At 41.0% G+C, this 130,223-nt stretch overlaps 2 protein-coding genes and 1 pseudogene across 5 annotated transcripts; 2 read left to right on the forward strand and 1 right to left on the reverse strand.

Moving 5' to 3' along the window:
• Window positions 1-977: 977 nt before the first annotated feature.
• Window positions 978-6,947, reverse strand: COMMD6 (COMM domain containing 6). 3 transcript variants are annotated; one of them, XM_080917039.1, is made up of 5 exons: window positions 6,887-6,947; window positions 6,649-6,763; window positions 6,548-6,559; window positions 3,842-3,994; window positions 978-1,528 (listed from the first exon to the last, which is right to left on the reverse strand). In XM_080917039.1, the coding sequence occupies exons 2-5, from the start codon at window positions 6,694-6,696 to the stop codon at window positions 1,478-1,480; spliced, it is 264 nt and encodes an 87-aa protein (XP_080773165.1). In that variant the 5' UTR covers window positions 6,697-6,763; window positions 6,887-6,947; the 3' UTR covers window positions 978-1,477. The 3 variants fall into 3 exon arrangements, with proteins under 3 accessions (XP_080773165.1, XP_080773166.1, XP_080773167.1); XM_080917040.1 differs by lacking the exon at window positions 6,887-6,947 and having other exon boundaries at window positions 6,360-6,559; window positions 6,649-6,695; XM_080917041.1 differs by lacking the exons at window positions 6,548-6,559; window positions 6,649-6,763; window positions 6,887-6,947 and adding an exon at window positions 6,141-6,283.
• An 11,762-nt stretch (window positions 6,948-18,709) lies between these two features.
• UCHL3 (ubiquitin C-terminal hydrolase L3) lies at window positions 18,710-61,239 on the forward strand (the record flags this gene model as incomplete). Its single annotated transcript, XM_080916782.1, has 9 exons — window positions 18,710-18,751; window positions 18,850-18,861; window positions 31,634-31,762; window positions 32,399-32,555; window positions 32,905-32,990; window positions 34,478-34,525; window positions 55,345-55,420; window positions 60,128-60,186; window positions 61,026-61,239. The coding sequence occupies 9 exons, from the start codon at window positions 18,710-18,712 to the stop codon at window positions 61,107-61,109; spliced, it is 693 nt and encodes a 230-aa protein (XP_080772908.1). The 3' UTR covers window positions 61,110-61,239.
• A 59,606-nt stretch (window positions 61,240-120,845) lies between these two features.
• On the forward strand, window positions 120,846-121,408 carry LOC308420908 (small ribosomal subunit protein uS4-like; annotated as a pseudogene). The gene has a single exon. The product of its transcript is annotated as a small ribosomal subunit protein uS4-like (transcript).
• The last annotated feature ends 8,815 nt before the right edge of the window (window positions 121,409-130,223 follow it).

Genomic DNA, 130,223 nt, shown 5'->3' on the forward strand with positions numbered 1-130,223 from the left:
AGAGAGAAAAGACTGAAGGAGCTCAAAGGGTCTGCAACCCCATGGGAAGAACAAAATGATTAAATAACCAAACCTACCACAGCTCCCAGGGATTAAAACACCAACGAATGAGTTCACATGTAGAGACCCATGGCCCCAGGTGTATATGCAACAGAGGACAGCATTGTCTGACATCAGTGGGAGAAGCCTTTGGTTCAGTGAAGGCTCCTTTTCCCAGTGTAGGGGAATGCTAAGGTACTGAGGTTAGAGAGGGTGGTTGGGAGAGGGAGCACCTTCATGGAGGCAATGGGAGGGGGTGGGGATGGGACTGTGGGAAAGGGATAACATCTGAATGTAAATGCAGAGAATATCCAATTTTTAAAAAGTTGAAAAAAAAGAGGGCTTGCTTAGTTTCAGAAGTTATCATTATCATGGCAAAACAAAATAAAACAAAAAAACAAGGCAGCAGGCAGGCAGGGGTTGAGAGCTTATATCGTGATCTGGAGACAGGAAGGTAGAGAGAGTCACTGGTCCTGGCAAGGGTGTTTGAAACCTCACAGCCCCTCAGTAACACACCTCCTCCAATAAGGCCACATTGAATCCTTCCCAAACAGATCCACTAACTGGAGATGGAGAATTCGAACATAGGAGCCTCTGGGGACCAATCTCATTCAGAACAGCACAGTACACAGGCATGGATAACGGAAGGGATGTGAACAGCTGCTACTGTGGGATGTTCTGGCTTGTGCTACTCACAGCAAATCACTGGTGATGAATTTTCTACAAACAGCAGCAGCAGAAACAGCTGGATGCAAAGCTAATGTAAGGAGGATTGGTTTAGTTTAATCTGATTACAAATGTCTGAGGAAGGAAGCTTCATTCTTCTAATTCTTTCAATAACGTCCTTAATTATTTCATGAGGCATGTTATAAAACTGAATTTGTGAAGCAGTTTTAATTATTACTTTAACTTCATATAAATTATAGACGAGATTTATAGTTAGATCTGTTATCATTAAGATTTGAAAAATTTCTAATACACAAAACTGTGTTGCATTTAATATTCCTACTTATCTGTTTATGAAGATACAATTACACATAATATACACATACTAGTGATGAACATAGTCACTTTTAGCTTACTGACTAGGGTAAATATTGGTCAGCAATAAAATACGTGTTTCTCTGATTTTTTTTAAAAACTTACTTTTAAAAACTAGAAGTGAAAAAGTGTTTAATTAATTATTTTTATTCTATATGCATTGGTATTTTGTCTATGTGTTGGGTCCTCCAGAACTGGAGTTACAAACTGTTGTGAGTGCCCACGTGGGTGCTAGGAATTGAACCTGGGTCCTCTAGAAGAGCAGCCAGTGCTCTTAACCTCCAAGCCATCTCTCCAACCCGAGAAGCAAAATTTTCATTGTACAAATATCCTGCGATCCATATGCAGTTCTCTTTAGGAGGGAAGAGTCCACTACTTTAGAATCATGAATCAGTTCTCACACGGTCTCAATTACTGCAGCAATTTCCTTGAACTGTCTGTAGAAATTCTGGAGACAAAGGAGAAAATATTAATTTTGTTTTTAAAGGATATTTATAAAGTTCATTTAATTATATCTAATCACCAGATATATACTATCAGTATTTTAATGTTACATTCTTGGTAAAGATAATTGAAAAACAAACATTCCTGGGCAAGAGGAGTCAGAAACTACAGCAAATTTGAGACAAACTCCAGGACAACCACGTCTAAAAAGCAAACAGGAAGAACTGTGTCCTGAAGAACACATTACACATGTACATGTTCCTGTAGGCGTCTCAGGGTCCATGGGGCTCTGATTTGGAAGATCATGAATAGCAAAATCTACAAACATTAAAATCCCTTATATGTATACACGCTAGTCTCATGTAACATCCACATGTATGTGCTATTTGCCTCATTACAGGCACAGGCATATACACACAATGAAATCACTCAGTTATGAAAGAAGAAACGTGCCATTTCCAACCTAGGTGAACCCAGAGGACACTACACTACGGACCAACCAGACACAGCAAGGCAGACACTACATGATCTCAGTTATATTAAGGACACTGAATTCACAGATACAGAAGATTGCAGGTAGTTGTCAGGTGCTAGGGGTGGGACAAGAGTGAAGATTTTGACTAAAGGGTGCTCACTTAGCTATAAAAGTCGTGAGGATCTAAAATGTAGAATGTCAAGTATGATTAGTAATAGCATATTGCTGTGAGAGATTATGTGTGCAGATTTTTTAAAAGAATTTATTAAATTTTATTTTATGTGCATTGGTGTAAGCATGTCACATCCCTTGGAACTGGAGTTACAGACAATTGTGAGCTACCATGTAGGATTGAACCCAAGTCCTCTGAAAGAGCAGCTATGGGCTGGAGAGATGGCTCAGCGGTTAAGAGCACTGACTGCTCTTCCAGAGGTCCTGAGTTCAAATCCCAGCAACCACACGGTGGCTCACAACCATCTGTAATGAGATCTAATGCCCTCTTCTGGTGTCTGAAGGCAGCTACAGTGTACTTATAAATAAGCAGCAGCCAGTGCTCCTGACCACAGACGAGGGCATCAGATCCCATGAGACTGAAGTTTCAGGAAGTTGTAATGGGCCACCATGTCACTGCCCCTTGAAATCAAACCCAGGTTCTCTGGCAGAGCAGATTCATAACTGCAGAGCCATCTCTCCAGCCCAGCACTTTATTTTGTATTTGTGTGTGATGTGGGGGTGGGGGTGTTTACACCTAGAGCCTTGCTCATGTTAGGTAGGTGCTTTACCACTTAGCCAAGGCTTTCCCTCCCCATCATGGGCTCTGGAAAAAATCTTTCCCATACCACTGTATGACTTTTGAGTTCCTCTTCTATAAACTGTTTTAAGGGGCTCCTGATAGACAAGACTACACACCTTTGCTCTTAGTAATGTTTATAAGTGTTTGAAGGAATGGGCCATGGGCAAAGGGAGTGTATCATGTAGTCACTGACTGACAACTTCCTGAAACTCCAGTCCTACGGGATCTGATGCCGTTGTCTGGTTGCTTGGTACTGCATGCATGCATATAGTGCACAGACATACAGACATACTAGCAGACCCATACACCCAAAGTAAAACAAATAGCAAGAAAGGAACTCCACGAGCAATGCATCTTTATTCTCTTCCCAAAAAGTAACTTTCTATTTCCATCTCATTTACTACAGTTGCTTTTCTAGAGTGTCCAACTGTCCTTTGAGAGCTAACTGCTTTAGCTACTGAAGTCTCACAGCAAACCAAACCAAAACTGCACATGCCAGTTAAATCGGCTAACAATGTACATCTCTCATCATATACATTCAAAAGGAAATTAGACTTGGTGCTCAGTCCCACTTCCTGCCTAGAGAAAAAGGTAAGAAAAATGATTGCACAAAAGGCCTAAGCTTAAGAATAAACTATTGAGTTACTTAAGTCTCTAGCTAATAAGACTGGCCAGTAAGTACTTGATCTGAACTGTGTTTTGTAAACATCAGTCTAAGACTCAATATTATTCAAAGAAAAATTTAGTTTTGCCTAAAATTATTATTAAGCCTAAAGAAAAATAGTAAAGTTAATTACAAAGTAGATATCCTACAGAGAAGATGAAATATTTCCAAATATATCCATTGAAAGCTGTTACAGTGATTAAATGGTAAAAGAAAAAAAAAAAAAAAAAAAAAAAACTTAAGCTCCCAGAGAAAATAGATTTAGAAACAACTACATGTAAAGTACATCAACTTGCAAGTAAATAAACTTTCGGTTAAGAAGGGAGAGTGTATACAGCTTTTGAACCAGAGATGACGCTTAAGTTCAGTCAGTTGAACTACAAACCTGAAACTGTGGAATTGTCATTTCGATGGACTTGCAGTTTACTTGGCCAGCATGATCTGCCACCTTCAGCATCACTGCCACGTAAGGATACTTGAGAGATCTGCAGCTGTCTGAGCTCACAGCCATGCCCAGTTTCCACTGAAAATCTATAAGCTTTAACACAACAGTACAAATGTCACTGAGAAATACCACTGCCTTGAAAACTGTCCTGTCCTCAGTCTGCTATTCGCTGCAATACTGGTCATAGTACAAGAAAATACCTTCGTTTATGTAGGCAAGCAATGGTCAGATGGCAAAGGAGAAAACATAGAGCATACACAGAATCAGAAAACAAGTCCAGAAAAGCAGAAAGACTAAGAGACCCCAGTGTCTACCTGACGAATAACTGAAGTGAAAGAAACAGAAAGTAGCTTTCTGTAACCGGCTTAGTGTCTGGCCTGCTGTAGCATTTTAAATCTTCGTTCCATACCCAAGCCCTAAGACAGAAGCTGCGAGACATGGTCCTTACAGTTGCCCGAGCCATTGCTCCCTCACTATGGTATCCAGGTGAAACCTACTATTACGAGTGGTGATGATTCGGCTTTAGATTTCATCAGTCCTCGTGACAGACACATGCCAGGTGACACATGATACAGTGCTCGTACATGTTCAGTGCCTCACCGCAGATGACAAACCCAGTGGTAATGGGGTCAAGGTCACACATTCCAGGATCAGAACAGAGACCCATGTCCGTCTGGCTCTGAAGAGTATAAGGACTACTAATTTAATCTAGTTCCTGTTACAGATTCTTCTGTGTTGTCATGGCATCAAACAGAACTGGATAAACGCAGCTCTTGATGCTGACACTAAAACATGGTTGGAAAAGTTTGCCTGTCTTATTCCGAAGATGAGATGGTGCCCGGCACTCAAACTACACTTGCTGATTGATTATCTTCTTCAATAAAAGTAATGTATGCCTTGTGACATCACCCCTTTGACAGACACAAGCAGTGCCAACTTTTTAATTTCTAATTATCAGGACTAAGTAATAACTCCCAAGGTCCTTACATGCCAAACTAGAAATCAGAAGTTTGTTGCTTTTCACAACTGAAAACGTCTTTTTTAAAAACTCCTATTTTCTCGGGCACTTGGAAGTCAATGGCAACTTGAAGTTTGTTTTATGCTTCACTGGTGTGTTCCAGGGATCAAACTTGAGTCATTAAGCTTAGCAGCAAGCACCTTCACCCACTGAGCCTACTCCCCAGTCCTACAATTTCCCTCATAATCATGTGAAACAGGTCATTACATGGTGGTTTGGTTTTTGGTTTTAGAGACAAGATTTTCCTATAAAGCCCAGACTGGCTTCACAATTGTGGTGACCTCCTGCTTTGGCCACCCAGGTGCTGGCATTACAGCTTGGTAGATTTATTTGCAGCTACTGTACAGTTTAGTTTTTGTTAAGTTCTGAAACTTGATTAAAATGATATTTTTCAGCTCTTTGTATCTGAACTATGCAAAAAAAAAAAAAACCCTGAATCATGTTCTTTAAATTCATTATTAATTCTGATAGTCTTGCAAATTATCTTTGGCTGTCCTTGTGTATATAATCATATGACCCACCACTGGTGAACGGCTGCATGGAAGGGCTCACACACACTCGTCACTCAGACACGTCCATGTCCTAATCACAGAGACTTTCTCCATATGAGAAAGCAGACATTAAAGATTTAACAGAATTAAGATCGTGGGCTGCATTTTCCTGGGTGTGATCCCAATGTAGTAACAGCTTTTCTAGAAGGAAGGAACCGGGGGTTGGAACCATGCAGAGGCCATAAACCAAGAGAGGAGGCAGGCTCTAAGAACAGGAAAAGGCAAACAGGAGACCCTCCCTGGAAGCCACACCACAACTCTCTTTCTCCTTTGCCCTGGAAAACTGGTTTTAGACTTCTGACTTCCAGAACTGTAAGGAATAGATTCATATTGCTTTAAGGTAGAAAAGTTCCCTAAAATATATACATACATACCTATATTACAGATGTACATACAGGGCAATTTTAATGGAACATATAAATGAGAAGACAAAATAACTTGGGCTTTTTCTCACGTTTTTTAACAACTGCCCTTTCTTACATTTATGTGAGCTTTGGTAACTCCTGACTAAAACTCCCAATTTTCTGACTGTCTTGGAAAAGTGTTAGTATTAATTTAGAAAGTAAAAAATTTTATTTATTCCTAATGTAACATATGAAAAGTTAGAAAAGTTACAGTTCAGCTTCAAAGTAACTTCTTTAAAGAAATGTCTGAGCTTCATGTCACACACCTTTTGATTCTTCAGAGGCAAAGGCCGTCGGATCTCAAAGAGTTTAAGACCAGTCTGGCCTTTCTAGAAACGTTCCGGCTAGACGGGTCTTCTCAGTGTAGACCCCGTCTCAAACAATCAAATAGTTAAAAGGAAAAAAAAAAAAAGGAAGGACGCTATCTTTGCACATATTAGCAATATCTCTTGTAACCCTCACATTTTAAAACGTCGTATTCCTACCTTGGAATAAAGGTTGCCTAATAAAGGTGGAACAACGCTGGGGCTGCACTCTAGGGGCAGGGCAGTTTAAATTAGATCCACAGGAGCTATCCCCTGTGCAAGAGTTAAGTGCAGCCCAGGGACTGGTCCGCGAGCAGGGGCGGGGACCGCGCGCCCGCAGCAGCGGACGTGGCGGGGCGGCCACTCACCTGGCCCGTGACCTGGAACGGAAGCAGAGACACGATTTAGAGAAACCCCGTCCGGGTGTCAGAGTCCGTCCCAGACACTTCTCCTTCCAGCCCGTACTCACCTCCGACTTGGCGTCCAGCACGGGTTCCATGACCAGAGACTTCTCCATGGCCAGCGTGGAAATCACAGGCACCAGCCAGCACTTCCGCTTCCGGCTCGAGGCCCCGCCCACTCAGCTAGGTAGAAGAAAGTAGATTTCTATGTAATTCTAGTTTTGTTTCAATTAAACATCAATTCTAGGAGATAACTGGGAAGAGGGAAAGTTCAATGGGGAGAAAAGCCAAAGACGTGCAGAAAACCTAGTGGAGGATTCGCGACATCCCAGGTTGTCGGCTCCCCCATCCGTAGGACAAGAGCTCCTCTCTGCGCAAGCGCTAAGTCTCGGTGCCTGTAGTGACTTCTATCGGCTTGAGGCCACACCCCTAGTGTGGACTCGGATGGGACCATAACTGCAGATGTCTGCCGAAGTCTCTTCAGTGGGACCGAGTTCACGGGCCTAGCCTGACTTGAGGAGGGTGGAGCCTTTTAAAAATATCTGCTATTACTCCAAATTTCAAACCGATTTCAGCAGCACCTTCTCATCCTGTCTTCTCTTCTGTTGACCCCAGATGCATTCTGCATAGACTGTCCATGCTGATTTTTATTCCCATGCTAATATTTTATTTAGGAAAAAACTTGAAAATATTTTCAGACAAGTTGCAAATAATAACATGTCACCCACATTTACCAATTGTTAGTGCTTCCTGTGCAAAGTTGCTTAATGGTGACTACAGAGTATTTCTTAAATACTTGTCTCCTAAAACACCCTAACCATAAGTCAGGAAACTTAACACTGATCGATTCTTTTTGGTCTCTAAAGTTCCACAAGTAAGGCATATAAATGGCTGGTGTTCCCTCAAGGGCTTGGAGCAGAATTTGCTTTTAAATTCACTGAAGTTGTTGGTAGGTCTTTAGTTTCACATTTTGCAGGGGTTTTTGTTTGTTGGTTTGTTTGTTTTCAGGGATTCTCTGCTTTTAAAGACTATTCATGTCCATTTCTTTGTGTCTTCACCAGTCTAAAGCCTAATAGTAAAACACATGTCCCTCATGTTTGCTAATCTAACTAGCCAATTTCTCCTCTGCTTTCTTTTACCTACATTCTCCGTTTTAAGGATTGGAATGGATAAATAAAGGCATGATCAAATGATCTAGAATAATTGCCATAGGCGTTAAAGTACATTACTGAAATTACATATTCTGAATAATACCCATATTACAGTTTTGTTGAATAGAGATGACATCTTTGCAGGCTGAACATCTTTGGAGTTCCACTTACCACAGAACAGCTCTCACAGGACTGTTGAACTTTACTTGCTAATGTACCTACAACAGACACCTAGAACCATACCATGCATGCTGTAGTTGAAATCTAAGTCCAAAATCATCTCTGGCCAGTATTATTGGGCTTACTTAAATGTACTAATTAGCTTGGGAAAAGAATCCCTGGATGAAAGAAAACCTTTGCCCATGGAAATCGGATGAAAAGATAAAACAGTATTATACATCCAGTTGATCAATCAATAACGTTGGTTCTTGTTATTTAGATAGTTTCCTTTTTTTAACAAAAGCAGGATCTCACTATGAAACCCTGTCTGGCCTGGGACTCAGTATGAAGACCAAGCTGGTATCTAACTTACAGAGATCTGCCTTCCTTTGCCTCTTGAGTTCTGGAATTAAACATGTATTCCTCCACACTACAACCACCCTCCAACTCCAGCTTCTGGCTGCTGGAAATGAAGAAGACACACATGCACACATCTCTTAAATTCAGACTCCATTGCAGAGACCCTGACCTAACTTTGAATTCAAACAAACCAACAGGCTAGCATTACTTTCCCAGTTAACCGCCAACAAACCTCAAGCCGAACTACAATCTCTAGGTGAATCCCCAACAAGACCAGCATCTCCAGGTTATTACCCAAACAGATCTGCACCCTCAGGTTACAAGCCCATCCCCTTCCTAACAACCACCAATGCAGAAGGAAGCAGCAATTAAGTTTATGCTATGACTCCCAGCACTGGCCAATTATGTTAAAGGCCATGGTAGCTCTCCAATAAGATGCTTAAACACCCACCTCCTGCTTGTAGCTGCCAATAAAGCCTTGCCCTGATTGATATTGTGAGCTCTCCACCACCAGAACTTTCCTTCATAATAGCAGTACCCTGGGGAGACCAAGAGAGCTGAAATAAACAGGTCGTACTGTAATTGCATTACATTGGCTCCTGTCTGTTTTGGGGGTTTTCAACCTTTCCCTGGCACTACACTCCCACCTGATCTTTACGAAAAGTTCCTAAAGCAGAAAAGACAAATATGTTAAAGCTAAATTCTGTTAGTTTACTATGTTTTTTTTTACCTGTATTCCTTTTTTTTTTTCTTAATTTTTTTGAGGCAGGGTCTCACTTTGTAGCCCTTGCTGTCCTGAGACTCACTGTGTAGACCAGGCTCCGTCATACATCATCACACATGGCCTAGGGATTTTCGATGATTATTCTTCAATATGAATAATATGTAATTATTCAATATGAGTTCCTCTCCCTGAAAATGAAACTCTTGAAAAGAAGCTGAGTCTGCAGAAACCGGTGGGCTGATTAGAATTTCAGTGCTGTGGAGAGATTGGAGTGGTTTAGTCCAAAGCTAATTACCTTATCTTGGGCTAGTTCTAGCCCCCCAAAACAGCTGTTCTCCACCCACTTCTGGGTCAGAAGGAACAGCTTGTGACATGACAGATGGAAACCTTGTAGAATCCATTAACTTAGCACACTACTAGCTTCCACCAGTCAAAAGGCTAAGAATGTCATCCGATAGCATCTTGGGCCTCTAGCAAAGCTTCTCCCATCTTATGTACCTGCTTCTCTGATGTACTTATGCATCAGTGTATTTAAAACTTGCCCAGGTTTGTGACATCGTCGTTCCTGCTGCTGCTGCAGTTGTTGTTGTGTAAAAACTTCATGGAACTTCTTTTACATTGGAACATGGAATTTGGGTTAAGCTAAATCTGTGTTCCAGGGCATGGTCAATCGAGATGGCTCTGGACAGAGTAAATATCTTTTATTTCCTTTCAGATAAGAAAGTACACACCATACACACACACACACACACACACACACACACAGAGAGAGAGAGAGAGAGAGAGAGCTGTTGGTCTAGAAACGCTGTTAAATCACATACCTCCCCCCCCCACCCCATGCCAGGAATCGGGCCACATGCTCCCACAGTCTCTCCACTGGCATGGAGACCTGATAAAAAAATTATCCCATTTGGCCTTGAGATTCTCTCCTTCCCTGTGCAAGCTTAAGACGACCTTGAATTGCAAGTTTACTTTATCTTTCTGCCTTGTGACTCCTGGCTAGGCCAGGCTTGGTCACATGATCTGCAGCCTATACTCCCTCTGAGCTCTCCTCACCCCAACCTGCTCCTGAAAACCTATAAGAGTCAGAAATCCCCTTGTCTTAGTGGAAATGTAGGTTCTTCCTTCAAGACCCCCACCATGCCTATAGCATGATGACAGCTGTGTTAATGCTCTCCCACTGCAGGACCTCGTCATAGCTGACTATGATGAATCTGTATCTCTAATATAATCTTTCCAAAGGTCTCCTTTCTAGAAATTCACTCTCTTTCGTGAGTTATAATAAACACATGGCAAAGTGTTCATTTCAGAACCTACATTTTACAAGATAATAGAATTTACACAAGACTTCCACTTATAAAATACAGATTTGGGGGTCTGTGACATGACCCAGTCGGGGCAAGAGCTTACCATTGAGCCTTTCAACTTGAGTTTGCTTCTTGGGACACAGGGAGTGGAAGAAGAGAACTAACCGTCACAAGTTGTCCTGTGACCTCTGACCTTCACAAACACACCTCTATGGTGCCAGAGAACTTATCACACACATTCACATAACAATAAATCAAAAGGATATAAATGCAGATTTTCATGAAGTTAAATAATTTGCCATTATATATCCATTGTTATAGCTTTTTAAATTTAGTAGCGTTTTCAATAAGCCCCCTTCCTCAGTGTCATGCATTCTTGATATAATGAAGGCTATAGTGGAATAGAGAAAACAAAAAGACATTTCCCTCTATGTGAGCACTTATTTTAGTTGTCTTTTTAAATCCCCAGTGATACAAATCTGAATCAAACTGGCCTAACCAAAAATAGCAGAAATTATTATCACACAGCTGTGGCCCTGAAGCGTGAGGGTGCAACACACTGTTGTGCCAAGAGAACGGTGAGACTTGCACAGCAAAAGAGCCCAACCCCTTGGTTCCCACCCTGATTTGGCCTCCTGTTAGTTTCTTGGCTCCATTTTCTTTGTCTTCTCCATTTGTTGTTGGCGTAGGAGGACCCGTATGTAGACAGGGATTGCCAGTGTCTTCGACATCACGACCATGTGACTAATATTCCAAGAGAAAAGAGGAAGCCCTAAGGGAAAGAGGAAGCTGATATTGAATCTCAATTCTGAAAAAAAAAAAGTCTGATGAACATATTGAGTCACATACCCACTCCTTGGACCAATATTAGGTGTATTACTTTTTGTCTGCTTTGGGGCTCCTGTTGTGTCTAGAAAGCATATAATTATGTGATTGTTAAAGCCACTAGTGTACTAGGGATGAGTGATATCACCAGAAGGAAAGATGAGGATGACTCAACCCAACTTAGGTTAAAAGATGCTAGGAAAACAAAACAACCAGAGGTCCACTAAATGTATCTACTGTGTAGTACTATAGTATCCTGCACTGTTAGTATATGCAGTTAAAATCCTCTAAGATGTCTACTTCCAAATCCACAGTCTGAGTAAGTTACTTTACACCATACATAGGAATGAAAACTGCCCGTCAGCTGCTAACCAGATGTTACTCAGGTGAGAGCAATGTAATGACAAGTGTCCTTCATTGGGGAAGATGAAGGTGATGAACTATAGTCACAGAAAGAGTCTGTCACAGTAAAACCGTGTGACAAGGACTCACCTAATTTGCTGGCTTTGTAGACAGAAAGGAACTAAGAGGCAAAGAATGCTGTTAGCTTCCAGAAGAAAAAAATGGGAAAGAAAATGGATTGTCCCACAAAGATTACAAGAATAAGACTCTCTGGACACTTTATAGTCCAGAGATATCTATTTCAGAATTTGGACCCTCGGTGCATACTATAGAAGTTAGCCCAGGCTCTTTCTCCCAGGCCCATGCTCCCAGAATAAGACCCACACTCCAGATATATTTACACATACCTTGTCCATATAGGTAGGCTCGTCTCTGACTACATATAACAAGATAGCTCATTTATTCTAACCCACCTTCTACCATGTGCTGGTTATCTGTCCTCAGGTACCATGCGTCCATCCCATCACATTTTCCTGGTGAATCTCCCACCTGGCTTTATCCCAGAATTCTTTTTCTCTTCCAGATGTTCCACCTTGACTTCCTGAGTAAGTCATAGGCCATGGGCTTTTTAATTGACAGGGGATGCAGCCATATTCTCTCTACAAGTCCCCTTTTTAGTTCAATAAAAAGCTTTTTAAAAATTGAATGCTGTTACAGTAATTATGGAACAACTACAAAAACTATATGATATAATATATACTTACAATGTTCAGTCTATACTATTTGGCAGCTTTAGAAAATATCCTGGGCTGGAGAGATGCCTCCCTCAGCGGTTAAGAGCACTGACTGCTCTTCCAGAGGTCCTGAGTTTAATTCCCAGCAACCATATGCTGGCTTAAAACCATCTGTAATGGTGTCTGATACCCTCTTCTGGTGTGTCTGAAGACAGCTACAGTGTACTCATAAATAAAATAATCTTTAAAAAAGAAAATATGCTATTATCTATCCTATTTTGGTATGCTTAAAGTTTTGTACTTATCTCAATTTTTATCTTAATTTGCATTACAACCTTTAAAACATCTTCTTAAATCTTAAATAACTTAAGCTTCTAGTAAGACTATAACTCTCTAGTCTTCAATTCCATCAGAGACCTGAGAAGAAATAAATATTACCTGACTATGCAGGATACCAAAATAGGACCCAGCTTCCAAAGATTATAGAAATGGCAGAATAAGCTAACTGCCTGGACACTCCCCAGTATTGTCCCTATAACGCTGAAGCGTCTGTCTTCAGGCCTCTGGCTTAGCATATCTGACAGATATTTTGTGAAGCAGTAATTATAAAGGACTTACTTACCCTGTCTTGGCAGAACTCAGCAGTCAAAGTCCCTGCATTTGTTTGTCCTTTCTGGACAGATTTGTCTGTAGTGGAAGCATGGGCATTTTCTTTACCCAGTGGCTAGCTTGCCAGAATTGAAGTAACAGCACATGGAAGTTATTGAAGCTCATTGTCTTTTTTGAAGTAGACTGGCATACTGACAGGAGCAGACCTATATATTGGTCAAAAGATCTTTTAATAATGGAATAATTTAAATGCTATATTCTGTGGATCTCTGGGGTTTTATCCATCTGTCTGTAGTATATCTGAATTGTCAAGCATTGTATATTCTTAGCTATCTATTGTGTGAATAATCTTGAAAATATTTTATTGTAATTAACTAAACCAGTATTTAATTTAATTATGAATTTGACTAATTATTAATTTGTATTTCTTAATCATCCCTAATGCTTGTAACTTGTATTTTTTTTAACATCTCTAGAACTTTATATAGCATCGTTAAGAATTTTATAAGTATAATACCTTAAATAAATGTTAAAAACACATATACACTACAGAGTATTAAATTCTTATTGTTTAAGTTAGGAGCTCCAGTGATGGCTCAGTTGGTAAAGTTCTTGCTACATAAGCACCGGAGTTTGGACTGCCACTGCCTAGGTAGAAAATACAGGCACCATAGGACACAGCTGTGTCCCCAGCACTGGGAGGCAGAGACAAGAGGGTTTCTGGAGCACACTGCTCTGTGAGTCAACCTACTTAAATCTGTGAGGGCCTGTCTCAGTGAGAGATACTGTCTCAAAAACACGGAGGCTAGATAATCTCTGGTTAATCTCTGGTTGACCTCTGACCTCCACAAACACATGCTCAGGGTTATGCACAAACAGAAATTTAAAAAAGAAAAATAGCCACTAAAGCTACAAACTATTGATGGGAAGCCAATACAGTGTGAAGAATTACTGAAGTGCTGGGGGCTTTAGAGCCACTTAAGCCCAAGCTTGGGTCCTTTTTCAGTCATTCAGCTAGGTGATTTGGTAGATGATCCGAGTGGTCAGTTTTCCTGCCTGTAAAGAGAGGGCTGCTAATATTCTTCATAAAGTCTTTATTCAAGTGTGTAAGGGAGACCATATATGTAAACACAGTCAAGTTTCTTCGTGCCACAGATACTGAAAAAACACTCAGGAGTTCTTACCAACACCTCACTTCCAACTCAAACTTCCAGAGTCTATAAGCTGTCCAAAACATACATCCTCTTCATTTCTAAATGCAAGGAAAGTAAAGTGTAGGTATGTTAAACAGTATCACTCAGCTCCTAAGTAAAACATCCAGTGGTATGGCTTAATTTGTAGTTGATATTCTAATTTCAGAGGCCTCCAGAGAGATTCCACACTTCCCGAGAGCCTTCTGGAATCCTCCATTTTGTTGTTGTTTTGTGGACTGAATTTTATACTTCAGGCTATTCAGGGATATGATGAACATGTATGTAATCATGCTACATAAGCATGCATATGAACAGTAGATAACACAGACAAAGACAGATGCCTTTCATTAGACTTGATTAGTATTCCTTACATCATAAGAGATTTACAGCTTAAAGAAAGGCTTAAAATTCTTAGCTTTTGAGCCAAATCTGACCAACTGACATATTAAAACAGCAACAAAGGGCTTAGTGGTTAAGAGCACTGACTGCTTTTCCAGAGGTCCTGAGTTCAGTTCCCAGCAACTGAATGGTGGCTCACAACCATCTCTAAAGGGATCAGAAGACCTCTTCTGGTGTGTCTGAAGATGGCTCCAGTGTTCTCATACACATAAAATAAATAAATCAATCTTCAAGAAATAAAACAGCAACTAAGAAAAGAAAATGAACAGTATTTTAAACACAGACATGTCCCCTGGCCAGTTAAAGTCAAAATGTCATCATTTCATTTTTCTTGCTGTGATAAATACTCAGATAAAAGCAACTTGGGGTAGGGATTTACTTTAGCTTGCATTTATGGGTTGCAGTCCATCAACACTGGGAGTGGTGGAGTCCAGAGACCGACACAGCTGGTCACACTGCACCCACCCTGAAGAAAGCAAAGAATGAATTAATGTATGCATGCTGGTACTCGGCTGACTTTCTCCACGTGTTTCTTGCCAAGATTCCCTTCCTAAAGAAAGATGGCCCCATAGTGGAAGGGTCTTCCAACCTTAAGGTAATTAAGATAATCCCCCACAGACTTGATGAGAGGTCTTCCTTCTACGTCTTTGTCAAGTTGAAAATTAGAATGAACCGTCACAGTTGTGAACTTGGGCTAAATGGGATCCCATGGTTTGGTATCTTTCTCTACACTGTATGCTTGCCTCTGCAGCGTGGGGAAACAAGTATAGGACACCACACCAAAGGTTTCTGTTGGTTTTGCTTTGTTTTGAGACGTGTCCCACTATGTAGCCTTGGGCTGCCTAAAACCAGCTATGCAGACCGGTGGCTGGCCTCTTCCTTCTAAGTGCTAGAATTAAAGATTTGGCCTACTATATCACACCTATAGTTTTGTCCTTTAACATGAGTGAGAGTCTCCTTTAAAAGTGTGACAGAAAGAGGTGAATTGCCTGGCTTATGGGAACAGAGCCATTTTATTGTAGTCATCCTCTCTGATCATGTCTTGAGAATTATTACCTCATCTTGAGTGCAGATGTTTTCAGACCAGGTGAGCCTGGCATGTCTTTACTTGCAAGGCTACGTTCGAGCTGACAGTTTGGCAGTACAGCCCAGGATTAACGCAGATGACAGGGTACCACACGTGCATCAGAATGACAGCTGGGACCTTTTTCTTATAATGAAAAATAATACAAGCTGGGTGATGGTGGCACATGCCTTTAGTCCCAGCACTCAGGAAGCAGAGGCAGGTGGATAGCTGTGAGCTCAAGGCCAGCCTGGTCTACAGAGTGAGTTTCAGGACTGCCACAGCTACACCTGGCCAGTCTTGAATACATCCCTCCAAACAAAAAGAAAAGAATAAAAGAAGAACAGTCAAGGTGGTGTGTCATGAATGAGCTGTGGTTAAATAGAGATATTGATCTTCTTGGGACAAATCAGACCAAATCTGGGATGATTACAGCTGTCAAGCTAAACGTTAATCAGATGTTGAAAAACTACCAAATTTCATTAATTCCCAACGCCCCCCCTGAAGCTGAATGAATCTTACATGTTGCTCGAGCTGGTTTTAAATGTACATTTCTCTTGCTTTAGCCTCTAAGTTGCTGGTTACAGGTGCAGGGCACTATACCCAAGCTATATTTAATTAATTCTTAAAAGTTTTTAATCTTACATTTAAAAATCTAAAAAAAAAAAAAAAAAGTTCCTGCTCATAAGATACGTTCTTCTCCTGATGGCTACCTGTGTGGCATTGTGACTCAGTTGTTTTTCCAGAAGCGAGCATGAACTCATTCACAGTTCTTTAAACCTACTCCTGAGTTATGGGAATCAAAGCCTCTGTAGGCATTATGTTTAATTGCCACTTACAGTGTCTTTTTTTAGAAGATTAAGCTGTGACTTGGCATGACAAAAGATTGTTGTTAGTGGGAAAAGTGTGGAGATTGGGTTTTAGAATACTATAGATTACTGAGAGAATGAACCTTTCTGTGATTCTCACCTCTCTAGCCTGTCTTTTTCTCTCTTTGATTGTTTCTCACTACATAGCCCAGACGGACTTGCAGCTCACTATGGGGGTCCAGCTGGGCCCAAGTTCACAATCCTCACCATGATCCTCCTACCTCGACTTCTCAAGTTCTGGTGTTACAGGTGTGCACCATCCCTTACACATGGAAACTCCTTTCACGGGTGGGAGAGGTTCATGTATGTCTGTGATTGACTGCAAAAAATACAGTGATATTGTATTTATGACATTCACATTGAATTTACAAAGAACTCTTAGCAAGAAGAAAAACCTAGAATCAATAAATAAGGCACATGGATAGAATTTTTCCACTGGGAGATGAAAAAAAAAATCCAAAGCCATATGACAAAGGGACATTTAAACATTATACTAAATCTTGAGCCCCATTTTACATGTCATGAATCAAAATCCATGCTTCAGAGTTACACCATTCATATGTATGGTCAAGTCTGAGGATTAAGGCTCTTTGTACTATGTAGGGACATCCATGCCAATGTGGGAGTTAACCTAATAGGAAATAAGGAGGCTGGAAGCAGATGTTTGCAAGGGTTTGGGGACCTGCAGTCTTGTAGGGTGCTAGGGCCACTTCCCTATGACAAAGGACACATCATTGCTATCATCCACGTTAGGACTTTCCAGTGTGGATGCTTTGGGGTTGACTAGGCTCTTGCCAACAATTCCCCCTCCGTGCTGGGCAGCTAAATCCAGTTATCTCACTGGTTTCTCAAGGTAAACTTTGGTAGGACTGTATTTTGGTTTGCTGTTGGAATTTTTATGAGGAGGCAGATAGGGTTTATGTCTACCCAGGGAAGAGATTCTCATGGTAGGGGTATAAGAACGGTGTGTGGAGTATTAGCCAAGCAGTAAGAAGAGAAACACAGTGCAGAACTGCAGGAGTTTTGAGAAAAGCAAGCTGTCTGAAACTCCCCTGGCACACCAAACAGCCTCAGGAGAGACTGAGAATTGAGCAAGCACCGTATGAAATCAGACAACTGCGACTACAAATCGTGGGCCAGATTTACCAAGTCACAATGTTGGGCAGATACGGCCTCAAGCCATCAGACAAATAAGGAGTCAAGGGACTGGAAAAGTCACCAAGTTATAAAAATAATAGCCAGAGCATGTGTGGGAGGGTTGGAAATTCCCCAAGAAAGACAAATTCAGTATAATAATATTTTTCCCACTTCTTAACTGATCTCTCCCTGAAATTATTCTCTTGGTTACAGAATAATAAATAATATGTCAGATCAAATTTCTGGAGTCATTCCAGGCCTTTCGATTCCTACGTATCTAAAGGATTTCTCCTATAATATCTTCTGCTTCTCTGCCTTCATAAAGGCTACCTTGTGTCAACTTTTCTGTTTTGCATTTCCCCCACAAATATGCTATTTCTGCATACATGATCATGTCATTCCTCTCCTCTTTGTGACACTCAGATTGGGCCCGGGGCCACAAGTGCTCTGCAACTTCTCAAACAGCCTTGGAGAATCTACTACGCACCCACTAGCCATTGAGTTAAGTCCATAAATGAAACAAATAAAGTCATTACATTTGGCATCCTGAAATTTAGTGGGATGAAGAATGGATATTCAAAATACTGCTTAAAGTCTGCTTGTATCACACAGTGCATTGTCTGATTCACCTTTGTAGTGGCTCCATATTGTTTCTCAAGCAGAACTGAGTATCTATCTGCCTATTACCTGTATCTCGGGCCAGTGCAATAACAGATAAGGCCAACGTATCATTTCAGCATCCTCACAAAGGAGCAAGAGGACCATGATTCATTCCAAGGGGTCAACCTCTGGCTTGGCTGCCTTAAGGCTAGCAAACCGGTCCCACTCTCACAGAGTAGGAATCCATGACGCGCCCCCTAGAGCTTCTCGTTGGCGTGGCAAGGTGAGGGCGCCTGCAAGCACGCGGCCCTGGCCAGTGTGTGGCGCATGCGTAGAACTCGGGCGCTCCGCTCGGGAAGGGAGAGTCCAAGTGTGAGGGGAGTTCACTGTTCATTGTGGCTTTTTCTTCCTCGTGAAATAGGACATGGCTTCGGTTGATCAGTTTAATATGCTTTTTAATTTAAGTAGTAACTCCAGGCTCGGGTCTCCTTAGGGCGAGACTAAGCGTCCTGGGGGTCGTGGGACAGTATTGGTTGGTTTCCCCCGCAGCACGGCGTTTGGATGGTGCCGGTCGGAGCGCGCGGGGGCGGAAGCAGCGGCGGTGGTGGTGGCGGCGGCGGCGGCTGTCAGAGCTGGAGCGCGGCCGGCCGAGCAGTCATGGAGGGTCAACGCTGGCTGCCTCTGGAGGCCAACCCTGAGGTGAGCACGGCCGGGTTCCGTGGCCGGGGACCGAGCGGGTCGGGAGGCCGGCGCCAGCCCGCATGCGCGTTTCTAAACCCTCTTCTTTCTCGTTTCAGGTCACCAACCAGGTGAGTGCGGGTGTGTGTCACCCCGGAGTCCTTTCCACCTTCCCCGCCAGCCTCCCTGCTGGCCTTTGCCTCTGCATCCCCAAGGATCCAGGGGTCTCATCCCGGGAGGGCCCCCGGCTGCGGCTGTGGGCGGCTCCGCCCCTTTCAGGCCACCACCTGGCTCCGGGAGATGCGGGTGCAGCGTCCCTCTGTCCCTAGGTCGGACCCCGCGTCGCCGGCGCTGCCTGGGGCCTCGGGGTCTGAGGTTTGGCTGTCTCTCACCTGGTAACCCCCTAACCCCGTGCCTATCTCCCCTCTTCGTTCGTCTCCTTGCCGTTGCGGGTTCCACCATGTTCCTTGACCCTGTCCCTTCTAGGTGACTAATTTGCCAACACTTCCTGACTCCCCGGCTCTGTAAACTTGCCCACCCAGTTCTGGTAATTCCATCCACCTCCTGTACAATGAAATCACCTTTCAGTCATCTTCTCTTGCTCCATCAAGGTCCCTTCTTCTTCCCTGCCACGCCCCCTTTCTCTTCCCTTCTCAAGAGGTGGACCTGGTAGCTGCCTCCTGCGCCACACAAAGCCCTGGTTAGTCGTTGTCATACAATTCACAGCCACCTGCTACTCTTAAAAGGAAGTTTGTTTTGGATCCTGAAGGTTGGGGATGGCAAGCAGGGGGTGCCTTTCAGGCCACAAATTATTAAAAAATTTGTATAGGTATGTATTAATTAGCCCATTTTTTTTCTGCTCACAAATTTAGCTCACCTCTGACTGTTCTCTTAGTTTGTTGTATAGTTTTCTTTATTTTCTTCCATCTTCTCATAACCGAAGGATAAAGATTTATTATCTACATTTAAAAATGGTTTTTGAGACCATCGTGGCCCATGCCTGTGGTATCAGCGTCTGGGAGGCAGGGCTAAGGAGGATTTTGAGTGCCAGCCCACCTGGGCTGCGACGCTCTCTTAAAAACCTGCTCCCCTCCACCAATTATTACTTTTTAATGGTTTTTGGTTTTCAAAGCGTTTTAGCAAATTGTGTGTGTGTGTGTGTGTGTGTGTGTGTGTGTGTGTGTGTGTGTGTGTGTGTGAAGCACACAGGCTTTGTGTTAGAGGTGACATCCTTTTTGTCTTTTGGAGTTTTTGAAAAATGTTTACATTTCTTTTGTGTATGGACTCACTTGTGGAGGTCAGAGGACAACTTTCTAGATTCACTTCTCTCTGTCCTTGGGATTAAACACAGGTCTTCATACTTGCTGGAGGGAGGGGCCTTTACTTACTGGCCTGACTCCCTGTAGCTTATGTGGGTTTGCTAGATATTTTTGTTACCATCAGTCCTTACCGTCTGAGTAGGGTGAACTGTACAAAGTTTAAAGTCCAGCACTTTCTGGTTATGTTACTGTTCACAGCACCCTTTCCTGAGGAGGCTTTCTGTCATTCTCACCTGAGAAATTTGCTCATCTCATTTTATTTTCTTTGTCTAGAGAAAACTCTTAATGAATTTGCAACTTCTGTCCATAAAAAGAAGTGTTTATTTTTGCTATAGTCCAAAGTCATTTTTATACTTTACTGATATCAATTTACTAATATATATATGACTTTTGTTCCATTGATCTGTGTGTTCTTTCTACCATTATCGTCCTATTTATTGTGGGAGTGTAAGTCCTCACATAGTATGGCTCCAACATTGTACCTTTCCTGAATTGTTTAGGCTTCTCTAATTACTTTACCTCCCAGATAAATTTTAGAATGCTTGTCAATCTTTACAGCAACCGGATTGGTGACTGTGTCAACTGCATAGATGTATATTCTGAGGACTGTGCCTTTATTACAGTGGATCTTGTAATCTTTGACCAAGGTGTATCATCATCTAATTAGGTCTTTGATTTCTTCATCAGTATTTGATAGTTTGAGCGCGTAGTTCTTGGTGAAAAAATAAAATTCTTATATACCTGAAAATTTGATGATTTGAGATGCTCTTGTAAACATTATTGCATGTTTTTTAGTTCTTTGCTATGTATTGAATGTAGCTTAAAAAATATGCCCACGTTCTCAACCTTGCTAAAATCAGGGGCTAGCTGCACTGCACCTCTGTGTATTTAGGATCTTCTCTGTAGGTCTTGAGAATTTCCTGAACAGACAGATGTGTTCTCTGTCTTCAGATGCACAATCCTATTCTAATCACCTCTGTCTTTTTTTCTTGTCTTATTTCACTTGGTAATGTCTCAGATATGAGTCTGAAGTGCTGGTTTCTGATCCGAGCCGGGGAGGCATGTCCCCCTTCATTCTAAAGGGAGGCAGCTATACATATCTTGTAGAGGCTTTTTCTCAGGCTACAGTCCTACTTTTTTCCTAACTTGTAAATTTTTTTTATTATAAGTTAATATTCAAATTCCACAAGTGATTTTTTAAAAGCATTTGTTCATGATGATCATGGAAAGAATTTTTAATTACACATGAAGATAAATGACCAGTATTACTCTGGCACCCAAACTAGATAATCCATAAGAAGAAAATAACACACACACACACACACACACACACACATTATATATCAAAACTGGACATGTAAAGTCTGTGATTCAGCTGATATGGAACCTCATTTCTAGATAACTGATACATTATAAAATGCTCACTCTTCGGGTTTTTATCTCGTTATTCTGGCTATAAAAGCCTTCAACAATACATGTATTTTAAAAACATAAGAACCAAGGGCAACCTTTTTTATATTGAAGATTTGATTTACCATTTAAAATCTATCAGTGTAATTGGCCTTATCAGTTGATTTTTAAAAACCTTTAAATGATACTAATTATTGTTTCAAGGAAACAATAAAAAATTTACATACCAACACTTAAAATCTGTGATTTGACTGATATAGTAACTTATTCCTAGATAACTTTGATAAATTATAAAATGCATTTACTTACAGTAAATAATATTTTGAGGTTACCTTTTGCATTATCCATTGTCTAAACTGGAACTAGTTATACTTTGATGATTAAACTATTATTGTTTTCCTATCCAGTGGGAAGGCAGAAAGTAAAGCCAGGCAAAGCAATCATTAGCCATCGTTAAAACTAGAATGAGAAAATTAGCAAGGTGTTGGGGTCAGAACCTAGTGGGCTGGAAAGCTACAGGAAGCTTCTCTGAACTGACTTAAACAGAGATGTCAGTTTGTGCTGTGTCTGTCTGCCATGCTGTGGTGTGACTTGGTTTACTTTGTTTTCTGGTCACATGTGGTGCCTGTGATCCTAGCACTGGGGGGACTGAGGCATGAAAGAGTCTGAGGCAACCTGGTCTACAGTTTTTGTTGTTGTTAAGTAATATGGCTTGTTTAGCAAGTGGGCAAGCATCTTAGAAGGAGTTAACTTTAAGCAGATGTTGGGTGTGTGTTTAGTACGCATGCTCTATTTGTGACTGAGGATGGAAAGTGAGGTTTGGTCGGTGACCTGTGATTTGGAGAATATGCCCAGCAGGCCTTGTTGCCTGTGTCATGTAGGGGGCAGGCCCGATACCTGCCCACCCCCCAGTTTTCTTACATTTTAGCCTAATGGGATCACAAGGAGGCCTGATCCTGATTTAACTGTGGTACCATCTGGCAGTTACAGGTCTTATTCACTCTTAGTTGGAGCAAGTACTGCGATGATGCTTGGTGTTACATAAGAGCAGTCATCATGTCTGTAGCATGAAGATTAGTAATAACTGCCACGCATCATCTAGAAGAGGCATGTCATATAGCACATCTGGTAAACTGCTTTTTTTGGTTAGTATCCTGTCAACCTCTTAAGATACTTCATTTTGCTACAGATTTGACTTAAAATAGTTTAAAAAAAGAATTTAAGCTCTACCTTATTTACATAAAGTTGCAGATAATTGAGCATTAACAATTGCAACTTTTTAAAGAAGTATTGTTGATCTGGTAACCATATGACAAATGCAATTTTTTTGTGTGAATTGAGTATGGTCAGTTCATTATCATGTGTGTGTGTGTGTGTGTGTGTGTGTGTGTGAGAGAGAGAGAGAGAGAGAGAGAGAGAGAGAGAGAGAGAGAGATCTGTTTTACCTATCTATCTATACATATGTATAGGTAGAGAGAGAGCAGGGGAGAGTAAAAGAGAGTTGTAACTTAGAAAAAGTATGAGTTTTTAAATAGGGAACCTCCCTAGAATTCTTCTTAGTTGTGATGTAGTTGAGGAAGTAACATTTACTTGTCTGGTATCTAAAGGAAACCTAAACATACCTTGACATAGTTTTGCTACTTATGTAAATGATTAAAGTTAGAAGTAGAGTTAGAGGCCATCTGCAAGATTATTACCAAGAAAATAATACAGTAATAATGCAGTAAGTGGATCCCATTGTTGGGAAAGAAACGAATAGGCCTCTGTACCTTCCCTGTCTCTTGTGACTTCTGCATCATTTCTGTTTTCCTGCTTTGTAAACTTTCACCAGAGAGTCATCCATCAGTGCTGCTGCTAGCACCTCATCTCCATCCTCTTGGTCTCCACTCATAACTTGCTTCCCATCCCCACCGTTTGCTAGTAACTTCTATAAGTTCATTAGTGATCGTTCCTGACATACCATGGGCATCTCATTGAACCTCTTGGCCTCTTAGTGGCATTTGAAGAGCAACCTGCATTCTTGAAACATCATGCTTTCTCATTACTTTCCTGATAATTCTGAGGTTTCTAATTCCCCCAGTTACTTCTTAGGCTGTCTCTGTTCTACCTTTTCTGGGGTTCCTGGGGACTTCCACTGTGCGGTTAACCCTGATTGTCAGCTTGGTGGTTATATCCGTATGAGGGGCTTTCTAGATTAGGTTTATTTTGATGGGGGTGCCACTCTGTGCTCCACAGTCTAGGGCTGAATGAAAAAGTAATGTGGTAGGTGAGGTGGCACAGCAGCTGCAGATGCTTGCCACCAAGCCTGGTGACTGAGACTGCTCTGTGGGACCCACATGATAGAAGGAGAGCACCAACTCTTATAAACTATCCTCCAGAGGTTGCTGGGGCATGTATGTTTTAAGTAAACAATTTAAATAGTGTTTTAATGAGCCAATGGCCAGCATTCTCCTCTCTGCTTCCTGAGTGTACACAGGTGAGCATCTGCCTCATGCTCCTGCTGCATGCTTTCTCTACCCCATGGACTCTAGCCTCAGACTGGAAGCCAAAATACACACTTCCTTCTTTAAGTTGCCTTTGTCAGGGGCTTGATCACAGCATCAAGGAAAGCAGTGCCATTCTTCCTGGAGTCTGAGTGTGCTCCTTTATATTTCCTGTTCCGTTGTTTTTATAACATTTGCATCACATAGATGGCCACAGTGTCCCTCTAAACTCTTCCTTCTTCACCATATTGAAAACCTGTGTATTTAACACCTACTTTGTTATTTCCATCTGGATACTATGAACACCTCAAACAGTATCACTGAAAAAGAAATGTGAATGTCCATCCTCTAAAGCAATGTCTTCCTCTGTCCTCCAAGGGCATTGCAATGCTTCCTTTGCCAGTGCTAGCGACTCTGCCTGACCGTGCCATTTTGAAGATGCCATAGTGTCCCTTGGTTCTCTGAGTAAATGCCTCGTCTACTATGTATGTTCTTAGATCATGGCTGTCTAACCTTTTCTGTAATCTTTCTAATCATGTAGATTGTCTTCACAGCGCAAGCCTCTCACCGTGACCTGGTCAGCTGCTGTGGACTTCTAACTAGCTGTGCTTATTTTTTCCCCTAAAGTCATCATCCCTGCTTTTGTTTGGCTTTAGAAAAGTGCACACAACATCTTGTAACTTTCTGCTTCAGACACTAATGGCCTTCGTTGATTGTTTTTAGATTGCAATGCAAGCTCTTCACTGAGGCCAGATGAGGAGGTACTGCCTAATTCTACCCAGGATGAGCTTCAGTTTTTGAATGCCAGGTCTCTTTTTGCTCCAGTCTTCAGTCTTTTATCCTTAGCTTTAGTCATTTTAATTTAGTTATTTTATAGCAGTGTTTTTGGTCATTATAACTCAAGTTCAAGACGTACACACTTGTGTTTTGTGTGTTTGCGTGACATACTAAAGTATACACCTCAAGTCTCCCTTCCTCTACCCACCCTCCCCCCCTTTCTCTTTTTGTCTGGCTTCCTTCTCCTCCCTCTTTTTCTTTTGACACAGGGTTTTGTAGTGTGGCTGAGGCTGGCTTTGAACTCTTGTTTCCTCTAAGCATGTGCCACCATATTCAGTTAATTTCTTCAAAATTTTTACTGCTTTGTGAATTCTTTACGTCCTGCCCCCCTCTCTCTGACAGGGTTTCTGTACAGAAAGAGCTGCTCCTGTCATGGAGCTTGTTATGTAGACCAGTCTGGCCTTGAACTCAGAGACACCTGCCTCTGCTTCTGGAGTGCAGGGACTAAAGTTGTGCACACCACTCTTTCCAACACTACCCAGGTCTCTCTGAATGTTTCAGTCAACAACTAAGGTGCTTTAATTTTTTGTTTTTACAGCAATGAAAATAACATTTAACAGATAAAGTGACATTTGTTTATCTTTGCTGTGACATTTTGCCTTCTTATAACTTCCTTAAATTGTTCATCGGTCCTCTCATTCAAAGCCTGTAGAACAAAACTAATTGCTCTTTCCTGATATGAACACTATCTTGAGCCAGGGTTCAATCACTTGAGTCATAGCTGAACATGCACATATGTATTAGTGACCTTTCTGGTGCTGTGACAAAGCAGCATCACCAAGACAACCACTCAAGGAAGAAAGAGTTGATTTTGGCTTATGGTTCTGGATGGGTCAGAGTCCGTGACAGTGAGGGAGCAGCGGCAAATGCTAGGCAGGATGGCTGGAGCAATGAGCAGGTCGCTCACATGTTGAACCACAAGCACAAAGAGTACAGGAAAGAGGTAGGGTGAGACTGTAAACACTCAGAGCTTGCTTCTGGTGATATGTTTCCTGGAGCAAGACTACACATCCTAAATCTCCCCAAACAGCACTACCTCCTCTAGACCAGGTGTTCAGATATGTGAGCCTGAGGAGTGATTGTAACCACCACACTGTGTCTTCCATTTGTGGCTCTAAATCCTATGGTCCCTGACCGCTGTCCTTGGGGTCCTCCCCTTGTCCTTAGCCATTATGGAAGAGAATGCTGGTCAGGGATTTTACCATAATCCATACTGCATCACCTTTGCTTGGTACAGGGGCTGTTGCTGTATTGTCCTGAGTGATGCTTCTAAGGAAACCAGTGTGTGTTTCTCTTGATAATTTATACTTAGTCCACATTGAACCTGCAGTGAAATAACTCTTTTTTTCCTTTAACATCCACATAAGATATTTTCAGAGACTAGAGTTCAGGAAATGAGATCTTGTCTTATTTTGAGTCAGTCTGTTAAACTTTGTTTTGCTAGATTCTAAGCTGTGATTCTTATTTAACTTGTTTCCCTGGTTCCATGCATACCTGCAGCTTCTGCCATTGTACTCTTACTCACAGTAACACGAAGCAGTTGCTAGACAACTGTAATTAATTATGTCATAACCACATTCATCAATGAACCAGTAGGAAGCAGGAGCAAAGGCTGTCCTGAGTATGTCTTTTTCAGGTGGAGTTGCTCCCTTAAAAGCTGATGCCCTGGTTCAATGCCTAAACCTGTTGTTAGGGTCGGAAGAAGACTGGAGAAAGCAGTTTTAGGACAATGTTTAAAAGGAAGTGATTTCTCCCCTGGATTCTTACTGTTCCCTCCCTCCCTCCCTCTGTCCCCCTCCCCCCCTCCCCCTCCCCCTCCCTCCCTCCCTCTGTCCCCCCTCCCCCCTCCCCCTCCCCCTCCCTCCCTCCCTCCCCCCCTCCCTCCCTCCCTCCCTCCCTCCCTCCCTCCCTTCCTTCCTCCCTCCCTCCCTCCCTTCCTTCCTTCCTTCCTTCCGTGTAGCCCAGCTGGCCTTGTGCTGTTGATCTTCCTGCCCAGCTTCCTCAGCGCTGGGGATTATAGCTGTGAGCTGCGGTGCCTAAATTTCAATATCCCTAATCTGGCAGCAAGTTTGTGATTGGACTGCAGAGTACAAAGCTACTGTTGTAGAACTACTAAATTCACTATGAAACAGTAACGGTAATAGTAAACTTAAATAGTGCCAGTACTGCCTAGATTTCTTGTATTCTATCTTTTAAGAACAGGCAGCTTTTAAAAATAAAAATTGCTTTATGACTGTAATTTATAAATTATATTTATTAATTAAACAAAATTTAAAGTTGTGGGATTTTAGTGAACTAATCAGATTTTGTATTGTTGATGCTGTTATCATCCGGTATTTAAACTAGAAAAGGCAGAAGACTGGTACTAGAGGTTATGGGCCCCCCTTCCTGCTCTATCCAATCATAGTATTTCAGTTAAATAGAGATAGTTTTATAAATAAATGTACATATGGACAATTTTCTACATCAGTAATTGTGAGAACTTTTTGTGGGTCTAGTTAGTTTTGTGGGGTTTTCCTTTGACTTTTTTTTTTTTTAACCTGGACCTCACTGGTTTCGTTATATTGGCCAGCAAGGACCTGTCGTAGCCACACCCAACTTCTTACATGGATTCTGAAGGATTGAGCTCAAGTTCTCAAGCTATAGGCAAACTGAGCACTTTTCCACCTGAGACCCCCACCGCCAGAAGTTTAGTTTTTAATATCATTTTGTGTTTCCTCATAGTTTTGCACATTTAAGTAAAAAATTGCTCTAGTTTGTAGATTTTGTTACTTACCTTTAAACTTGACTATGGTAGAATGACACTTTTTTCTTTTTAATGAGACAAAACTGACTGGGTTTATACTATTCAACTAATCGTAGTTGACCTTTTATAAAATGTATCTTTTGGGGGCTGGAGAGATGGCTCAGTGGTTAAGAGCACCAACTGCTCTTCTAGAGGTCCTGAGTTCAAATCCTGGCAACCACATGGTGGCTCACAACCACCAGAGGGATCTGATGCCCTCTTCTGGTGTCTGAAGACAACAACAGTGTGCTCATATATAATAAATAAATAAATCTTTAAAATGTATCTTTTTAAATTTTTCATGTTTTAAATACAGTTGTGGTGGTTTTTTGGTTTGTTTTTTGTATAGAAACAGTACATTTTCATGATTGTTTTCTGTTTTTTGAGACAGGGTCTCACTGTGTCTGGAGAACAGCTTGGCCTTGAACTCATAGAGATGCTCCTGCCTCTGTCTCCCTAACAGTGTCCGCCACCATGGCCAGCTGTAGTTACTTTTAAGCTGTTTGTTCCCTGCATTATGAGATGGCTCCTGAAGAGTGAGTGACTCATGGCAATCTGGATCCAGAGGATAGAGCTTATATATTTAGTAGATACTAATTGAATTGAATTTTTATGGTATATCATTTCATGATAGGAGTAAAGAATTTAGGTAAATTGTGACTGTTGTTAAGATTTAATACAGTATTTTTTAATCATTCATTGTGTCCTTAGCTTGATCTTAATCAGTGTCAGAATTGGTGCCTTTAGATCTTGAGACTTGCTTAGTGCTTATTTTTGTTAGCTTTGCTTATTTATTTGACTTATACTAAAGCAACTGTACTGTAACTTAGCAGTTTTGTCCAGGTTGCATTCTTGTGAGAATATTTATTTTGTAGTGCATACATAGAATTACTGGGTCATATGTGCCATTTTGTATAAGTATATAATAAGTATGATTTTACGAATATCAAAATTAACAAGTCCTCTTGATCAGGTCTTACAATTAGAGATGTTACTCATTGGGGTACAGCTTGGTGTTTCCAGATTCTTGATATCTTAGTCAAAGCGCTGAAATAATCACGGGTTTGCAGAGATAGCAGGAAGACTTTTATTTAAAGTGAAATGATGGAATAGGTCAGATACGCTGTTGAGGGAGACAGTGAACCAGGTAATTGAAGCCCTCCAAGGACTCCGTTGATGTTTGTGACTTTTTGTTCATACAAATGAAGGCAAAGATTACTTACTAGGGATGTAATTTGGATGGTTCTCTATTTTGATTGACAGATGTTAAAGTATATAGTATTTTTGTACTATACATATCCCTTTCTGCAGTGCATCTATTTTAATTATCTCCATGCCCAATTACACAGATAGTAAACAGGATTTTCACTTTAAATACACAGTTTGCTTTACTGCACATGTACCACAAACCAGTTCAGACTGTTTTGGCCTTTCTATTCTTTGTCGTGGGCTGTGCTGCTAACAGGTTGCTAATGCATTGTTCAGAGAAGGGGGTATGTGCTTAGTACATGTAGGTAAGGGTCTCGAGCTCCAAGTGTATTATCAGAAGAGGGGTATATGTAGATAGTCCACACCAAGTAGAGTCCCAGGTTTGCTAAACCTCATATGCTTGCCTACCTCAGAGAGGTCAGTTATATCTTGGTAGTATACAGAGTTGATTTAATGAACCTTAGATTGTAGATAAAGAAGTTGAATGTCCCAGTCTTCTTTAACTGGCAGAAAAAGGAGTATACATGGAATGTTTATCATAAACAAACTTGCGTAACATGCAGACATAAAGTTATCTATTAAGATATATTCATTTCAGTTCAAGCAATATAGTTTGGGTGTCTGTGGTTTGGCCAGGTACAAAGCTTAGCAATGGAAAAAAGATAAGTAAGAGTCCCTACCTTAAGACTGAGCTTTTAAGAGAATCAAATAACTCTATTTAAAAATGGGGGACAGACCTAGACAAAGAATTCTCAATTGAAGAATATCAAATGGCTGAGAAGTACCTAAAGAAATGCTCAACATCCCTAGTCATCAGGGAGATGCAAATCAAAACAACCCTGAGATTCCACCCCACACCAGTCAGAATGGCTAAGATCAAAAACACAGGTGACAGCAGATGCTGGCAAGGATGTGGAGAAAGAGGAACACTCCTCTGTTGTTGGTGGGATTGCAACCACTCTGGAAATCAGTCTGGCGGTTCCTCAGAAAATTGGACATAGTACTACCTGAAGACCCAGCTATACCACTCCTGGGCATATATACCCAAAAGATGCTCTAATATATAACAAAGACATATGTTCCACTGTGTTCATAGCAGCCTTGTTTGTAATAGCCAGAAGCTGGAAAGAACCCAGATGTCCTTCAACAAAGGAATGGATACAGTACCCAGCTCTTAAAAACAACGACTTTATGAAATTCTTAGGCAAATGGATGGAACTAGGAAATATCATCCTGAGTGAGGTAACCCAGTCACAAAAAACACTCATGGTATGCACTCACTGATAAGTGAATATTAGCCCAAAAGCTCAGAATACCCAAGATACAATTCATAGACCACATGAAGCTCAAGAAGTTGGAAGACCAAAGAGGGGATGCTTCAGTCCTTCTTAAAAGGGAAAACAAAATATTCACAGGAGAAAATACAGAGACAAAATTTGGAGCTAAGACTGAAGGAAAGGCCATTCAGAGACTGCCCCACCTGGGGATTCATCCCATATACAGTCACCAAAACCAGACACTATTGTGGATACCAACAAGTGCATGTTGACAGGAGCCTGATATAGCTGTCTCCTGAGAGGCTCTGCCAGAGCCTGACAAATATAGAGGTGGATGCTCTCAACCAACCATTAGACTGGGAATGGGGTCCTCAGTGGAGGAGTTAGAAAAAGTACTGAAGGAGCTGAAGGGGTTTGCTACCCTACAGGAAGAACAACATCAACCAACCAGATCTCCCAGAGACTAAACCACCAACCAAAGAGTACACATGGAGGTACCCATGGCTCCAGCAGCATATGTAGCAGAAGGATCACCTTAACAGGCATCAATGAGAGATCCTTGGCCCTGTGAAGGCTCAATACCCCAGTGTAATAGAATGCCAGGGTAGGGAAACACTCTCATATAGGCAGGAGGAGGGTGATGGGATAGGGAGATTTCAGAGGGGAAACCGGGAAAGGGGATAACATTGGAAATGTAAGTAAAGAAAATGTCAAATTAAAAAATAATCCTCTTGGTTTCTGGATAGGATTGAATATTGACTGACCTAGACCAGTACATTTGGAAGAAGTAAGGAAGAGAAAGGGAAATATTTTTGGATATGCTTGTGAATCCTGAAATCCTGAATAGTAATATGGTGAAGAATGACATTGTGGAGGGGCCCTTGCACTCTGTAGTTCTAGACCATGCGGCTTGACGGAGAGCTGATGTAATGCATGTCATGTGCTTCTTCCAAATAGAGATTCTTATCTGCCTTTCCGTCCATCTGTCCGTCCATCCGTCTATCTCGAAAGTGTTTGCTTGGATATATATCTGTGCACATGTAACTTTTTCTTATTAACAAAATGCTTAGCTATCTCGCTAAACTCCAGATGTTATTTTTGGATATTAGTATAAACTGTTGATGTACTAAAATAATAATTCATTATTTGATTGATGCATTAAAGACTGGAAATAAGTTTTTAAGGTGACTTGTTTGTCTTTGATGAAGTCCTGGCTAACATATTTAATACCAAATTTGTAGGTTTTGAAAACAGACTTGTTTTCTATGTTACATGTTATGGGTTTTAACTTTGATATGTGATATACATTGCTCTCTTCCTACCCTACTCCTTGTAGACTTGCTTTACTGTGTTCTTTGACCTCTCGGGCTCTGCTATATTGACAAATGAGGACTATATGTATCTATGTGGTACCGACTGTGTCTGGTAGTGCTGCTTTCTACATTCTTACTGAACATTAGTAATATTTGATCTCATTCCTTTTTCTATATTAGATACATATACACTTGCTGATCATTTCCTTGTTAACACTGCAGGTTTTCTCTTACCAGTTAACATTTTTTTTTTTTTTTTTTTTTTACTAGTTTCTCAAGCAGTTAGGCCTGCATCCTAACTGGCAGTTTGTTGATGTGTACGGGATGGAGCCTGAACTTCTCAGCATGGTGCCAAGACCAGTGTGCGCAGTGTTACTCCTCTTCCCCATTACAGAAAAGGTGACCATAAAGCAACATATGCAGTGTCTGATAAATGCACATTTTTGATGTTTAATAAAAAAAAAAATAGTCTTTAAAAGCAAGTGATGCCTTTGTCACATATAATCAGCAAATTAAAAAGTATGAAAATCTTAATGTCTTATTAAAATAAAAGACACATAATTATAGATTGACAGTAAAGCTTTCTGTTAGTCTTTTACCTTCAGCTTTCTTCTCTTAAAAACTATGGTTAGCCTGCCTCAGCTTTGTGGCAGCGACTGCCTTTAACACTGGTGAACAAAGCTGAGTGTCATGGAGTATGCCTGCAATCTCTGCTCCCTGAGAGGTTTGAGGCAGGAGAATCATTTGAGCTCAGAAATTGTAGCCTGGATTGAGCAATCCAGTGAGACCCTTGTATGTCACAGGCAGTGAGTAAAACATGGGATGTAAGAATGCCTTTTCTTTCTCCGACCCTTACCGTGAGACAGTTACTGCTCTTTCCCAGTCCTTTGTCAGTCTGGTATGCAGTAATGTTATGGTCTTTAAGTTCTTTCTGATGTTAGACTAAACCTCTTCATTTCATACCGTTCCTTCACAAGCTTGTCTTGTTTAGAATGTGGTTTTTGCATGTGTCCTATTGACTTTTCCCCCCAATAGTATGAAGTCTTCAGAACAGAAGAGGAAGAAAGAATAAAATCTCAAGGACAAGATGTTACATCATCAGTATATTTTATGAAACAAACCATAAGCAATGCCTGTGGAACTATTGGGCTGATTCATGCTATTGCGAACAACAAAGACAAGATGCACTTCGGTAAATCACTTTCTTTTCCAGTTTCTCCCCTTCAGATGTGTTAACGTCATTAAACAGTAGGGGGTGCTCTAACTCTCCAACTATAAAGTAATGGGGGGGGGGACTGACTGTGAGTGAGTGTGTGTGTGCGCGCGCATGCGCGCATGCATGCTGCTGAGAAAGAAATCCTTTCCATTTTTCATATTGTTGATGAAGAGGTTCAGCAAAAGAATATTTGACTTAATTATCCCAAGACTCTTAGATTCTTACCAGTTAAAGAATTTTTATCTAAAATATACTATACTGTTTACTGTTCTTTTTTTTTTTTTGTAATTAAAATTAATTTTTTAATCGTTTTTGAAATTCTCAGAATCAGGGTCAACATTGAAAAAGTTCCTGGAGGAGTCTGTATCAATGAGCCCTGAAGAAAGAGCCAAATACCTGGAGAACTATGACGTCAGTACCTTTTTTCTATCCCACCTCATCCATGGGCAGTTTACAGGATTGTAGGCTCTGTTTAGCAGTTTGTCGTGAAGCCATAGTTTGGGGAAGCACCATGTCATGTCCATAAGAAAGGACTTTGGTTTTACTGAGGTAGCAGTACCTGGAATATCTGTAATGTTGCTCAGTTGACAGTTCTGTCTCCAGAGAGGATAAACAAATTTAGTTTACAAAATAAATCCTAGATCCTCTAATCCAGCTTGAAGTGATTAAGTTTTTATTGGTTTTGAAAATTATTTTTTAAAGGCCTTTTGCTTTTTAATAACATCAATTGATGATAAGTTCTTTGAACTTAGAAGAAATATGGTGTACATTCTTATACTGTTCGTTTAGTGTTCCAAAATATTTTGGTTACTTTAAGTTTAAAAATATCTGGAAATTTATAGAATATCCTTATTTACATAAAAGTAAAGTAAACAACATGGTAGTTGCTAGTAATTCCACCAGTGAAAGGTAGCTATCACTGATATTTTTATAGGAAACATATATATATATACACACACAGTAGGTTTTTTAAAAATTTGATCACACTGTAATACTGTTTTATAACTTGCTTTTTTTACTTATCACAAACGTATTAACACCAGTAAGTATATATTTAACATTATTATTTTAATGGCTGAGTAGCTTTTCTTGTATATTTAACTCGTAAGATGCTATTTGAAGTCTAAGAGTTTTCTCTCTTTTTTACTACTTAAAATTATTACAAGTGTATATTCCTGTCTGAGGTTTTAGAACCATTCTTAATTTCATATAATCACATACATTAAATACATCAACATATTAATGCCTAGAAGAGAAATTGCTGATCAGTTTGCATGTCTTGAGGCTTTAATACTTATCACCAAATTGCTATACATAACAATTATACTTTTGCCCCTGACTTTCTAGTCCGTCCATTTCTCTGCATCTTTGATAGTAGTGGGTATGACTGGAGCATTCTTAAGTCTAGCTAACTGAATTCCCTAGCTTCTCATACATGCATGCCTTGTGCACCATGTTTTTAAATTGCTGACTGAAATGCATGATTAAGCATAAATACCAGCAGAGCTGCAGGAGCATGCACCTTGGAGAGACAGATGGTTAAGCGCCTCCAGTCTCTGAGATGCTCACTTTATTCCATTCTCAAGCGAATAAAGTATTAAGTGTTGCTCTAACAATTAAGGAATTAAATGACCCTCTCCTTGCACTGTGCAAATTAGGAATGATGAGCTAGTCAGTTTCCTAATGCCTGCGGGATTTGTGGGTAGAAAGGATAGCAGTTCATTTGCTCACTGAGATACAATTCGGGAAGGTTTTGTGCTAAACTGCTCCTAAAGTTCTTCCAATTTCCCGCCTTGTTACAGGATTCTAGATGGTAAAAAACTGAGCTTTGTTGCTTTTTTCATTTAAAAGATATAGTTGTTTTATGTTTTTGTAAATAGTTTATATTCTTATTACAGGCTATTCGAGTTACTCATGAAACCAGTGCACATGAAGGTCAGACTGAGGTATTTCACATTTCTTTTCAAACATGTTGCTGTGTGTAAATTTGACCTTCTATTGTAGGAATTGTGGATAAGTGTTTCCCTATTTTTTTTTCTTAGCATTTGGTTTTGCAGCAGTAGCAGCAGCAGCTATAGAGTGATAGCAAATGAGAACTTTGGCCCAGGCTGCTGACATGCTACATTAATGTCTGGTCCACTTTGCCTGATCTGTTTACAGGTTTTAGGTGGTTTGCTCCTTGCCTTACTTAACAGGTGGCCTGCTGCGCCCTTGTCAGATTCCTGTGACTTCTGCGTGTCCATTTAGCCTATATGGTCTTTGTGGCTGTGCCTAGCTTCGAGAGAAACAAAGTGTTGCTCTGTGAATCTGTCCTGGGCCACCATGCTCTTCACCAGCTTCATGCTGGCAGGGGCTCTGCTGGGCCACATCTCTGCCCTTCAGTTGTTGCTCTTTCTCTATTGATCTGTCTCATCCATTCCTTCTGCCTTTCTAAAGCACTTACTCTTGTGGGAGCTCTGTCAGAAAACATTCAGTTAGAATGACTAGAATTTAATTAGAGCCAATGGTATATTTAGAGCAACAGGGAATCATACATTTTCTTCTTATGTGACTTGAAATCACACTTTCCAGGGTGAAGATTATTTTGGAAGAAGAAAGGAGCCAGTGAAAGGGAGAAGGCATAGGGGCAAAAGCGGACAGTGAGGGAAAACATGATCCAGCACATCATATGAAGTGCTATTATGAAAATGTCATGATGAAACTCATTATTTTATACACTTAATGTATATTAATAAACAGGAGGAAAAAGTCACATTTCACACACAAGATATTTCCTCTTGGCTTTAAAACACATGGACTTTTTTGTAATTAAGAAACTGATTGTATATTAGTCTGAAACCTAATTTTAGGCTGAAATACTTTGATGCTATGACATAGCTGTAATTATTCTTCTTTCAGACTATCTGACTGCGGGTGTTTGACTAATTGAAAGAAACACTGAGTGCCTTGTAACTGTTCCTTCTAAGCTGCTCTCGGGTTTGTCTTTACCGTTGTAAACTGTTGGTTTACAGTAGACTAGTGTAGTGGGCAGCTTTGAACTAGCTCAGGGCTCCCGTTGTTTGCATTGCTTGTTGTGAGCCCTAGGAAGTTTGACTTGCAGTGTTGTTGGGATTAGTTAGAACGAGTGCTGAGGACCAGTAGAAGATTATTATAAGATGCAGTTGTTTATAATAAAGCAATTCGTACATGATCACTTCTAAGGATATTTGTCTCTGTGGTCCCTTCTGTGTTCCTTCTGGAGCTTCCTCCAGTTTATTGGTTTACCATGTAAATGACAGACACATCTCTTTTTGTCTAGACTGGACCTTCATCAGACTTTGTGATCCAGGAATGACTCACTCACACTTTAGAATGCGCTTGTCCTTGTTTGAGGTTTATTATCTGGGCCTTCTTTTCTGTCCCTTCATGTTTCTACAGTTTTAACTCCATTACATTTCCAGAATCTAATTCAACTGTGACTCAAACTTTTGTTTTTCTAGTACAGTGATTCTCAAAGTGGACTGGAAGGAAGACCGTATTTTTAGAGGACTTTTCCCAAGCTTTACTACCACAAGAATTCATTTCTTCTACTGCTCTATCGTGTCTCACAGTTGAGAATCACTGTTAGAGCTATATAGTCATGTGCATTATAGCTCGGAGATTTCCATGTCAGTGTGGTCCTCTTTGGCCTGCCTGCCATCGATGTGGTCCTCTTTTTAGCCTTCCTGTCTTCAATGTGGTCCTCTTTTTAGCCTGTCTGTCTTCAAGCCTCTCCTAACCTTGCTCACAAGCAGCTGCATTTCTGATTTCTCCTCAGCCTTCAGAATTAGCTTCAATGTGACCCTCTCATAGAGCTCTGACCCTCTATAACCTGGATATGTTTTATCTACGCTATGCACTTTCAATGTTTTGCATTTATTTAATTTTCATTTTTTTTGGCCACTTAAATATATATTTTTAAGCCTTCTGTGATAGTATAAGCTTAAAATTTTACTACTTCGAAGGTTGAGGCATAAGGATTAGCAGTTTGAGGTAACCTAGTCTACATGATGAGTTCCAGGCTTGCCTAGGCTGCATAGTGAGACCCTGTGTAAACAAACAAACAGTAATGCACATTTTCCTACATTTTAACACTTCTAGAATTAGGATCTTTTTAAACTTGTCATAATTTACTTGCTACTGTTTCCACCTTGGTATATAAAATCCCTCCTATAAGTAAATAATAGCACCTTAGCTTATGAGGTAGGGAATTTTAACTCTTCTTGTGGTTTTTAGGCCTAGGGTCAGTATCTGTTTATTTGTACATTTGAAATTATTCAAAATTGTTTTTACACATAAGGCTCATATTTACTGTTTCCAGTATTGGGTTAAAAATGTCTTTCTGTGGTATGAAAACTTAAGAACAGTCTCATTGGCTAGGGATATGGTTCAACAGTAAGAGCACTCAGTGTTCTAGAGTAAGTCTCCCAGAACTGAACCTGGGCTCAGTACCAAGCACTGACATGGGCTGGCTTATGGCTTCTTGTTACTACAGTTTTGGGTTGTCGAGGCCCTCATCTGGCCTCTCTGGGTGCCTATGTGCATATGATAAAAATACTCAGACATAGCTTCTAATCTCAGCACTTAGGGGAGGCAGAAGCAGGAGGATCTCTGGGAGTCTAACCGCATCTATATAGTAAACTCCAGACTAGCTACCAGCACCCTGTGAAACACTGTTAAAAAGACAAATCTTAGATTCTTTCAGAGTTCTACAGTAAGTATTTTAATTAAAGCATTTTTATATGAGGTCAGTCTCTTGTTGGGTTGGTAGTTAATAGATTCCAAGATGATCTTACTGCTGTCCCCTAGTAATTATGTATTAATGTCCTCTTGTCACTGAAGAAAAAGGCCTACACTCCATATTTTCAAATCCACATTACAACCAGTTTAAACCTCTACCAGGGATACTTTTTTCCTCTTCATCTTGTTTCATTAATCAAGAACATGCTATACAAGGTGGTTGACTATAAGCCCAGCAGAGCAAGGCATTTTCTCAGTTGAAGTTTCTCTTCCCAGATCATTCTAGCTTGTGGCAAGTTGACAAACAACAACAACAACAAAAACAAAAACCAACCAAACAAAAAAACACACACACACATACACACCAAAACTAACCAGGACACTTTAGTTTTAGTATGATATTCATCCTAGTGCCATATTTGGACTTCTCGTTACATAGTAAACACAGGTGCCTTCTGGTATACATCTTCTCATTACAGAGATGGTGTGGCCCCTTCCTTGCCTCTCTGATCTTGCCTTCCATCCTTTTCCAGGGAGGCCTTCTTCGTCTACATGCATTATTGTTTATCATCAAAAGCCATTTACTTCCCGGTCTTTTACAAGTCTATGGCAAGTTTGTTCTCCGTTTTATTTATTTCTTCTTCTTGCACACTTATTAAGATATGGGTTTCTTGAGAACATGGACCTTGGTTGTCATACATGCTTATTAGCACTTTCAGTGTAAGGCTGGCTGAAACAGGCTTTAGTAAAAACTAACAGTATAAAGTTTAGAACATAGGATGTAGGTTTTCATACTGACTCCTCTGCTTATTAATGTGGGCAAGATATTTTTCTTGTGTAAACTAAAGCTAGTACTGCCTACCTTATGAGATTACTATGATGACTAGTGAGTTAATCTCAGAAGTTGCTTAAGAATGGTGCCTGGCATTTAACAGGCAGTGAATATTGATGGTGATACTATTTTACTAGGCACTGAGAAAAATTAATCTGAATAGCAATGTGAATGAAGCCAAATCAAAGGAATCTTTGGCTTTATAGGCAGAGGGACCAGAGATGCTATGTCTGGTGTTTATCAAATTGAGTTTATGGATTAAGTTTAGATCATGAAATTGTATTTACTTTGTAACAGAATACAGTGTTTTTGAGCTTATGTGTAAGTCTTAAGGTCATGGCAGATATTTTTAGTATTTTGTGTTTGGGTATGAGCTTGTGAACTCTCACAAGAGAATAATGATGAGGCAAACATGAACTTGGGGTCACTTAGGTGTTAAAAGGGATGGATGGGGAAGAGGAGCCAGTAGTTAGTGTATACTGAAGTTGATGAGAATGGAGGGCGGGGGAAGGTGGTATTGTTTGCTGAGATTTGTGAACTGAAGGAGAAATTCATTCCCCTGAGCCACTACTGTTTCATGTTTTGGTTTTGGGGGTTTTGTTTGCTTGTTTGTTCTATTTTGCTTTGTTTTCCAGAAGGTTGGCTGTGGCTGCCATAGTTGGAACTGTTCCATAGATGTTTTTCACTGTCTCACCATTATTGTCTGTCAGACACTGGCTGATTCTGAAATCTGGACAGTAGGCCCACTTCACTTAGCTTTGTTTACTCGCTGAGAGATAAAGCTTTTGTTTTAAAACTAAACTTAAAACAACAACCACAAAACAAACAAAGAACAAAGCAAAACAAAGAAAGCCTGGGCTAGTGGAACCCTAGCCATTAAATCTTCAGTGTAGAGCATCCCTGCCCTTTGGTCTTTGAGCTGTGTATTCTCTTCTACATAGCCAGAATAAGTGTTTTAGATTGATGTCCCTCTAACAATGGTACAGAAGTGACTCAGAGTATGTGCTGTTTGCATCTGTAGGAACTTTAGGAATTACAGGTATTATCTCCCTTTACAGATGAAGCAGCTGCCGCAAGGTGAGGTTCAGCCTCTGTCCCCAAGGCTTAGCCAGAACTTGAACTCGGGCAGTCTCGCTGCGTGGTCCACCTCTAGTCCTGCCAGCCAAGTGCTGGGATCACAGGTGTGTGCCCCCATGCCAGGCCACACAACACAATAGAAAGCTGATAGGCTGATTGTGTAGCCACTTTATGCTTTGCACTAAAGTGATAATCATCCTACCTTGGGTGGGAAATGGACTGATGGAGAAAGTAAATGATACCCTTTAGTTGCACTTGAATTTCATCTCTGTAGTGATTTGTGATTTTTGTCTTTAAAGTACCATGTTAGAAAATTTACTGAGATTATATTAAGCAAACTTTTGATCAACAGAAGTGCTGTTTTACATATATGCTACAGTAGTATGTGGCTCACTGCTAAATGTGTGGCGAAACATTTGACTAGTTAGTGCTCTGAAATGACTATAATGAGATATAAGCATATTTACTTAATTTAACGAGGACTGTAAGTGTCCAGTCCTGGCAGAATGCTGGCAGGTGGTGCAGAGGTGATGTCTAGGCATCTACCAGATTACCTGGCAGAACAGAAGATTCTTTTGAGACCAATGACTAATAGTATGAGCATTTTTAATTATTAATGAATAGTCCATAGTGCAACAGTGGACAGAAATCTGCCAGGCACACATGAAGGGGAGAAAGAAAATCCAAGTGTACTTCGCCTTCAAACTCTACTTTCAGATCATTTGTCAAAACGAACCATGTAAATTATAATGATTATGACTGTATTTAGCTTACAAAAAGCACACACTTTTATTCTTTTAAATAAACATGCCAAAATTAAAAGTCTGTCAAAAAATACACTTAGCATTTGTTATATATTTAATTCCAGTCTTTTAAAATAAGCTAAATAGTTCTTATTCAAAAGTTTATTAGAAATAAATCTTTGCCTAAGTTTCAGATGAGTGAATCATAATTTACTTTCCAGTTCCTTCATTTTGATGATTAGATTTTTAGTTTTTCAACTTAAACATAGACTTTATTAAATATTATTTTTTACCCAAATGTTCATTGCAGGTTCTTCCAAAGAGGTTCCTCATGGGTGTGATTACTGGGCTAAAGGGATAGACATGCATAAGGTTTTCAGTCCACAGGGTAATTGTCTTTCCTTTACTTGGTCAGTTAAACAAGTGAATTGAACATGTTCTGTTCTAGAGCCTGTGTTTTGTAAATGTGAGTAAGAAAGGATTTTTTTTCCTTCAAAGGTCTTTTATTTCAGTTATTGGCTTTGAGCATTGCCAATGCCAGTATTCAATTCTTAAATTTTTAATTGATTTTTTTGACAGTTTTATATGTATAAATAGTGTGTTTTGATACCAGTGTTAAATTCTGTTTTTAAATTTTTCATTGCTTGACAGAAGAGAATGTTTCCTTGCTAATGATTATTCAAAGTTCTTTAGTAAGTTTGTAAAATGAAATTAAGTCAAAAGATAAAATTAAATTAAATGTATAATGAAATATGTAATTTTTTTCTGGCTAGTGTTGACTTTTACATGCAAGTTTATGTAATTGCTGGGTAAGGCTCTGGTTTCAAGTATATAGTCACAGATAGGCATATATAGTTAAGGACATATTACACACAGTTGTGTCTCAGTATTTCTGTTTGATAGGTTGTTCCAGGAATACTCATAGAAAAAATATTCCTTGTGTAAAACATTTATTTAACTTTAATTCATTGTTCATTTTATGTATCCTTTGAGTAGATTAGTTTAGAATTTGCATATTATATATATATATGTATGTATGTATGTATATCCTCTTGTGTTCTTAAAATCATCTGTAGATTTCTTATTGGGAGATATTAGATGTTAGGGAATAATAAGAAAAACTATTTTGCCAGCACACATACATAGAATATAATAGTATTTTCAACCTTTGATTAATCAAATCAACATATGGAGAGTGTGTCTGTCTCTTTGTGTGTGTGTGTGTGTGTGTGTGTGTGTGTGTGTGAGAGAGAGAGAGAGAGAGAGAGAGAGAGAGAGAGAGAGAGACCGAGACCCTGTTAGAATCTAGTTATTGTATAGATACAGTTTATGCCTTCATTGCAAACTGAAGTGAAATGTTTAAATTTGTAAACCTTTATTTTGTTACCTTTATTTTGTGTGCATCTGCGTGCATGTGAGTGAATACCAGTGCATGTGCTTGGAGGTCAGAAGACAGTGTTTTGAAGACGATTCTTTTCTTCCACCCTGTTGGTCCCAGGACCCTACATGTGTAGGTCATTAGGTTTGGTGAGAAGAGCCTATGCCCCTTGAGCGAACTTGCCAGCCCCAAGGTGTAGCAGAAATCATCCCATTCAGCACAGAGCAGCTCCTGCATACCTGAGGGGAAGGCTTACTCGAATTTATAATCCTTCCTTAAGGGCTTTTCTGTCTTCTTCCCTTTGCTGTGAAGCAAAAGGCTGTTAGGAAGAACTCAGTTCCTATGTAGAACTTAATTATGATTAAGGCATGTAAGTCGAATTTCATCAAGAAGTTTAAAATTATAGAGGCTGGAGAGATGGCTCAGCAGTGAACTGGGTTTGGTTTCCAGCACCCATGTCAGGCGGCTCCTGACCTAGCCTGGCAGCTCCAGCTTACTGAAACCCTCTCTGGCCTCCTTGAGTACCTGCACTCAGAGTGCACACCCACACAAAGGAGCACATATCTGAAAGTTTTGGAGCAATTTCATGTAATTTTGTTTTCAAAATAAGAAACACTGGGACTGGCCAACTCTTCATGCTCTGTGTGTGGGCTCTCTCCACTGTTGCTTCTTCACCGTATTCCCTGAATGGAGGCGGCCTTGCCTTTCTCTGACCTGTCCTTTTCCAGTTTCCAAGTTTTAGAACTGGGAGTGGTAAGCTACTCCTTGAAGGGAAACAGTCGTGCTGACCTCAGCAAATCCACCTTTCAGATCTAAGAGGCTGCCATTCTCCCATCTGAAGCTGCCTAACTTATAGGAACAGAATTGACATGTGGAGATGGTAAGGCTTACTGCTCATGGTGGTCTAACTTTACAGATCAGGAGGCACTTTAGGATAAAAGAATTTTATACTTAATAAAAAACTTACTTGGGGCTACTCTTATATAAAAAGAATTTCTAGACTTGACAACAGTATGTTCCCATTTTATGTGACATTAGAAATTAGAAACTGAAGCGAGACCACAGTTGTTGTCCCTGTATGGGAGACTGGAGTCAAGAGTGTCTGTGGCTTTGGGCACCTGCCTCATTTGGTGAAGAGACGCTGCCTATGTACAGTCAATGGTGTTACTTTATGGTTTCTGGCTTGTGCTTGATTTTGTCAAATTTGCCAGTAGATGCCAGGGACACTCTTTTGCATGGATCTGACTTTATTTTTTTATTTTAAATTTCAACTTTAAATTTCTTCTTTTTTCTTAAAATTTCTTATCCAGTGCTGAAGTCAAACTTAAAATTTGCAGAAATTTGTTTAAAATTAAAGTATAATACTGATTCTAAGGTTTGGAAGCCTTATATGAATACATGTATCTTCATACATATCATTAAAGGAATATATATATTTATAATCTTTTTTTACTGTATTCAACATCCCTAAAGAGGTTTTTGTTTTCCTTTCTGTGTTCTATTTTTAAGACTCGGTGATGTTTCTAGTGTTAAAAGAGTGCCCTGTGAGGCAGACGGAGGGTGGGTCAGAGTTAAGAGTGCTTGCTACTCTTCCATAGCATGGGCAGCTTCCAGCAGCCATGCTGCACACCTCACAGCCTATAACTACAGTCTCAGAACCACATGCCTCTGTCTGACCTGTGGGCACTGCACTAGTGTGACATACATTCACACAGGCAGACCCACACACTTGCAAATAAAAATACCAAAAGGAAATTCTTTATAGTCAGTTATGAGCCAGTGCATATTTTATTGATGAGTCATAATCATAATATAAGAAAGTTGTTTTTTTTTTTTTTAAAGGTGTTCAGTATGCTGTTTGATTTATGGTATTTATTTCCATAACGACCCCTTTTGAAGATCCAATTAGTCTTTCTAAGACTTTTCTATAAATAAATCAATAAAAATTTAAAAACAAGAAACCAGTCAGTATTGGGGGATGTAACCCAGTTAAGTATCTTTCATGTTCAGGAAATTACATATTGTGATGTAATTATCAACAATGACAGGATTCAATGAAAAAATGCTTTGGCTATGAGACAAATTATACTTATTTTATTGTAGCATTTTATGATAATTTAGAATTCACTTACCAAGCATTTGATTTTGTCTTTTTTTAAAGCAAATGTGACTTTATTTTTTTAATACTTATTTTATTTATATGAGTACACTGTACTGTCTTCAGACACACCATTACAGATGGTTGTGAGCCACCACGTGGTTGCTGGGAATTGAACTCAGGACCTCTGGAAGAGTAGTAAATGTTCTTAACCACTGAGCCATCTCTCCAGCCCCAAAGATAGAATTCTTGATGTTTGAAATATACTTAGTCAGGATTATGACTTTGTTTTCCCCATTCTTTCCTCTGTTACTATACTTACACTAAAAAAAAAAATATATATATGTACAGAAAGAGAGCTAGAATCACAAATAATACGACAATATTTGAGCAAAAAATTTATCTTCATGTTTAGAAGTAACCAACATCTCCATCTTATAGGATTGTTATGGGAATCTATAGTCTTAGTATCTTTAAATGTCTAATATGCAGTGTTGACTGCTAGCTGTGGTTATTGTTGCCTGACCAGTATATAGAGATATTTCTGTAAATATTTGTCAGAATATCACTTGCAGCTATAGAAAGATAACAACACTCTTAAAAAGTAGTGGTGTCTGGTGCATTATCTCTTTATCTGTTTGCACTGAGAAATGGGGATGCAATTATTGAGGTATATATCACCCCAAATATATGACTGATGAGAAAGGAAACACCTTGTAATAAACAAAAGAAAAAGAAAGAAAGAGGGCTAGACAGATGGCTCAGTGGTTAAGAGCACTGACTATTCTTCCAGAGGTCCTTAGACAGATGGCTCAGTGGTTAAGAGCACTGACTATTCTTCCAGAGGTCCTGAGTTCAATTCCCAGCAACCACATGGTGGCTCACAACCATCTGTAATGGGATCCGATGCCCTCTTCTGGTGTGTCAGAAGACAGCAGTGTACTCATACAAATAAATCTTACACAAATAAAAATAAAAGAAAGAAAGAAAGAAAAGAAGAACTGTAAAAGTTTACAGATCATGGAAGACAAGCTGCTATGAGTCTCCCAGGTGACTGAAGTCTAGGTGAGCTCTCCAAAGAGAAGAGTGACACCCACTCTCCACAGATGTCATTGTGTTCTCAGGAGTTTGGCTGCAGACAAGGCAGGAAGCATCTTCAGGTGAAGGCATGGAGGAGGCGAACAAAGACCACCGTGGGAAGGCATGCACCTGGGCCCTGCTCTTCCGGAGAACAAAGTTTAAAGACCCTGAACGAACTTCTGCGGCTTCTGATTCTTTACTAATAGGTGGAATCCTTGGAAACCCCCGTGAGTGATATAAAGGAACTAAGGAATTAATGTACTGGTTTGTTGAATAAGAACAAAGAAAGTCTTTTGTCACCACCTTTAGCTAAGGACACACTGTAAGTACAGGTGTGAAGAAGAATGAATGCATGAAGAAAGACCTCTGGGCACAGGCATTATAAGCTTAGAACTTTTCATGCAACAGAGCTGAAAAAGGACTCTATTAACCCACTTCTCACTCTTAGCACAGTGGGAATGCTGGATTTTAACTTACTCTTACACTGAAAGTAACTATACCAAAAGCAAAACCAGACCGCTCAACCTCTGGATGGATTAGACTCATTGCTGTATATTAAGGTTTTGATGGGGCATGCCTAAATTTCAGTACTATTTGTTTCTGATACTATGCAAGGTATCTGACTTTTAACCAAAACCAGTAAGAAATTATATAAGAAGATATAAAAAGAGAAAAAGTAAGAGAATATATTAATATTCTATCAGGAGACAATCAACAGAATTAAGCCCACGTGCAATGCAGATGTTCAAACTATCAAAAAATGTGTAATAATGTCATTAAAGGTTCAAGTAGACAAGATGGACAAAAATAACACATGGAAATTGTTAGTCTAGTTGAAAACTGTAAGAAAAAACTAAATGGAATTGCTAGTGTTGAGAGTCAGGACCAGGGGTGAAGAATGCCTGGAACAACTCTTCAGTAGTTAGAAATAAAGAGAGAAGAAACAAAACTGCATTTAGGTGTGGAGATAGCTCAGTGGCTTGTACGGCCACTTGTGAGCACCACAGAAAAGCCAGCCATGTGTGTCTAATCCCAGTATGCATTTGGTGAGACGGGAGGCAGACACAGAATCCAGACAGTCATGAGCCAGCTAACCTGGTACATGGACAAGAAGAAAAACTACAAGAGAGGCTGCCAGAAAAATGGTGAAGCATGTAGACCAAGATCAAGGTTATCCTTAGTCTTTCACATAAACATCATGGCACAAATGTGCCTGAACTCTCAAACATGTTTTTAAAAAGACTCAGTGAACTTTATGACAAGGCAGTAAAAGTTCAAGTAACTTCACCTACAAAAGAAATAAAGATGTGCTAGAGGAGAAAAAACAATATCTAGGAGCTGTGAGCAGTCTCAAAAGGCTAATCCATGGAAGCAGAATCTCGGAAGAAGGGAGGCAGAGAGGGAGTGGGAAAGAGTAGGCAAGCAAGGCCTTTGGATATAAACCATTGGAAGACTTGGTGGTTAACTACTTTTAAAAAGAAGTGAAAACATCAAACCACATCTTGAAGAACCTCAGACACTAAGGCAGAACAAATATTCCTGTCATCAAACACCCTTTCAAATATTAAATGTGCAGATGAAAACAAGCTGTGTGTAAAGCTGTTCAGACTATTCAGAAGAAACAGGTGTATCAGATACAGATAAAGAACTGTAGCAGATTTTCATCAAACTATGCAAGTTAGAACATAAGATATTCTGAAATAATGAATTCAGTGGAAAATGGGCATTTTAAATGGAAAAAATGAAAATTTTATAATGAACAAAAATGAAGAGAACTTAGCTTATTTTCACTGTAAGATATATAAAGGAATCTCTCTAAATTCAAAAACATTGTGATAACAGGAAAACAATTGGACCTATGCAGAAATTGATAAGTATGAAGATGGGGCAAGTAAAGGTAAATATTTTTTAAGATTGGTTTTTATTCTTCAGTGTATATATGCATGCATGCATCCACAGGAATGCAGTGCCCACAGAAGCCAAGGCATCAAGTCCTGCTGGAACTAGAATTTCAGGTGGCTGTGACCTGTGTGAGGATGTACTGGGAATCAAACAAAAACAAGGAGGTGCTTTAACCCCCAAGCTATCTTTGCAGCTCTATTTTTTCTAGCTTTTAATGCCAATAAAAGGCAATTGTGTGGTTGGGCTTAGTAGTACTCACCTGTATCCCAGGACTTAGGAGGCTCAGACAGGGACTCTCAAGTTTGAGGCCAACTTGGGCTTCAAAGTGAGATCTTATCTCCTAAACCAAAAAATGAAACCTAAATTGTCTGAATAGACATTAACACGCATTGGGAGTTTATGCCAGATGTAAGAATACTTGAATAAAAAGAATGTGAGGAAATGTTTTGGTAATACTGCTGTGAGGTTCTAATATAGTGTATCAAGTTGTATGTTATATTTGAAGAACACTCCAGCCAGGCACTGTTGGTGTGGGCCTCTAATCCCAGGAGAACGGAGGCCAGCCTGATCTACAAAGGAAATTCCAGGATGACCAGGGCTATAGAGAGAAACCATGTATAAACATACCTGTAGTAAAAATAAATAGAATCACAAAAATCATTTTTAAAGACATAAAGAAACAGAATAAATGGAGAAAACAAAATTAACAAGATCAATTAAAATTTAACCATAGGAAAAAATGGCTTGCAATTAATGAACTGTAAATCATTTAAATGTAGACATTGTAAGTTGGAAGAAAGATTATCAACTTAGTTGAAAACCATGGCTCAACTATAGGATGTCTATAAGAGGGTCATCTTAAATATAATACACAGGAAGATGACAAAAATATAAAAGGAGGCTGGAGAGATGATAGCCTAGTGGCTAAGACTCAAGTTTTATTCAAGACTCAGATCCCACCTCTAACTCCTTCTCCAGGGTATTAAAATTGTCCTCTGGCGTCAGTGGGAAACTGTATGTGTCATGTAACACAAGTGCACACACAGATCTTAATAGGTGGGTCTGGAAAGGTGGCTCAGTGGTTAAGAGTGCCTACTGCTCTTGCAGAGGACTTGACACCTCCAGTCTCTTCAAGCACCTGCGCTTATACGTATCCAAACACAATTAAAAATTACATTTTAGAAAATATTTACATATCAAAAGACAAAATCTGCTGGAACCATAATAAATTATGAATTCTACAGCAGTGCCTGACCTCCATTTTTTACCCTCCTTAGAGAAGCTGGTGGTGCTGCACTCAAGGGAAGTAATCATTTTGATGCCAAACTTAATGTGGATATCCTATCAGCACAGCATGTTAAGGCCCAGAACTTCTGAACTCAAGTGATTCTCCTGTGCCAACTTTCTTTATGGCACTACAGGTGTGTGCCACTGTGCCCAGCCTCCTGTAGACTTTGGAAGAACCAGCAAAATGAGCATGTAGGGTAGACGAAAGCAGTCTGCTCTAGACACTTGGGCGGTTAGTGCACTGCTGTAACTACGAGGGTTTGCCCTTACTCTCTACTTAGTGGACCTTCTATACGCATCATACCTGCATCTGTAGAGTCAACCAACCGTGGGTCAAAACTTCTCTTTAGAAATATGTGTCTCGGGGCTGAAGGGATCATTGAGGTTTAGAGAGTTGTACTACTCTTCCAGAGTACCCAAGTTTCATTCCCAGAACCTATTTCAGGCAACTTGAAATCAAGGGTGACTCCAGTTCCAGAGAATCTGATGCCCTCAGGTACCTGCACTCTCATGTATGCACACTCACACAATTAAGAGGAAATTATATATGTGTGTGTGCCCGTGCTGAACATCATCTGCAGATAGTTGTCATTCTCTAAATGATTCAGTATGATAACTTTCCATGTGTTGATACTATATTTGCATGTTTTAAGAATTAATTGTGGTGACTTTGATTATATGGTAAGATGCATGCAAGTTACCTAGAAATACTATTATAAGATTTTATATAAGAAATATGAATATCCACAGATTTTTCTATACCAGATTTTCTGGAGCCAGTCCTTTATGGACATAAAGAGATATTTGTTCTTAAGTGCGAGTATATTGGATACTGTACCAGTAGATGGGTTCTGTTAACTTCAGGAAGTGAGGGAAGACAGTGAGTACAAATGACAAAGCACATGGGGCATCACATGTCTGCATGTTGCCCTGTGTTGTTGTAACTTTGAAGTTTTGAAATGACAAGTTTTACAGAACAAAAGAATGAGATCACCATTACCTAAAGGCGTGCTTGTAGTAAACAACTTAAAGGGATGGGAGGGTGTCTGCCTCCAGGACAGTGCTGGTTTGCCTACTGCCTGCTGTAAGATGGTTTCCTCTCCAGCCGTGCCGCCTAGTGCTAGTGCCTATGCAGCATCCTTCTGGACCTTCTACAGTATCCTTGTGTGACCTCACGTAACTTCAGTCTTCCTTGTGCTGTGAATATTACATCTAATAGAAATCTCCTGTCTTTTGCCAGCACCCACGGAAAGATAGCAGTTAACTTACTAGATTGAAAGATGAAAATCAAATCCAGACCTAGTCTTGACCATGTTCTACTTGTTCTGATTTGTGTAGGGTTTTGTTTTCTTACATGAATTCTTGGTTCAGAACACCCCCTTGCATTTCATCTGACCTGCCATCGTCTCAGTGTGTAACTGTCAGATAATCTGTCCTTCCCAGGTTCTGAGAAGGTAGTTTGTCTCCACAGCTCTTCAGTCTCTACTTCATTTCACCCTTTATTCAATTGCTTTTCCCCTTCACTTGTTTGCCCCTTTTCCTCTTCCGTTTGCCCCTCATTTGAGTGAATTCAGACGGATTGCAGCAGCCTGTGAGAGCAAACACTATTCACCTTTATTTCCACATGAGTCAAGCTTAGGATTCCTTTGTGTAGTTCTGATGGATGATTAATGTGAGTCTGACATGCTGAACTTTTTTAAAACTCTCATAGCAATAATGCCAATTTTCTTTTTTGCAAGTGCATAACTTACATATATCAAGAGTACCAACAAAGTACCAACAAAGGCTTTCAAGAGTTAAAAGAGCTTTGAAGATATTTCAAGCTAAAGTGGCTTCCTCAGTGTCATGGCTGGTGAAATGTATTATCACCAGAGAGCTGGCGACTCTTGTTTTCTGTACTTATAGAGATGGTGGCTTTGTCAGGCCAGATATAAATCAATCTCATATACAGATGCTATCTGTTGAACATGATGACTATAAGATGACCTGGAACAACAGCATATGGAAAACTGTCCCCTAGTCTCTATTAAGAGAATTATTCCCAGGTTCACTATAACCTAGTGTCATTAAAAAACTGGCACCAGAAACATTCTCTTGGCTACATATGCTCCATGACGGTGATAAGACCATTGAACTCTAGAATCTCCCCTTGGGTGTAGCTCGAGTCCACCAACATGCTGGTAGCATGACCTTGGTTCTGTTGCTTGACCCATTTGTGCTCTACTTCCTCGGATTGTAAACTGTGTGCATATTGCAATGATCTCCTAGGTTCTGGAAGATTAAATGAACAGATACATATAAAGTACTTCATGGAGTACCTGATGTAAAATAAGTGGTACACATTTTATATAATGTTATATTTATCAAAAGATGGACAATAGGCTATGATGCTTTCCTTATAACTTGTCAGCTAAAAACAAGGGCAGTTGATTGGGGTCATAACCTCCAGAGGGATTAGCTTTACTCTTGTTTATAATTTCAAGGGTTTACTCCTCTCATTAGAGTATATACTCTAATTATTTTTATCAGTGCCTATTATATGGTTTTTTCCACTTTTGTTCCTATGTGTCTTGTCTGTTGCATAATTTTTGTGTGTTACATTTTTAAAACCAGATATATATAGCAATACTATTTTAGTGGCTTTTAAATCTTTACTTTCATGAGTCTGTGCAATGAAAATGAGGATATGTAAAATTTCAGATGAGCACTTGAAAAGTTATGGAATAAAACCTTGTGCGTGGTTATAAATTCCCATTTTACCCATTTTAGCCAATATTCATATGTGATCTTTTACTAGAATACAATTATTGAAAGTACTCGACCATATGAATACACGCATGACTGTACGTTGCTTTTAAAGACACGCGATCACCCAGTAACGTGGTGTAAGTAAAATATTCTCTCTTTTAATTATGTAGTCGTCCTCGCCATCCTCACAGCCTCATTGTAGCCACTGCAGAACGAAGCCCTCATCATTGTGTCACCATGCATCCCTGCCCTGGGTCAAACGTAACCATGTAGGCCCTGCAAAGGCTACCAGTCCATCTCTCCGTCTTCGTCGCTGGCGACCCTTCTTACGCCTGCCATCTTTGGGTCTCCATTCTGTTGTAAGTGTAGTCAATCTTCCATCTCTTCTCCAGTGACAAGGGCAGCCTTTTTTGTTTGTGTTTGTTTTTCCTTAAACGTCTTCAGTCTTTAAAGTGCTTTTTCTCTTGGTTCACTCAACCATTTAGCTTTTTCTACCCCAATAAAATGGCAAGCATACCTCCATGCTCTGCAGTCTGGCTTGATTTTTGCCTGCGCCTTGGTGAATCTCCATCTTTCCATTCCATATTCTGTGACTATAAGGGTACCTGCCTACTGTTGATTATTGGCTATTGGCATTTGTGATAACACTAAGTTTCTGTGAATTGATAAAGTGAGTGTGTGTTTCTTTACCCATCAACTTTCTGATTTCACTTAGATAACTTAGGTCAACAAATGCTATGTGCCCTCCGAGTTCTCTGCCATCTATTTCTTTATTATTTATTTTTCATGTTTCTGAGCATGGCTCGTCTCTTGCCATGCTCTGGATTGCTTTACTTGGTCTGTCCTCAATCTAACCCCTTCATGCTGTAGTGTGTTGCTTCTAAGCTATTTTATTCCTTGACGTAGCTCAGGTATTTGGCTTAATCTTGATGCAGTCTTCCCTGCCAGTTCAGTTTCTAAAGATCTTTTCCAATTAGGAGGTGGAAATTTGTTCCTTGTGTGCTGATATAGGTGTCCTACAAATTTTATTATTTCTCTTGTAAGCTAAGATTATCAGTCAACTACTATAATATGCTTATCTATTGCTATAAATGTCCAAGTTGATGGAATTCCAATACTTCTCACACATTAAAATAAACAGCAGAATTAAGCAACGAAGCTCCTTCTGATGTTTTAAGCTACTGAAGGCATGACTGTGCTTTGATAGTGCCCGTGTAAACATGCAGTATCTGAGTGCAAATCATTATGGCATTTGAAGCAAGAGGAAGTTTAATTATGCATACATTTTAACATTTACATGCAGTGAAACCTCATTTACCTTTTGAAGCTGCCTTCAAACTATCGTGTCAATAATTTTCTTCAAGCATTTGCTTTCGCCACATGTACCTCCATTTGTACTGTCAGCAGACGGCTTGTTATTGTGTCTTCTCCCTTTCCTCCCTGCCCTTCCTTCTATCCCTCTCCACCCCTCCCCTCTCTCCTCACCAGATTACCACATTGGTTTGTCAATTTTATTCATTCATCCATTTGATATTTATGCTTCTCGGCTGTGCTGTGTACTGTTTGGCCCAGTGAAAGATACAGGGTCAATTGGAAGAATAAAGTACAATCTAATTTTGTACTTCTGACCAGGGGACAGTTCACTTAATTTTAAGTATGAAAAATTTCTTCTGTATTTAAAACTTCTAAACATAAATGAGAATGTCATAAATTTTGCCATTTCTAGTTTTATGTGTTTGTGTATTATTGTTTATTGCTGCATATTAATTCCATTGCCTTATTGCTTTACAAATATTTCCATAGCATAGTGCTTAAGAACATGGACTGGGGCTGTATTGCATGAGTCCAGGGGTCATCGTGTGGTAGCCATTCAGCGTGTTACTTACGACCTTTACCTCTGTGTTCCTGAGTGTAAGATACATAGATAACTACCTGACTAGATCTGTGTGATTAATTAGTCAGTACAAATATAGCATTCTGTCAGTGCCTAGTATAGATTAAGTGCCCTATAATTATACCTTAAACCTTAAATCAATGCACTCATTAAATACTAAGTGTAAATTTCACAATTTATTTAATGAGTGCATTGATAATTGATTTATATCACCTTTTAGTTCTTTGGGACTAATAAGAAGCCTTCTAAATTGGGGATTTAAAAGATACAAAAATGTAACTGGTAAGGCAAAACGAGTCTGCAGCTTCTGTTTTCCATATCTGCTATGGTGTTTGCTCTTTTGGACAGGCAGACATGCTGGAACTTGCTACTTGCTTACTCTTGGGTTTCCTGGAATACTTGTTGAGTGGTTGAATGATTACAGACTTTAAACTCTCAGACTAATGAAGTTAGTCAAAGGATAAAGCTTACCAGAAATAATGAGGTCTTGAAGAAAGTTGAAACATTTACCTTTTATGAAAAGTTGGAAGGGTTTCTTATTGTTTTAGAGGGTTTTTGCTTTTTGTTTTAAGACAGGATCTCACTGTGTAGCCCTGACCTCACACTCTTGATTATCCAGCCTTAGCCTCTCAAGTGCTGGGATTACAGGCTTGTGCCAGCACACCTGTCTTTATACCTGTATTTTAATATCCACTTTGAGTTAAAGGGGACATTGGTGAATAATTTTGATACATTGGATTTGATACTACTTATGTGACAATAAATTATTATAAAAATATATAAGGCTTATGTAGAATTTAACAGTTCACAAATATTTTCACATTGTCATTTAAACCTCAATAAGTTGGGACTAGAAAAATAGCTTAGTGGTTAAGAACACAGGTTGCTCTTTGAAAGGATGTCATTTTAATTCTCAGTTCCCACATGGTACTTCATAACCTTCTGTAACTTTTCAGGGGATCTCACATTCTCTTCTGGCCTCTACATACACTGCATGCACATGGTACACAATTATGCATCAGCATCAGGAAAAACACCCACACATATGAAAGAAAAAGTAATGTTAAAAAAAAAAAAACTAAAAAACCAGATGTAGCAAGACAAAAAAAAAAAAAAAAAAAAGACTATTAGCTTAATGCATATAGGCCTTAAAACAGATAAGAAACCCAAAGCTCCCAGGGACTGGGTGCATAGTCAGGTCTCAAACTCCAGTCAAAGCTTTTTAACCTCTAGTGACCTTGCACCTTATTGGACAATATGAAAAATGGAAGGTATATGATGCTTAGTTCTTAAGGGCAGTTGTTCAAGTAATTCGTTTATGAAAACCGAAACTCAGAGTCTTTGGACACTTAATAGTCTTTAAACATTATCTTATTGTCAGTAAAATAAGATTCCCAGTTAAGGAATTCCCTGTAGGATTCTTTTGTGTTTTAATGAATTTATAATGGTTTGCCTTGGGTCAGCCTTGAAAAAGTAGATTCTCCTCCACCTGATAAAGTGATACTAGGTTGAGTAATCACATCCCTGTCCTGACGGGAGGTAAGGAGACTAGTTCACTGTCTCCGTGTCAAGTATTGGAAGGACTAGATTCAAGGAAGAGTGGGCTCTTGTCCAGCATCATGGAAAACACGAGACATATTTTAGCGTCTTTAGGAGACAAAACTTTACAGAACTATCAAATTAGTGGAGTAGATTGTCTTAAAATGTAACGTCAGTTCCTGTAGTGAGAGGGGTCTGCAGTAAAGAGGGGTACAGGAACGGAATGATGATAAAACTGTGACGCTGACTTCTACAGCTATGGAATTCTTTAGTTCTAGACGGAAATGGACAAGAGGTAGTTTGCCCTAGCAGCTTAAGAAGACTTTCTTTCACTCATAACTCAAGGGAAATAATTTCAAAAGAATAGTATTAAATGAGTCATTACACCAGTAAATATTGGGAGGCATCCTGGATGCTGTATGAAATAAGACAGTAATGAATAAAAAGGTAGTGTTTATTCTGTAACTTTAATTTCTTCATCAAATGCATTTACATTAAACTATTGAAAATATAAAATGATTTGATGGTGGAAATAGTAACTTTTGAGTTACAAGACATTGTGTTGCCCAAAAAGATATTGGACAATATGAGACAATTTGACTTGAGCTACTTCAAATTTTTGCATCAAACAATTAAAGTTCCATGTGAATTTAGCTGTGATTACACTTCCTTTCAACATATTTAGAATTGGTAAATAGCTAACATATCTACCATGTGTCATAAAATGCCAGCTTATCTAACTTAAGTTATTCAACTGACTAAGAAATATATTACTTGTGTAAGTTGAATTTGATAAAAGGAAATGCAGGTATAGTTTAAATAGTTTAAATGTAGGTATAGTTAAAATAGTTTACTAGGAATTAAAGGAAAGAAGAAGTAGAAGTTACAGTATTTTGTATATTAATTTTTTCTTTTCTACAGTTATAATCATCAGACTATTTCCTCACATCTTTTTATTTATAAGCTGTTTGAATCTGGAATGATTATTTACACTGCATTGTTCAAAGCATTAAAAATTTTAACTTCGAAAGAGTGGCTAACTTTAAAGTTATGAAAAATGTCTTAACATTCATAGTGTAAAGTTTTATAATTGCATAAATGAGCTCAGTTGTGCATTTCATTGAACAGTGTGCGTTGTGAATATACTGTGCACACAGAGCGTCTTATGCTGGACACTGGGATTTCCGGTTAAGCAAGGTGTTCAGTTTCCAGTTTAGGTGAAACTGAAACATGTGTCTTCCTTGTTGATGGTGAACATGGTGTCACAAATGTACACATGGTCACTCTGTGCTCATACGAGTAATTGGCCTTGACTTATATTGGATAAATGTTGTCTTCTGTCATTTGATATCATTTATATACATTTATTTGTACTTGACTGATTTGGTTAACTACTAAGGTATATAATACATTTTCCCTCCTATTCCAGGCACCAAGTATAGATGAAAAAGTAGATCTTCATTTTATTGCGTTAGTTCATGTAGATGGGCATCTCTATGAATTAGGTAAGAACTATTTTAATTCATCCTGGGGAGAGTGATGACCAGGCTCTTGTTGTAAATGGGACTGTTGTTCTCACTGTGTTTCCTGAAATTGATAGCTCTAAAACTGGCTTGGCAGAATAATTGTTTTCCTTTTTAGTATTTTTTTTTTAACTAGGAAAAGAAGTTTTTGATATTCTAGCATCTTATAATTCAAGAATGTTGCATTTTGGTAAAGCAGAAATTAAACAAGTAGCATCTATGAATTACTTTGTCAATGTTTGATAAGCTATTGAATTAGTTGTCATATTTGAATGACTTTACTTTTAAAATGTATATGTTCAATAATGAGTATCACCCATTTTCAAACTTTTGTACTGCCCTATGTGTGCTAATCGGGTAATGGCTTCTTATTTAAGGCAGAGCACAGTGACTAAATACTTACTGTTTTTTTACACTGGAACTTAGAAATAATTGAACTGTAACTAGAAAAAATACATATAATTTCAACTTTAGTTAGGACATATGGTTCCAGTATTGAAAAGCAAAAGAAGCCCCCCAGCATAAGAGAAAGGGGGCGGGGGGGGGGTGGTGTCCCTAACTAAGAGAAACAAAGGAGCAGTGTTTTCAATAACCATGCATGTGTCTCCTGCCTCTCTGCTATCCGTTAGCTGCCACTTTAGATTTTCTTAGCTTATGCAAAGGCAGCAGTGTTCTAAAATAGCTCAGATTGTGACTGTATATATAATTCACAGAAGTTAAATAAATGTTGTACAGGAAATGTAGCAATAAAGTCATACACCTTATTAAAAAGAAATGAGCATTCTGCAGTAATGTGATTTGAATCAGAATCATACTAACTATAAAAGAAGTCGTTGTTAGGCATTTAAACTGACCTGCAGAACCAGTTAGAAGGAGCCGCGTCATATTGATTGATTGGTTCTACAGAATCTGCATGGAGATAAGGTGCAGTAGTCACTGAAGACCTCATGGGTCTGCATGAGGAGTAGAACTTGGTGGTCAAGCTCTTCCCTGGCAAGTGAGGCTCTGGGTTTCTTCCATTGCATGCAAGGAAGAAAAGACAAATGGAAGGGGCTTCAGAAAGACCAGAGAAGCAGTATATTTACTATATAGTCAGAGATCATAAGAGCAATGTTAGCACTGAAAATGACTTTACAGAGAAGACAGTGACACACAGATGTTTAGAAATTAGTGTAAGTCCCAGCAGTTAGGCAGCGACAGCCTCCTGTCACCCAGCCCAGGGGAGCAACCTGCCCTCTTAGCTTCTTGGCTAATGCACACACACTCGCATCAATGTTTTTTAAAATATGTAAAATTAGAAGCCTATGGAAATTGGAGCTTTAAAGCGAGTGTAAAGAAATGTAGAGATGTCAAGAGAGCCGCCGTCTTGGAAATGCTGCAGAGAGCAGAGATAGCGGCAAAGCAAAAAAAAAAAAATATGCACAGCTACTGATTTCTACCCGTGTGACTGACAGGGCTGGTCCTAATGAATTCACAAGGAATGCTGAGCACGCTGAGTAGTTGATACTGAAGCTCATGAATTAAAAATAGAGGTTAAGAAAATCCTATTTAAAAAAAAACTACTTAAAAATCACTGTATTCATTGGTCTTGGGGATTGCACCTAGGGCCTCATAAACTCCAGTCTGCCGCTGAGTTCATCTCATCTGATTGTAGGCATGTTGCAAGTAATTCCTACAGGACAGTTGCTTAACAGAGGGTGGTGGCAGTGTTTAATTGTTTACTTGTTACTAAGTTGTGAAGTTAACTCATAAAAAGGACCTAGTTATTTCTGGTTTTCTTTTCTTTGGGGCCTCAGGAAGTTCCTAGTGTATGTAGAGGGAAGTGCCACAGATTTGAAAATGAGTCACTTCGTCTGGACAGATTAGCAGATGGGAGTTCAGTGATGAATTCCAAGTAGACAGAATGAACGGACGGACTGTAAAATGTTAACTAATGAATTATTGTCTGTTAAAAGTAAGCTTGAAGCCCTTGTATTTTGTAATGATTTTGGATATTTATAGAAACGAGAACAGCAGATAGAGCTTCTATTTACCTTTCTCCTAGGTTTGTTGGGTCCTGTTAGTATTTCTGAAACATGTGAAAGTAAGTTAGAGACATGGCAGTGTCATGTCCTTTAACAGCGCTCTGTGTCTTTAAAAAAGGTGGATCCTTTTCTGTAGCGCTGCCATGTGTCAGCAGCATCGGACACAGCATCACGGGAGGGATCTGCCTCAGAGCATGCTCCTCATAACAGCCAACCCAGGCTCAGCTGTGGACCTTAGGGATCTGCCTCAGAGCATGCTCCTCATAACAGCCAACCCAGGCTCAGCTGTGGACGTTAGGGATCTGCCTCAGAGCATGCTCCTCATAACAGCCAACCCAGGCTCAGCTGTGGACCTTAGGGATCTGCCTCAGAGCATGCTCCTCATAACAGCCAACCCAGGCTCAGCTGTGGACGTTAGGGATCTGCCTCAGAGCATGCTCCTCATAACAGCCAACCCAGGCTCAGCTGTGGACGTTAGGTGGCCCTGGTCTGGAACATCATCTGCCTAAGTCCCTTTCATTGTCTTTTGTGTCAGTGACATTTATTTTTAAGAAGATGGGACGTTTTCTCTGAAGTTGTCCCTTGACCATGTTGTCTGCTCTTCATCATGACTTGATGCGTGTGGGGCAAGGATACTGTGGCAGTGATGCTCCAGTCCCCCTAGTGCCGTTCGCCCTCTTGTATCATTTTGGTGACGTTAACGTCGGTTACCTAGTTTAGTTAGTATTGTTTCGAGAGATCCTTTGAGACTCTCTCTGTAAATATGTAAGTTCCCATCAAGTTCCCATCAAACCCTACCCCTTTGTTAGATAAGGTTGAACTATATAGCTCTGGCAGTCCTTCCAAGGGTGGGGATTAAAGGTGTGTGTCCCTGTGCCTGGCCAGTGGCTACCACTGCTAAAAAAATAGAGCCAAGACTCTTGCAGGTCTGTGATCCTAGCTACTAGCAAAGCCGAGGAAGGACTATCATAAGTTCAAGTCCTATCTGGGCTAGGAGTAAACTCATAGCCAGTGCGCGAGTCTCCCCTTGAATGAAAAAGTATAAAGAGAATCGGGACAGGGCTGAATAGGAGAAGATTTTTCTAGCATATGTGGTACATTTGGTTCAGGCCCCAGTACCTCACAACATCAATAATACAATCTAACTGAAGGCTGGCTGTCTTGCCTCTTGGTTATCTTGCTCCTAACTGCTGTTAGAATGGAAAGTATATAGTTTGATTTTGCTTATTTTCTTCAACATCTCAAGAACATTTAATTTCTACGCTTAATAAGGTTGATTGAAATTCCCCAGGGCTAGAGAGATGATGGTTCAGCAGTTAAGAGCACTGACTGCTTGTCCAGAGGTTCTAAGGTCAGTTCCCAGCAACCACATGGTGGTTCACAACCATCTGTAATTGGGATCTGATGCCCTCTTCTAGTTTATCTGAAGACAGTGACAGTGTACCCGCATACATGAAATAAATAAATAAATAAATAAATAAATAAATAAATAAATAATCTTTAAAAAAAGAGAAAAAAATTCACATTATGCTAAACTTCAGCACCCAAAGAAAAAATATTCAGGAGAGTTTTTGCTTCTTAGAGTTTAATAAAATACCAGAACATAAGTGATACAGGAAAATATGCACATTAATTCTTTACTTAGTTAATAAGGGGAAACCTACATAGTTTTGCCTTTACATAAAAACTGAAACATAAAACTGTGTGGGGTACACTCTAATGAATATTATCTATTCTTTCAATAGTAGGGCAAAGAGGCTACTGAGGAATTTGCATGTCATAAAAGAGTATTTTATTACTGTATTTATTTTATGTTTGTTCTTAAAACAAGATCTCATATAGAAGGTTATAAAGTTTGGATATGGATCAATTCACTTTGATTAGCATTGGCTTTCATCATTGTGCACATTTTCTAGTAGAGAAAAGAATAGCTTACTGAAGATATTGTGAATTTAATCAGTAATAGTTGTGTGCTGAGTTGTTGCTTTACAGTGCTTTCATTGGTAATGTCAGCCACAATAGTATGGCTCTTCATCATAAAATCCTGTCATTCTTATGTAAATGGGATCCTCTGGTTTAGCTTTAAAACTGAAAAAGTGTTTGTAAGAATGGTTGCTGGGTAACTGCAGTTTTTAGTCCCAGCATTTGGGGAGCAGAGGCAGGGGGACCTGTGAGTTCAAGGCCAGCCTGGTCTAGAGAGTCCAAGATGGGCAGGTCTATACAGAGAAAACTTATCTCAAAAACAAAACAAAAGTAACAGGAACAATTCATTACAGGCCAATTGGGATTCTCTTTCAGAGGGACCTATATATAAAGCAGAAAACTGTTACTTGAAGATAAGATGTACCCTATCCAAAGCATGTACTAAATGCCAGGCACCCATAGACAGGCATACTGATGCGTCACGGACAGAAGGTGCAGCCGTCTAGTGAGGAAACCTCTGCTCAGGACTGGTGTCACTCCAGACACCAGCGTAGTTGCTTTAAATGTGAATGGGGTACACACACTAATTGTGTGTATATGGGGGAAGCTAAAACCATAGGTTGCATTTTTGAAACTCTTTATTTTAAGGTATATTACTATGTAAATTTCCTTGATTCACTGTTAAGAGGAAATAGCCTGTAAGGATGAGAAAGAATTTAAACTATTTGTCTATTTTCCACAGATGGACGGAAACCATTTCCAATTAACCATGGGAAAACTAGTGAAGAGACATTGTTAGAGGTAACAGTAAAATAACTGGCCCATTTTAACCTTTACTGAACGTCTTTAAAGTTGACTGTTTCCTTTCTGTAGATGCTGCTTGGTCCTTGATCATTTTAATTTTAGAACAGTCCCAAACAAAAATTTGAATTCATCTTAAAACTATACAAGCAAGAAGCTTTGTTCCTGAGCCCTGTGTGGACAAGCTTAAATTTGGAGGCAAAAGAATTGCTCACTATAGGCCATCCTCCGTTGAATCTGTGATATCATCAGCTGTGACTTGATCCCAGGTTCAGAGATCTTTTCATGGGAACAAATTGTGTGGCTTACTATCAGGGCATTATAGAATTGTTTACATTAAAAGTTGATTTTTAAATTTTGTGTAGTTTTGAGATGGTCTTGCTGTGTGACACTGGCTGGCCTGAAAAGCCTCTGTGGGACCAGCTGGTCTTGAACTTGCAGAGTTCTGCCTCCTGGGCATTTAGTCTCCTGATCAGCTAGGGTTTATGGCAAAAATTAATAATCACAGCCACGTGGAGAAATTATAAAAGATGAATGGGAACTTTCTTGCCTGTTACAGAGTTTCTTAACCAGGCATCTAGAAAAGGGGAGGGGCAGGGCTTGAGTAGAATGCTTGGCAAGACTGGATTTGATCCTCAGCCCCGGAAGCAGGCAGAGGAGCACGGTCACAGTATCTACTCTACTTTATGCTAAGCAAAGTACTTTGCCACCTGTTTATTCTTTGTTTATTCTTTAGTTTTCATTTCATATTGGAAAAAGAAGTCTTCAGAATAAAATTAGTGTGAATCAAAAGAAATACAGAATTTATATACTGAAAACTTATACTTTCCCTCCCATAGGATGCCATAGAAGTTTGCAAGAAGTTCATGGAACGTGACCCTGATGAGTTAAGATTTAATGCAATTGCTCTCTCAGCAGCATAGCATCTTGACAGAAACACCAAATACTGTATTATTTGCAACAAAAGTTAAATTTCTGATGCCATAACTAACTCAAAATTTTTAATATTTTCATTAACTTGACTAATTAAACTTTATGTGAATAAACTTTGACTTTACCTGTATTTTGTGTTGTTTTTGCTGTAACTTAAAGGCCAATTGTCTGCTTTTTTTTCCCAGTAGATTTCTCTTGTTGCAGTGCTAGTGAATGCTCTCTTACTCTTCTGATATTTCGAGAAGAACAACATTGCTGGTCTAGAATTTGACTCCCAGTGTGAATACACATTACATATTATCTTTCCTTATGTATGTACAAATAGTTGTTGAACGTTTACTTGCAGCAAGATGGTAACCATTCTAAACAACAGGAGCCGGCTAGCTGTGAACACTTTTGACTGACGCCATGATCATGGAGTTCAGGGTTTTGTGATCAGAGACAGGTAGCAAACACACAAAGAACACGCAAAGCAGTGATGGAGGCTACACAGTTCAAGTAGGGTTTGTGCTAGAGCGTCACGGAATCATCTTCAGATCTTCTTGTCAAGGAGGGCTTCTGTGAAAAGCTGACCAAAGCTGAGACCTGAGTGATAGAAAATTGTAAAGTGGGAAGGAACAGGAAATAGTCTTTACAGCATCTTGAATTTCTAAGTTCCTGATAGAAGGACATTTGGATGTACTGCCAGTGGGCTGTTGAGTCGCAGGGTGCTATTTAGGAAGAGTCAGGATTTATAACTTTGGAAGATCAGTCTGACAACCATGGATGAATACTTGGGACGAAGGGGCTTCAGAGTATAGACAGAAGGGCTTGTGAGAAGCCCACAGTGGCAGTTCAGTGAGTGGTAGTGAGTATATATGGGTGTGGTTTGAGGAAGGACGTTTTTAAAGACAAGTAGGCTCTAAAAAGGCGGAAGAACAGGATTGGATTAAGACCCAGGGTTACTGAAATGGAATGTTTTAGGTGTTTGTGGGGGAAGGCTACTTGGCTGTGTACATTTATCAAAGCTCATTGAATTTCACAATTAAAAATTTATATTTTACAGTATGTGCATTTCTTCTCAGATTTGGGTTGGACTGAGGCTAATAGGGAAAAGGCAAGCTTGTCCTAAATGAAACTCTGGACCAGTGACCAGCTGAAGTTTAAAGACATTTTAAGACACTGCATTACTGTGGATTCCTGAGGCATCCGTATGACAAAAGTGTCTTCTAGCAAGTGTATCATGGCACTGTGTTGTAGAATGAATAGTATCTTTATTATTAATGTCCAGTTGCATCAGCACCTGAAAATGTATGAATGATGGTTCGGGCTCTGTCCCACAACCTGCATTTTATACTAGGTCCCCAAGTGACCTACGAATATTTGGGGAATTGCTAGGTTGGATAAAAACAAGGTGTAATCAGGAAGCTACTTTGGACGACATTCACATTCCCCAGTTTTCTGTCATTGTAAAGACAGCATCTGATGGCAGTTAGGATGAAATGATCTGAATCACATTCTATCCTGGGACTCCATACCTTTGCCATGCCATGGTTTGAGCCAAGTGCTCTGTTGTAGTGACATCTTGTGTGTGCTTACACGACTGTCATGCAGTCTAGTCTGGCCTCCCTGTCTTTTTCCCACTGTATATAATGTCTTAGTTCTAAAGTAATGGGACAGTATCCAGAACTATTCTTTCTCCAAGTTTACTATGAAGAACACTAACGAAAAGACTAATTGGTTGAAGTGTAAGGGTTTTTTGTTTCTTTGTGTTTCTTTTCTATTTTTGTTTTATGTCTGAGCCACAACAGAGAGTATTTACTCACTATTTCTACTCATGTTAAACTGGAACTTTCAGTCTCAGTTTTCAGTGAAAACTCATCTGATTATGTGTCATTTGGCATAAGTGACTCTTTGGGCTTGGTCTGTTGAGGCTTACTTCAGGAGGAGCTCAGTCTGAACAATAGCCTAAACTGTTCAACAATCCCTTATGAGACAACTTGAAAGTTTCCCCTTCTGTTTCCTAAGTGCTTGCCACATCTGTTCTGTGGAAGTTCTGTGCTTAGTCACTTTTTTAAGACTTGGCACCTGTAGGACAGATTAATGGTTTACTGTAGAAATCTACAGAGACTAAGGCTGAGCAACTTGTGGCCCATTTCTATAATGTGAATCACTATGATAAATCTGGAGGGATGGTACTGTCTTAGTTATGGTTTCCATCTCTGTGAAGAGACACTGTGACCAAGGCAACTCTTAGAAAGGAAAACATTTCATTGGGGCTGGCTTACAGTTCAGAGCCCATACCCACAATGACACACTTCCTTCAACAAGGACACAATCTTGCCACCCCCTGGGCCAAGCATATTCAAACCACTATATCCCACTCCCTGGCCACATAGGCTTGTTCAGACACATGAGTCTATGAGGGGACACCTAGCCATAGCATAATGCAAAGTACATTTAGTTCAACTTCAATAGTCCCAGTTGGCTAACAATGTTAAACATCTCAACAATGTTAAAAAGTCTCAAGTTCAAAGTTTCCTCTGGTTTCATGCAATCTCTTAACTGTAATCCACATGAAATCAAATTATGAAAAAGCAGATTACATACTTCCAAGGATATACATTACCATTCCAAAATGTCGTAGTGAGGGAATACTGGACCAAAGTGAGACAAACTAGCTGGGCAAACTCCAAACTGCATGTCCTTGTCTGATATCAAAGCATTCCAGATCTACAGCTCCCTTCATCCCTGCTGACTGCAACAACTTCTTTCTCAGGCTGGTTCTACTCTCTATTAGCAGCTTTCCTCAGCCGGTGTCCCAAGTTTTTGTCCTCTCTAACATCTTGAGACATCCAAAGCAACTTCAGCTTCACAGCCTCTTGTTCCAGTGTTTGGGATCCACACATAAAATTCTGGGCTCCTCCAAAGGGCCTGGGTCACTTCTCCAGTTCTGCCATCTGTAGCACTCTGGGCTTTGGTTGATTCACTCCACTGCTGCTGCTGGTCATCCCATTGTACTGAGATCTCCAATACACTGGGGTCTTCTGCTGTAAACTAGGCTTCACCAATGGCTTCTTATAGGATCTCTTCATAGTGCAAAGCCTCAGCTTCTTTGCGTGACCCCTTCAGTTCTGGGCCATCAACTATAGGCCGCACCTTCACCAATGGCTTTTCCTGGCCTCTCACAGTGCCAAGCCTCAGCTGTTCTTCATGACCCCTTTATGCCTCCAAAGCCAGTACCACCCAGGTGGCTCTTACATTACAAAGTCCAGCTTCTATCTCTGGAACACAGCTTTTTTGTGCTCTCAGAAAACAGTACCCAGAAGATTTTACCTCAGTGATGCTGGTCTCCTCTTAATTACCACCAATCCCTTAGCTCCAGCTGACCAGCATCAATTTTCCTAGTCTGTTTTTGACTCTAAAGTCAAAGCCACATGACTGAAACTGCCATGTTCTATTGCTTGCTGGGGATGGGACATGGCTACTATTTCTCACCAGCTTTCTGTCTTCCAGTGGTTTCCTTCACTGCCTAAGCTTGTTCTGAAACTTGTTCTGTGGACCAAGCTGACCTTGAACCCAGAGATCTGCATGCTTCTGTCTCCTGAGTTCTGAGATTAAAGGTATGTATGCCACTCCTGGACCTAAGTCTTTCTTTACCTGAAACTTGCTGTGTTCCAGGCTGGCCTTGAACTCCTATGATCTGCTTGCTTCTGCCTCCTGGTATTAAAGACATGTACCACTGTGCATGGGCGTTCACTTTTCATGGCCTCTATGCCTCAAAATCCAGATCAAGCGAGTCATTCCATGTCAAGATCCAGATCAAAAAGCCTGTGTCTTCCAGTCTCAAGATCAGGATCACAGGTGTGTCCTCCATTTCTAAATTGTAATTCATTTCAGATTAAAAGTTCAAATGAAAACAATAACCAGGTCATAACAATTCTTAAATATAATTATCCCTTGTTCAACTGCAAACACATAATAAAATTAGCTGGTAGGAACTTGCCCCAAGGTCACCACTCCCTTAATTCTATTTAATATCCTTGAACACAGTATTTAGCTCCATTTTACTTCCTGGTACCCCTTTATTAAAACAATATATTTTGTGGGTTTTTTTTTTCTTTCTAAGCTTGCTACGCTTAATCAAAATACTGTTCATGAAAGTAAACCAGGGGACAAAGTCTATGCTGGCCTTTTTTGAAACTTCCTTTGTGGGTGTAGTTAATATAAATCTCTTTACCCTAGCCTCAGGCAGATTCTTTGAACCAGGGTAAAAAGCAGCAACGTTCTTTACTAAAACAAAAGAACGATCTCCAGAGTTTCAAACCACCCTCAGCACCAATGTCTTCCATATTCTTACTACAATAACCCATTAAGTCCCACTTAAAGCATTCTATGGCTTTATAAATCCAAAGTTTCAAAACCCACATTCCTCCAGACAAAATCATGGTTAAGCCTATAACATAATGCTCCAGTCCCGAGTACCAACTTCAGCTTTACAAGTACTGACAAAGGGACTAAAGGTATTTGCATGAAAGGCTTTGGAAGCTGACTTAAGCATCTTTTGTCAATGGTAATTGTTTGCTTTGAACTCCCAACACTGCAAGAAAAATATATTTGACAAACATATTTTAGTGAACACTGTGGTTAATGTTATACTTTCCATATTTGTGACGAAACCAGAAGTTCAACATATTCCATGGGAAATCAAACAATAATATACATTGTTTAAAAAAATCTGTAATTATAATAATATTTAAATAGATTTATTTTTATTTCATTTCAATTTGTATATAGTGATTATTAAGTAAGTCTTATCATTGATCGTGTGAAATGTAGTTCACTTATTTACTGACAGTAATGAATTTTAAAGATGTTTCTATCAGCTAATGCTTGTCTGCATCTATAGCCTCCAGAATAAGCATCTGCAAGCTGTCCACTTCTCTACCAGTGTTTGTAAAAAAAAAGGAAAACATTTCTAGGATCTACAGAAACTTTACTTGTAGAATATATTTTAGGTTAGTTTGTTTTTTGTTTTTGTTTTTTTTTTTTTTTAGCATAAAGGTCAGCTTGGATGAATGACAGACCATGAAAAGTTCAATTGCATATTTTACACTCAAGACCCTAGGATGATAGGAAAAAGCTAAGCTTGTTGGCAATGGATAAGGGGAAGGGAGTAGGAAGGATCTGAAGGCTTCTACCAGAACTGAAATCACTGACTTAGGACCAAATCTGCTCTAGAAAAGGGATTCCAAAGCTGAAGATCTTTGAGAGTCTAGATCATTTCTAAAACTATCATGTGGTTCTTAATGGGTCGCTGTGCTTTCTCTCTGGCCCTCACCATCCCATGTGGCTTAGTGATCTTAATCACAGAGATGCTCTTGAAGTATGGTTTGTCTGGGGGTGTAGAAGTAGACAGGAGATCGTCCTGGGAAACCTTAGAGCCAAGGTCATTGTCCTCTCAGGCTCTAGAATGGGGAGTCACAGGCTGTATGTTATCCAGTAAAAAGGTCCATGTGACTCCCAATCTGGAGCTGTTTGGGGGGATTCGGGTCTTGCATGTTCTCCAAGTTTCAATCAAAGATCCTGGGTTGGTGACTATCTAGGTATTAAAGCGTTGAGTCCTATAGTGCGTACCCTTCCTACAGTCTTTCACAAGGTGTTTCTGTCTCAAGACTTGGAAATTCAGGAAAGTGGGAAGGCAAGGTCCAGCACACCCTCACCCCACCCCCGTCTCAATGAAAATGCTATTGAAATCTTGTACTAGATCATCAAAGCCAAAGTTGCCATGAAATCACATCCCTCTTGCATAGCTGAAGCTGAAACTGAATTTCCCCAGAGGCCAAGAACCATCAAACCTCTGGGCCTCATGTGCCTCTTCCTTCCTCCTCTTGTCATCATCACTGTTGTCATGTTGAATCCCCCCCCCCCCAATTATCTTTGTGGCTCCAAGGTCCAGGAAAAGTGGAACAGTCTAGGAAGAGATCAAGAAGCTCATTCATGTATGAAGACTAGAAACTTTGAACTTCCAAAGCCCATGAGAAGCTTGAGATTCAACAGCTTTTACCACCCTGTTGAATCTATGTTAGATAATTCTTGCATAGATTTGTGCACACACACACAAACACACACACTCATGTGTTCCCATACATATGTTTGTATGTACATACCCTGTACAACCAGTCCTCCATATTTAAGTTTCAAAGGTATCCTCAGACCCAACCAACTGTAGAGGGTAAACATTTCGAAATATCAACATCCTTACACAGACCTTTGTCATTGACTCTAGCCAGTCTAACAGCTGTGTCATTTGCCTTGAATTAGGTATTCATAATGACCTGAGGATTGTTTGAAGTGGTCAGGAGGGTGTATATAGATGATGTGAACATACAGTGTCATTCTGGGATGTGGGTGTCCTGTAGTTCATGTCAGGTGGGGCTGGGATGGGAGCCAGAATCAGTCCACAAATAAAATCATCTGTCCCTGGCCCATACCTCATACTTACTCCTTAGCTACTCCCTACCAACAGCCAATCAAGGTTAGGTTGATAGTTCCAGATGTACTTTCATACCATTTTGCTTTAGAGCACCCACTCGTTGGCTTGCATGTGTTACAGTAGTTATTCAGTTAGATGTGTGCCAGGCTGGAAAGCCCCTCACTTGCTTGACATTTCCTTTAAAAGCTGTCCTACTGAGGGCTTGGGGCTTCACCCTCCCATCCTGCTTCAGCAGTGAGCCCAAGCTCAAGCTTGAATAAAAAAGACCCTTGTGGTATTGCATCAGAATAGGCTCCTTGGTGGTCTTCTGAGTGTCGAGAACGCTTCCTGAATGGACAAGGAGGTGCCTAGTCTGTCTGCAGCTTGATGTGCTATGAGAGGCCTTCCCTTTTCTGAAGACAGGAGAGGGGAGGTAGGGAGGAAGGATCAGAGGAGAGAACAGTAAGGGAAACTGCAGTCAGGATGTAAAAACAATCAAATTCCTTGTATTTTCATGAAATTATTATCAGAACCTAGGTATGGGATATGCTTTGTTCAAATAGCAGAGAGTGGATTATCAATTGCTTTATGTTGATATAAAATTTTGTCCTTGAAATACATAAATATCGTAGCATCAAAACTTGAACACTGATCCAGGCAGTGGCGGTACATGATGGTCTTTCAACACGGCAGAGAAACAGGCAGGTGGGTCTTTTTCTGAGTTTGAGGCCAGCTTGCTCTACAAAGCAAGATTCAGGACAGCCACGGCTATATGCAGAAACCCTCTCTTGAAAAACAAATCAACAACAAAGACTCGGAAGCCATAGGGAGGCAGTGCCAGTGGGTCATAGCTATTTTGATTTTATTTCTTACATATTCTTACTTTTTTTAAAATAAAAAGTTACTCTAAATCTGTGTCTTTGGGTCATTCTGAGCCTGTTATTTATATCTGTGTGTTAGGTGAAGTTCCTCATTGTGACATTTCTACAGGCAACAACTGCATACACCAAGGCAGCCTTCCAAGACAGTGAAGGCAGGCTGTTGTCTGTAGTTCGTTGTCTAAGGGACAGTGTGGGTGAGAACCTCTTACTGCGTGCAACCTATAGTGGAAACTGTCACTAAATGAACTAAAATTACCTAAAAAATTATAACAGATTTCATATATACAAAATGCATATGGCTTCAATAGGAAACACCTCATAATCTTAGGTGTTTGGACACTTGGTCCCCAGTAGATGGCATTGTTTTAAAAGGCTGTGGAACCTTTAAGAGTTGGAAACTGGCTGAGATGAGTCAAGTCTCAGACCATTTGTCATTTGTATATAGGAGGGCTACTGACTTTTGTGAGGTAATTTTGTATATTGCTACATTATTGATACTGTTTACTAGTTGTAGCCAGACCTACATCATGGCTGATTAGGGATCTGATGTGACCAACGACCGAATATACTCATGGCCCTGCCTCCCCAACCATAATAGGTTATATCTCTTTCAGCTGTAAAGCCTCTTTTAGGCTGTAATTTGGACTGAGAGGAATCATCTTATATAGACCACAACAATAAGTATTTTAGTTGGTTTTGTTGCTATTAAGATACATCATGACCACAGCAACTCTTAATAAGAAAACATTTCATTGGTATTGGTTTACAGGTTCAGAGACTTTGTCCATTATTGTCAGGGCAGGAAGCATGACAGCAGGCAGGCAGACTTGAAAGAGCTGAGAGTTGACATCAGGATTGACAGAGGAGAAAGAGACACTGGGCCTACCTTGAACATTTCAAACCTCAGAGCCTACTCCCTAGTGCCCACTTCCTCCAACAAGGCCACACCTCCTAATAGTGCTTTTCCTTGATTCTATGGGGGCAATTTTCACTCACACCACCACAGAGGCTGTTTATGAATGGGCTATACTTTCTTAGACCATTTGTCATTTGTACATAGGGGTACTGACTTTTGTGAGTTAATTTTGTATATAGCTACAATGTATATAGCTACAATGTTGATAGTGTTTACTAGTTGTAGGGGTTTCCCAGTAGAATTCTTAGGGTCATTTATGTATGCTATCATATCATCTGCAAATACAGATACTTTGACCTCTTTCTAATTTTAATCCGTGATCTCCTTCAGATGCCTTACTGGTCTAGCTAAGACTTTAAGTACTGTATTAAATAGGTATGGGGAGTGGACAACCTTGTCTGATTCCTGACTCTAGTGGAATTACTTTGAGTTTCTCTTCACTCAAGTTGACATAGACTATGGGCATGCAGTAAACTGCCTTTATTATGTTGAGTTATGCCCCTTGTACCCTTAATCTCTTTATTATCATGAAGGGGTGTTAAAATTTGTCAAAGATCTTTTTCTTTCTAATGAGATGATCATGTAATTTTTGTCTTTCAGTTTGATTTTATAGTAGATTATGTGTATTGATTTCTGTACGTTGAACTATCCCTGTAGCTTTGATAGATGAATTAGGGAGGTTCCTTCTGTTTATTTGTAGAATAATTTGAGGAATATTGGCATTAACTCTTCTTTGAGAGTCTGGTAAAATTCTGTGCTAAAAGCATCTGGTCCTTGGCTTTTTTTTTTTTAAATAAATTGGGGTAATTTTAATGACTGCTTCTATTTCACTAGAGGCTATAGGTCTATTTAAATTGCTTATCTGACCTTGATTTAACTTTGGTAAGCGGTATATATTGAAAAAATTATCTATTTTTTCTACTTTGGTATAGTGCAGGTTTTTAAAGCATGCCTTTATGAGTCTTTGGATTTCCTCAGTGTATGATGTTATAGTCTCCCTTTTCACTTCTATCTTAGTTAATTTGGATATTCTCTCTCTGCTTTTTAGTTAATTTAAATAAAGTTTTGTCAATATTACTGATTTTCTCAGATTCATCTCTTTGTTTCATTGATTGTATTGTTTCTATTTTGATTTCAGGCCTCAGATTGAATATTATCCTTCTTGCTGTCTATTCCTCTTGGGTATGCTCACTTCTATTTGTTCTAGAGCTTTCAGGTGTGCTGTTAAGTTGCTAGTATGAGATCTTTTCATTTTTTAAAGGCATTTAATTTTGTGAACTTTCCTTTTAGTGTGCCACAAGTTTTGGTATGTTGGGTATTCATTCCCAAAAAATTCTAGAAACTCTTTGATTTCTTTCTTACTTTCTGTCTTGACCCGGTTTTATTCAGTAGTGAGTTGTTCAGTTTTCTATGGGTTTGTAAATTTTTTTTTGTTTCTGTTGTTGATAATGATATCCAGCTTTAATCTGTGATAGTTTGACAGGATGAAGGGAGTTATTTCAGTTTTCTTATATCTGTTGAAATATCTTTGTGTCTGAGCATGTGTTCAGTTTTGGAGAAAGCTCTATGAGGTGCAGAAGAAGGTATTCTATTGTGTTATGGTGAAATGTTCTGTAGATATCTATAAGGTCTATGTGGTTTATAGCTTCAGTTAACTCCAGCACCTACTTAGTTTTCATCTGGATGACCTGTCTTGTCTCCCGCCCTCAGTGTGTGAGGGTCAATATGTATCAAAGTGTGAAATAATGTTACCTTTACAAACTTGGGCACCTTTGTGTTTGGTGCACAGATGTTAAGAATTGAAATGTCATCTTGGCAGATTCTTCCTTTGATAAGTATATAGTATCCTTCCCTAACTCTTCCAATTAGTTTGATTTGAAGTTTGTTTTATCCATTATTAAATAGCTACACCGGCTTTTTTCTTCGATTCATTTGCTTGGGTTATCTTTTGCCAACTTTTTACCATGAGGTGAGTCTAGCCTGGTTGTTGACTTGTGTTTCTTGGGTGCAACCGAAGGATGGATCTTTTTTTCTTAACCATTCTGTTAGTCTGTGTCTTTTTTATTGGGAAGCTGAGACCATTGATGCTGAGAAATATCAATGACCAATAATTATTGGTCGTGTTATTTTGTTGTTGGTGTTGGTTGTGTTGGTGGTAGTGATGGTGGTCATGGTGGTGGTGGTGCATGTGTTTTCTTTTGATTTTGTAGTTCTGAGATTATTTATCTCCTATGGGTTTTTTTTTTTTTTTGGATCTAGTTAACTTTTTTTAGGTTGGAGTATACCTTCTAGCACCTTCCATAGAGATATATTTGTAGATAGATACTGCTTAAATTTGATTTTATCATGGAATGTCTTATTTTCACCATCTATGATGGTTTAAAGTTTTGCTGGGTATAGTAGTTTGGGCTAATGCTTGTGGGCTGTTAGGTTCAGCAGTACATATATCCAGGCCCTTCTGGCTTTAGAGAAGAGAAAACTTTTAAAGTGTTTGAATTTGTAAGGCTACAGGAATTTTTAAGTTTGTGAGTTGTAGATGCGGTACATGCCTTTGGTCCCAGCACTTGGATGCAGAGCAGATGAATCTCTCAACAAGTGTGTCTTAATTAATATGTGATCTTGTTTTAGTCAGGATTTAAGTGCTGTGAAGAGACACCATGACCATGGCAATTTTTAATAAAAGAAAACATTTAAGTCATGCTGACTTAGAGTTCAGAGGTTCGGTCCATTATGGTCATGATGGAAATCCTAGCACCATGCAGGCAGACATGGTGCTGGAGAGGCAGATGGGAATTCTACATCTTGATCTTCAGGCGGTAGGAAGAGCCAGTGACATGACACACTCTACAGGCTTGGACATTTGAGACCTTAAAGCCTTCCCCCAGCCAAGTGACATACTTCTTCCAATGTCTCACTTACTCCAGCAAGACCATACCTCCTAGTAGTGCCACTCCCTATGAACCTAAGGGGGCCATTTTTATTCAAACCACCACAGATCGACAAAAACAAACAAACAAACAAACAAACAAACAAAACCACTGTGGCTTAACAGTGATATATTTGTGTGCTAAGTTGACAAGGGTTCATTAAATTGTGCTGGCTAGTTTGCTGTGAACTTGACATGCACTAGAGTCATTGGAGATTAGGTAACCTCAATTGAGAAAATGCTTCCATAAGATCAGGTTGTGGGCAAGCCTGTAGAGCACTTTTAAAGTTAGTAGTGGGGGAGAAGGGGACAACCCATTTGGGGTTGTGCCACTCTTGGGATGGGAGTTATAGGTTCTATTTTTAAAAAAGCATTCAAAGTCTGTGAAGATCGAGCCAATAGGGGCTGGAGAGATGGCTCAGATAAGAGCACTAACTGCTTGTCCAGAGGTCCTGAGTTCAAATTCCAGAAACCGCATGGTGGCTCACAACCATCTATAATAGGGATCTTCTGGGGTGTCTGAAGACAGTGACAGTATACTTACATACATGAAATAAATTAATTAGAGAGAGAGAGAGAGAGAGAGAGAGAGAGAGAGAGAGAGAGAGAGAGAGAATAAGCAGCGCCCTTCCACTGTCTCTTCATCAGCTCCTACCTCCAGATCCCCTCCCTATCTGAGTTCCTGTCCTGACTTCCTGAAACGATGAACATAATATGGAGGTTCATATTGTCCCCAAGTTTTCCCCAAGTTTCTTTAGTCATTTGACAATGCTATTATCACAACAAAAACAACCCTAAGACTCTCTCTTAAAATACATTATACTCAATCTCTTTCTCTCGCTCTTTCTCCCTCTCCCTATCTTTCTTTCTCTCTACCTTCCTCCTTCCCTCCCCCTCTACCTTCCTCCTTCCCTCCCCCTCTACCTTCCTCCTTCCCTCCCCCCTCTACCTTCCTCCTTCCCTCCCCCTCTACCTTCCTCCTTCCCTCCCCCCTCTACCTTCCTCCTTCCCTCTCCCTCCCTTCTTCAGTCTCTCCCGCCCTCTGTCCCTCCCCTTTCTTTTCCTTCTCTCTCCTCTTTCCCCTTTCTCTCCTCTCTCCCCACTTGCCCCATCTCTTCCTGACAAGATTTCACTCTCTTACCTAGACTGACCAAGAACTTGTATGACTTAACTGGTCCTTGTACCCCTGACTTTGTGTGTACCTAGGGCACAAGTATGGCATAACATGGTTTTAAATAGAATGCATTGGGGGGGGGGGTGTTTCACAGCTTCCCGAAGGCTAAAAAATTTATAAGGGGGTTGAATAACTATTGATCTGCATATGCCAGAGATTAAAAAATAATTTAAAATATTTAACTTATTTAAACTTTTTAAAAAGTTGCCCTTGGACAGCGGTGGTAGCACATGCCTTTAATCCCAGCACTGTTGCTGCCGCTACACAAAGCTGTGAAGCTGTGCCCCAACAAGGTCCATGCTGTTTGGCAGCCACCACTTGGGCAGAGACCAGCCATCCCCACTCAGCACAGCTATGTCAGGCCTACTGTACCATACCCTGGAAGGATGCTGTCCTTCACTGAGCCAGGAAGAACAGGAATCATTTACTAACAAAAGTTTCTGTTGGATCATCTCAATTCTCCCATGGGACAGACCCTACTTTGTCACCAGCCCTAACACCTGAGCTGAATACTCTGAAGTATAACTAAACAACTTGAGCAATTGCAGCAGAAAGCATGCAGCTGGGGAGATGGCTTACTTTGAAATAGACATAGGCTCTGTTGCCAAGTAGTCAAAGGACCCTAATGAAGCCAAGTGGAACACAAGGAACAAAGAAGCATCAGCTCTTCTCTCCCTCTGGGTACCAAATGATAGGAGATGCTCCTTCCAGTTATCTTGCCCTTCCTATTGTATTCTGATTTCTTTTCCTCCCTCCCTCCTTCTCTCTGCCCTTCCCTCCTTCCCTCCCTCCCTCCTGTCTCCTTCCCTCCCTTCCCTCCTTCAGTCTTTCCCATACTCTCTTTCCTTCTGGTTTTTCCACCAGGCCATTTTCCAAATCTGTATCAATGATACCTCACATATTGGTCTGATCATATCTGTCACTCCTCAGAGAAGAGAGAATTTATTTCTAGGACGTTTTTAGGTAAGTTCTCAATACAATTTTGAACTGCTCCTTTTCTAACAAAACATCCTCTTATATTAAAAAGGTTATTAAAAAATAGTCCCAGGCAAGTCTGCCTTAGTCGCTGTCCTCGTTTTCCCATGGCTCCTTCTGAGTGCTTCCCTATGCTCTCAAGTTTTGGAGGCTATTTGGAGCTTAGAATGGTTGCTTTCTGAAACAGGACTACTCTGCCTTGTTAGGAGTTGTTGAAGACCGTTTCTGTGCTGGCTAGTCTTAGGTCACTTTAGCATTCAAATGTTTATCTCCAAATTTTATTTCACTGAGTCTCAGAAAAAAATGTGGTTTGTGCTGCAATTGGCATACAAAGCTCGCCCAGGACTTCTCTGTACATTAGGGCTTGATTCTTCGGGATCAAGGCTTAAGATTCTTCACGCACTGGTGGTGGCATCCTGGGGACTCTGACTCCAGCTGAAGTGAGGAGGGTTGTGAGTGGGAGAAGAACATCCTCTTCCTCATCAGAATGTTGTCTATAGCATAGTGGAGTAGAATCAGGAAACTCTTTCCCCACTGGCCAGTGGTGATTCATGCTTTTAATCCCAGCACTTGGGAGGCAGAGGCAGGAGGATCTGAGTTAGAGGCCAGCCTGGTCTACAGTGAGTTCCAGAACAGTGGAGGTTGCACAGAGAAACCCTGTCCTGAAAAACAAACAAACAAACAAAACAAAATGAAAACAAGGAAACAGGGCTGAGAGATGGCTCAGCAGTTAGGAGCACTTCTGTTCTTCCAGAGATCCTGAGTTCAATTCCCAGCAACTACATGGTGGCTCACAACCATCTGTAATGGGATCTGGTGCCCTCTTATAGTGTGTCTGAAGACAGAGACAGTATATTCACATACATAAAATAAATAAATAAATAAATAAATAAATAAATAAATAAATAAATAAATAAAAACTCTTTAAGAAAAGAAAAGAAAACAATGAAACAGAACATTTCCCCTTGCTTGCCACCTTGGACAGTATGCCCATCCCCCACTCCTCATATCTCTTGTATTTCATGAAGTGTCACCTGTATGATGAGGAGCTTTCTGTCCTTGGGTCCTCTGCTAGGCCTTCCTTATCTGAAGGCCATGCCTACCTACTCTTTGACCTCTGTAAGTGAGCGCTCAAGGATAATTCACCAGACAAGTAAGCTTTCAGCTGATGACATCTTTATGCCACGCCTCCCAAGCCATTTTCTAGTAAGCAAAATCTAATGCTCTTCACTACCAGAGCCCTGAACTGAGGTTGTGTAATGGCTGAATCTGCCAGCCTCCTACTGGGTGAGACAGCTGTTAAGGCCTTAGTAACCATGTGTGCTGTGTGTATAAGGGCCATGTTTCTGCACTTGCTGGGGCACACACAGCTGTGTTCTTCCTTCTGAGTTCCCAGCCCTCATGTTCTGCTGATATAGGTGTCATCTTCTTCGGGGCACAGGAGTGAAAAGCCCGGGATCTAGGCAAGAGCTCTTCCTTCTGCTTATCCTGGCTATCTATGGCCTCGTAACAAATCACCTCCAAGCTGAACACCTTACAATAGCAAACACAGTCTGTCGGTATCAGGCAGAGATTCGGGGGGGCTGCTTAGCATGATCCAGGGAAGGAGGTGGACAAGGAGAAAGTTGTGGTACCTCCCCTGAGGGAGGGGTCTTCAGGGAGGTGGGAATAATCCCAGCCATAAGCCAGGTGCACACTGCTATAAAAGAGCCGCCCAAAGATGAGACCAAACTGGGAGAGAAGACAGAGTTCCCCCTTTTCAAAGCTACTCACTTAAGAGAGGTGGCAGAAAATGAGGGTCATCAGGTCTGTTACATTCTCCTCTGTCTGCTCAAGAATGCCTACGTTGGCAAGTCTCTGACCTGGGCTTTTTAGGAATCATTTACCTCTTTTGTTTTTCTTTAGACAACAAAAGAAAATAGGGGTCTTCCGGTGGAGCCACACAAGTTTTGTTTCATGGGTTTTATTTTTAGATTTATTTAGTATGTATGGTATTCTGCCTGCATATATGCCTGCACACCAGAAGAGGGCGCCATATCTCATTCTAGCGGGTTGTGAGCCACCATGTGGTTGCTGGGAATTGAACTCAGGACCTCTGGAAGAAGTCAGTGCTCTCAACCTCTGCGCCATCTCTCCAGCCCACACAGGCTTTCTTAACTAGAACAGGGCTTGTCAAGCAGAGGGAGCAAAGGAAGGTTGATGGTAGGTTCATGAGGTACAGAAGAGAAAGGAGTTCAGGTTCCAGATAAAGGGGGTAAAAGCAGGTGCCCACCGGAGTCAATGCGTTGGTCAAGGTCTCCCACCCAGAAGCACCGTCTTGATAAGCAGGGGAACAGCTGAGGTTACAGATGTCTGTATGTGCTTCCTCATCCTGGTCTATGCTGCATGCGAGCTAGCCCATCACTTACTGGGCACTTTGATGAAGTGTGCTGCTAAAAAGAACCCATCTTGTTTTCACCCTTAAGGGGAGCTTAAGGGTTAGCCCACCAGTGCCTTGGATCTTTTGAAATATATTTGTTTCTCGGAGCCATTCGCACCATACGTAGTTAGAGGCTCCTGTTTAAAGTTGGTGCTCTGGCATTTGTTAGCATTTCTTCTTTGTTAGCTGTGCTTGTTAGCATGTGCGTGAGGTACTAGTGAACTGTGGGTTCGCTCCTAATCTGAGGGGTGCCCTGGGTGTGGATCTCCGGGATTACTGTCTTCTTGAGCCTCTGAGACCTTCCCAGTTCACACAGTAAAAGCCCCACATTTTGATCTGCTGAGGCGCCATAGGCTTCCGCAGAGTCATCCCTGCAGCTGGTGGGGAGAGCCACTGTTCGTTGGAAATGCTGGTGTACGGACTCCGGTGTTGGCGGCCTGGTCAGTGACCAGACCTCCTGTCTTGGGTGTCTGCTGCTTGAGGAGGGGGTAGCATCGCCCTTTATATTCCCTTGAGAGGAAAGGCACTGCCATCTTTATATCCCCACGTCTCTCTTTGGTGTGTTTTCTGCATGCGGCGCTTGTGGCAGCTAGTAGTCTGTGAAACCCAGTACTGACCCATCCTTATTATGAGAAGGTGGGCTTTATAGGGAAGGAACACCGTTTCGTGGGGTAAGAGGGTTCTGATTGAATGGGGTGCGGTTACCACGGCAGCTAGGCTCTCGGTGTTTAGAGATGGGAAATTGGGTTCCCACCGTTCAGTCCCAAACTTTTTATGCTTTCCACCCAAGCATGCTTCTTGCTCTCTAGCAACGAGTCTCCATGTTCGTGAAGAAATTTACTAAGGCTAGCTCCCCAGAAACTTGACCGAAGACTGTTAAGGATGATTGACAGGTCCTCCGTTTTTCCAGTTGACCAATCTGTATATTTTCCTCACCCTTGGAAACCACAGCTTTCCTCTAGGCAGGTCCTGGAAGGCGGGACCTATTGTCAGAACTTAGCACACAAAGTCTTCAGGTGGTCTGGGCCTTCTCCCTGCTTGTTCAATTTTCCCTTCTGCCTCGGTGGACCAAACTGCACATACCCAATAAAAAAGACCAATGATGGGCTGGAGAGACGGCTCAGCGGTTAAGAGCACTGACTGCTCTTCAGGAGGTCCTGAGTTCAATTCCCAGCAACCACATGGTGGCTCACAACCATCTGTCATGGGGTATGATGCCCTCTTCTGGTGTGTCTGAAGACAGCGACAGTATACTTACATATAAGAAAGAAAAAAGGCCACTGAGCTGAAAGATTTCCCAGGGGATGCAAACGTCCTGTTCACCCTCCAGAGGTGAAAGGGTGAGAGCAAGCAGCCAGATGCCTGGGAACGGTGGCTCGGCTGACGGCTGATGTTTCCAGTTTCAACTCCAAATTCCCAAGCCTTGCAAATTAGAGGATCCCATGGATCCTGGCACACAGCGCCCACCCATTCTTGCCTCCATAGCTCCTTTCCTCTTCATCTTAATCTTTCAGAAAATTGCCCAGCCTGAGCCTGAGGTGGGGGAGCGGAGGTTTATGACAGTACTTGTCCTTTGTCCCTTGCTGTGCTGTCCTCTCCCCTTCCCCCCCTCCCCTCCCCTCCCCTTCCCTCCCCTTCCCTCCCCTTCCCTCCCCTTCCCTCCCCTTCCCTCCCCTTCCCTCCCCTTCCCTCCCCTTCCCTCCCCTTCCCTCCCCTTCCCTCCCCTTCCCTCCCCTTCCCCTCCTTCCCTCCCCTTCCCTCCCCTTCCCTCCCCTTCCCTCCCCTTCCCCTCCTTCCCTCCCCTTCCCTCCCCTTCCCTCCCCTTCCCTCCCCTTCCCTCCCCTTCCCTCCCCTTCCCCTCCTTCCCTCCCCTTCCCTCCCCTTCCCTCCCCTTCCCTCCCCTTCCCTCCCCTTCCCTCCCCTTCCCTCCCCTTCCCTCCCCTTCCCTCCCCTTCCCTTCCCTTCCCTTCCGGAATGGATGCCAGACATTTTCAGATGCTCCTAAGACCATCCAGTATGATTCTATGACCAGCTTACTTTCTGACCGTCTTCCCAAGCCAACAGGTGTTTGGAACTAGGGGGGGGGGGGGGAATTAAATCCCCACAGATGGTTACTGTTACAGTTAAATCAAGACCTTGGAAAGAAAGGAGGCAGGGTCTCTGTTTGTAGTTCTGGTTGGCCTGGATCTCCCAATATAGCCCATGATGGATTCCCAGGGATCCAGTCGTCTCTCTCTGCCTCCTGAGTGTTGGAATTCATGGTAGATGCTACTGCACATGGTTTGATCAAGACCAGTTGTCTTGGTCACTGTTCTCTTGCTGTAAAGAGACACCGTGATGAAGGTAGCTCTTATGGTAGAACTTAGATATTAGTCCACTGTCATCAGAACACCCAGGCAGACATGAAGAAGGAACGGAGAGTTTTACATTTTGATCTGCAGGCAGACTGGACCTGACATGGGCTTTTGAAACCCTAAAGCCCACCTTCAGTGACACACTTCCTTCAACAAGTCCACACCTCCTAATCCTTCAAAACCCATGCCGCTTCGCTCCCTTGCGACTGATCATCCAAACCTGTGAGCCAATGGAGCACATTCTTATTTAATTCCCCTACTCCATCTTTATCTAAAAACGACTTTCTGTTGGGAGAGTGGCACTGCTTTTCTTCTTAGGTGAAATCTTAAAGATGACAACCAGATTGTTCTATTGGACAATAAAATATATTGAAATTGGAAACTCAGGATAGCATCATCCACCTCTGAGTCTAGCTTTAGTGATCATCATGCGAGGACAATACCCACCGAACCTCATCTTCAGAGTTCCGTGTCACACATGAGAACATGACACATAGTTGTAGCTAGACCCCTCTTGGCCGTGTACTGAGAAGTGGGTGGGAGAAGTCATGTTTCAGGGAGCACAGAAACCTTCCAAGCACTTTGTTGAGGAGATAAAGGAAGTCTTATCTGGGGCCATCAGCAGAGGGATTTGAAGGACCTTGAGGAAAGAGATAACAGAGAGACCCAGGGTTGGGGGGGGGTGGACATCGTCCGGCTGAACAGTTTAAGCATCAGCGAGCACATGAAATCCTAGATCTTGCTAATGCAAATTCCGACTCAGCTGGTTGGTGCTGGAAAATGTGCTATTTTTAGTCAGTACCCTGATGATTCTAAACCTGCAGGTTCCTTGACCACACTTTGGGTAATGATTTTTTTGGAGCCCAGCTGAATTGTTGCTGACCTTGGACATGAGAAGAAATGTATTTTCCACAGAATTTGCAGATTCTAGCGATGGGTGTTTTAAGAGAGAAAAAGAGCTTTCTTAATACCTGGTAAGGACTGTTTCCCACTGTAGTGGTATGACCTGTGTAGTCAATGGCACATTCCCATGATCTGCTTAGGCTTTGAGGAAAGAGATTTCATTATGGTTCATGGCTTGCGAGTGTAAGGTTAAGTAGTTGGTGATGCCTTTCTTGCTGTCAGAACCTGTAGCCAATGGAGGGAACAATATGGTGTATGAGTCATACACACACACACACACACACACACACACATGAAGATTTATTAGAATCACTTACAGACTACTGTCCAAGTAATCCAACAATGTTAGGCTATGAACAGAGAGTCCAAGAATCCAGAAGTTGCTCAGTCCACAGGACTGTGTGTCTCTGCTGGTCTTCAGTAGATGCTGACACTCTGAAGAAGTGGGGCTCTAATTAGTATTAGTAAAAGGATGGACTTGCTAGAACAGTGAGAGCAAAGCTTCCTTCTTCCTTGTTTTTCCAATCTATAGGCTCTGAGCAGAAGCCTATATTATGCCTATATAAACTGTGGCCAGATCAAAGGTATGTCTTTCGACCTCCAGGTCTGAATCAAAAGAGTGCGTCTTCCTACCTCAAAGGTCCAGACAAGAAGTGAACTCACCTAAGCAAAAATAATCTCTCACGAGTGTTTAGGATTGTAGTTCATTCCAAAGATAGTCAAGTTGGCAACCAAGAAGTGACATTCACACATGGGAAGCAACACGAAGTGAGTGTGTCTACTGTCTCTCTGTGTCTCTCCCTTGCTGATAAAGACGCCAGTCATGGGGATGTCACGCTCAGGATTTTAATTCTTGTCACTATAAAGACTTCACAACTGTGCACAGCCAGACAGTATATTCAGATCGCATTTTACATCTCACAATGGAGTTAAAGTCCAACACACAAGGCCTTGGGGTAGGCCATGTCACCAAAACTATATCCAAACCTAGGCGTCCTCTAAGGAGATGTATTATGGGAACTGCTTTATTTTAAAACTTCTGACCTTCACAAATGGAATTCTGCTATTCTCAATGCTTCACTGATGACTTACATTGCAACTTAATGCAAAATGTGATTCTATTAAAAGAGTTTTCAGTATCTTCAACAATGGTCTAAAATCCTCCCCTGGTGTAGACAGAACTCAAGCTGTACTCCCCACCCCCCACTGTGTTTATTTACGGGGTAAGAAGGCAAACATATTTGAAAGCTCAGAAGACAACTTGTGAAGTTCTACTGTCTTCTACTGTGTGGGTCCCAGGGACCTTAGGCTGCTAGAAAGGACATTTTACTTACCGGCCATCTCGTCAGCCGGGAGCTCAGGTTTTCCTTGAGAAACCTTGTCTTATGCTTGGCACTGAGCAGTCAGGTACAATTCAATACTTTAGCAAGAGTACTTTGATACTGGCTTTGGAAGAGGGTTATAAATGGAGTATTTATTTGGCATTTATCATCTCTCCCTCACACATGCAGCAGTAGGCTATATGGAAGGGAGTTTCAAAGGTTATCTCTCGAATCACCAGATTTACCTTTGAAAAGAGAATTTAATAATGTGATGGAAAGAGTAGATCATCTTTCATTCCCAGGCACCACGGAGCCCGGCACACTTCTGTTTCTTAGAAATGATTTAACTGGAAAAAAATAAAAAAACACAGCTGAAGTTAGCAGACATGCAATTTAGCAAAGATGATTAGAATTTTGATCTTTTCTGTAATAATCCTATACCCAAGCACACTGCTCATTAGAATAGATTTTACTTTTGTAGGTGAAGAATGTTATTTATATGTATATGTATAGATACACACATATAACATATATATATATATATGATTGGAATCACCCTGAGCCATTATTTCTAACATTTCAAATTATTTTTATTACTGATGCTTCTTTTATGAATATTTAAATTTTGGTGATTTTTCAGGTGGTGTTTGAACAGAGGGCCAGCTCAAGTTAGTTAATAGATGAGTGTAGGGTAGAGCTATCTTATGTTTTTATGAGTGCTTTGAAGACAAGAATAATTAATATGTGAGAGTCCTGCTCTTTGCAGTTGGAATTATACTGAGAATACCATTCTGAGCCCTGGAGTTTGGAAGCCACTCAGCAAGGTCTGTGTCTATGTAGCTTGTCCATATTTTATAACATCGAAGCTGAGAATGGTTCTCTGCATATACTGCTGCTTTAAAACAATAAGAGAATGGAACTCCACTTGGCTTTTCTTTTGGCGCTCGTGTGGTATGGGCAAAATGGAAGAAGTTAACAGAAAAGCAGGAACTAAATTCTTCAACCCAAATAAAATGAAGGCAATTCTGCAGACACCCTCAACCTGGATCTTGAACATCAGTAATGACAAGACTGCCACGTAGGGTCTTCTCTGACCAGTCTGTAGTCACTCTTTGTGCCTGGGAGGTGACAGCATGGGGCCATGCTGTGGTTTCTCTCGTGCTTTCCAAGTCCTGGTGGAAAGGCATGCGCAAATGTACCCAGAACATCACCCAAGCCACTCAATGCCATGGGAGTCTAGGTTTGTGTACCATTCATTTGACGTGAGGATCCTGCCGGATTTTCCTTTGAAAACCTTTTCTCCTTTCTTCTCCAAATCTTATAATTGTCTGGTAAGTACACTTTTAAATTAAAATGTTCCTAACTCCAGTTGTGCTTTTAAGAGCCCTAAGAAATGTAAGCCTGGAGCTCCTTTTAAGAGCTCAAACTAGAAATGATGCTTAGGGCTTGAATCACACTGATTTACAAGCACTGTGGGTATTAAGTCTATTCAATATAGCAGTAAACAGAGGGAACGCTGGTATCTGACTCTGAGTGATTGATCAATGCATCGGAAAAATAATTCCTTCAATTTAGCACCTCACAAACTTATTTCTATGTACTAGTGCTTTATGGGTAAATAATTTTGGAGGCCCCTGTTATTACCATACATTATTTTTCTGAATACTGGGTATGCTGCACATGCTTTTTAAGGAGGCCTCCTTAAAAAGCTGAGTTAGAGGGCCTGTATAGTGAGTTCCCAGCCAGCCTGGATCTCGAAGCCTGATCTCAAAAGAAAAAAAAAGTACAATGGTGATACAGTTTGAAGAGTTTTTTTTTTTTATTAGATACTCTGTATTTACATTTGAGATGTTATCCCTTTACCCGCCCCACTCCCCTCTCCCCCTTCCCCTCCATTTGCCTTCACAAAGGTGCACTCCCTTCTGATCCCCCTCTCCACTCCATTGCCTTGGCACTTCCCTACGTTGGGAAAACGTGCCCTCCCTGGAACAAAAGCCTCTTCTCACATTAATACCAGACACTGCTATCTTCAGCTATATACGCAACTGGATCAATCACCTAAAAAACAAACCTGTAACATGAAGAGCTGTTGTAAGTGTGAGGACGTGAGTTCAATTCCCAGCACCCATGTACAAATCTGGGCCTGGTGGGGCATGCCTAAAAGCCTAATCCTGGGGAGGTGGAGACAGGGGGCTCCCTAACTTTGCTGTCAATCATTCTAACTAAATCATCCAGCTCCAGGGTCAGTGAGAGACCCTGTCTCAACAGTAAGGTAGAGAAGAGGATGATGCCCATTGCTGACCTTTGGACTTCCACATACACATACAAATCCCAACATTATAACACACACAAAACACAAAAGAAATAGAGTAGAGGAATTTTAATCCAGCAACTTGGCTGCTCTCGCAAAGGATCACACCCAAAGACTTTCTGCTTCTATGTGATTCAGTTGGAATGCAGACTCATTACGGATTACAGTATGATCTGGATGGAATACAGACATACCCTTAGTACATATCTTTAATCCCTAACAATGAAGATGAGGCAAGTTTGTAGACGGAAGCAGCCATGTTTGGAAGTGATGAATCAGAGAAAGATTTGACAGAATTGAATAGAGAAAAGATACGCTCAACTCCCAGGAGAACAACAGGAGAAGAGGCTACGTAGGAGAGAGAAAGGTGGCGGTATGGTGTGTGTGCGTGTGTGGCAGTTTTGCTGGGACAGTTTTACAGAGACAGGTTGCAGAGAAAACAAGCTTGACATAGGCGAAGGCAGAACGAGCCAGAGAAAGTGGACGAGTCAGAAGATTAGAACAGATCGCCAAAGTTAGTATGAGGCCAAGCAGAGTCATTCAACCAGAAGCTGTGAGAAGGCAGACTGAATCAGTCCTCTTGGAAGATTAGCTTCCAGGCCTAAGCCTAAGGATGGGCTCTCATTCCCCGCCCCCTCTTTTGTTCTTTTGATATCTTACATGTAGTTCAGACTTAACTCCACCTCAGTCCCATTTGACCTCCCAAGCTGTGCTTGTATAATCTGATCTTTTCCTGTCACTCACCCGCCTTCCTCCAGCCTCTCCAAACCTCCTCAAGAGCAGGTGTCTGCATGTGGGTTCAGTTGTTGGCTTCTGTTAATGTCTCAGTTTTGGCTTTGGTTTCTCCATCAGTGACAGGTAGTGGCCCTTCTCAGTGGTCCTATGTCTCATGTTGGCCATTAGTCACTCCCCAATACCACTACAGAAAAGCTAATACACACCCCTTATCCAAAGTTTCTACAGCTGATCAGGGAATTAGTTTTGGATTAGAATGGATTTCATCTTGTTTCTTCACATGAAATATTTTATAGATCTTTCAGAGGGTCTATATCTCTATTTGGAAAACATTCTTCTTATTACCTACAGGAGCTGGTTTCACTCTGTGATTCATTAGATGCAATTAGAAGGCCGCATATAAGGGTCCATACTTCAGAGTTTGTGCTACGGTGGGCGGAAGTCATAGAGATGGCGAGTATCTAGAGTTGCAGAATGAAATAGTTATCAGCACTCTGGCAATGGATTTTTCCTGTTTACGGTAAGTGCAACATAGCTTCAAGATTTCACCCTTAACTCTTCTGATTGTGTGCCAAAAATATTATTCATATTGATCAGATCTAGCAGATAGCGATGCACGTAGATGCATGTGTATGTGAACGTGTGCACGAGCGCACTGTGTGACTCTGAGCCATATCAAAGTTCTAGACAGTGATTCCTCCCCCATTTAATTGCATCACTAACAGAAAAAAAGCAGCAGATAAACAGATGTCTTCTCTGTCTCTTCTCTGTCTACAGAAAGTTCTTGTTCTGTGGATTTTTTTAAAACTTCAATTACAATAGACTAAACTACTTTTGTCTGACTGATACATACATACATATATATATATATATATATATATATATATATATATTATATAACACACACACACACACACACACACACACACATATATATATATATTGGTCAAGAGGAACCAATGAGGTCTATAGTAGGGTCCAAGAACTCATAAAATACTAATCAGAACCATATGGTTTGGGTCCTGAGTCCTTTGAACTCCAGCTGATCTCCAATCTCTGAAAAGCACCTCACCTTCTTTCCTGGAGAATGTTCTGACTGAGCTGGTTATATGGCAAGCGTGTTCTAATTTTTGGGTTGGGAGGACCTGTTTCCCTAAAGACAAAATTTCTGGTCATACTGGAACAATGGATGAAGTCAGGAGGTCCAGTAGGTAGTGCACATAAAGGTTTGTCTCACTGTGCAGAGGAGCCAGATTGCTCGATATCACTGTGATCAAATGGTAAAGACAGATACAACCCGAGCCCCTTGTTTTGAGGACCAGGCAGTTCTGTAGTTTAATCTTTTACTTACATCATTTTCTTTCTTTCTTTCTTTCTTCCTTTCTTTCTTCCTTCCTTCCTTCCTTCCTTCCTTCCTTCCTTTCTCTTTCTTTCTTTCTTTCTTTCTTTCTTTTTTGTTATTTTTGTTCTTTTGGACCAAGGTTTCGATACAGCCTAGACTGATCTCAAGCCTACAATCCTCCTGCTCCAGACACTTGAGCACTGAAGATTACAGGTATGCACTCAAATACTTGGCAGTTATCACAGGTCTTGAGGATAAATGATATTTAAGTCTTTGCCCATCTTTTTCAGAGAACAGAGACCATAGGAAGATTATTTCTCCTATTGAATATAGTTAGTGGGAGATTAGGTAGAAATTCTCTGCCCAAGCAGAAAGGCATAAAAAAATAAATAAATAAAAGCATAAATATGTTGTAGGGGAAAGGAGACTTGCTTATTTTTGGCTTCGATTATCCTTGCTAAAAATATCTTTCTAGGAAAAATGTTGTCTTTATTTTGTTCATTTCACTGAGCTTCAGGGAGAGAAGTTCTGTAAACAAATGCTCATTTCTTCTTTCCCAGGAGCCCAATAGTTTATTTTAAAGCTGATTCTAGGAGGAGTCCTTTTGATCTCATTGCTCTCACTTGGAGAACTACAATATGGCTGCCTAATTCCAACTGTAATGAGAGAACTTGAGAGAGTGAGAGAGAGAGAGAGAGAGAGAGAGAGAGAGAGAGAGAGAGAGAGAGACTTAAATTTATGTAAATAATTTGAGTGTGATGGTATAAAACTCTTCTTTAGGTTCAAAAGGAAAAGAAAAGAGAGATTCGGAAACATCTTAAGATCTTTACTGTTGGCAGAAAATAACCCACTGCTCTTTAAATTGCTGGTTTGGCCCCATGTTTTGAAAGTTGTCATCTCAGTTGATCTCTTAATGACATGTCTGCTCATCCAGGGGGAAGGTCGATAAGAAACAGGAGCTTTTCATCTTGTCTCTCCCTTCTTGGCTAGTTAACCATTCAACAGAATCAGAAGATACATTTAGGAACCCTGCCCTATTGCTCTAGGGCAAAGCACCCCTCCTCCACAGGCTGTCCTGAGAACTCCGGTCTGTCTGCTGGTGAGCAATACCGGGGAAGTTCTTCTATGGCTTCCTGGAACTTGCATTTCCCCCATTATGTTCATTTCTCAACCATTATTATCTATAACATTGTGGCCTCTCTCCCTTGCCTGGTTTTCATGTCCAAATACAAAATTGAACCTTCCTGTCTGGATACCTTTATGTCAACACCATAATCCTCTTGTCACTAACCCTAAAGGATGTGTTTTTATGGGTTGACATGGAATAATTAGGGCTGGGATAATTATAATTGTTGTTATGTATATTATAATCTTTCTCTACCTTCTAGCAGTAATTCTTCTTGTTAATTATGCTGCCAGAATGCACAAGAAATGTGCACGTAATCCAGATGTTAGCTGTCTGTGAATTCACCAGGGCAAGCACTCTCATGAGCGATGACCAAGTTCAATAAAAATTTGAATGGTTTTATTAGGATAATTCTCATTGTTACCTGCTATTTTCAAATCTGCCCAGTACCAGATCTCTTTTCCCTTTGCTCCAAAGATCCTTCACTTTTCTTCAAAGAAATTTACCATCCTATTTATCCTAAGTCCTTTCAACCATACGCAACTCATATGTGGCAAGAAACGCAGATCTAAGATGTACCAAAGTGTTTTCTAGCAAAGTCAATCTGCCTTTGAGGACCGAGAGTAATAGAATAACCAATATGGGTGACTTGCCCTGAGGGACACTCAGCAGTGAATATCTGAAGACTTTTGATAGGTACATCTACAGGAACTGTACTGACATTGGTAGGAATAGAAAATGAAGGCTACTAAATAGCTTACAGGACAGAGGACTGGCCCTCCGAACAAAGAATTATCTAGTTCAAATTGTTTTTAATACTTCTATCGAGAACCCCCTCAGTAAAGTAATTCTTGTATTGGCTGCAATAATAGTCAGTAGCTTTCCCCCTCTTTTTGTTTCTTATGTTTGATTTTGTTTTGAGACAGGATCTTCTGAAGTGGCTCAGGCTCATCTTAAACTTACTACATATTCAAGTATAATATTGAATTCCTGACCTTCCTGCCTCTACCTCCTAAATGCTAGAATTACAGGTGTGAACTACCATTCCTGGTTAATCAGTGATTTTTTTTCTTAAACTATACACACTTTGTTCTATATATTGAGTTATAAATCAAGAACAAACCAGACACCTAGCTCAATGAGGAAATCAACAACATGAAATCTTGGGGAAGGGGTTATGCTTACATAAAGAAGATATATCCAACTTAGCCTGGATTTGCTAAGATAGCTTTAAGGTTTCTGCAAGGAAAGAAAGAAACAGCATTCAGGAAAAAGGTGGGCAGATAAGGAGATGCACATTTTATGCTTCAAGGGAGAAGCCTGGTGTGGTGGTTTGAATGAGAAGTGCCCCCAGGATCTCACATCCGAGTACTTGGTCCTTAGATGGCAGAACTGTATGGGAAGGATTGAGAGGTGTGTCCTTGTTGAAAGTGGTGTGTCACTCGGGGCAGCTTTGAAGTTTTAAAGGACGGGAGTAACTTCCATAGTGCCCTCATCTTGTTGCTTACCTTTTGACATGTGATCTCTCCACTGTTCCTCCTGCCATGCCTTTGCTCCATCTTCATGCATTTAGCCCCTGAAACTGTAAGTCTAACTAAATCCTTTCTTTTGTAAGTTATATTGTATTGGTCATGGTGCCTCTAAAATAACAGAAAAGTAAGTAATATAGATATTTGAACCAGGAGTTGGGTGGGTATTGATCGAACAGACTTTGACCATATAGTTTTTATTTTATTTATTTTTTATTTTTTTAATGGAAGAGTTTGGAACCTTAGAGTATAAAAACATTTGAATGCTACAAACTGGGATTGATGAGCCATCTTAGTTTAGAAGACAGTGCTGAGAGCTATGTGGCCAGTGGAGGTCCAGTTTAACAGGAAAGGGAAGCAAAGGCTTTAACAGTCTAACTATGCTAGAGGTCAACTCAGTGACAGCTGGGAAAGAAATGTGGCTTTTTTTTGCCCTTGTCCTAAGAATCTGCCTGATACTAAAGTAAAAAGTAATAGAGTAAAAATTTTTTGACAGAGTAGATTTCAAGACAGCCTAATGTTGACTATGTTGCATGCCTATTGGTAGTAACTCTTATGCAGGTATACAATTAAAAAAGAGAAAATGAAGCAAAAAGAAATACAAATGTATAGTTTAAGGAGGAGAGAAGCTCCAAGAAAATAAAAAATACACATATATTTAGTTGACGGGGATGGTAAGGAAGAGACCTACATTTTAGCAAAGTTATACTATTTCTGAAATCTAGCAGAATGCTGAGAAACTCAAGAAGTAGTAATGGCGGGAAGAACAGAGTCCACTGGAAAAATAAGAAAAATAAGATTAATGGAGCTCAGAATGGGGTAGACTTGGAGAGGAGAGATGAAGTCCAGCATGGTCCCCCAAACTGTGAGCTCTACACCATTTACCATTGCAGGGAAGGGAGAGGGAAATTAAAGCTTGAAATGCAAAATCAAGTTTGAATATATCTTTGTGTCATACAAGTTTTCTCATTTATGAAAATAATGTACAGAGGGGAAAAAAAAAAACAACCTAGGTGTGGTGGTGCACACCTTCAATTCCAACATTTGTGAGGCAGAGGCAGATGCTTCTCTCAGTCTGAGGCCAGCCTGGTCTTCAAAATGAGTTTCAGGATGGCCAGAACTACTAGTAATAGCCAATTTCCCACTTTTTACTATGTGGTAAAATTCATTAATTTCAAAAATATTACCTGTTAGCTGGTCTTGATGGCACATGATTGTAACCCTACAACATGAGAAACTATGACAAAATCAAGAGTTCAAGTCCAGCTTTTGCTACAGAGCAAGTTTAAGGCTAGTCCAGACTACACAAGATTCTGTCTCAGAAATGTATTTCTGATTTAAGGTGCTGCAGTAAGGAAACAAGATATAGTATTTTTTTCCTCCTAGATATACATTTAATCAATTTATATACTTGTAATAGGGTCTTACTAAGTTGTCCAGTCTGGTCTGGGATTTCAGGCTCAAATAATCCTCCTGCTCTATTCTCTCAAGTAGGTGAAACTCAGGGGCATGCGCCCTATCTTGCTCTTTGTAGTATATGTTAAGCCTCTTTCTTCATCACTGACTATCTTGCGGTTTTAATGATGGCATGCTGTCTCACTCCAGGGAGGGACTTCTATTTATTCTACCTCTTCCATTAGGGGAGGTCTTGATTTCTTTGGGATTCTGATTTTGTAACCAGTCACACTTAAGTTCTCCCAGTTGAGCCCTCTAGAGAGTGGAGCAAAATGTGTGTGTGTGTGTGTGTGTGTGTGTGTGTGTTTATGGTGTGAGGCAGGAGCAGGGGTCAGAGCCTGAGAAAGGAGGAGTGGGATGCATGGGTAGAGGAAGCTTACATAAGATGAATACATCAATCAACCCCAGGATTCACTGGAGAAGACCAACTAGTCTTGTCGCTCGAAACAGACAGCTGAGGTTTTCTACCTCAAGTCATCAAGACTTTAAAGGAGACAGCTGCTGGGAGAGGGCATGACCCCAGGTGAGGCTGTTTCTGTAGTAGAGGACAACCTAGGATATGTGACAGCTGTGAGTGTCACATATCCTGATGTGTGACCGTACTTCCCAGTGTTCCTAAAGGGGAAGGCTTGGGTGGGGCATGTGTGCATCCGTGTGTTGCAGATGTTCAGACTGGATTTCTGTCTTTGCTCGCATCTTTAGGATGCGTCCCCTTGAATGGACCATGGAGATTTTTTAGCAATATTTGTTGTTAAATGAGTTTCTAGAAAGACTGTGGCCCTCTTTCCACCACTTAAATGAACATTGCATTCCATTGATAATGCACAGAAAACAGAGCAACTTTATTGCTTGTTTACTTATTTAATTTTTCTGTAGCCCAGGCTAGCTTGGGGCTTCATGCCTTTCTTCATCAGCCTCCTGAGTGCTGAGACTAAAGGTAAGGGTTCACGTGCCCGCCTCTATGTTTTCTAGATATTAAAAACAATACCCTAACTTTTCTTGGACAATGCTTAACTTTTAAAAATATTTAAACATTTAATCTTATTTTGTGTGTATATGCCTGAGTGTATGGATGTGCACCATGTGTGCAGGATGGTTAACTTTTTATTATGTTTGTATTTGTGTGTGTGTATATATATGTTTTTTTTTAGCACATGAGTGAAGGTCAGAGGACAGCTTATAGGAATCTACGTTCTCCCTCTACCACATGAGCTTTGGGGTCAAATTCAGGTAGTCAGGCTTGATTACCTGCTGAGCCATCTCACTGGTCCCAGATACTGAATTTTTACGATCGAATGAAGGAAAGAATTATGCTTATGAGTTCTGAGTTATGAACGCTGCAGCCGTAAGGAGGCTGAGCGGTGGCTGGTGGCTGAGTTGACTTTAAGCCATTTTCAAGGTTCTATACCTCCTGCAATATCTTCCTTTGAACAAGTAATGGCATCCCCATTCAGTAGGAAAATTCTGTATGGGAAAGCAAACTCACACACACACATACACACACACATACGCAAACAAGTGTGCCCAAAAGAAAACAATACTTCTTTTGTGGTAAATATATCCATGGGCCTTTACAACCACCATCATATTTATTATAAAACATTCCTTTCGAGATGTTACTGCCTCCACACTTTTCAGATGGTGAAACTGGATATCTGGTAACAGTTCCAGAAGTTGTTCAGGTTCCCAGGCCTGTGCATTTCACATCCTGAGCAGCTGTCTCTGCAGCATGTATTAGCTTCTCTTTTTTGCTGTGAGAAAACACTGTGATTAAAGTGACTGGTGGAAGTGTTTATTTTGCCTTACAGTCCCAGAACATTAAGGTCCATCATAGCTGGGGGTAGGGTCAGGGAGAAATAGCAGCAGGTCTCTGGAGCAGTAAGCTGAGAAAGCACATTTCCAACCACCCAAAAAACAGAGATAGCAAGCTGGAAGCAAGGTGAAGCTGTAAACACCCAAAGCCAGCACCCAGGGACATACGTCCCCAGCAAGCCTGTGCCTCCTTAAAAGTTCTATAACCTCTCCAAATGGCTGGTGACCAAGGGTTAAAATACTTGAGTCTATGACAGGCATTTCTCATTCAAACCATCGTGACTACAGGAGATGCTTCAGATAGCATGTGCTTATAAATCATCCTAGTGAATTATAATAATATGATAATATATTAATAAATAATAATAATCTATAAATAATCTTAGCAATCCCAAGAACCTTCTTTCCTTTTGCACTGGTAATATAGAAAGAAGCTCTGGTGAGTCTAAGTATTTCACTATGATATTTTGTGGTTTTTATCAGGGGGGTGGCTCAAACTTGTAATTTCAGCACTGGACTGGCCAGTAGGGGGACTGGCATGAATTCCAGGCCATTATAGACTGCATTAATGAGGATTTGTCTCAAAACAACAACCTTTCCCACTCCCTTAAATAGCACCATTTAGCATTATACTAAGTTCTTACTTCATGCTTACTAAAGACGGAGCGGTTCTGCGCTAGAGAGAAGCAGAGAAACATCTTCCTGTTCTCTTTAACCATTCCGCCCTCCTCTTGGTTTTGGCCTAATAGGAGTGTAGGCAGCAGGCAGAGATGGCCCAGTCAATGGCCTCCCGCCATAGCAAGAACAATTGTAACCCTGAAGCTTGTCAGCCAGCCCTTCTAAACAGACCCACTGATTACAGCCGGTGCCAATAAAAAAAGCATTGAACAAAAATAAAGCTTCGGGATAAACAGAAACCATCACCCCAATCCAGATGGTCTTCATTCATAAGAGCAAATGGGTTCCGATCCAGCCTTTAGATCTAACTTCCAGGAGGCAGGAAGTACTGAGAGAGAAATATGTTGAAGACACCACAAAGAAGCCATAAGACAAATCCAGAAGGCAGCCTATTTCTTTCAACACACAATGCCATTCCAAAAAAGGAAAAAGGGGGCTGAGAGGGAGGCCCTTCTAGGGTAAAAAATGTGCAATCAGATGGAATGCAGATTCTCGGATGATTGCCTCTAGGCCTAGGTAAGTCAGCTGCAAACATTGTTTTGGCAACATTGGGAAATCGGAGCCTGGGTTGATTATGAATTAGCGATTTTATTGGCTTTATTTAGTTACATGTACAAATGGCCTATGATAATGCAGCATAGTGTTCTTTAAAGATCAACTGTGTCCTGGAATATTTAGGGGTGAAATGTATCTGATAAACCTCTCCATAGTGAGATAACCTCAGGTGCTAATGATCATTAACCACAGAAGCTAGGCTGTTTCTGTCATTCGTTTGAAAAAAAATTAATAACCAAAAAAAAAAAAAAAAAAAAAAAAATAGCAATCAACCAGGGAAAAAAAAACAATGAAAGGTCGTTTCTCCTCCAGTAAAGAACGGCTGAACTTATTTTTTTCCGACGTGATTGAAGTACTGGGTACCCTGGTTGGAGCTGGGAGAGTCCCCAGAGTAAGTAACCTTGGAGAGATCACAGGCTCTGGACCAGCTGTGCACCTTGCTGGCCAGGCCCTCTGCTCACACTGAATAACTTGTCACCCTTGCCACGCCAAGAAGGGTACACATTTTGACTCTCAGGGTGAGGGCGGGCCAATGTCCAGAAGTGGGCCCTGCAGGCGGGCGAGGTGGGAGAAAAGCCAAGTTCCTTCTATTCACCGATCCCCCTTGTTGCGAGAGGGGAAATGAAGCCGCAGGTCTTCCCAACGGACCCACCTGTGATGGGGAGGAGCGATGCCAGTCAAGGCTAGGGGACCAGCCGCCAGTGCCCACGCCGGTACCCTCACCTGCGGCCGGAAGCCGGGGCGGTGGCGGGGACCGCGCAACATCTGGACCGGCCAGCGGGCTCTGTGGAGCCGGAGGGTAGTGGCGGGGAAGCCAGGCGGCTCCGCGTCCCCGCGGGGGAAGTTTCTTGGCCCGGAAAGGTGCAATTGTGTGCAGCTATTCCTGGTATGTCAGGCCGCAGGCAGAAGGGGCGCCGCCTCCGGAGAGAGTCCAGGACAGGGGAGGCGGGTAGAGGCGGGAAGGATGCGGGCTGGGGCGCATCTCCCCGCCCAGACTTTCTGACCAGAGAGGTGACGGCAAGGACCCTGGCTAGGGGCAAGAACGGAAGCTGGGACCGGCCCGTAGTGGGTGGGCCGGGGCGGGGCTACTGTCGAGGGCGGTGACAGCGCTTGCGACTTTTGAAGTTCCCAGGAGTCCCGGCTCCCTCTGCACTCCAGCTTCCAGTTGCCTCTTCACCTCTCCTGCTCCAGCCTTGCTGGATTTGAGCGGATTTCAGGAGTTTCGAGAAAGCAACTCCTGCAAGTTCTACTAGGTTCCTGAACTTAAACTGCACGTCGCTACAAAGGGAGGGGTACGCGTGGGATCCCCGAGTCCCGGCGCGCACCCACTGAGCTGCTTTCTCCCTCTCTTGCCCTAGTCATGGAAGGGATGGAGGACGCTGAGGCCGATTGCTCTGTTGCATTCGCGGAGGCTCAGAGATGGGTGGAGGTGAGTGTCTTCTACAGCTCTTTGCAGATGAACTTGCACTTTCGGTGCTGGAGTCTTCTGGGGTTTCCAGCCAATCTGAGTTTACGCCCGGTGACCTAGCCTGAGTAAAGAGGCAGTTTTGGGTACTGTGCAGATTTTTCCTTTCCAATCTCCAGATGCCTAGCCCTCCTCAGACTTTCTTGCAGATCTCCACTAGGTTTGGGTGCCGCACATCCCGGAGGTCTCCGGGAAGGCAATTCCCAAAAAGCGTGACACAGAGCTATGCTGGGGACCTTGGGTGCATTTCTTAGGGATGCTGATATCCATCACGCACCGGATAGCCAGTGTATTCAGTGTGGAATGTGAGCCTAAAGAGTTGGGGGCTGCCATCTTTCCCTCTCCTGCTCTCTTCCTCTCAGTTGAGAAACGGAAGGCTCCTTTACAGAAGGCTTGCTACTCTTGCAACTGTGCCTCACAGACAAGATCTGCTCCCTTTATTCCCGTGAAGGACGGATAAACTCTACAGGGTCGCCTTCGGACTAGCCTGTTCTATTCTGTTGTTGATCACCTGGGAAGTGGGGTGTGCATATGTGTGCGTGTGATTGAACTCAAGGCACCCTACGCCTGGGCTCTGGTACAGAGTTAACAACCTTAGACTCAGAAGGTGACTTTCCGGACGGGTCAGAAGGATCCTCAGAATAAATGCTTGTTATAAAACTGTTTCCTACACCAGCATTGACATCATTCTGGAGTTATTGGTGCCACAGGCTGCTTTATCCATTAGCTAGGGATTTACTTCAGGGCCTGGGGCATGCCAGGTAAGAACTCTCTACTCCTGAATTTGAAGCCCCTCAGTACGTCTAAAAATTCAAATTAGGCTACCAAGACTGTAAGGGAAGCTATTTTTAAAGTCATTTTATTTTTAAAGACACACATGTAGGACTGGAGAGATGACTCACTGGGTCTCTCTCGATTGAGGACCTGCATTTAGGTCCCTAGCACCCAAGGAAAAAAAGCCACCAAAACTCCAGGACAGGTAGGGCTGCTGAGGGAGAAATTATTCAGTGTGACATAGCCAAAATGGTGGCTTCCAAGTTTATGACCCCATCCCCATAGGAATCCACATCTACATACCTACCTAGAAACTCTCTCTCCCTCCCTCCCTCCCTCCCTCCCTTCCTCCCTCCCTCCCTCCTTCCCTCCCTCCCTCTCTCATTTAGAAACATCATGTAATTATGAGACAAAAGTAAAATTAATAAACATTAAATGTTACACTTCTGTTTAGTAAAAGAGTATGTGAGTGACATCACTTTCTAGATGTCAGAAATCAGACATTAGCTTCTGCTACCTTTATAGGCTGAAACTTTGAGCTGTGCCAAAGTGGACTTGGAGGGATGTGAGGGAGGAGGGTATGGAAGGCTGGGAGAAGTTACAAACACTGTATTCAGAATTGAAATGAGAGTGGAAAAAACCCAGCCCTGGAGTTAAAGAAATAACTTTGCTCATTCATAAACCTGGAAAAGTCAAGGCTCACCTGTAAGTTTCCATTAGTGGTGTTTGCTCTGCATGATTTCAGAAAGCAAGTTGAACTCACCATTCACTTTTTTTCCTTTGAGTGTGGGGGATGGAAGGGAAACGAGGTGGGGGGAGCGTTTTCATTCACACCCAGCTTCTGGGTAGTAGTGGCACTTTTGAGTCATTCACAGCTCCTAGGTGGTGTTGGGATTTGCAAGACTTACACTTGTTTCTGAAACTGTGCATCTTTTCTTACACTCATCAGTTTCTGGGTCTTAGCAAAAGTCAGTATTACTTGTATGTCTTAGCATGCTTACAGTTGTGTGAGAGTTCTGTGAAAATTTGCATACCACAAACTCCTTGCAAGAGTTACGGCACAAAAGATAATCATTATGTGGGTGCATCTTCCCCTCCATCCCAGTGTAGGCTCAGCAATGTTTTGACATGTTCGTATGTTCCTCATTGATGAAGAATACAGCTACCAACAGATCCCTTTAATATAGTTAGAAAAATTAAAATCCGTCTTTTCTACTCCTCACACTAGTTGGGTTACTGTTAAGTGTTTTGAAGATACTTGAATGGGTTTTGGATGCCTGTTGATTTATTTACTTCTTTATTGTGAGACATGGTTGAGATGTGTAGCCCTAGATGGCCCGGAACTCATGATGTCGACCATTTTTACTCTTGGAGATCATCTGTTCTGACTCTAGGGCGCTGGGACTAAAGGTGTTCAGCATCACACCTAGCCTCATGTTCTTATTTAAAATTTTTATCGTCTATTCCTTAGCAGGACTCTGGGCGTTTGAAGTCATGCTAGTTGGTTCTCTTGTTGTTATTGTTGTTGTTTCTAAGGCACATATTTAAGATATTCTGCCCAAAGAAGCAGACTCTCTGATGTTCACTGCCACAGCCTATTGCTTTCCAGAACCCTTCGTTTGAAGATAAAGTGTTAATTTCAAGTTATCTTCTGAAGCATCTTGGACCACGAATGAGATAGCATAAAAGACTTCCCTTGTTAATAATAAGAATTTTCGTTCTTTCTGTGGGTTTTCTCCACATGGTTTCTGATTCGTTTATCTCATGTGTACCGGTATGCACATGTGTTATAGCCTGTACTGTTGTGTAGAATACAGCCTGCTGTCTACATCCTCACCTAAAGTCTTCAATGGAACTATATTTTTCTGCTGTGGTTCTGGGGACTGAAAGTAGCTACCTCACTTGGATGTAGGTGCTCTTCCACTGAGCTACCTGGCCCACCCCTTCAGCTGCAGTTTTGACCCACCCAAGGTCAAGAAAGGCCAATAACCTTGTCAAACTTTGACTGATGACCAGACTCCATGTCAACGTGAACTTCCATTTCTATTTCTTACCTGTGACTACAAATGCACCAATTGAATAATGTGTTATTCCTAAAACAGAAAGTGAAGTTATAAAAATATATTTGGGGGGAGGCATTTATGGAACAAGTGGGATGTGAGGGCTCTTGTCATTCTTCTGATGTCTCTTGCTTCATCTGAAACCGCACTTAGATCCTTAGGAAAAGGGAAGAAACTAAACAGGTTTGTTCGCTCGGGAATTAATTCTGCAGTGAAAACAAACGCAGAACTGGATGGATCCCTTTAAGATATTGCAACAGAACAACATCAGATGATTATCTAGGTGGAAATGTTGTTTGGATATTAATAATGTAGCAGGGCTAGTTTATGATTAAACATTGGTTTAAAACAGCGAGGCAGTGGTTTGCAGGCAAAGCCCTCCTGGCGAGGTCATAGAGTAGATGGCGGTGTGCCTGCAAACACCGCCTAGACTCACTAATTTTAGTTCACTTCTGCTGTACCTTTTAATTTCTTATACCTAATAGTTTTCCTCTGTCTGCTTAGGGACAAACCCTTAACTTAAACAGATAAAGTACTGATCAGATTAAAAACCAGGGATGCTGTTCATGGCTTGATCACTGGTTTCCAGTCCGTGAGTTCTTTTTGCTCTCGAGGTATGAGAATTAAGCAGAGCTGTGTTTATGGCTGGCATGGGATAGGCTCACTTGATTCGATGCTTCCCTGCCCCCACCCGTCCTGCTATCTCTGGGGTTGAGTCTTTCAGTATCACCATCATCCTGTAAAAGCACCGAAGGGTGCCAGTGTGAGCACATTGCCAAGTCTGGCACTAGAATAAGAGTCCTGGATCTTTGTTTACTTCCCATTGCTCTGGTCCTCCACCTGTTCCAAGTCTTACCCTTCAGAGATGTTCTGTCCTTAGGCCTATTTGACTTGCCTCTGTGCTAAAGAAGTTTAGAAATAAATGTAAAGAATTCCTTGGTTTTAAACAATTGTACTTTCTGGGTCCATCAGTGGTATAAGCACAGTTCTACCCCCCAGTCTCTCTAAATTGTATCCTCTGTAACCATGGCTATGGACCTCAGGTCTGTAAGATACTGAATGCTCACAGCACACCAGTGTAGTCTATAGGATGACAGAACACTCTTGGATGTGTGCTGTTGTTTTTGAAATGCAGAGTGACAAATATTCATTTAAAAATGTTTCTAAATTCAAAGAAGCATATTTGGTAATGCATCTTTCTTTCTTTCTTTCTTTCTTTCTTTCCTTCCTTCTTTCCATCCATCCTTCCTTCCTTCCTCCCTCCCTCCTCTTCGTCCTTGTTTTGTTTCATTTTTTTCGGGATAGGGTTTCTCTGTGCAGCCTTCACTGTCCTAGAACTCACTCTGTAAACCAGGCTGGCTCTAAACTCAGAGATCCGCCTGACTGTTTCTGCCTTCCAAGTGCTGGGATTACAGGCATGCACCACCACTACCTGGGAATACATGTAATATCAATTGCCGAGTCCAACTGTGAAGTCTTTTGGTATAGTGAGCATGATGAGATAAATAAGGAGAGCATACTTGTAACAAACAGCTATGTCAAGGTCAATCACAAGCAACCTACTGCTCAGGTCAAATAAGACAAATGCCAGGCATAACCAGGGGGGCTGTAGTTGTTCTTCACTTCCGTTCCCCGTTGTTTCCTTTCACTCTCTATAGATGTAAGTACTCATGGTTGATAGAACAGTCTCCAATTCTTTTGGTCTATATGGGTTACCATAAAAGCCACTTAATTTGACACTCTGTTACTGTTCCTTCAGAGGACTTAAGTATAGGTACCAGGTCACAATCAGCTCTAGCTCAGGGATCCAATACACTCTCTGGCTGCCTGTGTGACAATGGACATGCCTCCCACCCCATGCACACATGCACCCACACAAGTATATACATATACACGTGCACACATGTTAAAAAAAATGCACATACACATACATACATGCAGACAGAAACACACATGCACACATTCATTTAGAAAGGCACACATATTACACATTTACATGCATACATACATGCACACATACACACATTAAAAGAATGCACACATGTATACATATATATGCACATACATGTTAAAAAGAATGTACACAGACATACACATGCATGCACACATTAAAAAGAATGCATATACACATATGTACATGCACATACACACATGCACACATTAAAAAAGGCACACATGTATACACATGTTCACATACATGCATGCATGCATACATACATACATACATGCACATATATTAAATATGATGCACACACATACACACATGTATACATATATATATATATATACATACATTAAAAGAATGCACACATGTATACATATACTTTCACATACATACACACATTTACACACATACACACATGCGCGTACACAACTAAATAGAATAAAAAACATATAGGCAGTCTTTATACTAGCTGTTTTACATAAACTTTCTCCAAGTATAAGCCTTATTAATATTTCCTTATTTTTTTGGGAAGTCATATGAAAATTACTTATTTTCATTTTCAGAAATGTGTCTAGTGAAACAAGTTTAAAGTCCACCATCCATGTCATTCATTGTCCTTTGCCATCCGGCCCTGCCTTATTTAGTTTTCCTAGCTTTTGCTCATTTTCTTCATAACTACTTGTGCAGTGTGTGCCGTTAAAGGAGATATGGACGGAGAAGCATCTGTGCTCTCTAAGAATGGCTGTGTCTCCTTCATTCCATGCTGGCAGCTACGGGCCAGCCTGCTCCTGAGGAACTCCTTTCTTCATATGTGGACTAAATCACCCTGTGGATCGTCTCTTCAGTTAGACTTTGCTTCTGCCCTTTCTTCCTTTTTCCTCGTGGAGCTCGTCCCTCTATTACTGTCTGGTACAACAGCATTTGTTTCTCCATCAGGGACAAATCGCCAAGGGCACGAAAGTATTTTTCCCTTGAGTGTTTGGCATGGTGCCTGGCAATGTTTGCAGAGCACAGGCCTAATATTAAGGCTACAACTGGAACAGATTTAAAATGCCCAGCTTTCGCGATCAGAACTCACGTCTCCCATCAGCATGCTGGGCTGTGCAGGCTCTGCTGCAGTAATTCCGTGAGAACTCACCGTAGGCCTGGATTTCGTCTGAGTGTCTGAGTGTAAGTTGTGGATTCATTCAACCTGTCTTCTTGGCCCTGCCCCTGCTCTGTGCCACAGACGCATCGGTCAGCTTCCTGTCTTCCGCTTGACAGTTTCTTTCAGAGAGTCTTACATTAAGTCATCTAGGAAACATGTGCTAGATGCCTACTGTATGCCTGACAGCTTCGATTGTGACTATTTCAGTGGGTAAGTCCAGTCCCTTTCCCAAACCTTTCCAGAGAGGCATGCCATGTGAGACATATGATTGACAGCATGGCCAGGTCACTGCTGTAAAGTCACTTACACAGTGTGTGATGGCACCGAGGGACAGCCCATCTGGGCCTACTGAGTCTGACAGGGCAGCCTTTGAGACACTAATAATACACTGGTCTATTGGGCTAGGGTGTGGCAGCTTTTAAACATGTGAGCTTTGCATGCAATGTGTGACTTGTAGCAGAGTGTTCTTTCTGAGAAAATGTTGTATACGCAATGAAACACATAGGAGCTGTTTAATGCATTAGTATGTAGTATGTGCCTTTCCCACTCAAGAAAGTTCCAGAAGTACCCATTGGGATTCACCTCTCTAGTGAGCTGTCATTGGAGACTTGTAGCTGCATAAGTTTCTGTTTGAATAGCCAAGAAACATTCTAGTTATATTTTCCCTTTCCCTCTCCTTTGTTGTGTGACATTCTACTCTTACTTGAATGAAATATCTGTTTGGCAAATAAAAAAGGCTCCCAGAAACCAGGTGGTGACTGTGGTGCCTGCCTTTAATCCCAGCACTCGGGAGGCAGAGGCAAGCGGACCTCTATGAGTTTGAGGTCAGCCTGTCTTACAGAGCAAGTTCCAGCATAGCCAAGGTTACACAGAAATCCTGTCTCTGGGAAAACAAAAACAGAACAAACAAATAACAACAAAAGCTCCTAGGAAAGAGCGGGATGGTGCCAGGCCAGGAATGCCTAAAATTCATTGTGGGGTAGGGAACAGATTCTCAAAAAGGAATCAGGGCAGCAGCTTTACCAGAATAGCCTGGAATAGGAAGCCTAAGCAGCAAGCTTCAAGCTTCTGAGGAACTGGGAGGGTTCCAGCACATTTGTCCTTCTGGATTCTTCTACTGGTGGACTAAAAACTAGAAGTAGATGTGCCCATAAAGTAAAGGAAAGGACAACCTATGCCTTCAGTATAACGTCAGCTGGAGAGTGGACCCCTTGGGTCAAAGGTGCTAAGCATCAGCTTGAAGTGAATTTGCTACCCACAGCAGGGCTCAGATGTTTTGGCCAAGATTAAAAGTCTGTGTTGGCTTCTTTCCTCCAAATAAGCAGAGGAATAGATGCCCCTTTATTCCCCTCAGAACATTGGCTATCTTAGCCACTTATGTCATAGTTGACTCCTTGGCTTTTCCCCAGTTAGGAAGATGAAGCCAAGACAAGGAGAGTTGTTTCATTTCGGTGATGTCACATAAGGCCATCCTGAATCACAGCTCGTGGTGTTTCTTCTGCCATCGAATATCCTCATGTTTGTCTGCTCCTAAGCCAAGTGAGGCATTGTCCTTTCCATGGAATGTGGCAGAGGTCAACTCAGTGAGCCCTGATGATACTCCTTGCACATCCTCCTCTCTGGATACCCAGAGCACGTTCAGACTTGACACATCGGTGTCGTCTTGCCCTACGAGTTCTGGGCAGAGAGCTCTCAGATGTTTGATGAATGAATGTTCGCGTCCCGTCAGAGGCTGGTTTGTATTTAATTGTTGTTTGTAGACGTTAAGCCTGTTACCTATCTAGAGTGTGTCAGAGCCTGAAGAAGTGATACATCAGGGCTCCCCAGTTTCCAAAGGTAATTACTGGGTGTGCTTCTGCAAGAACATGTCTGATGTACCGAAGCTTAATAAGGATAATAGCTGTCATGTCTGCAGAACAGCGAACCAGAGTTACTTAGCCAACCAGCTCCTTTGCTAAAGAGATGAAGCTAATAGGAAGTCTAGAGATGAATCACAGCAGCCAAACTGACAACTCTCTTCAAAGATTATACAATGCTACAGACAGCATACCAGAAGACTGGTTTTCATCCCTGGGCACAGCATGTTCAGCCCAGGGCTTAGATGTCTCTTAAATAATGGTACTTAGTCTCAGGATATTATCTTCATCTTCAAGCACTGTAGAGAAGGAAGAGCCTGGAAAAGTCCTGGTTAGGATTAGTGGGCAGAGTTTGGAAAAGTTTACTGGCTTGCAGGCTGTCACAGCATGCAATGCTAATTGTCACTGGCAGGGACACCTCTACTTGTGTGTGTGTGTGTGCAAATTGTGCATGTGAGTGTAGATGATGGTGGAGACCAGAAGAGAGCATCGGGTCTGGAGTTGGAGGGAGTTGTGAGTAGATCACATGGGTGCTGGCAACTGAACTAGGTATTTTTCGGGAGTAATACTCATTCTTAACCACTGAGCTATCTCTCCAGTCCAAAAGGAGAGTGTATAACTATTTGTCTGTCCATCCATCCATCCATCCATCCATCCATCCATCCATCCATCCATCCATCTATCTCTTTATCTATCTATCTTTCTATCTTCTTTGACAGTTTTTTACACATGTCTAATGCATTTTGGTTGTTACCCTCTTACCTCTTACCCTTTTCTTGCCACTAAAACTCTCCTTCCCAACAAGTACCACAACCTATTTTGCTTGTGAGCCTAGCGCCATTTCTCCAGACCCTCATCTATCTTAATGTCTTTAAAAACCCAAATACTTGTTTACTGATTTTATGTATATGTGCTTGTGCATACATTTGCTTGTGCATATATGTGTGCATATGCACATGTGTGTGAGGCACATGTGGTTCCTGTGTGTGTACATGTGTGTATGCATATATATATGTGTGAGAGTCTGTATGTGTGTACATGTGCATTCATGCATCCATATGTGCATATATGTGTACATGCATATGTGTGTATGTGTGGGTCTGTGTGCATGTGTATACAAGTGTATGAGTGTGTGTGTGAATGAGTGTTAGCATGTGCTTCTGTGTGCATGCACAAATGTGTCTTGATGTGCATGTGGAAGTCAGAGAATAGATTTTAGGCCACAGTTCTCTTTGACAGGTGGGTTATAGGGATTGAGCTCAGGTTGTTCTGTTCAACAATCTTGTTCATGTTCATCCTTTTGTATGAGACACACACACACACACACACACACACACACAGAGAGAGAGAGAGAGAGAGAGAGAGAGAGAGAGAGAGAAGAGTTAGTTCTGGGAACATTTTTATATGGTGACATTGAGGTGTCCTTTGAGCTAGGGTATGATATTAAGTCATATTTAAGTAATATATCTGATAAGAAATCTTGAAGTGTTGGTATATAACCTACATTTATGCCTCTTACATGTTGGTAATTAATCATTATTCAAATTGTAAAGTGTTTCCAACCTCATAGTAAACTTTGGCCTTGTAATTTTATTTCTTATGAGAACTTTGAGTTTTATTTCATATGAAAACAAAAAGCATAGACCTGGTGTCCTTACTTTTTGACATGGTATATGATCAAATGTCTTAATGGGGAGAAACTTGTCAATGTATGAAAAGCATCCACCAGGCTTCATTCACACCGGGCAGGCACCTACCCCGTGCTTGCTACATTCCAGCTAAATCCCAGCTTTGAGAGCAGAGGTTCCAGCGTCCCACATGATCCAGTCACCTATTTCTGCCTCATTCCTTCCAACATCCTCCATAGTCTCTCCCTACTCTTCCTCAACTGTGCAAAGAAGGTTTTTTAGCTTAGGGTCTATTTCTCCCAGAGGATACCCGCCTCTCTCGGTGACTGTTAACTTCATACCTTTCCTTCATTCTGCACTTGTCCATGACTCTCATCAGAACCTGTTTTTGCACTTTATGCATGTTTGTTTGTTAGTCTCTAGAACATTAATGTCTTATGTGTAAGGACTCATTTAGATTTTGAGCTCCAAATGCTGCTAGGTATTTAATATGTACTCAATAAGTATTTTCTGGGCAAACAAGCAGATTAAAGAATGCATGTCTTTAATGTTTAATACTTGAAATCTTTTTAGCCTGTGATGTAACTGACCTCTTGGCTCTGCTTCACTCAACAGTGGAAGTTAACTTTGTCATGGGATCTAGTTTTTTTTTTTTTTTCTTCTTCTCAGCTCAAGATTGAGCAGGTTCTAGGCATGCTTGTTAAAAAGCAAGTTCAAACCGTGAAAAATTGACCCTGCCCAGTCAATTCTAAACATGTCCCCAAAGAAACAAGTACAGTAAAGAACACACTGAAGAAAATGTGCAGGGTGGAGGTAAGTTGTCTTACCTGACACCCTACGCTGGGGACAGGCCATCATCAGGAGATTGTGGGAATCTGTTTATACAAAAGCTTTCACTGATTCCAGATTGTGCGATAGAGTAGCCTGTCCTAGTTAGGTTTCTGTTGCTGCTAACAGACACATGACCAAATACAACTTATGGAAGAAAGAGTTTATTGGGGCTTATAGTTCAGAGGGTGAGTCCATCGTGAGGAGTATGGCACTAGTCAGGCAAGCACGATGCTGGTGGATGTAGCCGAGAGCTTACATCCATATCCACAGGTAGGAGGCAGAGTGAAGAAAGCTAACCGGGAATGGCATGGGCTTTTGAGACCACAAAGTTCACCCCTTCCCCCCCCCTCAACAAGGCCACACCTCCCAATTCTTACCAAATAGTTGCAACAATTATGGAGCATGTATTCCAGTATAGTAGCCTATGGTGACCATTCTTATTCAAACCATCACACAGAGGAGCAGAAGATGCCGTCACTGTATCTAGAGAAAAGAGAAAGGATACCCTGCTTGGTGATGCATGCCTGCCATTCCAGTAATTGGGAAGTAGAGACAGAAAGATTGCAAGTTCAGTGCTACCTTGGGCCATATTTCAAGATTCCCTTTGAAAAGGGAAGTAATCAAATAATGACACATTTGAGACCTGCAAACAGTCTCCCTCCTGTTTCAACACAGATACCCCGGCTCCCTGATTTTTTATAGTGCTACACTTTATGTGCATTTTTAAAATTGTTCTGAAAGAGGACATACAAGCAAGCATGGAAGATTTCAAAGGAGCTTTGTTTAGGAATGAAGGGAAAGGAAATCTGAATAAAGACCCTTGTCCAAGTCTGTGTTGATGCACACTGACTTTCTCTCATCTTGCCCTTTTGTTATTCTTCCTAACTGTGCCATAAATTACAGGGTGCTTGCTGTCATTATAACTCCTTTTTAAATAGTCAAGGAGAGGAGAGGGGCTCAGAGACATTGAGCTTCTTCTCAAAATCTCGCGATAGCATATGCTGGCTGAACTGGGCTCTCAGCTGGTAGAAGCAACATTGAACTTTAGCTTCACCTAATAGAACGCTCAAGGCTCTCATCTTTGTTACTTTGCATTTTCTCCTCTTTTCTTGCCCGCCTGCTTTCCGGTGTCTTTGGTAGCAGCACCTGCAGTGTTGACACGCCTACATCCTGCTTTGTTATTGGCTGCTCCTCTATGTGGCCCTTGTCTTGCTTAATTTTCTCATTTCTCAACTGGAGCTAAAATTAAAAACAGAAAAACACTTCAGTTGTGGGAATGAAGATGCAGACCAGTTGGTAGAACGCTTGCCTAACATGTCCCCAGAGCTATATAAACTGCCCTCGGGAGGTAGAAGCAGGAAGATCAGAAGTTCAAGGTCATCCTTTGACTTTACTGCTTCTGGGCCAGGGGTGAGATGGAATATTATTGTAGAAGTGTTCTAGAAGACACCAAGCCTCAAACAATGAATCAAAGAGACATTTCTTTTTTTTAAAAATTAATTTAATTTAATTTTCTTACATGCATTGGTGTGAGTGTGTCAGATCCTCTGGTACTGGAGTTGTGACCTGCCATGTCCTAGAATTGAACTCAGGTCCTTTGAAAGAGCAGCCAGTGTTCTTAACCACTGAAGCCTCTCTCCAGCCCCTTAAGGACATTTCTTGATTTATATTGTAACAGCCCATACTGCATAAGGACTGAGTCCTGAGCTTTGGAAAGTGTTTTGACCCTCTGCTAAGATGGGGGTTCCAGTGGCCACAAGACCTATAGAGAAAACCTGGCTTTGTTAGTGCTGCTCTGAGGAGCTGTAGTTTCATGAGATAGTTGTAGGAAAAGAGGACATTCAACAGTAATCTGGGTGTGTGATCCTTAAAATTTTTAAGAGCATATCTTCTGCTTGTTACAGATACAGTTTGGGACCGTTGGTGGGGCAAGCAGAAGCATCTAGAAAGCCTTTGTAGTGAGCTATAGTCCAGGCAAAGGCACTTCATGAGAGAAAAGATAGAGGAGCTAAGATACCAATATTCTTTCGAAAAGAATAATTTGTATTAACAAAATCATTCTTGCTTCAGTTTACCTTTCTGGATATTTAGAGGTCCAAGTTGCTTGTAATCAAAAGCAGGCCAATCTGTGGTCTCAAGTTGAAATGTTCAAGTTGCAGTGCTGAAGGTGAAATGGGACCGTAGTTAGCAATCCCTCTTCTGATGTCCATCTGAACACCACTTTTGTCTCTGCCGCCTCTCCCTCCCTAGCCAGGGGAAAAAAGCAGCTCTTTCTCCTCTTGATTTTAGCTCAAAATAATTTTGTGAGGAGACTTTTATTTTCAAACTTTAGAATCATTGTATGCAAATGGTTTTGGTTTAAGAGACTCAAAGAGCTTCAAGTCTTATTAATCAAATTCAATTGAGGACTAGCTCAGGCTTTTCTTCTAACTTATATTGACATCCACAGAGTTGCTTTGAAAATGCAGGTGTATTCCTTTGGGGTGAGGAAGGCAGGCTCTGGGCCACCAGGGGTGGCCCATGGCTTACAAAGGTCTGCTTGCCTCTGCCTCTAGAGGATTAAAAACGTGAGTGAGACCAAAGCTGACTATACAAATATGAGTTTGATGGATAATCTTAAGTATGTTCTTGTGTGTGTGTGTCTGTGCCTGTTCGCATGTGTTTGCTTGCACATGTGCATAAATATATACAGAGATGCTGCGCTGATGTTGAGTGTCTTCCTCTGTCTCTCTCTCTCTGAGGCGGAATGCAGAGCTCACTCTTTCAGGGTAGTCTAGCTAGCCAGCTTGCCCTTGTGATCTGCCTCCCAAATGCTGAAATTTCAGGCTGCCGCCATGCCTGTCTGACTTTGATGTGGCCTCCCGTGGATATGAGCTCTGGTCCTCACAGCCAACATTTTATCCACTGATGTCTCTTCAGTCCAACTTCTTACAGATGCAATAAAATATCCATTTACCTTAAGGGTCTGAAGTCAAAAAGGACAGACCAGTGCAAGAGCGTCTTGCAGATGGACGCTGCTTTTGAATCTTCCTCTGCCTCCCTGACCCTGGCTTCATTCTGCCATGGTCCACTACCAGTTTCTTGTCGCCCTTACTTACTCCTCTTGCTCCTGTTCTGATACACATGACAAAAGCCACTTAGGGAATTGCCATGGTGGCATGGATGTGAGGTAGGTAGCTGGTTGCATTTCCTCTACAACCAGGAAGCAGCAGAATAAGAAAGCTGGTGCTCAGCTCCCTTCCTCCTCTTACAGAATCTTGGATCCCATGGATTAGCATAGCCTACCTCCAGAATGAGACTTTCTCCTTCCTCCTTCCTCCTCCTCTTCCTCCTTATTCGTCTTCATTCTGAAAGATTTATTTAATTACTATACAGACAGTGTTCTGCCTACATGTATGCCTGTACATGTACACCGGAAGAGGGCACCAGATTTCATTACAGATGGCTATATGTTACTGTGTGATTGCTGGGAATTAAACTCAGAGCAGCCAGTGCTCTTAACCTCGGAGTCATCGCTCCAGGTTTCTCCTCCTCCTTCTTTGCTTCCTCATCCTCTTCTTCCCCCTTCTTTGGTTTTTGAAGACATGGTTTCTCTGAATAGCCCTGGCTGGCCTCGAACTCATGTAGTCCAGGCTGGCCTCGAACTCAGAACTCAAGTAATCTGCCTGTGCATACCCCAACCCCTCACATACCTGGCCTCCCTCTTAAAGGTTTAACTCTTTCTGGACACACCTAGACACACATTTTAATGGTGATTTAAATCCAGCCAAATTGAGAGATACGACAAGCTTGGAGAGACTTGGGTTTGATCCCAGCCAAAATGCTGGCTCATAACCATAGGTAACTTGATTTGCAAGAGACCTGTGACCCTCTTCTAGCCTCCTTTTGTGCTGTAGGTACACAATGCATAGACATCCAGCCTAATGACTCATAAACATAAATAAAAATCAATAACTCTGAAAAAGTTTCTAAAATGATCCGTAACACCCTCTAACTGACTTATAAAAAATATAAGGCTAGTTAGCTTATGGGGACTGTTTACAGTGGAGGAAATCAATCCCACCTTGTCTTTCTGGAAATGCTTTTATATGTTCTTACATTCAGTGTTCCTTCTTGACTGGCATCAAGTATGATGAACTGGGTGTATACATTCATGCATTAAGGTTTTTCCAAGCCCATTATTTTTAATGTCTTTCTACAGGTGTTTATATGTCTGTCTCAGCCATTCTTGTTTTTGTGTGCCCTTTTCTTCCTTAAAGTTTCCCCTTATGTGCATGTGTATTTGAGACACTCATTCTGTTAATTTACCCCGTCTGCTGTATTCAGTCTGGAAGAGACAATTGCCAGTTCTTTTCCAAGAAGGATGCTTTATGATGTTCTTCTAAAAATGAGCCGTTTAAGAAAAGAAAGACTTTTCTGGGGAAGTGCATTTTTAGGTATTTTATTCAAAGGATAGAGTTTATAAGACTGTCTGTTTTTAAGCCAATTTGTAAACATTTTTAGACTTGGAAAAATGCTTGTCAGACCTGAAAGGTACAACTTGCCAAGTAGCTGATGCTTTTGAAATTTGGACTCAGGTCCGTTAGAAGAATGTGGTTGACAGCCACCCTGCCATTTACAGTGATCCTTTTTATGTAAGGAAATGACTTCTCTTGGCTTAATAATTTCCAGATGCCTTTCTGGCTCCTTGATGAGTGCCAAGTCACTTAAAATTCAGGTTTCCACATCCAGTTTGCTAGCGGCAACCCTCGCTTCTTAGGCTGTCCAATGTGATGTTAAAATACTTGATGAAAACAAAGCACTTTGGGGGAATTTGCAACTTAGGTGGGCTGCTGGGGGCACAAACTTAAGATGTGGCCAGTGTCTCAGCATTTGGCCTGTGACTAAAAGCTCATCAAAGAGCTCTTGCTTGGGGGGGGGGGGGGATGTCCAGGCCTTAAAGGGCCCCTACTTGAAGAACTTTCCCAAAAGCATGCATGATTTGTGAGGGAATCGGGAATGCTTCTAGTTGGATGGGCTACTACTTTTTACAAGGTGCTTCCATTGGTAGGGATTTGATGATATCAGGTAGACAACGAGTGTCTCTCATGACATTTCCCAGTGTTTCCCTTTCCCTGCCTTTTCCTTCTTTATGGTTGCCATCCCTGTAGGAGAGTTCAGTGATTTTTTTTTTTGAAAGTACCATTTCCCCCATTCCTTCAGTTTCTATTGTACTTAACTGTTTTGTCTTCAGTCTCCTCTACCTTGGTCTCTAAGTTGCAAGCCTCTTTGAAGCATCTGGTGGCTTTGTCCCCTGTCTTGTCTTCCATGTAGCTTTTCTTATGATGTTGCTCTAGAAGGACCAGCTTGGTCTCTGCATTTGAGTCTTCCCTGGCAGTACTTGCATTCCCAGGCTCAGCAGGATCTGCTGGCCTGCTCCATAGTGCAAACGCCACTCTGCCCAGCCAGACGCCCTGCTCCATCCACTGTCTTCTCAAAGGTTCTGCACCCTTTTCGCCCTTCTCAGTCTCATTGTCCTTGTGCGTCAGTGTCTTAAGTTCCTGTGCTGTTATTTTGGTCCTGAAGACCAATGAAGAGCTATGAAGAAAAAGGGGGTTGATAGTGATAATTTGAAAGCAGAAACTGATGTGTATACCTGTGTAGTAGAGTCCTCTCCCCACCCCTCCCCCCCCATGAACACATGAGTTGATAACAGAACTCAGCACATACTATCCTGCTGAGGATAATTTTTTAGCCCAGGAATTGTTCTCGTCAAACCTTTGGGTGTGTGGTGAAGTGCTCCTTCAGGACAGAGAAGGCAATTAACAATTATATATACTGAACATTAAGTCAGGCTGCTTCAAACACTATTCTTCGGCTATGAAAACTGGCAGTCATGTGGCCATGTAACCTGTCTCAGGAAGAAGCCTTCACTACGGCTGGATTCAGGTACAGCTTGGTTTCCTCAGCATCTCATGTGCTTCTGATGTTGAATTAATAAGATTGTTGTAGCCCTCCACTTACTATGACCAATTCTCTTTGCCTCAAGCTTCATCAAAGGAGGTACCATAGCAGCCTGCACGGAGTCTTCTGATTACAGGGCTTTGCAGGTCTTTTACCTTTACTCTTACGATTATACTGAGTGGGAGGAGACTTCGTGCCTTAGGTATGTTACTTCTAGAAGGAGAAGAGGCCGAGTAAGCAAAAGAAAGCCACCTGGACAAGTGATGCCGTCTGTAATGGATGTGACATTTGTGATTAAGCAGAATAAACTCTAAGATCATAGTCCAATAATTAGTTTTCTGTTAATCTGATAAAGTTAGATCTCAATTCTGGTACCACCATCCACACATCGGGATTCACAGCCGTTATGAAGATTAGAAGTTCGTATATCAGTATCAACTTAGTTAAGATTCCTAATCATGTAATGCATAACTGATCTTAGAGTTAAAAAATAAAACACACTGGGCTGTGCTGGCCCATGTCTTTAGTCAGCCCCCAACTTGGGAGGCAGAGGCAGGCAGATCTCTGAGTTCTAGGCTCTCCTGGTCTACAGAAAGAGTTCCAGGACAGCATCGGAGCCAAGGTTACCCTGTCTTGAAAACCAACCAAACAATAGTAAATTAGTAGAAAAGAAAAGCAGAAAAGTCACTAAGTTTCATTTGTTTTTCTCTTCATAGCAGTAGTGAGTAGTGCTCTCTCATGGAGAACAAAGTTAAATTATAAGCTAGCAACAAGTTGGTTTATTTTTCAGATAAAAAAGTCTTTTTCTCTAATCATCTCTAGACTCTATTCTCTAAGCTTTCACCAAATAAGAAACTTGGGAATGTATATCAAAAGTCTTCCAGGAAACAGGTCACAATTCACAAGGTTCCCATGAAGTTGCTTTAGAGGTTGAGTGTGCAGTACAAGGGTAGAGATTCTTGGTTTGTATCAAGTCTGGATGCCTAACTCCAGCCAACCAACCAAACAACCAATCAACCAACCAAACAACCAACCAAACAATCAACCAACCAAACAGCCAACCAAACAAACAACCAACCAACCAACCTACCAACCAACCAACCAACCAACCAACCAACCAACCAACCAACCAACCAAACAGCCAAGCAACCAACCAACCAACCAACCAAACAAACAACCAAACAACCTACCAACCAACCAACCAACCAACAGACATACCAACCAAACAACCAACCAACCAACCAACTAACAGACCTACCAACCAACCAAACAACCAACCAACCAACCAACCAACCGACCAACCAACCAACCAAACAAACAAACAATCAAATAAATAAATAAAGTTCTAAGGGAAGGAAAGAAGGAGGAGGAAGGGAGAATCTTTGAAGAAAGGAAGCTCTAATAAATAGACAGGAAGAAATAAACAGGGGAGCAGCAAGGGACCTAAAGGGAGGCATCTGACTGATTGGCCAAGTATGGGAAAGAGGTGCAGCTGCTGAAACTGTACAACGAGATCTTCTTTGAAGTCCGGGTGCTGACTCTAGGTTCCTGTTTTCCACATGCTGTTGGGAAATAGTTCTGTAGTGATGCTTCTCTGGATACCAAAGACTGTGCATAGAACTAAGGGATCAGGGCAGGTGCTAGGCTTGGATTTGATACTGAGAGAGGAAGTATGTATTTATGATGCATGTATATATGTGTGTATGTATGTATGTATGTATATATGCATGTATGAATATATGTATGTATTTCTCCTCCCCCCCCTCTCTGTGTAGGTTGCTTTTACTGCTGGGCGTAGAATCAAGGGTTTGGTACATGCTAAGCAAATGCTTTACTGCGAGCTACATCTTAGCCTGGAGCTTTATGCTGAATACAACATCCAATTGTGCTGAAAAGCATATTAGACCTTTTGTAGGTTGGCTGTGTTGCCTCAGGACCAGAGATGGTTCAGCAGGTAAAGAAGACACTTGATGCTAAGCCTGATAAGTTGAGTTCAATCTCCTGGATCCACACAATGAAAGGTGGAACTTCCTCCCACAAGCTGTCCTTTGACTTTCACACATACATCATTGTACATGCTCATGTGTGTGCGTGTGCTCGTGCACACACACACACACACACACACACACACACACACACACACGCACGCACACAAATAAGAAAATTAAATGTAGTAAAAAATGAGAGACTACATTAAGTTACTTTTGCCAGTTTCTATCCAACTATAAAAATTAGCAATTTTTGGTATATACAGAGGTTTTTCTTTGTTGTTTAATTTCAAAATGTTGGACTGTAGCACTTTCTCCTGAATGATGGCTTTGGAATGGATACATTCCTGTCTTTGGTTGCTGAGGAGCTATCATGGCTGTGGTTCCTGAGATGCCATGTTTAGCCTGTGGTCAGTGGTCTATAAGAAGGTTTCAAGTTAGAACTAGTGGGGAGAAGCCAGAAGGTTCTGTTTTCCTATAAACTATGTGGCTCTTGGAAGATTCCATCAACCCTGTTGGGTGTGAAAAGATTTGTTTCAGAGACGGGCACCAGTACAGTAGCTTCTACCCTGAAGCAGAGGCAGACTCAGGACCCTTCATTTCCTTTGCCTTGCAGAGTGAGTGGGGTCAGCGGGAACGAGTCAGTATCTCTGTAATGCTGTCACTGTTCTACGCTCCTCTAAATGGTGTGGTGACCTTTCAATTTCCATCTTTTTGGAATGTGACCAGTTCAGAAATACTAATCAGGTGAAAGCAAGGCTGTTAGCATGGACATTGATGGATGGGTTTTCTCATGCAGAGACTCACTTTGGGTGTGATGATGGCCACGTGTGGTCTTGCAGACAGACGGAGTTTAGACTTGCATACAGTTCGACAACTTTCAGTGAGTCCAAGCCACTAGCTTGTGCTGTTGTAACAGCCCTAGCCAACTAATGTCCTCCTCATCACCCATATTATCTGATACGATGCTTTTTTTTTCCTGGATAATCCTGCGGGTCTGAAACAGTTTGTGCATGTGTGTGCAATGTGTCCTTTTTTGTGTTTGGGTGACATCAGCACTTAAGTTAGTGGTCTGGCAAAGGAACAGTTAAAGTGTTGCTTGCTCTGACATTCTTACAGGCTTTGAACTATACAAACTCAGATTTTATGGTCCATATCCCTGCTAGGCCAAAGAGAGAAAGAGTACCAACCCACACAGTGAATCAGATGTCCTGGAAGACACAGTCTCATGCTGTTGCGACAGGCATTTCTCTAATTAAAGATGAAGTTGAGTAAATCTTTATACACCTCCCCGTGTTTCCCCTTCTCATATCCATGTGCCACTGGCTACTAGATTTTTTACGCAGCATGTAGGTGGGTTTTCTTTTAAGTTTTATTTAATGTGTATTTTACCTGTATGTCTGTATATGTAACACATAGATATTCGTTGCCAGAGAAGGAGAAAATGGGTAGATTCCTTAAAATTGGAGTTAAGGATAGGAGTGGATAGTCATGTGGATGCTGGAAACCAACCCTGAGACCTCTGTCTGCAGAAGAAGCCAGTGCTCTCCGCTGCTGGCCTGTCTCTCTAGTCCCTTCCATAGCATATTTTTACCTATAATCTCATTATACTTAGATGTCTTAAATATCTCCGGAATGTCTTCATCTATACATTTTAGATTCTATTTAGTTTCTTCTTGCTCTGATGTCAAAGTCATCTGATCTTTTTCTGGTTACTGATGTCATGGTTCTTTAAACTACAAAGGCATTTCCCTTTTGATACCTTCATATTTAATACTCATATTAAAGTAACAAAACTGTGTTTTATGGCTGCCTGTGGTAATGAAAGCCAGCTTTGTTCACTGGTGTCTTCAGTGTTCCTGGCACCATGCACCCAATCTGTCCTTTTCTGCTTTGCTATTTCCAAAGACTGTATCCTGGTCCATATGGATATGACCCTGCTCTTGTCTCTGTTGCTCACTTAGAAGGAATTTGAATATTAGATACGACAAATATCTTTAGTTTTTTAAAAATTGATTTAGCTATTTTGTAAGTTTGTTTTTTAATTGCTTTTATTTCAATCTATAGGCTTTTTGTTTCCTACCATCATACTGTGATATACCATCGTTCTGAAATATAGGAAATTATATATATATATATATATATATAGAGTATGTATTTATTTATTTATTTTAGTTTATGTGTATGGGCATCTCGGCTGCATATGTGTAAGTGTGTGCAGATGAAAGGGTGGTCAGATCCTCTGGAACTGGGATGCTGACAGTTATGGCCTCCATGTAGGTGTTGAGACCTGAATCAGGAACAGCAAATGCTCTTAACTACTGGTCTCTCTAGCCTCATCTAGCAGAAATTTTTACGTTCCCTCTTACTCTTTTAGGCTAGCATACAAAGTATTGGATTTCATTTTGGCACCTTCATGCATATGCACTGTATCTTTGTTCATCCTTTTGTTTTGTTTGTTTTAATCACCCCTCCTCTTTTAGGACAAGGTTTTACTATGTAGGGCACATGGGCCTAAAATTCTTGACCTTCTTTCCTCCACATCCTAAAATTATAGATGGGTGTGCCTGGCTTTAAATTTGTGGTTTTTCCATTTTCTGTTTTATGATTCGTCTGGAAAGCTTTTTGAACAATCCTGCCAGTATCTTCTTCTTAAGGACACTGGACTTTCTAGACCAACTTGGGGAGAGCTGGCATCCACATAGTGTTTTATATCACATCTGTGAACAAGGTATGTCTCCTTAGTAAAAAAGTTACAGCAAAAGTTGCCATTTACCAGGTTAAATCTAGAGACTTCTCAGCTTTTTCTTGTTTGTTTGTTTACTTATCCATGCTGGTGGTCAGGACTGAACCCGGGCCTTACCCATACTGGGCAGATAACTCTGTCGCTGAGCTGGGTGCCCAACCCTAGTGCTTCACTTTCATTTCAGCCTAACAAATGCTATTGAGAGTTTACCTTCCATTCTGGAACTCAATTCTCTAACTGGGTAATTAGCTCTAATTAAGAATGATTGTTTTCTTTCTCTGTATAACCAGCTTTTCTACAAGTAATCATTTAATAATTCTTTCAGCTCACCATTTTTTCTTGATGGTTGGCATCTCTACTTTATGTGGCATCTCTTACTTGTTTCTGTATAAATGCAAACAAACCAAAGGCTTCCATTTCCAGTTATGCTGTGCTGGGCTATAGTTTTGTTATTAGTATTTTAAAGGGGATTCATGAGCACTTTCTTATAGTCTTGGTTTTGAGAGTATTTACCACAATTAGATATAGAACTATATGCCACACTAACTTTTGGTTTCTTAAAATTGCTTGAATTCTTTTTCTCTAGGTAATAAATGTCATGACAGATATAAGGGTTTTTTTTTTATAGAATAAATGAGTTGTTATTATGAATTTTAGATACATGCTTTTAGTTTTATTGATAATCTCTTAATGTTTTTCTCATTCATATTTACTAAAATTTCCTTGTATTTTTGGGGAGAGTGCAATTGATAATTTAGAATTAAGGCTTTTAAAGCCTCAAAAGTCAAATTGTGTTGTTCTTTCTTGCCCTAGCATATGCATAAACCTTTAAGTTTGTTCCTTTTGTGTGCATTTCTTACAATTCTGGAAATATCCATCTTATTTTGATTCTCAAATGTTAGTTCATAATATTACTATACAATATATAATTATACACAGTTAATTATATATATAATATATATTTTGTATATATATATGTGTGTGACTGTAAATTACTTAAAATAGTTATAGAATGCTTGCTACATTACTATTTAGGTGCTGGGGCTATAGCAACACGAACAAGTAGCCCTAAATACATAGCCCTGCCAGCTGTAGTGCTGGAATACTAGGGGTAGAGGTAGAGGCAGGTGAAGCGCCATGAGTTCCAGGTTAAACTTCTGCACCTAGGTAGATTCCCTCCATCCTCCACTTGCATGTGCACACAGGTATACTCACATACATTCTCATATGCATAACATGCATGCACATATACCACACTCATATGTAAAAGTATTATAGTGTCATACTGGTGGTTACACGCTTATAATTATTATGTGTGTTTGTGTGTACGTGTGTGTGTTTGCAGATGTACACATGCGTGTATATGTGCATGTGATTGGATGTATGTGCTTATGCGTGCATAATGCATTTGGAAGCCACAGGTAGATGTTGGGTGTCTAGCTCTATTGTGCTCCACCTTATTTTCTGTGAGGAAGCCCTCCCACTGAACCTGGAGATTCCTGATTGGATCAGGATAGCTGGCAGCCAGCTGTGAGCATCTCTACCTCCCTAGGGATGGGAGTACAGATGTGTGCATCATGCCTACTTTGGGGCATCTGAGTGCAGGTCTTCATGCTTACACAGTGTGCCCTTTACCTACATAGTCATCTTTGTCCTCAGCTCAGAAATCCCTTCAGTTTTAATTATGACATCCTTTATACATCAAGCCTATTTTCCCATAGGTCATCCCAGTTGTTAAGAGTAATATATTCTAGTTGTTAGGTCAAAATAATATATTTAAAAAAATTCGGTTTGAGTATTTATTGATCATTTTCTGTTATATATCAGGGGAAAGGGGAAAAATCCACCCCACCCCACCCCACATAAAGAAACCAAGCAGCTGTGGGGAGTAAAATCAAGTCATGACCTGTTTACAAAGAAGGAGAACTCCTTGTCAGTTCTCTTTAATTAGCTCAATGCTGTTCTTTTCCGCATGGAGGTTTTTTGCGTTTGATTAATGTTGAGAGTTTTAAGGAGAGCTGCAGCATCCTCAGCAACATCACATCTCCAAAGTGGCTGACATACTGCACTTTTCTTTTTTTTAATTGGATATTCTCTGTATTTACATTTCAGATGTTATCCCCTTCCCCTCAATACCCCACCCCATTGCCTCCATGAAGGTGCTCCTTCTCCCAACCTCCCTTTCCCACCTCAGCTCCTTGGCATTCCCCTACACTGGGAGAATGAGCCTTTGCTGGGCCAAAGTCCTCTCCTCTCACTGAAGCCAGACAATGCCATCCTCTGCTGCATATACACCTGGAGGCATGGGTCTCTTCATAACAACTCATTGGTTGGTGTTTTAGTTCATGGGAGCTGTGGTGGGTTTGGTTAGTTGATAATGTTGTTCTTCCCATGGGGTTGCTGACCCTCTCTGCTCCTTCAGTCCTTTCTCTAGCTTCTTCATTGGGGTCCCCGTGCTCAGTCTGATTTGCATTCAACACGCATGGTAACTGGGATGGCTGACATACTGAGGGCACACCAGAGCTTCAGAATTGCTCTGTGATGTGTGTATCTTCCAAGTTACTTGATTAGAGCAAGTGTATCATGTCTGTTCAGATTTCTAGACAAGAGGCAGGATCAAAACTTTTTTCTAAGCTTTATATTAACTTAAAATTTAGATTTGTGAAATATTAAATTGTGAAATTGTAAAATATTAAAAACTCAGGCATAATTCTTATTCCTGTTATAATACATTTTTTTATTGTTCTAAAGGAATTTGGTTTGACATTGAAATTTTGGATTTTCAGTGTACTTTAAACCATCAACTTAAGGAATGTTGATTTTAAGGGCTCAGCAGTTAGGAGCACTTGATGATTTTCCTGATGATGTGGGTTTGATTCCCAGTAACAACATGGCAATTCACAACCATCCCCCAGTTCCAGGGGACTCAATCTTCTCCTCTGGCCTCTGTTGTCACACAAGTGGTACACAGATATATATATCAGGAAAAAACACCTAAACGCATACAATAAAATTGTGAGCCATAACAAAATGTAGGTTTTAAGTAGTGTTCATATTGAAGATTACCTCTTCTGCTACTGGGGTCATTAAAATAAGGGTTAGGATCAGTTGGTGATGACACTTGCCACCAAGTCTGAAGACCTGAATTCAAACTCCAAAATGTACATAGTGAGAAAATAGACTTCTGAAAGTTGTCTTCTAACCTCCATATGTACTCTGTGTGGCACCCATGTTTACACACACACACACACACACACACACACACACACACACACACTGTAGTGAAATTAGATAAAAATAATGCTTGAGACTGGGGAGAAGACCTGATGATAAAAGAACATGCCTCGTAAGCAACAAGGCTAACGAGAATTAGGGAATATTAGATGAACATATCTACCTGTCTACAAGTCCAGTCTTAGAAGCCAGAGACAGGGGACCCATGAAGCAAGCTGGCTAACCAGAGTATGCATATCTCCAAGCTCTGGGTTTCACTGAGAGACCTTGCCTTAAAGGAATAAGATGGGGGCCAGTGAAATGTCTCCACAGGCACAGGTAGGTTCTTTCTGCACAAACCTAGTGACATGAATTCGACTCCCAGAACCTCTGTAAAGACAGGAAGAGAGAACCAACTCCATAAAGTTGTCTTCAGACCTCACCATCCCCTCCCCCATTATACATGCACTCACTAATAACAAAAGTAAATACTTGAGGAAGATTACCTCCAGCCTCCACATGCATGTGCACACAGGTATGCTCACATACATTCTAACATGCATTAACATATATGCACGTAGACCACACTCATATATGTAAAAATATTATAGTGTCATCAAGTAGCCTGACATCAAAAGACAGAATTATGACAGATTTAGTTTTAAGTTCTTAATTAGTTTAATATTTTCAATTTTAGGATAAGGGTCTTCTGTTGCTGCTGCTGCTGTTGTTATTATTAATATTAATCTCTTATTCCTTCTTCCACAAATAGGTTAAGGGTTGAGCTTGAACTCTGCATCAGAACATGCCTTTAAAGACAGAAAAAAGCTGTGTGGTAGACCACAGAATAAAAAGTAGATTATTTCCATTATTTTCCTTTGAAAGGCTAAAAATTGAGGATTATCCATGCTGACTAAAACTATCTTATTTGGGCACTTGGCTATTATTTGTCTGCAGATTTTTTTTGGCAGATAAACAACTTGCTTTTGGGCTGGTGACGTATAACCTTAGCCTCAGCAGCTCCATTTTTGTTTGGTCTTTTGGAATTAAAGTAGAAGTTCAGTTGAAACCAACAGCCTCTATGAATTTTGGTTTCTTGCTGCCTTTCCAGAGACTGGAATATGGTTCTGAGCAACACACCAGCAGCTCACAATGCCTTGTAACTTGAGGCAATCTTATGCCCTCTTTGGCCTCTGTGCACACCTACATGTATCTACATATACTCACACAGACAGACAGACAGACAGACAGACAAACATAGACAGACACTTAAGTAAACATAATTAGAATTTATTATATGAAAGGTCCCCTCTAACTTTGTATGATACATTTGGAGATACAATGCTGCCTTTAGTGTATGTCTGAAGGTAACTTACCTCTCCAAATAAGAAACCAAAGAGCAGAAATGCATCTGTTTCTGCTTTGAAAACAGCTTATCTATTGTGTGCTTTTGACATCACTTCTGACTCTTATCCCCCACCCCAGGAATTCCCTTGTTTGTATTTCTTCCCTTTGTCAGTATTCTTTTCTCTTTCTTTATTTTTCGTCTTTGGTTTTGTGAGACAAGTTCTTACGGTATGGCCTAGGTTGGCCCAGAACTTGCTATGTAGCTGACCGACCTTAGACTTACTATCCTCCTGCCTCAGCCTTATTAGTACTAGGATTAGAGGTATTAGGATTCTTTTGTCAGTGGTGCTTTTGTGATGTTTCCTCTGCTCTCCAGTAGTATTTCAAACTTTCTTTAAAAAAAGTTTTAAACGTGTAAATGATGTTATAGGATAGAGAAAAGTCAAATTGAGAAGTACGTTAAGAAATTAAGTAGCTTTTCATATCTAAAAAGATGCCATGGTTTTACTTTTATTATTCAAATTGGCTTAGAGCATCTTATGTGGCCTTTTCTATAGTTATGAATCTATTTTCCATTGCTACCACGAAGTTTCTGGGACTTCATAGTACATTTTAAAAAATGAGATTTGGGCTGGAGAGATGGCTCAGTGGTTAAATGAGCCGACTGCTCTTTCAGAGGTTCTGAGTTCAATTCCCAGCAACCACATGGTGGCTCACAACCATCTGTAATAGAATGTACTCACATATATAAAATAAATAAATCTTTTTAAAAAAGGGATAGGCAAGGCCCCTCCCAGCTGCCTTTTAATATAGTAATGGTATCCTGGAAACTTAATCGAGAAAATACTTTTATAAGACTAGGCTACCTTTGTCACAGGCCTGAGTTAGTAGGCACTGCAGGCCTAGCGACGTCAACATGCCAGTTGCCAGAAGCTGGGTTTGTCATAAAACCTGTGATCCCACGGAGACCCTTCGAGAAATCGCATCTGGACCAGGAGCTAAAGTTGATTGAAGACTATGGACTTGGAACAAACGGGAGGCGTGGAAGGTCAAATTTACTCTGGCGAAGATCCGGAAGGCTGGCCGCGAGCTGAGAGGATCTTTTGTGTCTGTTTGAAGGCAACGGTCTACCAAGGCGACTTGTTCGCACTGGGGTGCTGGATGTGGGCAAGATGAAGCTGGATTACATCCTGAGCCTGAAGATTGAGGATTTTTTTTGGAGAGACGGCTACAGACCCAGGTCTTTAAACTGGGTCTGGCCAAATCTATTCATGCTTGTGTGCTTATCTGCTAACGTCACATCCGGTTCTGCAAGCAGGTGGTGATGTTCCATCCCTCATTGTTTATCTGGGCTCCCAGAAGCACATTGACTTCTTCTCCCCCCGTTTTCCTTATGGTGGTGGCCGTCCAGATCGAGTGCTGAGGAATAATGCCAAGAAAGGCGGGAGTGGTACTGGAGCTGGTGAGGAAGATGGTTAATTATTACTTTGTTGCACTGGAGGATTGTCTAGTTTTCCAGTTGAAAATAAAACAGAATTGATACTTAACAACAACAAAAAGATTAGGCTGTATTAGGCATTTTCTTAATTAGTGACTGATAGGGGAGGGCCCAGCTCATTGTGGGTAGTTCTATCCCTGGGCTGATGATCCTGGTTCCTTTAAGAAAGCAGATTGAACAAGCCATGAGGAGCAAGCCAGTAAGAAGCATTCCCCCAGAACCTCAGTATCAGCTCCTGCTCCAGGTTTCTGCCATGTTTGACTTTCTGTCATGACTTTCTTTGATAATGAACAATGTCGTGGAAATGTAAGCCAAATGAACTCTTTCCTCCCCAAACACCATGCTTTAGTCATGGTGTTTCGTCACAGCAATAGAAACCTAGGTAAGATGAATGACATCTTGACACATGTGTTATGTGTGACTTGGATAGATTATGTGTGGCCATCCTGGAAGCCAGAGAGAGTCAGGAGGGGCCAGCCTTCCTTGTTTATAAGAAAACCATCTGCGGAGAGCTAACCAGGGTCTTCTGAGAACTATTTTACTTCCCTTTAAGAGCAGTTTCCCAAGAACCAGTTAGTTCCTATGATGCCTCCTCTCTCTCTCTCTCTCTCTCTCTCTCTCTCTCTCTCTCTCTCTCTCTCTCTCTCTCTCTCTCTCTCAGATACTCTGTATTTACATTTGAGATGTTATCCCTTTACCCCACCCTGCTCCCAACCCCCCTCCCCCTTTAGTTGCCTTCACAAAAGTGCACTCTCTTCTGATCCCCCTCTCCATTTCATTGTCTTGTCATTCCCCTACATTGGGAAAATGCACCCTCTCTGGAGCAAAAGTCTCTTCTCACATTGATGGCAGACACTGCTATCTTCAGCTACATATGCAACTGGATCAACAGGTCTCTCAAAGAGCACACAAAGGTTGGTGTTTAACTCCATGGGAGTTTTGGAGGGTTTGGTTGGTTGATAATGTTGTTATCTTCCCATGAGGTTGCAACCCCTTTCAGCTCCTTAGGTCCTTTCTTTAGCAACCTCATTGAGATCCCTGAGTTCATACTTACTGTAGCTGTCTTTAGACACCATAAGAGGGCATCAGATTCCATTAACTATGGTTGTGAGTCACCATGTGGTTGCAGGGAATTGAGCTCAGGACCTCAAGAGCAGTCAGTGCTTTTAACCACTGAGCAATCTCTCCATCCTGATGCCTCATCTCTTAAAGGTCCACTCTACCACTGTCTCACAGCTATAGGGAGAATCAACTTTCCAAAAACATGCACCATTGGGAGCATATTTAAGTCATAACCAAATTATATTAATGAAGATTTTTACTCACTATAGGACTTGAGTTTTACCATGTGGTATTTAAATATTTTAGAAAGATGTAGATGATGTACATTTTGGCCTCCTATAACCTTGTACAGAGTCTAATTATTTTCTTAAAGGGAAGATGCTACTATGATCAGGTGAGTGGGCAGCAGTCCTTTAGCCTGGGATGTGCTAACTGAAGATTAAGTTCTCAGAGGTTTTGGACTCCTCTGCAGAAAGCAGGGGTCGTGACAGGAGCTTTCCTAAAGAAGGGCTCATAACACCCATCAGTTATTTAAATAGATTCACGGTGTACAAATGGTTAAACATAGATATAGTACCAATAGGAGGTAGAAAGAGAACCGGGGGGAAAAAAAACCGAGCCTGCAAATTAGGATTTCAGTAGTAGCTAGTCAGAGTGTTTGTAGGTGGAGGAGGAAGATGAATTGGAGTCCACTGAGAAGTAAATCGGAGATGCAGAGGTGAGGGCAGGCAGGGTAGAGTTCTCTTTCTGGAAGTCTGGCTGATAAGGAGAGAGGGAGATAGTTTGATAGGGAAGTAAGATTAAGGAGGCAGGCAGAGCCCCACCTCATCTGATCTGTTGTAGCCTCTGCCATCCTATCCCTTTTGTGTTTCCGCCCTCAGCCTTGCAGCCCATGAAAGCTGCTCTGTTGGAGAAGCACTCTAGAGGCTTCCTGTGTGGGCTGGCATGCCTTCGTGCAGGGGTTCTGATTGCAGAGTGGCTATGAGCCCCCTTAAGAATGGTGCTTACTTTTGACTGCATATCTGGTGTTCTCTCTTCAAGGTGCTTTTCATGGTTCTGTGCTTTTGTAAGGGCTCACTCTGGCTCACTGGCACCGGCTGCAGGATACAGGATAGGACAGGATCTGGTTGGTGGAAACAGTGGTCCTGGTGCCAAGGGTGAGAGAACATCTCTGAGTCCCAGGTTTCCCTTTCAGCTCAGCCTGAGCGGTTGAATGTCCCTGGGGGAGGAGGGGATTGCAGTTTGTGTACACTGTTTGTTTGACTCCTAATCACAGAGATGGGCATTAAAGCCTTTGTTCAAGAGTAGCAGGGAAGTGTGAACTTCTACAACTATATCTTTTCTTCCCTCCTCCCCATCTGAGACTGATTCTTTGCTGGGAAAGTGGTTTTCTTAGCTCATTTATGGATCCATTTTCTATTGCTATAACTGAATGTTGTTGACTGAGAAATTAATAGAGAATGAAGGTTAACTTCTCTTATAGTTCTAGACACTAGGGGGCCGGAAGTTTTGAGGCTATATCTAGGGAAGTACATGGATTCAGCTAGGATGGTTAGTCAGATCTGCTTACCCAGGGGCTGGGATTATTCTACTAATAGCTATTTTTCCAGTTGCTCCCTCGTGCTTTTTAGCCTATAGTAAGAGCATGTAAGTAACCAACCAACCAACCAACCAATCAATCAATCAAACAAACAAACAAACAAATAGGCAACAACAAACAAAAAACAAGCCAAAGCAATCAAATAAACAAAAATCCCGAATCTACAGCCAGTTGAACGTGTGACAAAGCTACTTTGGACTATAGCCTTCTTGGGCTTTTTCCTGAGGATTTAATTCAGTAGTAAGTTCCAAGACAGCTGTTGTAAGGTGTGGCTTTGGAGTCATCTTCTGTGCTTTGAAGTCAGTTATCTGCTTGACATTAACTCACGTAGAAGGCACTGTCTAACTTTATTATTTCTCACATGGCTCCCTTCCTTTTCACACGACTTACCTATGACAGACATGATGAGCTATTCGCCCAATGCCTCTTCTCTCCTCTGAACCCTGACTTTTGTGAGCATGCTCATCAATCCAGATCTTAAAGCCATCTTTACAGACACACTTGGCTGCTAGCAGTGGCCATGTGTCATAAAGTCCAATGGATATGACCAACTAGGGAAGCCACTGACTTGCTGTTGAAGGGGGACAGATCCCCTTTGGTCTTACTAGGCCTTTTTCATATCAAATGAGGGCATAAGGGGGCAAATAGCTAGTGGCTACCTTGTGATTCTGATGTTCAACATGGTGCTCATGCTGTCAAAGGCTGACAGGCTAAGGACAGGAAGTATCTGAGACGTTTGGGGTTGTTTATTGTTGTGAATTTCTACCTCTTGGGTCAATCTCTGTCTTTTAAGCTACAATTTACTGTTTCTCTTTTTCTTAGTTACCTATGTACGTACATGATATTATATATTATATACTATGTTCCTGTATAAGCTGTAATTATGAAGATAATATTTTGTTATTATAAAGGGAACACGTGTCCATAGACCAAAACAGAAAATCCTGAAAATGGACATAGAAAGTCATAGTCACTCAGACTTTTGACTCTTGTGACACATACTGTATTTACAGTTTTAGTTTTAAAATTTAAGACAGGGTTTCATGTGTCCCAGGCTGGCCTAGAACTCACTATATATCTGAGAATGACCTTTTATGGTTTACTCAACTACCTCTCACTCTCTTGTGCTAGCGCTATATGGTACAGCACAAGCTTCAGTCTGAGCAGTGCTGGGGTTGAATGCTGAGCTCCATGCATGTGAGTCAAGCTTTCTATCAACTGAGCTTCAGCCACAACTTATATGTGCATCTTCGTTTTAAAATTTATTATTATTATTATTATTATTATTATTATTATAGTTGTTGATGATGTTGTTATCTGCATGTGTATTGTAGATTTAGGTTAAGGTGATACATGATTGGACAAGAGAGAGATAGGTGGAAAAGGGTCTAGGAATGGAAGGGAGGCAGGAAGCAGAGAAGGAGATTCTGGGAGGAACAGAGATGGAGGCAGATGTGTATGTTTCTCTCGGTACATCTCTAGCTCGATGAGGTTGTTACTATTATTTCTAAGGGTTTCTATGGGTCTTTTTATCTCATATAGAAGGGCAGTTTGTATCTTTGCCCATTGGTTGTAAGCTTATTGTGTAGAGGATTTGTGGACTGAGAATTTAATATATAAACCTGCTTGATAAGCTACCAGTCTTTGGAGTCACGTATGTGTCGGGCGGTGGAGGAAAGGAACACTCCAGGGTGTCATATCCACCCGGGACAGAAGCAACAGGGTGGACGGAGTGAGTCACCGGGGAAAGGAACCTCGTGATAGAGTCTGTGTGCTCGGCTCCGCACTGGTGCGGTGTCTGTGGAGTGAGACTGTGGGGCCCGATAAAAGGTTAAGCCTTTAATATTTACCGCAACAGTGTATTTGTGAATGATGTATGTATGCATATGGGTGTACATATCAGGGCACATATGTGCAGCTCAGATGTTGTGGGGATCTAACTGAAGTCATTAGGTGTGCACTGTTGGGCAGCAAGGAGCTTTATCCACTCAGCCATCTTGCTAGTACATCTTGCTAGTCTTTTAATACTTGAATATCTATTTGACGTTACCCGTTTCTTAAATTCACTGGTAAATCAAAAGTTTGGGAATCAGTAGTTTCCTCTTTGATTCTTAGTTCATTTTAAACCTTAAACTTGAATTTTCATTTCAGAGACCAAGAGGTTCCTGTAAAATGGTCCATTCATATGAAATTACGGTTTCCTTGTGGTTTTGCTTTATTGAAATAGTACTTTGAAAATATTAATAAGCAACAATAGAGGGGAGTGTCCTTAACAAAGTTCACATTGTTGTTCTTAAGCATTATGTCTGAAATTAAAGATGTTTCGGGGTTAGTGTGTGTGTGTGTGTGTGTGTGTGTGTGTGTGTGTGTGTGTGTGTATGTGTGTATTTCTGACTCGATGTACCGACTGACCTCAACTTATGAAACGTTTATTTTGTAAAATGCCTTCTAATCGACAGCATTAAAGACTTGCTTTATCTTGATAATTTGCAAAAACTTTAGAATCAGTGTCATGAAACCAACAGGCAGCATTTAAATCACAGCCTAGCATTTTGGGGCCAGGAAGAAACTTTGAACTACCACGTCATAGGCCCTACCACAGAGGCTGTGCATTTTATTGAAAACTGTAATGGAAGTGAGAGCATGAGAAAAGTTCCAGTTTCTGGCAGCAGAGGTCAGAGTTGCTTCTACGTATGTCTGCTGGCGAAGTCCGAGGATTAGGTAAAACACGCCAGAGGCCTGTAAATGACTGGAGCCCCCCCCCAAGTTTGAGCTTTTACTTTCAATGTGTTGTCCTTGCCAAATTGCCTCAAGGACTGGGGTAGTCACAGAATGACCTCGAAATATGCTGGCACCTTAAGCCACACTCCTCTCATTTGGATGCTAGCCTGGTTTTTGAAGGAGAGGGCAAAAACCTCAAAGGAAATAGAATTTACTTATTCAAACAACCTTCTGATTAAAGTTATGCAGTAGTAGCATCCGATCTTTAAATAATGAGCCTTTATTGTATAGAAAATACTGGGGATAATTTATCGAAATGACTGCAGTAAATCTACCAGCAAATGTAAATACTTGGCAATGAACATCTTGTTCTAGAACTCATTCAGCTCCCCGTCCTTGTGCTGTCTGTCTGTCTTTTGTTGTTGTTGTTGTTTTTTTTTTTTTTTAGACAATGTTTCTCTATACAACAGAACCATGGCTGTTCTGGAATCACTTTGTAGATGAGGTTGGCCTCCAACTTCCAGAGATCCACGTGCCTCTGCCTCCCGAGTGCTGGAATTAAAGGCATATGCCGTCATGCCAGACTTGTGGTTTATATTTTTATCTGCCTATTAAATTATAATGAAAAACATTCAAACCAGTTGTATTCTGTATTTCCTTGAAGCTACAAAATCTTTTGTCCTACAAATTATTATTATAAAATTATTATTATAAAACAAGTTGTTTTCATGAATGATATCCCAATAAACTTGCTTGGGAAATTGATCTTTTTTTTCTTTTTTTCTTTCTTTTTTTTTTTTTAATTAGGCAACCTCAATCTTCATCTTTGTGATGTGTTTTTAGTTTCAAGAGGAAATCAGACACACTGTTGGGGGAGGTACTTTTTCTCCAATAGTACTGGTAGAATTCTGAACCAAGAAAACACCCCTAAGTCATCTTTGTTGCTATAGATAAGTGCAAGGTGGTGAATGAACTTCTGACAGAAGGTCCTGTGGTTAAACGTTAACTAAATTTTAAAGAGAGAATAACCATTAGTGGAAGTTAGTAGAAGAAGTCGATCAACGACACCTAATGCTTGCAGACATAAAATTGAAGAGCTTATAAAATTGACACAGTATTCATATGTTTAACCACACCCCCCATGAACTTAGAAAAAGCCAAGCAATAATTAAAATGGTTAGGGAAACTTTATAAATGTTTGCACAAGCTACATACAATTGAGAAGAGTCTGTACAAAATCAAGTCACAGTTTGTTATATTTGTGTATCTGTAAGTGGTGCTAGGTGTGGCCACATTCCTCCTGAAGATGCCCTCAGCATCCTGCCCTGACCACAGTGGACACTGAGTGTATTCTCTTAGTTGTCTTCTTTGCCTGAGTGTGAATACTTTCTAACCATCTTGGGTGGGTGGGGGGCTCCTTTGCAAACAGAGTAGCAGGTAATGTAACACCCCAGTGGGAGCCGAGGGTTTCTTGGGTGTTGATTCTCTCTTGAATTCTGTGAATGTCTCTCTCTTTGTATCAGTCCACACCTGAAGATTAGGGCTGCTCAGCTTTGGATAAAACATTCCTTATTTAGTGCATTCCACAGCAGCTACCCCTGAATGTGAGTGTGAAATCCAAGCCTCCTTTCACAGCTCACAAAGATGAGAACGCACTGCATTATTAAAAGAGCTTTTTAGCCACAGAGAGGGGTGCTAGGTAAATAAGTTGAGAATAGCCTCCCACATTCCTTTTCCAACCCCCACTTCTGAAAAACAGGAGAAAAGAAAACCTTTTGTAATAAGAGGGTGATTCTTTGATAGCTGTAAGCCTTCTTATGGGGCTTTTAACCTATCAAATGCCAGGACTGGGGCTCAGGATTACAACCTGAGGTCTGTAATGGAAGCTTTTGTTGTGAGAGTCCTGAAGCTTTCCTTTGGGATCAGATGCTGGTGGTGCAGCGTCTGTGCCTGAGATAAGACCAACTTACCTTTCTCTGCTGAGAGAAGGCTTTGGAGACCTTATGGGCAGCATGGCACGAGCCCGTCATTCATTCCTTACAACGGTGCTTAATTTCGGAAAGACAGAGCTCACTGGACTAATAAAGACTGGAAGATCTGGAGCCCTGACATAGTTGTTGGCTAGAGACAAGGACCTGGGAAAGACTTCTGTGAAAAATCACTCTTTCATTGGTTATTCTCATCTATTTAATGGTCTTTGAAGGCTGTAGTTATTTTCTGGCAAAGTTTGGCCATCACCATTCAATCTGGACCAGTATTTGCGATCACAATTTCATAAACTATTGGGGATCGTTATATTGAGAATTATTCTATTAAGAATATTTGCATATTTATTCAACAGATACTTGAGTATATATTATATGCTAGTGTTTTTCTGAGTATGAGGGTATATTAGACATGCAGAATATTGGGGCATCTTTGAGAACTGAGCATTGCTTGAAGAGCTAAAGTACTGAAAGCCTGACGGCCACCAAAGCCACCTAAAACCAATTGCTTTTGGGTTTACTACTACCACTAAGTTAATTTATTTGTGTTATTCGTATATGTGCATATCTAGTGTATGTGTGTACTGATGCCTACAGAGGGAGCTGGGCTTAGCGGTGTTTGTGAACTGTCTGCTGTGGGCACTGAGAACGGAACCTAGGTCCTCTGCTAGAACAACGATGTTCTTCTTCACTGCTTCAGTGAAGACAAGACCTGCATTTGGGGTCTTGTCTAAAGAATTCAAACAGTGAATTTCACAAACTATAGAGGGTGAGTTTTAGAGAAAAATGTATTATAGATGTTTCATAGGTGGGGGGGATAAATGGAGAGAGGAAGAGAAAAGAGGGTGTGTGTGCAAGAGTGTGTGTGAAGGAGAGAGAGGAGAGAGAGTAAAGAGACAGAGAGTCTCCTGTATAGAAGAAAGGGGTACTAGGAAATAGAGTACTATGAAGTCTGGAAACTTGTTAAAGGTTTTATGATAGAAATGAGCTGAGATGAGTTCTGGGGAGGGGTGTCTAACTGACCAAGCGTTGTCCACGAACTTATTTTCAGTCCTGTAGTCATAACATCCTGTAGGCTGAGGTGTGCATTTAGGTGATAGCAAAGAAATGTGGACAGAAACTCCCTCTGGCGTTTCCTGGTCTCCAGCAAGGATGTTCTTGGAATTGCTCCTTTGGGTCCTAGCTCTATCTGATCAGTTTCTATCTCTCGTTCTTATCAATAATGTAGCCAAGTTTACTAAGGAGATGGAAATCTTACAATTCCACTAGGTCTAGCCCTGAAAGCTTTATGTTTAGTCTTATGTTTTTCTTTTTTCTCAATTTAAGAGTAATTATTTTCATTAATTTTTAACTATATGTATGTGTCTGTGTGTATATATATATATGCACATAAGGCAAGTACCCACAGAAGGCAGGAGTATCAGATGC

Source organism: Micromys minutus, assembly GCF_963924665.1.
Source record: "Micromys minutus genome assembly, chromosome: 5".
NCBI classification, from domain to species: Eukaryota; Metazoa; Chordata; class Mammalia; order Rodentia; family Muridae; genus Micromys; species Micromys minutus.

Excerpts from the sequence above, each read along its gene's own strand:
- COMMD6 (XM_080917039.1), bottom strand. The coding sequence starts at position 6,696 with ATGGAGAAGTCTCTGGTCATGGAACCCGTGCTGGACGCCAAGTCGGAG. Across the intron at positions 1,529-3,841 it reads TGACAATTCCACAGTTTCAG|AATTTCTACAGACAGTTCAA; the intron begins GTTTGTAGTTCA and ends CTTTGTCTCCAG.